We start from the raw sequence: 125,563 nt of genomic DNA on the forward strand, positions 1-125,563 counted from the left end.
ACCAAATCTCAAAGCTCAGTTTGCATAGCAGAGGAGCCTTCTCCTCAGCAACACTTAAGGACCATCTGATGCAATCCTCTCTCTGACCCTGATTAACAGAGACACAGCATGAGCTGGGAGTGTGAGACTGGAGAAAGGCTGGAGCTCTGCAAGGGGCTCTCCAGGATGATCTGTGTGAACTCCTAATTATGGTTTTGCAGTTAGCAGGGAGAGCTAATGACATTAGAACATAAACCCACACACGCTCATCTGGAGACAAGAGGTTCAACAAGATGAAGTGCAAGGTCTTGCACCGGGACCAGGTCAATCCCCACTATCAATACAGTCTGGAGGGATGAGATAGAGAGTGGTTCTGCAGACAAGGACTTGAGGGTACTGATGGATGAGAAGCTGAATATGAGCCAGCAATGGGCACCTGCAGGCCAGAAGGCAAACCATATCCTGGGCTGCATCAAAAGAAGAGTAGCCAGCAGGTCAAGAGAGGTGATTCTGCCACTCTGCTCTTCTCTGATGAGACCCCACCTGGAGTACTGTGTCCCTCTCTGGAGTCCTCAACACAGGAAGGACAGGGCTGTGCTGGAGTGGGTCCAGAGGAAGGCCACAAAGATGATCAGTGAGCTGGAGCACATCTCCTGTCAAGACCGACTGGGAGAGGTGTGGTTGTTCGTCCTGGAGAAGACTCCTAGGAGACCTTATCCTGGCCTAAATATTGTTCAGGCAACTGTTTCACCTCTCTGGTATCCTTTGAGAAGCCCTAGCATATTCAAAACATTTCCTTGGGTCTCGTGGTACCTACAGGAGCCTTGCATGTTTCTGAAATCATAGAATCATAAAATGCTTTGGATTGAAGTGACCTTTAAAGGTTATCTAGTTCAACCCCCTGCAGGGACATTGTCAACTAGATGAGGAGTTGCATTCAACATGACCTTGAATTTTTCCAGGAATGAGGTTTCTACTACCTCTCTGAACAACCTGGGCCAGTGTTTCACCACCCTCAGTGTAAAATATGTCTTTCTCAAATCTAAATGTCTCCTCTTTTAGTTTAAAACCATCACCCCTTGGCTTGTCACAACAGGCCCTGCTAAAACAATCGTCCTCAACTTTCTTACAAGCCCCTTTAAGTACTGGAAAGTCAAAATAAGGTCTCCCCAGAGCCTTCTCTTCTCCAGGCTCCCCCAAGTGTCTTAGCCTGTCCTCAAAGCAAAGATGTTTCCACCCTCTGATCATTTTTTACAGCCTCCTCAGGACCTGCTCCAACAGGTCCATGTCTTTCATATGCTGAGGACTCTGAAGCTGGACACAGAACTACAGGTGGTTTCTGACGTCAGCTGCAAGTTTAAATTAAAAAAAAAAAAAACAGTTTATGACATCTCAAAAGCACCAGTTGAAGGACAACTGTGTTTCATGTCAGTTTTTCTCTGTAGTCCAAGAGAGATGGGTATGGGACACATCTCCCCATGTCCCAAAGAAAATGTCTTAGGAAGAACAGAGCCCTGACAGTCCCTCTGCCAGCCTGCTGGCAAACCTGAGCCAGGCTGGGCACCTGGTACACCAGGACACAAGAAGATAAGACCAAAGGCAGAGGTTCCTCAGAAGGTGTTCTTTGGGAACATGAAGTGGTACCTTTGATCTGAGCAAGTATCTCCATGACAGGCACTTACTGAGATGTGATCCTGCTCCACATTGTAATCTACTCCAATGTTTCTTTTTGTGGTTTGGTTTCAATGTTTTTGTTTGTGGTTTGGTTTCTTTGGGGAGTAGGGGGTGGACTAACACTAACTTGGAGATTTATTTCTTTCTAGAGATCAGCTGTGTTACGTTTGGGAAAAGGATATGCCTTCACTCATCACTTCAGTCCCCAGAGCCTTTGGTATGAATACAAGTGTTACCCAAGGAACCCCCCCTCCAGAGTTTATCTTTCCGTGGGAATCCCTTCAGCTTGGGAAAGCCAGATGTTAGACGGGGATGCTTCATGAGAACCACCACGCGAGGGCAGCCTCTTCCACATTCCCACGCTGGTAACCTCCCCAACGCAGCGTCAAAGATTCCTTAGTTTGTTTGAAGTCCCTTGGTGATCATATTACTCTGGTGATACTGGCTGATTTTCCAAAGGAGATGTGAAAATATAACCCCATCATGGAAATGTCACTACAGGTCTTCCAAAAAGAATTCCTGGCGCTATAGGAATATTGCTTAAGGATTGAGCAGTTAGCAGCATTCCCACACCTCAAACTGTGAACGCTGGAAGTGTCTGGTTAATGCAAACATAATTAATGTGATGGCTGCTGAGTCTGTGTAATGCTGTGCTCCTCAGCAAGTCATTTCCAACAGGCACAAACCAGATTCCTCTGGCTCTTGCAACAAGAGCCACTACCTACAGTAGATAAATAATCACAGAATCATAGAATGGTTTCAGTTGGAAGGGAACTTTAAAGGTCATCTAGTCCACCCCCCTGCCATGGTCAGGACGTGTTCAATTAGATCAGGTTGCTCAAAGCCACAAACAGCCTGACCTAGACTGCTTCCAGTGATAGGGAATCTACCACCCCTCTGAGAAACCTGGGCCAGTGTTTCATCACTCTAATCATTTTTTTTTTCCTTAGATCTAGTTTAAATCTCCCTTCTTTTAGTTCAGAAGCAACCACCCCTTGTCCTATCACAAGAAACTATGCTAAAAAGATCATCCCTGTCTTTTTTATGGGCCCCTTTAAGTGAAAGCTCACAAGAAGGTCTCCCCAGAGACCTTCTCTTCTCCAGGCTGATCACCCCCACTCTCTCTACCTGTTCTCACAGCGGTTCTTCCAGCCCTCTGATCATTTTTGTGACATCCTCTTGATCCCCCACCAACAGGACCATGTCTCTCTTGTGCTGAGGATTCCAGAGCAGAACCCAGGACTGCAGGTGGGGTATCAGCAGAGAAAAATCCCCTCCCTCCACCTGCTGCCACGCTGCTTTGGATGCAGCTCAGGAGATGGTTTGGTCTGGGCTGTGAGCACATTTTGCCAGCTCATGTACAGCTTTTCATCCAGCAGTACCTCCAAGTCCTCCTCAGGGCTGGTCTCAATCCCTTCATCACTCAACCTGTAATGATATCAGGTACTGCCACAACCCAGGTGCAGGACCTTGCACTTGGCCTTCTTGAACCTCATGAGGTTTGCATGGGCCTACTTCTCAAGAGAGAACACCTCACTGAAGGGACTTAATTACACACATGAGCTAAATATTTGCCCTGCCTAATGTAATTCATTGCTGTTCCCTGGACCCTTGATTTGTGCACTCACAGCAGATTTGCCAACAAGACCAGACTCCAACCTATCATGGTCCTGGCTGTGCCATTTGACGGTGTCTAGGAGCTGAATTTGTGCAGAAAATCAACCTTGAGACTGCTTCCCTCAGATGCCTTAGATCTACAGACTGTCCCAGCAAGTAAATCAGGAAGATTATTAATGTACACCCACTTTGCTTGAGCAGGAACAATTGGCTGAGTGTCAGAGCAGGAGTGAATCTGGCACCAGCCTTAGCATGTTAAGCAAATTAATAGTTGGGATGAAAATCATTATATCTGACAGTGCATTTGTGGATCAGGAGATGGTGTGGGTTTAATTCATTGGCAAGAAGGAGGGGAAAAGAGGGTGCATCCAGTCACTGCAAATCCCAAGATAACTGCTGTGTGGTTTGTTGTGGTGGCATCCAAATAAGAAATAAATCTTCAGGCAACTGCCACAGATAGATAAACATTCAAAAGAAGAATTGGCTGTTTATTGCAGAGAGATTCGTCATCTCATCCTGGCAACACACTGAGGGAAAATGATGCCTGGGATGAAAGCAGATTAAAGTCAGGCCACCCCAGGAGTGGTTTGTACAGGCTGAAAGAATAGCTGTGAAACTCTTTCCTACCTGCCATCTTCAGGGCTCAAACAGATTAAAACCAGAGGCATCCACAGCAAGGAGAGAACTCCAGAGCGAAAAGGAAGGTTGAGTGATGGACAGTTGACTACTGGTATTTCCTTTGATCCAGTCTGCATCCTCAAAAAAGAGATGATGCCCTGGCTCTCACCTTGCATTTATCAGTCCAAGGTAAGTGTTGCACTTTTGCTTCAGCATTATGGAAGTGAATTTGTGGTCAGCAGGTAGAAGGAGAGGATTCTGCTGCTCTACTCCATTCTAGTGAGCTCCCATCTGCAGTACTGCATCCAGACCTGGAGTCCTCAGCACATGAAAGACACAGACCTTTTGGAGTGGGTCCACAGGAAGCCACAGAAATAATCAGAGAGATGGAGGACAGGCTGAGAAAGTTGTGGTTGTTCAGCCTGGGGAAGAGAAAGCTCTGGGCAGACCTTATTATCGTCCTCCAGTGCTCAAAGGGGCCTACAAGAAAGATGGGGACAGACTTTTTTTACAGTGCCTGTTGTGACAGGACAAAGGGTGGTGGTTTTAAACTAAAAGAGGTAGATTTAGACTAGGTAAAAGGAAGATTATTTTTTTTTTTTTATGCTGAGGGTGGTAAAACACCAGCCTAGTTTGCCCAGAGAGGTCCTAGATGCCCCATCCTTGGAAACATTGGTTGGATTAGGTTGGATGGGGGATGAACAACCTGATCTAGTTGAAAAGGTCCCTGCTCACTGCAGAGGGATTGGACTAGATGGCCTTTAACAGTTCTTTCCAACCCAAAACATTCTATGATTTGAAGAAATTTGTACCTAAGTGTACCTACTTTTGAGCTGGGAATTGGTCAGTCATATTACATGAGCTCTCCATCGAAAAAACAGGAGTGTGTCAGCTTCTGTGGAGAAACCCTGCTACTGACCCTTAGAAAGCCAGTCTGATAATTTATATGACCATAATTATTGTTCCTTGAATGTTTTCAGTGGTGGAGGGACACCAGAGGAAATACCTGTGCGGGTTCTGTACACAGCCAACATTTCAGAAGTCTTTGTTTCTCTTTCCTGAAGCTCGCTTGAGACATATCTGTGTTCCCAGATGTTATATCACATTGACTAGGTTATGCAGGTTGGGATAGATCTGCCCCTTCTGAGAGCAGGTAAAAAGACGAAAAAGAGCAGGGTCATGGGTTACTGTGTTGCCAGCATGAAAGACATAAAGGACAATTCATCAGCCTGCCCAGCACAGCAGCTTCCAGACATCTTTAGTTTTCTTCCCTTTTTCGACTCTGTCGCTTCAAATCCATGGTATCATGATGGGAAATTTCTTGCAGAGCTCCGACAGTCAGTGCAGAAATGTCCTCAGACAAAGAGGATGCAGGAGCCCTCCACAGCAGCTCTCCATGCTGCTCCTTTGATTTAGGAGGCAAAATAACCTGAAGCTTGCTCAGAGATTAATGTTCGTTATGGAAAGATGTCAAGCAGCACGAGGGCCTTGATGGAAGTTGCCTCAAAGTCTCTGCAGTATCAGGTGCTTTAAAGGAGCACAGCCAAGCTGAACAAGAGATCAGCAAGTTCAAACCAACCTGCCTTGTCGATTAGACTGTCCTCTCAACTCGTGGTGATCTGAAAGGTCTGGGCTGCTCCTGCTTCACCAGGGGGTTTCTTCTACATTACTGCTTGTAAGATGTATGTATGGGGAAGGCAGGGACAGCCAAGCATAGAGCAGCTGCTGAGGTGTGATGCCTTGAAAAACAGAGGTCATGACCAGAGAGGATTTGTAACCAGCTGTTTTCTTCTTCAGCTCTGAACTGTGATCTTAAACAAATTCAGTCCAACTTTTTCCAGCCATCTGCCTTCCTCCGTGCTTTGTGTGGCATGACTGCCCAGTTGAAAGCTTTGGGCTCATACTACATATACACAAACAGCATCTTGAAGGACCTCTCACAAGAGCATATATCCCCTGCACATTGACTGAAGCTGTTCAGAAGCTAGGTAAAAAGAGGGCTACCTCTCAGCAGCAAGCAGACCTCACCCCCTTGGACTGTCTTCTTATTCTGTGATGAAAGAGGCATCTAAGGTACATCCTACAGTTCCTGTTGGCCAGAGTGAGATGAATTCAGCCTCTTGTTCTTCTAGTTCCCAGCAGTGGGGATCAGCTCAGCTCACATTTCTGCCTAGCACAATTAATCATAGTGTCACACTCACCAGATCTCTTTTTTAAGCTCTTAGGCTTTCAGTCTTTTAGCATCCAAGAAAGGGAGCAAGAAGAAACCTGTAAAATTGCCATAGGGTTTTATTTACAGCCCATAAGTCAAAAGACAAGAGACAGAAGAAGAAGAGTCCATTGGTGTTCCTGACCATGGCAGGAGGGTTGAAACCAGATGATCTTCAAAGTCCCTTCCTACACAAACCATGCCTTGATTCTGTGATTTTGTAAAGTATCAGGATAGTGAAAGAATAGTAGTGAGGGCAGACAGGATTTTAGGTCGTGCTCCATTCCTCTGGTGTCTGGGAATTGCTGTCAGCAATGGGTTAACCCCTAGTCATACTCTACCATATCTGCACTATGGAAGTGGGGAGGCAGTTTCAGCAGGAAGCTACAGGTCACTGAGTGGCATGGGCATTCCTCAGCCACCTCCCACCACCTGATAAGGGATAGCTGGAGGATGCTGCTTATGTTGGCATGGTGAGGCAAAATCAGGAAGGGCTTGTTTCTGTTCTCTGGTGGACTGGAGCCATTCCCAGCTCTTTCTTCTCATGCCTGTGCATGCTGAAGAGTGGAGACTCAAACATTTCCATAGGTTTATTTCAAGCAAGTCAAGATTTCCGTTGTCCCTTGTATCCTGACTCTAAAGGAGACAAGTTGTTCATTTTTCTTCTTCTATAGCAAACATTCTTCTCCTCCCCATACGGACACCTTGGCCAAATGGAGGCAGGAAGAAGAAGGTCCCTGGAGCATCTAAAGCACCTATATATCATTTTGATAGCCCCAATGACACCTTGAAGCTGAAAAGACCTCCAAAGAGATACTCTTCTATTAGGAGAAGCTGGCTCACACTCAGTGCCAAAGGAGGTGGCAAATGAAGAAAGAAAAAAGCCGTAACTCTGAACTCGTAAATCACCAAAGCCCTGAAAGAAAAGGGAAAAAAAATAAGGCAAAAAACAACCCACAACCCAACATGGCCTTTTTGGTCTGGAGATAAGCACAAAGTTTGGCAGGAAAGAGATTAGGGCTTTTTCCAGTCCACCTCGTAGTTGATAATCCCCACAGCAACAGAGCTCTGGGTTACAAACAGGCACAGGCATTCCCCCTACAGAAATGGGAAGGACCAGTGGGGCAGGGGGCTAGGGCAGGGGATGGCTCCTGTTTAACTCTGGTTACCTGTTATTTCTTGAGACAAGGCTTTATTACTGCCAAGACGATCATGGTTATCCCTAAGGGAAAGCCCTGACTGATCCTTTCCATACATAGAACCATAGAATGGTGTGGGCTGGAATGGCCCTTCAAGATCATCCAGTTCTAACCCCATGCCATGGGCTGAGACACCTTCCACTAGATGAGGTTGCTCAAGGCAACGACCAGTCTGGGCTTGAACACTTCCAAGGAGGGGACATCCACGCTTTTCCTGGGGAACTTCTTCCATTGTCTCACCACCCTTACTGTAAAGAATTTCTTCCTAATATCCAGTCTAAATCTACCCTCCTCTACATCTTCTGCATCTTCTGTACTGTTTCATACATCATCTACCTCTTCTTCTGCAAGCAGGATTGTCTTCTAGAGAAGCATTTTGGCTGTCTCTGCTAATTCAAAGCTTTTGGGACCCCTGTGATGCTCCTTGGGAAACTCCAGTCTCACTCTATCAGCTCTTGCTAGCAGCCAGGATTTGTTACAATTAGTGACAGAAGAAAACTGCCAATTGTGGACAAAAAGAATTAAGCTGTCACTAATGTTTAGAAATCAGCATTAGATGATGGGAGGGGTGGGGGAGGAAGAAGATGGTTGCAAACTATCTGCATCTACAGCCTCTGGGGTGGCCTAAATCCATCCTGAAAATAAATGAAAAAGAATAATACAAAAAAATTAAATGCCAAAATAAATTTAGAAGTAAATAAAATCACTTTCATTAGTGAGAAGGACAGGCCTGGTATCACTGGAGATGTCCATCATCCTGTCCATCAACAGGCACCCAACTGTTACTCCAAAGGATGTAGATCTCCCATGGGTCTTGTGTCACATCTGCTTAATGTGTGTGGATGACACAGGCACCTGGGACATCTCCAGTGGCCTTGAACAGCTGTAGCTTGTTCAGGTTACTGCCACTCCTCCTGTGACACAGAAACAGGGGAACTAAATGAAGCAGAATATATTGGAAGGACATGGAACGACAGACAAACACAGAAATAAATTCAAGCTGAGGGAAGTGGTAGGAGATACAGAGCCAAGCGTCCTCCCACTCACTGCAGCACCTTCCCACTGGCCACCAGGGCTGAGCCTGGGGATGTGGGAGGCCAAGGGAGAGTCTTGGAAGTAGTGAGAAACCTCTAAAGTCAAGCTCAGAGTCGGTGGACTGCAAAGATTGAAAAGACCTCATGACTGTAGAGAATATCTCACAGAAAAAAAGTGTTAATAAAAGGTGAGAAGTGCCACTGTAACAGCAGCATCTTCTGGAGGACATGCTTTTCACACCTCTGCAACATTTTGTCCTTCCCAATCTCACCATGAACATGGGAGGATGGATCTTCCCAAAGCCCCTCCTATCCATCCCCACCATGGGCATTCTGAAATTCTCATGCCTACAGCCCAGTGGCCTGAGGAATCCAGACCTTCATCCCATCATCCCTCCCATCTCTGACTTGCCCAGGGGAAAGATGAAGCAGAGACAGGGAAGGAGACTGGGAACAGGACCTCCCCTTCCACAGTAGGGGGTTTTCTCCTATCTGAAGCTGATTAGATCTGTGCAGAGTGCTTCTCTCCAGAGCACTTCTTGCAGCCACGGTGGGGAGTGGGTTGCTGATGGCTGCAGTGATACCTGACGCAGCAAGAAGGAAGTGGTGGCCTCGGTGACAGCAACAGGCTGTGAGCTGTCGGGTCACACTCTGTCCCCAAGGCAATCCCAGCCCTCTACAGTGCACAGATGGCTCCCTTCCGTCATCTGACCTCATTGTTTAATCTGACCTGATCCGGTGCTGTAATCTAGCAGCCATTTTAATCATCACTATGAAGCTAAGATTGTTTCCCTGGGCTCCACCCCAAATTCCTTCCCCATGAGGGTACACACTCAAGCCTGGATACTGTCCATCCAAGGCGACATCCTCAGCTAACTCCTACTTGGAGCCCAACTCATGTTGAGAAGATGCTGCTGCTCACAGTCATCATCATTCTCTGCAATAAAAGCAAATTTCCATTTAACAAAATCAGAAGAAGCTTCTCCTATAATTGCTACAGGTGCTCCTAGAGACATAACAAATCACAACCACTTCTCCCAAGAGTTTCCAAGACCATTGGCAACTTCTCATCAATACTTCTGTAGCATTTGGGGGATCTCTTAAAAAGATCTGATGATTCAGGAAAATAGCCTTTCTCACAAGACACTTGGGTTCACATCCTGACCCTGTGAATGACCTTGGTCAAATTACAGTCTTAGTGGTAACATCTAAACTGTAAGAAGTTTTTTCCAATTTCTCATTCTACATTTTGTTCTGGTCCTGCTCTCGCTCTCTGTTCAGACAAAGGCAGCCACAAGTGGATCTCGCCCATCTTGGAACATGGCAGATAGCACAGCCCCAGGGAAGCTGAAATGATCATACAGAATCATAGAATGATAGGGGTTGGAAGGGACCTCTGGACATCATCTAAGCCCACCCTGCTGCTAAAGCAGGTTCACCTAGAGCAGGGTGCACAGAAATGAGTCCAGGTGGGTTTTGAAAATCTCTAGAGAAGAGGACTCCACAACCTCTCTGGGCAGCCTGGTCCAGTGCTCCATCACCCTCACAGTAAAGAATTTTTTCCTCACATTGAGGCTGAATTTCCTGTGTTCCAGTTTGTATCCATTGCTCCTTGTCCTATCACAGGACACCACTGAAAAGAGACTGGCCCCTTCTTCTTCACAACCACCCTTCAGTTATTTGTAGACATTAGTAAGATCCTCTCTCAGCCTTCTCTTCTCCAGGCTAGACAGCTCCAGATCTCTCAGCCTTTCCTCATAAGAGAGATGTTCCTGTCCCTTAATCATGATCTTGGACCCTCTCCAGTAGTTCCCTGTGTCTCCATAATTGGGAGCCCAGAACTGGACCCAGTACTCCACATGAGGTCTCACTAGGGCAGAGTAAAGGGAGAGGAGATCCTCCCTTGACCTGCTGGACTCACTCTCCATTTGCCTTTCTGCAGACCTCCTCTCCTCAATTCTCCCTCTGTGAAGGTCTCAGCCCAGCCTTTCCAGATCTAAATCCATGCTTAATGTTGCAAAGAGATGATCAAGCACAAAAAGCAGCTGGTCAGGGCGGCAGATCCTGATGAATCTCAAAGAACTGCACTCAAGTCAGGTCTTAGCCCACACTGTAGCATTCCTGATGGTGCTGCCTGTACCAAGCACACATGCATACACGTCCCTCCCTGTAGACAGAAAGGATTTATTCTACCCCCACCCTCTGCCTGCAGCCTCAGAGGGTGGGAAGGGACCTGAAAAGGTCATGTAGTCCATTACATCCCTGGAAGGCAGGATCAGCTCTCCTACTGCCCCACTGACAGATGTTTGTGTAACCTGCCCTTCAAGACCTCCTGTAAAGGAAGGTCCACATCCTCCCCCCCAGTTATCTACTTCTCGCCTCTCTGGGGTAACTCAGAGGATTTTCCCACGCTGTCCAAATTGCATTGCCTTACCCCAAGCTCCAGAGGACTGTTCAGCTGTCAAGGAGAGTAGTTGCTTCAGCTCTTTTCTCAGACTGAGCAAGTAGAAACAATTTGGTAATACCTTTACAGTGAGGAAAAATTCATATCTAGGTTGTCTTTGCCTTACAGGCCCTAATTCACAATGCTGTCAGCATCTACCTGGCAACAGGAGTGGTCCCAGCTCTTGCCCTGTTCATTGCAATCTGACAGTGATAAGTGAGAATAAAATGTTAGTTCTTTTCTCTGCCTATCCCAGGGATGTGGCAATCTGGGATGCCTCTTATTCAGTTGCCTTGTTCCACACACTTCATCCTACTCTGGCCTCCCCAGATCTTCTGTTTCAATAAACTTTGCCTCCATCCCTCTCTGCATACCTTGCTGAAAGGGTTCTAATAGCTCTGCTTTGTGCTTCTACAAGGAATATTCTTCAGGTGAAGCTGGACATTGCACAAAGAAGATTCAGATTTCCAAACACCTTGGAGTTTTTCATCCTCTCTCCCTCTACCATGGATAAATTACTTTAGTTTTCTTCTAAGATCGAAGCAGTTGTCAGCTGGCCACCAAATCAACTTGATTTTGTCTTTCTCTGTGTTGTTTGGAAAGAGACAAGACTTCTCTTTGGAAAGGCTTTGGAATTGGTTGCCCAGGGAGGTAGTGGAGTCACCATCCTTGGAGGTGTTAAAGAGGCATGTGGACATGGCACTTGGGGAAGTGTTTTGGTGGTCTTGGTTTGAGGGTGGGACTCGATGATCTTTGGGGTCCCTTCCAACTGAAGCAGTTCTGTGATTCTATGAAATGAGGATGATCAGAGGGCTGGAGCACTCTCCTATGAGGATAGGCTGAGAGAGTTGGGGTTCTTCAATTTGGAGAAGGCTCCGAGGAGACCTTACTGTCGCTTTCCAGTATCTGAAGGGGGACTACAAGAAAGTTGATGAGGGTCTTTTTAAGGTATCAGGTAGTAATAGGATTAGGGGGAAGGGAGCAAAAATTAGAAATGGGTAGATTCAGATTGGATCTTAGGAAGAAATTCTTCACCATGAGGGTGGTGAGACACTGGAACAGGTTGCCCAAGGAGGTGGTAGAAGCCCCATCCCTGGAGGTTTTTAAGGCCAGGCTGGATGGGGCTCTGAGCAACCTGATCTAGTGTGAGGTGTTCCTGCCCCTCTCCCTGTCCCTGAGGAGTTGGAACTAGGTGACCCTTGAGGTCCCTTCCAACCCTAACAATTCTATGATGCTATGATTCTATTTCTTAGTGCCCTGCTAATACATACAGCTCAGCTTCTCAAGCACAATGAAACAAGTACAAAATCAAGACCTACAGAAATCTTGGAAATAAGTAATTTTAGAAGTTTAGGGGAAAAAACATAAGCTTAGGAATGCTAATTTTGATGAACTTGTTGAAGCTTCATTTGTTTATAGACAAATGTGCTGTCACATCTGCCGTGTTTTTTTGAATGGTGATGCTTAAACTTACTCATTTCCCAGGGAAATCACATGCTAGACCTTCTGGTGAGCTAACTATTGTGTCAAGAAGGATAAAAGTTGGACCTGATGATCTTGGAGGTCTTTTCTATCTTCTATTATTCTACTGTTCTATGAAAAGTTGTCTCAGACTGATGGATGATGGAAAATTCCTTGACAAGAGTTTGAGGTGACACTTTGTTATTTTGATGTTGATCCCATGCAGTATTGCCCATGTCAGGAACAGCATCTCCTCTAGTTAAAGTTTTGCTACTGCCTATTTTAAGGAGACTACTGAGACCATGCCCAAGACATTTATTTGCCTTCTGATTGCAAAGCTGACATATTTTGCTTGTTTTTCTCTGTAATCGAATATGCTACAACTGTAAAGGAATGCTGGGAATCTCACAACACAGCATTATTGCAGCAGCTGGGGCTTCACCTCAAAGACAGATATTCATGATCAAATTGGAAGACTTACCAAGACCAACTGGAAAGCAACTCCATGGAAAAGGACCTTAGAGTCCTGGTGGACAATAAGTTATCCAGGAGAAAGTTCTTCACAGAGAGAGTGGTTGGCCATTGGAATGGGCTGCCCAGGGAGTCACCATCCCTGGAAGTGTTCAAGAGGGGATTGGACGTGGCACTTGGTGCCATGGTTTAGATAGTCACAAGGTTTAGGGGGACAGGTTGGACTCGATGATCTTTGAGGTCTCTTCCAACCTTCTTGATTCTTGATTCTTAATTCTTGATTCTTGATTCTTATCCATGGGATAGCAATGTGCCCTTGTGGCCAAGAAGGCCAATGGTATCCTGGGGTGCATTAAGAAGACTGTGGCCAGCAGGTCAAGGAAGTTTTTCTCCACTCTACTCTGCCGTGGTGAGACCACATCTGAAGTACTGGGTCTGGTTCTGGGCTCCCCAATCCAAGACAGGCAGGGAGCTACTGGAGAGAGTCTAACAGATGCTATAAGGATGATGAAGGGACCGGAGCATCTCTCTTATGAGGAAAGGCTGAGAGACCTGGAGCTGTTTAGCCTGGAGAAAAGAAGGCTGAGAGATGATCTTACTAATGTTTACAAATATCTGAAGGATGGTTGTCAAGAAGAAGGGGACAGTTTCTTTTCAGTGGTGCCCTGTAATAGGACAAGGGGCAGCAGGTACAAACTGGAAAACAGAAAGTTCCACCTGAACATGAGGATAAACTTCTTTCCTGTGAAGGTGCTGGAGGACTTGAACAGGCTGCCCAGAGAGGCTGTGGAAGCTTCATCTCTGGAGACTTTCAAAACCACTTGGTTGTGTTCCTGTGTGGCCTGCCCTTGGTGATCCTTCTTTGTCAGGGCTGTAGGACTCAATGATCTCCAGAGGTCCCTTCCAACCCCTATCTTTCTATAATCAAAGTATCACATTGACTTTCTAATCACATTGACTTTCTAACTGAAATAATTTCACTGCAACATTCTACCAGGGAAACTGCTCCTGGCTGCCAGAGCTTAGACTACAGAGTTGGCTGTGAAGGCAGGTTTCACAAATTTTCCCAGGTGATTTTCTTCAGAGCTTGGCAATTCTGATGTGTACTGGGCTTTTTTCTGTGTCAAGTTCACTTTATTTGATTTGGTAGGCTGAAAAGCAAGAAGTAGATCTCTCTGTGGTGCTATTTTCACCATGTTATTTAAATGTGCTGTCACATTAGCCTCAGTCCTGCTTGAGAAATATACATCTACCTGCTTGGAAAGATGTGGCTTCCAGGGACTGCAGACAGAAAGCTGATTTCTTGGTGCAATGCACCAAAGGATTTAAATGCAATGTGCTCTTTTAGTTCTGAGCAACCTCTTAATTAAGAACTGTTTAACACTTGGGAATTGTTTTGTAACATAATCACTGTTTTGCAGGGACTGGTGCTCTGCCAGGGCTGGCTGTATTGGTTACACCCTGGGCATTCAGAGACCTCAGGCATCTATCTGGAATCTTAGGCATGGTTCTGTCTGGGACCAGGTTCATTTAAATATAGATGTACTTCATTTGCAGGAGGGATTTTGAACCTCTTCTCGATCCCTCAGCCCTGTGGCACAGTTTGCATCTCAGGTGTGCTAGGCAAGCTGCAAGCTGTGATGCAGAAGTGTTAAATCACAGGATCACAGAATAATTTGTGTTGGAAAGGTCTTTTGAAGGTCATCTAGTCCAACCACTTTCAGCAGGTAGGGACATCTTCAACTAGATCAGGTTGCTCAGAGCCACATACAACCTGACCTGGAATGTTTTCAGCAATGGGGCATCTCACACCTCTCTGGGCACCCTGGGCCAGTGCTTTACCACCCTTTGTGTAAAAAAATTCCCTTGTATGTCTATTCTAAATCTCCCCTCTTTTAGTTTAAAACCATCATTCTGTGTCCTCTCACAAACAGACCCTGATAAAAAATCTGTTCCCACCATTCTTATAGATCCTTTTTAAGTAGTGAAAGGCCACAATGAGGTCCCTGCAGAGCCTTCTCCAGGCTAAGCAACCCCAACCCTCTCAGCCTGGCCTCACAGCAGAGAGATTCCATCCCTCTGCTCATTTTTGAGGCCTCCTCTGGATGTGCTCAAACAGGTCCATGTCTCTCCTGTGCTGAGGATTCTAGAGCTGGACCCTCCACCTGCTGTCCATGCTGCTTTTGGTGCAGCCCAGGGTATAGGGCAATGAGCAAATCAAACCCTGCTGTCAGAAACCACACATGAAACAGAGGAACAACTCCCTCCTTTCAACAGCTTCTCCCATCTGATTCCAGGTCAGCCTGCCACTGCCATGCCATCCAGCCATGTTCCCTATGTGTGGGCTTCTCCATGTTAAATAGGCAACAGCTACAGGGCTCCTGCTCTACCCTCTGAGTAATTCATAATCTCCACAGTGGTCTCAAATCATCTCCTAACCCACAGCAAATGTTTTTCCCTGCTCAGTCTCATCCATCTCACTGAACTGTATCTGCTCTCACATTGTAGTGTTTACATTCTTCAAAGAACTCGGAGTCGTTATCCTATCTTCCCCTTAGTCATAGTTTGGCCAGGACATATACATTTCTTTCTCCTTTTATTTTCTAATCTGCCCTCTTAAGTCTCTCCCTTCAGGAGACTGGTCTCACAGGCTGCTTGGGTTTCTCTGTTTATCTTGGACCAGGAACAACTTTTTGAAATCCTAATAACGTAGATTTTGCAAAGCTAGCTGTGAAGCAAGAGACTTTCACACTCAACAAGCTCTTGGGTGGCAAAGTGCCATGGAACAGCTGCTGAACTGAAAAGGATTAGCAGAGCTAAGTGAATGCCCTTGAGCTGTAAAAACCTAGTCCCTTGGGTATCTCTTCTCCAGAGGAGTCACTGATGTAGGCTAGGCTGTCCCATTCTGATCCAAATTAGCCAGCAGGATGATAGCACAGAACTTGGCAAGAAGCTCCTGTGAAAGCTGCTTGAAGAATCACAGAATCACAGAATGTTAGGAGCTGGAAGGGACCTTGAGAGATCCTGCCAGAGCAGGATCACCTATGCCAGGTCACACAGGAACTCATCCAGGTGGGTCTTGAATATCTCCCCCCCCATGGGCGACCTGTTCCAGTGTTCTGTCACCCTCACAGTGAAATAATTCTTCCTTCTGTTTCCATGGAACTTCCTATGCCTCCACTTCCACCCATTGCCCCTTGTCCTGTCGTTGAGCATCACCAAGAAGAGCCTGGCCTCATCCTCTTGGCACTCACCCTTTACATATTTATAAACATGAATGAGGTCACCCCTTAGTCTCCTCTTCTCCAAGCTGAAGAGCCCCAGCTCCCTCAGTCTGTCCTCATAAGGAAGATGTTCCCCAGAGCAAATCACAGGGCTGTGTAATAAAGAAGGGCAGTGCCTGGTCTCTAGATCCCAGGCTGAAGGACCAGCTCGGGTCTGAGAAATGAGTCTTCTCCTGCAACTGTGTGATACTGGATTTAGACAGATGGCATACCAGCTGATGATGTGCCATGGTCTCAACCCTTCTCAGTTGTCATCATCAAAATATGCTGGAAATCATGGCTCTTCTGGATCTGGCTGGTGGACTGGCAGAAGGAAGGGCACACAACAACAACAGGAGAGAAGGAGAGCTTCTGTAAACCCATCATTCCATGCATGAGAAATGCCAGGTTTGATCCATGACTGATGGGAATAATATGGGAAAAAGGCTCTTCTCAGTTTGGGATAAGGCTAGATCAGACCCCAGCGGAATTAATGAAATTAAAGTGTGCCAGAAAATACTGAACCACTACAGCCCTTGGGACTTGGATCACAGTTTTAGGCTGTCTGTGAGGTTATTGGTGCTTTCTGTCCATGCAAATTGAAACTTCTTTCTATTCACTGCAACCTGCATCAAGTCTGGAACAGATAAGAAGCTGAAATGTAAATTAATCATACTTGAAGGTCCCTTCTCTTACCCTGCAGAGCAATGCCTGTTGGTGGCATTAGCACTGGGAAAACGTTGTGCAGTGTTGATATGGTTATGCCATTCAGTCAGGCCACCAAGACCAAGTATATGCTTTGTATGAGGGCTTACTCTCACTGACAATATATTAAACTCAGCATTCTTGTAGACACTGTTTGTCTCCTAACCCTTGTAAAAATAAAGTTCAGTAGGAAGACACTGCAATTATGGAATCATAGAATTGTTTTGCTTGGAAAAGACCTTTGAGATCATCCAGTCCAACTGTTGACCTAACACCAGCATGGCCGTCAAACCATGTCTCAAAGTGCCATGTCTACAAGTTTTGTTAATACCTCCAGGGACAGTGACTCCACCACCTTTCCTGGACAACCTATTCCAATGCCTTACCACCCTTTCAGTAAATAAATTTTTCCTGATATCCAATCTAACCCTCCCCTGGTGAGATCTGAAGACATTTCCTCTTGCTCTGTCTTGATAGAAGGGGAAAGAGACTGAACTCCACCTCACTGGAATCTCCTTTTGGAGAGTTGTAGAGAGCAATGAGGTTCCTCTTCTAGTCTGCTGTTCTCCAGACTAAACAATCCCAGTTCCCTCAGATGCTCCCTCTAAGACTTGTTTTCCAGACCATTCACCACTTTTGTTGCCCTTCTCTGGATACTCTCCAGCACCAAAATGTCTTTCTTAGAATGAGGGGCCCAAAACTGAACCCAGTATTTGAGGTGCAGCCTCACCTGTGCCAAGTACAGGTGCACAATCACTTCCCTGCTCCTGCTGGCCACAGTGTTGCTGATACAGGCCAGGATGCTGCTGGCTTTCTTGGCCACTCGAGCATACTACTGGCTCATAGCCAGGAGAGGGCCATGGGATACCAAGAATCCTGCTCTTGGCTCATCACAGACCTGTGTCAAGATTTTGGCCAACTCCAGCATTCTTCTCCATTTTCCCCACTGCCTTTTGTGTCATTACACTGGAAGTTCACAGGAGGGTTTCTCTGTGGGTGTGCGTGGGCACCTGCATGTGTGTACCACATCCTGATATCTCTCAGTACAAGGGCAATAGAAATTACATTGTGTCAAATTCTTGGAGTGGTGGAATTGGAAGATGGGCCCTCCCTCAAAGACTTCGTAAAATAACTACCTGTGATATTAAATTAAACATTGCTTCTCTTGGGGTTTAAACAATTCACTCCCCCTAGCTTGGAATAAAGCTTTCTTCACACTATATTACTTTATAGATCAATACAGTGAAGAAAATTAATTACCTTTTTTTTTTTTTTTCCCAGTAAGGCTCTTTTCTTTTTTCTTGCAGATTTCAGGTTTTCAATTTACAAAGAAAAGTTAGAGGGGACTGCAGGAAATCCCATGTATGTGAGGAATGTAACCTTAAGATCTGGTTCCTGGTACCTGGTTTGCTCTGCTCCTGGGATCTGTTCTGCCTCCCCTAGCTGATAAGAGCTCTGCTGGCTCTGCCTGCCACGCTCATTCAATTACTCTTGACTGTCTTTTGTCTCTGGTGTGTCCCGGACAGGCACAAACCAAAGCTGTCACGTCCAGCAGAACTCTGGTTTGGCCTGGAGTGCAGAGATCTCTGAACTCTGAATAATTGCAAAGATTTTTTATGGGCAGGAAAGGTGTGGGGTAGAAACTCAGATGCCTCTTTTGCCTCATTTTCCAGCCTCAGGCACTAATCTTGAAGGATGAAGTTTTGCAGCACTGTGTTGATCAGAACTCTTCTGGTGGTCCAGGGAGCGCAGCTGGGAGGGGAAGAGTAAAGCACAATTAAGATCTTATCATAGCAGGGATTTGAAGGACAGAAAAACCTTCATGAATATCCCTTTTGTCTTCCAGATCATCAGATCTCAGGTAAAGAGCCCAAAGGAGTATGCACATCATGCACACACACAAATACACAAAATCAGTCCTCTCAAGGTAAAATACAAATACCTCTGTCTCACTCTCCCAGGAGCTTCTTTTGTCTCTTCCTCTTGCTGCTATTGACCAAGGCTCAAAATTCTTTGGGGGCATTTTTCTCAGTGAGCTCAGTGCTATCTCCACTGCTCCCCATGACACCTCTCTCCATGAACCCTGTGACTAGGGGAGACACAAGAGCTGGCAGAAGGCAGCCCAGCTGGAAAGCTGGCCAGAAATGGATTTGGCCAGGGAGGTACCACTACATCCCAAAGGTCACTAAACCATTGCCAGTGTCTTTTTGTACAGAGTTGGCTTGGGGAGGACCTTTCCGAAGTGCAGAGGGCAGCAGTTTTATTTGTTGCAGCTGGCTATCTTTAGACGATTTTAATAAATCAGTGGGATTAAAAACATTCCTTCCTCTGGCCTCCTTGGAGGTGTTTAACCCCAACAGGCTGTGTGATGAGGAGGAGAGCCCTTGAAAACCAATTGCATTAAAAAGGGAGATCTGGGGGAGTTTGCAGTCATCTCTTCTTGAGCAAGTCCTGTATTAAAGGGATGATCCCAGATTCCAAACCATCCTTTTTGTATCAGCCTTAAAGAAAATAAAGGGACCAGAAGCCATGCACAGAAGGAAACCAGGACACCTGTCCTATCCTAGCTCCACTGGATGTTATCCCCATTGCACAGTATCAGAGATCTTCTTGTCATTTATTAAGTGGTGTGAATCATCCCTATACTTCTCCCCTAGAAGACATGGCACAATGTCCTTAGTTTTGACAATTAGGGAAGTGTTGGTTGGGAATCTGGAGAGGAACAAATCCATGGACTGCTAGTGAGCAAGGAGACAACAGTCTTAGAGGTGGCCTTTGCTTATCCATCCATGAAGTCCTTGTTGAATGGCTATCCATCTCCTGTCCTGCACACCTGACATGTCCCATAGTGCCCTGCACAGCAGATCTGATTCCTGTAAAATGGACTGCAAGGAAAATTCTCCGTTAATTTTCCTTACAGGGAGAGGCTGCAAGCCTCTCACGTCCAAGCCTTTGCACTTAGACCATGACAGAAGTCCTGAGCTTGACATCCTACTTTGCTCCCCAGGGAACATTGTTGTCTGAGTGACTCCCTGCCATGACTCTCAGGGTATTTCCAGTCCTAACCCACCCCAAGGACCTCACAAGCCATGACCCTGAGCTTGCCCATCCGCCTGTAGGCAGTATCTAATCATCCTTTGAGATTGTTCCCTAAATAAATGTGTTTCCTTTCCCAGCCTTTTCCACTGACAGAGATGGAGCACTGGTGAACTGTGAGGTGCAGAGCTGGCTGCAAAGAGCTGTCACCATCCTGATGGAGTCTTTACAGAAAACAGCTGCTTGATGTGGCACTCTGCTTGCTTGTTTGGAAACCCAGACCTTCACGATCTGGTTTCAGCTTCAAAGCTTCACTCCCACTGACCACTTTTCAAAACTGGTCAAGTGCTTCTTCATGCAATGACAATAATGAGCTTCATGTTCCTACACTAACATGATTTTTTCACAACAGGAACAATTCTCAGAAGCACAGCCACCAAAAGCCCAGTGAAAATGTGCCAACAAAGGTCTTCTCAAAGGCCACAATAACTTGGGAAGCAGGAACATGAAATGGGGACATGGCTACATCTCATAAACGGAAATATACCTCCTGTTCTAGCTATTGCTGATGAGGACCATGACTCCAGGATAAATATGCACCTCAGCAACAAATGCCCTGAAGGGCAGTGAAGACTCTGATAAATAAGAGCATCACATATGCATGTCCAAAGGAAAGGTGAGATGTGATCCATTACAAAGAACCTAAGTAAAGAGAGAGGTTTTTTCCTTTTTTTCCCACATGTCCTGTATCTCTGCTTTCTAAACAGTTAGAAAACAGGGGAAAGTCCTGGGTGGCTCTGAAACCATTGAGTCTTGAGAATTCATCACTGTTTCCTGCTCAGAATAGTCAGCATTTCAAAAAAGTAAAACTTTGACTTCATTGGGGTTTAGAATCTAATGTCACAATACTTTCAATGCTTCTTTCCTAGAAATTCTCATTTCCTTATAAACAACCCTCAAGAACCTCATACAACATTCCCTGTGGCTGAAGACAAACAAGAAACACCAACAAACTGCATCAGAATTTGCTGGAAAAATCACTCATGGGATTGCAACCTTACACCAAAAAAATTTATTCCTTAGATCTAGTCTCACCTCTTTCAGTTTAAAGCCATCACCCCTTGTCCTGTCACAACAGGCCCTGCTAAAAAGTCTGTCTCCATCTTTGTTACAGGCCCCTTTTAAGTACTGAACGGCCTTTTAAGTTGTGGATGCTTCATCTCCAGAAGTGTTTTAAGACTAGGATGGATGAGGCTTTCAGCAACCTGGTCTAGTGGAAGGTGTCCCAGGCAGGAGGATTTGAACTAGATGATCTTGAAGTTTCCTTCCAACCCAAAACATTCTATGATTCTATGACTTGATCTCTAATTCAGATGGATCCTTAAAGTAGCTAGTCCAATGTGACTTCTGACATCTTTCATAGTGGAAGCTCACATCCTAATTAAGTGAAGGAATGAGAAAAAACAGCTGCCTTCCTGAAAAGAGACCCTCCTTACAAATCTCCTGTTAACAGGAGGAGCAGGAAGGGTCCAGCAGCTGCCTCAAATCACCATAATTAAAAAAAAAAAAAAAAAAAGACAGTGAAAACTTTCCAGTAAGCAGATAACTGCGGGTGTCCTGTAGCAGGGAAAGGTCAATTCCAACCTCATCTCCCAGCTGGCTGCACAAGGACAGAGGTTAAAGATGAAGCTGTAACATACACATGTCAACACAGCTCATATCTCTGCCTAATGGCCATCCTCCTGGAGTCTGCTCTCATTGAATCTCATCCCCTCCTCTTTGATAAAGAGAATTCACTTTTCAGGATACCTTTATGGAGCTTAAAAAATAAGAGTAATTAAATATGAATGCTTAAGAGGTTGTGTCTTCTCTTGAGACGTCTGGTCCCATACCTTGTAAGACAAGTATTGAAAAGAGAGATCCCTTGAGGGCTGCTAACTAGGTAAACCACTGAAAATAACTGGAAGTTGGAGAATATCTGGAGAGGAGCATTATATGTGCTTGCCCTGCTTGGATGTCTCCCTTGGGATCTGCTTGCAGACACTCTTCTGTTGGGTTTCCTCTTACAGGGTCAGGTTGCTCTACCAAAGCCAAACAGACTTCTCTAAGAAGGGGGAAAGCTAAAAGGAGGGTAAAATCCAAAGGGGAAAAAATACCAAACCCAAATCGACTCCCCCCCCCAAAAAAAAAAAAAAAACCCATGAAAAAAACCCCAAGATGTTTAAAGATCAGATGCTCATGAAGGTGTCCAAGGAGCTGGTGGGCTGCCAAGTAGCGCTCTGATTGTACATCTGGCAGGACAAAGGAACAGAAACTGTCCCTGCTTCTGCTGGGATCTCCCACACTTGTTTGCTCTTTTGCCAAGGCTGACACTGACAAGAGTATTGTGTTATATGCTGAGGCCTTGGAGAAGGAAGGTGTAAATAGAAGGTGAAGGAGAAGAGCATTCAGGATCTCAACAAGTTCTGAAGAATAGTTGCAACCTGGCTCATTTGATGCACTGCAGAAAGGACAAGGGTCAGAGGATGCTGCAAAATATTTTGTGCAGATGCCCATATGCCCAAAAGCTTTTTTCCCTATATAAACACAATCTAGGGTGCTTTCTGGTTGGCTGTGGGCTAACATGCTCAGGTGATTAAATGTAGCCACTTACACAACTAAATGGTAGCTCAAACACCCATGACTGTGAATTAGACAGAACACCTCTGAAGTGCTTCAGAAAGACCATAGAAAGAATCATAGAAACATAGCATCATTTTGGCTGGAAAAGATGTTCAAGATCATCCATAAACCCATCCATCCAACCCTAAACCCAGCCCTGCCAAGTCCATCACTAAACCATGTCCCTCACTACTGCATCTAGGTCTCTTTTCTATCCCTCCAGGGATCATGACAGGACCAGTGCCCTAGGCAGCCTGTTCCAGGGCTTGGCAACCCTTTAGAGGAAGATTTTTTTTGCTAATGTGCAACCTAAATCTCTCTAGTACAATCTGAGACCATTTCCTCTTGTCCTATTGCATGTTACTTTGGAGAACAACCCCCACCTTGCTACAGCATCCTTTCAGGTAGGTGTAAAGTGATAAGGTCTTCTCTCAACCTTCTTTTCTCCAGGCTAAATAACCCCTGTTCTCTCTGCCACTCCCCACAAGACTTGTGCTTTAGACTCTTGATTAGCTTTGTTGCCTTTCTCTGGACATGTTCCAGCACCTCAGAGGAGGCAGCACTCTTTCCCCTATTTTGGCAGTAACTCCTTCTCTCCTGAACTTGTCATTGGAACAAACTACCCAGGGAAGTGGTGGGGTGCCCATCCCTGGAGGTTTTCAAAAAACATGCAGACCTGTCACTTCAGAACATGGTTTAGTGGCCATGGTGGTGTTGGGTTGACAGTTGGACTTGATGATCCTAAAGGTCTTTTCCAACCTTAATGATTCTATGATTCTATGAACTTTACTTCTCCCAAACCTTTTTTGTCTTTAGGGCTTACTTTAGTCCATGTGACCCCTACTGAAATTGCCCTTCTACTGTGCTTCAAAGTGCCAGAAGGCCTCTGTGTTAAAACAGTGATATATCACAGCAGCATTGCTGAGTTTGAGATACTAGAAGGCCACTGCTGCTTTGTTGGATCAGAGAGCTGTCCTTGAAACGGCTGCAAGCAAAACAAAGAAACCAACCCATACACATGCATTCCCACAAGGTTAGCAGGTACAAGCTGGCTCTGATTGACATCTCCCACCATGTCCGTAAGCAGACCACAGAATTGTTTTGGTTGAAAAAGACCTCTAAGATCATAAAGTCCAACCATCAACCTAAGACCATTAAGCCGTGTCCCAAAGTGCCATGCCCACACATTTCTTGAGCATCTTCAGGGATGCTGATTTCACTACCTCACTGGTCCAATGCCTGACCACCAATTCAGTAATTATTTTTTTCCTAATATCCAACCTGAACCTCCCCTGGCACAATTTCAGGCCACTTTTTTTTCATTCTGCCTCCTGATACTAGGGAGAAGAGGCTAACCCTCACCTCACTGCAATGAGGTCTGCTCCCAGCCTCCTTCTCTCCAAACTAAGCAATCTTATTTCCCTCAGGCTGTCCTCATCCTCTGCAGAGGGTTTTTTTTAACAAAATTAAATGACTTCTTCAATACCAATCTCAACAAGTGCAATTTAAATTTAGAGTTTGATAGCAGTATGGGAATGCATGGTATAAAAACATGGATGGTCTGCAGAGACCACTGCAAGCCATAGAGCAGACTAAGAAAGACATTTACTAAACACTTGTGAGGCTGCTGAGCACCATAAATCTTATACCCACCTGAAATTTGATTCCCTTCATGGGGGGTCTGGGTGACCTTTATCTCTGAAAGTTTCCTGTGAGCTTTCAACCTCTTATATTTTCAGCTTTGGATGGCTTTAGTCAGGGAGTTGAATTTTTTTCTTCCTAAAATTTTGCCAAAAGTAAATCAGTGTATTACGTGGTATTTTCCTTGGAATACACAGGGATGGTATTTCAAGTGATTAAATTTTTGTTTGCTTGTTAGTTCAGGGTTTTTGTTGGAAAAACTATTTTGTAACAGTGATTTTTTTCTCTGTGTTTTCGTTTGTTTTACAAAAGCCCCAGGAGGAGAAAAAAAATAAAAATTAAAAAATAATAATTTGTTTTTCACCAAAAAGGCTGAATTATCTAACTGAAAGGTTTAAGGAAATAATATCTGGGGAAAGAAAAAAAAAATAAAACTAAAACTAAAACAAACCAACCAATCAATCAAAACAAAACAAACAACTAAAAAGTAAAAAGAAAATAAAAATGGAAAGCTATGGTTGTGCTGAAGCATTTGTATGCAAAGATGGGGGCAGACTATTTAGAAGGGTCTGCTGCAATAGGATATAGGGTGATGGTTTAAAACCAAAAGACCCAGGTCTCTCAAACTTTCCTTATCAGACAGATGTACCAGTCCCTTAATCATCCTTGTAGCCTCTGTTGGACTGTCTTGAACTGGGGAGTCCAGAACTGGACCCAGTACTCCAGATGCAGCCTCACTAGGGCAAAGTAGAAGGGGATCAGAACCTTCCTCAAGCTGCTGGCTATACTCTTCTTAATCTTAAAGGTCTTCTCTAATCAAACGATTCTACAATGAGTCAACCAGTTTGAACTGAAGGCTGAAATAATTTAAGGGAGTGTGGGGGGGTAACATTTCTGCAACCCCTCCTTGCAACATAACATAGGCATGAGTTGGGATACGCAGCTCCTTTACTCCAGGTAAACCCAACCCTGTTATGTCACAACCATCCTCAGTTTTCTCTTCAGTTCTGAGTCAGTGCCATTGCTTTTCTTCAAACTAACAAATACAAAGGGTGGGTTAGCTGCTTTTTTTTTCTTTCTTATCTTGTCTTTTTTTAATTAAGCATTCATTTGCAGCAAAGTGAGAAACCAGAACTTGCATCAGAGGAGCCCACTAATGCAGAACAATAGCAAAGATCAATAAACAGTTCGATCCTTTCTGAGAAAACAAGTCTGAGACAGCCTTTGGGAATCCAAAGAAGTGCACATACACACCAGCAACAACAACAGCAAAAGCCCCGAATGCTGCATATTAATTCAAGCCAACTGCTTTTCCAGAATAGAACTTGAAAAACATAAACAAGTTACTACAAAACCAGAGGAAATTGGCTGGCATTTCTAAGTCTTCCTTTCACAGCTTTTGAAGATGTTTGATAAGAGATCCTCTCAGCCTTTTGAAGTCAGGGGCAGTCCGTTTCCAATGCCAATTCAAAGGCAGAGTCAGCATTTTCAAATGAATTAATGGATTCCATCCCTGCTACATAACGACCAACCCCACCATACGGATTAGAGCTTCTCCTCCAGTGGGACAAAGCAGATCATAAGATTCCTGAGAGTTCCCAGGCATAGTGTTTCTGATCAAGGGGTCTGGTTAAAGAACAAATACCCAGAGGAAATGGAGTCTGACTCTGAGAAAGTGGCCTGTCCTGAAGACAGAGTTTTCATCATGAGCATGACATGTTCAATACTCAGAGCCTTTTCCAGCCTCAAGTCTCAGTGGCAAAAACCTATTTCAAGCAGAAGTCTGGCTCCACAATTTGTCTATTTCCATTGATTTTTCTTGGCAGCTGCATAGATATTCCAAGGACTGAGGCCACTGAAAGGGTTTACCTCAGCAGTTCCCAAGTTGTAGAAAACCTTAAGGTCATTCAGAGTGGTCTACATACACATGGAAGCCGAATCCATGCGTGCAAATGTACAAATATTTAAACTTGTCTTGGCACCTTGGGACACTTGAAAGTTCTTTACTGTGAGGGTGATGGAACACTGAAACTGGTTGCCCAGGGAGGTGGTGGAGACCTCATCCCTGGAAACATGCAAAGTTAGGTTTGATGGGGCTCTGGTGTTGAGGGATGTCCCTCCTTACTTCAAGGGGGGTTGGACTAAATCATCTTTTAAACATCCCGTTCAACCCAATGCATTCTGTGATTCTATTCTATGAGTCTCTCTTTTCCTGGGGCAAACAGGCAGCTGTCTGGGCAGCAAATACAGCCTGGATATCTCAGCTTCTTCTGCCCCTGCTCACAACTCATGCTGACCCAGCTGTCATTGCCAGGATGACACATTTTTCTGCTCCTGCAGGATGGTACCCCTGAAAACCAGTTTAGTTGGGAACAACACAGTTGATGGGTTGACCTGCTGGAAAGCAGCTCTGCAGAGAAGGACTTGAGAGTGCTTGTGGACAAGTCAGCCATGAACCAGCAGCATGCCCTTGTGGCCAAGAAAACCAAAGGTATCTTAAGGTGCATTAAGAAGAGTGTGTCCAGCCCTAATGAGTCCACATTTGGAGTACTGCTCCACAGTTCAAGAGAGACAAGGAACTGCTGCTGGAGAAAATCCAGTGGAGGTACAGAGATGCTGAGGGGATTAGAATATCTGTCTTATGAGGAAAAAGTGAGAGACCTGGGTCTGTTTAGCCTGGAGGAGAGCAGACTGATCAAGATCTGTAGGGCAGAGGGCAAGAGGATGGGGACAGACTCTTTTCAGTAGTGCCCAGTGACAGGACATGAGCAATGGGCATAACACAAAGTTCCTTCTCAACATTGAAATAAATACTTTCTTATGAGGGTGACAGCACTGGACCAAGCTGTTCAGAGATGTGAAGTCTCCTTCTCTGGAGATATTTAAAACTCACATTGACTCATCTGTGGGCAACCTGCCTTGGGTGAACCTGCTTCAGCGTGGGGGTTGGACTAGGTGATCTACAGAGTTCTCTTCCAACACTCATCATGCTGGGATTCTGTGATAAAATTACTCCTGTGTTGGACAGATACATTCCTAAATACATCTCTGTGTGCTCATAACAGTATGAAAGAGCTAAGCAGAGATGAAACTTCTTGCATTAATGAGCACATCATTCTGCAGGGTGTGCATACTCTTGCTAGGTCAGACATGGACTGAGTTGAGTTGCCTCCCCTCCTCCATTCTGTTCTAAGAGAATATTTGAATCTGAGCTTTCACCAGACCAACAATTTCTGTTGTGAATGGAAAGCAAAGAGACCAGGGAGGTTCCAATATTTAAACCTATTTCCATGGCTGAGTGAAGTCTGTTCTTGTAAGTGTAGGCAAAGTTGTCAGTACCTACTCTTGAGAAGCATCTGTGCTAGGCTAGCCAGTTTGTGGTTCCTGGGGAAATACAGAGAGAAAGTTGACAGAAATTTCCCAAAACTCTTCCCAAGAAATTCAGGATCTTATTTCCCATTTATTAGAGTAAGAATATGCCTCAGAAAGTGTTGAATGAGACATGTCAGTGGACCTCCACTTTGTATGCTTAGTGGGAGATGCGTTGTCATTTTTGGTAAAATCATTAGCTCCTGGTGGTGTGAACATTTCTCCTGCTGGTCACTAGTAAACATCAAGATGATCTTCAAAAAAAGTGGCAGATTTGAGTGCCAGTCTTTGCTGCCTTTGTTCTTAACACACTAATTCAAGTTGACCCTTTTTACTGTCCCAAAAGCTCTTTATAACCTAAAATGGGATTTTACCTGGTCAATAAGGCAATCATCTAGGCTCCTTGCATGAATGGGCAACTCTAGAATGCAATTCCTCTCATACTACAATAGATATTTAAACCTGTGTGGTGGAACCGCTCCCTAAAAGCTTCTGTTCCTCTCCTTTAACTATTAAGACTGCAGAGATGACCAGATGAGATGGAGGAGTCTGAAGTTAGAGGAAGCAAACCCCTTACCCTTGTTCTGCTAAGACTCCAATCTCATTTGCTTCTGAAGTATTTTCAGGATTTTGCAGCACAACCCTTGGACATCCCTGTCAGGGAAAATAAGTTAGAATATTTCTTCAGCTTTCAGTATTTTCCATTTCAATAAAAAGTTTATTCCAGTTAGTGTTACAAATGTGTGTGTTCAGCAGATTGGGTGAGGAGGTCAAGCCACAAGTCCGTTAATATGAACTTACTCTCATTTGATATCCAGAGATGGTTGAAAGCAAACTTAAGGCTCAGAAAGATCATTGAGGAGGACAAAGAGCCTTAACAAGGATGAATCATCATCTGCTTTAATAGGGCCACATCCTTCCCAGGACCACTGGGAGGACCTATGTTCAGGAATGCTTTTTTCTTGGAGGAAATCATTTCCCCCCCGCAAAAAAATAGTAGGAAGGGTGGGGTCACTGTTACCAGCTCTGATGTTATGAATGAGTAAAAGCTTTTTCACTAACCCATCATCTGATCTGAAGTAACTAACTTCATTTAATTGTGATCTTAACACATGGGCCTCTCACCACAAGAAAGACATTGAGGAGCTGGAGCAGATCCAGAGAAGGGCAACAAAGTTGATGAAAGATCTAGAGAACAAGTCTTATGAGCAGCTGAAGGAACAGGGGTTGTTTAGTCTGGAGAAAAGGAGACTGAAAAGAGGCCTTCTTGCTGTGTACAACCAGCTGAAAGGAGGTTGTAGCAAGGTGGGAGTTGATGTCTTCTCCCAAGTAACAAGTGATAGAACAGGAAGAAATGGTTCCAAGCAGTACCAGGGAAGTTTTAGGTTGGATATTAGAAAAAAATCTTCACCACAAGGTTATCAAGCATTGCAACATGCTGCCCAGGGAAGTAGTGGAGTCATTGTCCCTAGAGTTATTTGAAAGATGCACAGGTGTGGTGCTGAGGGTCATGGATTAGTGGTGATTTGGCAGTGTTTGCTTAACAGTTGGAATCAATGATCTTGAAGGTCTTTTCCAAGCTAAATGATTTGGTGGATTGGCAAGGTACATCAGTCTGTACTACATCTGTGACAGGTCTGGCTCAGAACACTCATATGAGCAATCACCAGGGGATCAGCTGAGGGGTTATAGATTTCTAGATCTTTAGACCCTCTTCTCCAGGCTGAACAACCCCAGCTCCCTTAGCCTGTCCCCAAAGCAGAGGTGCTCCAACCCCCTGATCATTTTCGTGGCCCTCCTCTGGACCTGCTCCATCAGATCCATGTCCTTCCTATATTGAGGGCTCCAGACTTGTACACAGTACTCCAGGTGAGGTCTCACCAGAGCAGAGTAGAGTGGCAGAATCACCTCTCTGGATCTGCTGGTCATACATCTTTTGATGCAACCCAAGATGTGGTTTGCCTTCTAGGCTGCAAGTGCACACTGCCTGCTCATGTTCAGCTTCTTGTCCATCAGCACCCCCAAGTACTTTTACACAGGGCTGATTTCTGACATCTCATCCCCTAGTCTGTGTTGTTAGTGAGGATTCTTCCAGCCCAGGTGCACACATCGTCACAACAGGCTGCTGAGAGCTTGGCTACTTGAGATACCACCAGTAGAAACAGAGCTGCACATGCAAAAGCATAACTGCTAATCCTGATCAATAACCATAGAATCATACAATGTTTGGGGTTGGATGTGACCTTTGAAGGTCATCTAGTTCAGCACCCCTGGCAATGAGCAGGGACATCTTCAGCTAGATCAAGTTGCTCAGAGCCTGTCTTTCTTCTTTATAGCTAATCTAAATCTCCCCACTTATAGTTTAAAACCATTCCCCCTTGTCCTGTTGCAACAGACCCTGCTTAGAAGATTGTCCACATCTTTCTTATAGATCCCCTTTAAGTACTGAAAGGCTTCAAAAAGGGCTCCCGGGAGCTTTTTCTCCTCCAAATTGAACAACCACAGTTCTCTAAGTTTTGCTTCATAGGAGAGGTGTTTCAACCCTTTGACCATTTTTGTGGCTCTCAGCAGGGTGATTATAGAATCATAAAATCATAGAACTGTAGAGGTTGGAAGTGACCTTCGAGATTATCACTCTTCTAGAGCTTGCAATCCCACAACTATGAAGGACTACTGTTAAACCACCACCACTAAAATGTGTCTCTAAGTACCACATCCATGTGTCTTTTAAATAGCTCCAGTAATGGTGACCCCAATACCTCCATGGGCAGCATGTTCCAATGCTTGATAGCCCTTTCTGTGAAGAAAATTCTCCTAATATCCAACCTGAACCTCCCAGAAGAAACTAAGACAGTATAAGGCTAGCATCCCTTCTATCACTGCTGCATTGATAAAGGACTGCTGATCTCTGACTTATAGAAACTAATGATCCTCTGCAGATCATGGGAGGTGAAAGACAGGCTCTGGAAAAAGAAGATTTAGGTTTCAGGTTGAGCAAGTCTGAGGCAGGAAGCTCTGGAAACACTTTAAACTGGGCTTTGCTGCTTTATTTTGCATTTCTTGCCTAAAAAATACTGTTTGTAAGGCTGGAGTGCAAAGCAGCCCAAGAGAGAATGTATTTTCACTGTATATGAAAGCATAATAAAAGGAAAGCTTGCTCCCAGGAAGTATTGGAGACTTAAAAATAATACTGTTTATATTTGAGAAGACAGAAGAAGGATTAAAAAAGAAAACTATGACACACCCATAGACAGTAGAACATTGGTAGATGTTGGAGAGGAATCCAGGTTTCTTGGCAGCCTCTTGCTTTGTTCTTTTGCTTAGTCAGGCTGACAGAATCAAAAGTTGGAGGAAGGGAAGGCCTTGCACATGACACAAACAGGGAAATGGGATTTTTAGGAAGAGCACCTGTTTGTACAAGTACCAGGCTTCTCTATCCTCCTTACCATGTTGGCATTTGGTGTGAGTACAGAGCGTGCAGTCCAGTGAGAAGAGCACTGGCTTGCAGTGATTTCCAGCGTTCCGTTCTGTTACAGGTATGTGTTTGCTCTGCCAGAGATACAGCCCTGAATTGGGCAAGGAGCAACACAGAGCCCATAAAGGAGATTATTTATCCTTCTCCCAGATGCATCCATGAAAGCAACTTATCTTCCCCTTCATCCACCCAGAGCCAGGATGTGGCTCTTATCTGCTTGTAAACCAGACAGAGTGGAGCATGTTGCCCTTTAAGGTCAACTTGCTGAAAAAAAAGGGGAAGCAGCAGGGGTTTTAGGCTTTATTTTTCTCCTAGCAGCTTGGGGGTGTTGGATATGCCTGTCATCATGGAAATCACTGGGGAATGGGACTTCTGCCTGCATTTTAGCCTTCTCTTGAAGTACCTATCCCAAGAGTTTAAGCTCTGTTTGCAGGCAAACCCACTCAGCTGCTGTGCCAGTATTTGCTGGAGTTCAAATTATTAAACATTCATGTCCTCAATGAGGCTACAACTAAACTAGCCATAGAAGGGTCCTTTTTTCTCCTAACCTGGGGATACTGACAGAAGAAAAACTGGGCAAGAGCCAGCAATGTGTGCTCACAGCCCAGAAGACAACTGTGTCCTAGGCTGCATCCAAAGCAGCGTGGGCAGCAGGTGAAGGGAGGGGATTCTGCCCCTCTGCTCCACTTTGCTGAGACCTCACCTGCAGTGCTGGGTCCAGCTCTGGAGTCCCCAGCACAGGAGAAATGTGGACCTGTTGAAGAAGGGCCAGAGAAGACCACAATACTGATGGTAGCACTGGAATCCCTCTGCTGTGAGGACAGGCTGGAAGAGATGGGGTTGTTCAGCCTGGAGAAGAGAAGGCTCTACGGAAACCTTATTGTGGTCTTTCAGTACTTAAAGGGGCCCATAAGAAAGATGGGGACAATCTTTTTAGCCTGTTGTGACAGGCCAGGGGGTCATGGTTTTAAACTAAAAAAGGGGAGGAGATTTTGAATAGCATAGCTCTAGGGAAGATTTTTTTTAGATTGAGGCTGGTACAGTTTGTGCAGAGACGTAGAAGATGCCCCATCCGAGGAAACACTCAAGGCCAGGTTGTTTGGGGCTCTGAGCAGCCTGATCTAGTTGAAGATGTCTCACCTGACTGACGGCATGAGGGCTGGACTAGATGGCCCTCAAAGGTCCTTTCCAACCCAAACCATTCTATGATTCCATGTTTCTATGGGCACACTATGGAGCTGGCCAGTACAGTCAGGAGACAATGAGGTATGATGCATCCTGTCGTGAGGAAGGAGACTCCCTTTTTGCAAAGAGTCACATGGTAAAGACAAGGAGTAATGAGTACAAGTTTCTAATGGGGAGATTCTAACTGGATGCCAGAAAAAAAAATCACCATTCAAACTATTAAACATCGGGATAAACTCCCAAGGGAGGTGGTGCATTCTCCTACATTAGGCAGTTTCAAGGCCCAGCTTGACAGGGTGCTGGGCCATCTCATTTAAACGATATACTTATCCTGAAAGGTTGGACTAAATGATCCTTGAGCTCCCTTCCAACCAGGTATTCTGTGAATCTATGAATCCTCTGCTAACACAAGTATTTGTAGTAAGAGAGGTGAATCACATGCCAGCCACTCCTGACTGTTTGCTGTAACTGGAACCTCAGTCCCCAGATGAGAAATGGCCTCCAGCACACAAGTTGCCCAGTTCAAGTGGGGTGAACCCACTCTTAAAGCTAGGTCGGATGAATCCCACCCTGGTGACTCAGAAAGAAAGAATTGCATTAATATGGGCATGTGTGATGAAGTATTTCCTTTCAGTCTGACTCCTAGTCATTTTTCTTGATGCTTCCCAATTCCTGTGTTATGAATAACAGCAACTATTTCCTACTCACCTTCTCTGTTCTTTGTCCACTGTTCATAGTTCTAAAATGTGAGTTTAGAAAAGAAACCAGGATGATGATATACAAAAGATGTGGGCACACTGCAGGTCTAAGCAGCTCATTTCTGGTGCTTTCTGTTTCACTCGTTATTCCCTTCCAGTAATTCCTAACATTCAGGTCCCCTGAGCTCTGATGCTCAGATATCTTTTCTGAGTGGAAATAGCTACTCCAGAGGCCATCCCTGTGCATAAATGTCTAGGGTTGCATTTCCCACTTGTACATTACTTTGCTTTTACCAACACTCAATTTCACCTGTCTCTATTGCTCAGTGTCTCAAGAGTTTGAGACGCTCCTACAACTCCTGATGGGAATATTAGTTTCAATTACCATGAATAATTCTGTGTCATCAGCAAATTTTATCACTCCCTTTCCAAATCATTTACAGGCATATTCAAGAACATAGCTCCCACTGGAAAACCCTGCAGGACTCTCCTGGCAATGCTTTCTGTTATCAAAATCAAGCAAGTTTTTTTTTTTTTTCTTACCTTTTAATCAATAAATAATCAAAAAAATAATCCATCCCGCAGCAAATTCATGTTTTAAATCCTCTATTGAAAGACCTAGCTGAGAACTCTTCCATTTCCACCACACCAGCTGGGTGATTCTACCACGTGTTCAAAAAGTCCTTCAAAACATTCTTAATTGTGGGGGATAATTTCTCTAAAAGCAGTGCTGCTTTTTCCTCAATATGCAGCATGTAGCCCTGAGATTATGGATTCTATTCCTCCTTGAATACTCTTCTCAAAAATTCCCAACTCAGTTGGCATTTTATATTCCCCCGAAGCTAAGTCAGACCAGCATCTCAAAGGAATGGATTGTGCTGATCTGCTCAGTTATGGTGAGATCTTATCTGCAGTGCTGGGTCCAGCTCTGGATTCCCCTAGGGAAGAATTCATCAAGCTTTTCTGCTATACATAGCAGTTGTGCCTTCCTGGCACATCTCTTTCACTCCAGTAAAAGCCCATAGAGTCCTTGGCAGGGTATTGCACCAATAACTTTGAGAAAGGTGTTATTACTAGTTCATTCCATTAGTAAAATGGTTTTCAAAACCTTTTGGCATGCTTTATTGATGTTTTATGTTAAACTTCCAGATATTAAGATCTTTTCTGTTTCTCATTTCCCATTGAAATGTTTCTAAGGATTGTCTTTTTGCTTCAGTCACTTTTAGTCTTTCACTAATTATTTGACTTATTTATCTAGGCCTAGTCTTTTTCAAAGTCTTCTTAATACAAGTTATGTGTTTATCTTCTGAGTCTCCAGTTTGTTGCCTTCAAAGTATTTGCCACATCCTTTATAGGCCTTTTGCAGCTTTTCCATTTTTATAGCTTTCTTTTTGAAAGCATCCTCTTTTTCATTAAGTTAAATCCCCTTTGAACATCAGGATTAATCAGTGGGCTCTTTTGTCTTTCCCTCTTTTGCAAATATTTGAGCTTATATACACTATATTCACCACCACAGTGCAATGTACATTGCCTTTGGAAGCTGCTGGAATTCATAGACTTCAGGAAATAAAACTCTGTGATTCCTCCTATATCATGTCATTCTTTGCATAGTTTTGGGTTGGGTTTTTCTAACCATTTTTATGCCTCTTACAAGGAGCAGAAAAAGCCCTGATAGTCATTGATAAGGGTATATTGAGTCATAGCTACAGACCATCACTCAATCATAGTCTGGAAAGAAGCTCTGAAGGTCTGTGATCCAACTTTCTGCTGAAAGCAGGATTAACTTCAAAGTCAGATTTGGTTGTGAAGGATATCATCCAGTCAAATGCTGAACATCTTTAAGACAGAGATTCTGCAGCTATCACAATAGTCAGCCATAGTAAAGACTTGCATCTTAAATCCAGCCAGAATTTAATTTTCTGCAACTTTTTACTTGTCTGTTACCATGTCACCTTTCACCTTTGGGGAGTGTCTTCTCTAAGTTTATGTCTTTCTTCTGCATAAGCCTCATAGGCCACATCTCTCCATCCAGGTCACATCTCTCAAATTTGTATGTAAAGACACTATGTGAGACTGTATAAAAAGTCTTAAATGGAGGTAGATGACATCAATTGCTCTTGACTGTCTGTAGAGACTGTCAGCTCTTCACAGAAGTCAAAGAAGTTGTCCAAGTACAGTCATTTTTCAGTAAATCGTGCTAAATGTTCACAATCATCTTCACATGCCTAGAAATGGCTTGCAGAAGGACTTGCTCCATTATTTTCCAAGGACTGTATACAAAGTTGACCAGATTTAAGTTCCTTAGGTCCTTTTACTTGCCCCTTTAAAGCTGGGTGTGATGTTTAGTTTTTTTCCATCAGGGAGGTCCTGGAGTTGTCTGTCATTCAAAAAACATCACAATGATCTTTACCAGAAACCTCATCCTCTTTGAATGTTTAACCTGCTGTGTCACAGACTTGTACCTGTCTATTTTACTGCCATAGTAATTTAATCCTAACTTAATCCTGTCTTAATCCTCCTCTGCTCTGGGTGGTATTTCTCTTCCCTTGCTACAAGGCAGGTAAATCTGGGAAGTCTGGGGCAAGAACCTGCCAGTACCCAGGCAAACAGAGCACTATGAGCCTCAGTTATTGCCATACAAATAGTCCCACACAGTTCTGTGGCCACAGAGAAAGCAGCTGTCTCTGTGACCTTTTCCTGGAGCAGTTTCAATCAGAGACAGTCACTTTTCAGGGTGACTTTTCCTTGCAATATCATCATCATTAGAACAGTTAAGGAATCTCTGATGACAATATCATCTGTTCTCTCAATGTGTTGTGCAAAGCCGCATGCTCCATAGATACAGATCTTTCCCACAGATGTGAGGGAGTCACCAGGGCTGGATTTATAGAGAGTCCCACCACCAAGCAAGCTAGCACTCATATTGCTGAGTGGGGGACAAGGGGAAGAGTAACCACTTCAGCACTGCTGCAGGTCAGAGTCCCATCCTTCAGTTACTGTTTATCCCATTCTTCAAGACTGAAACCAAATGTATAACCACCATAGAGTGTCTGGAAAGCTGAGCTGGAAGAGCAGAGGAAGGAGTGTTGCTGCAGCCCATCCTGTTTGTCCTTTACGTGGGATCAGATTCCTACTTTGGTGTAACTCAGCCTTTCCTCCTGACATATCTTTTACCCCAAAGCAGCATCTGGCTCTGTATTTTCACAGGGTTGAGTTGGGAGGAATGTTAGCAACTGGAGCCGTGTCTGGATCTCTTGGGCTCCACTATTAATATGGGACAATACTAACAACAGCATTAGTATATTTTTTGTCTGTTCTTCTTATCACAATGATGAGCTCCTTTTTTTAACCTCAGTCCCAGTGCTCCTGCTTTAATTTCATCCCTCTCCTGTTAGGGCTTGTCTGAATTCAAAGTGAAATCTGCCCTTCATTTCTCCTGCTCCTCATGTGCCAATTTCCCTACCCACATGCCGGTCTCCCTACCCTCTATTTCCCATCATTTACCTTCTCCTGTTTCATTGACAGATGGGATTTTACATTTAAACAATGTTCCACTGTGTACCAGTTCCCCCTGATAAGTAAACTCCATCCCAGAATGACTCAGCTCCCTGGCATGTAGGTAATTTCTCCAGCTCACTCCCATGGCATTCTTCTTCAGTGCCTGCATTTGTGAGATTCCCAATGTAACTGATCTATGTGTCTTAGATGTCTTAATCTTATGATGTTTATGCATGGCTTAGGTGGCTGGATAGACTATTTGCAGTGCACTTAACCCACAAAGATGTAATGGGCAGATTTTATAGACACCTTCATAGCATAGCTGTCATGAAAATGTCTTATTGCCTTCATTAAATCCAAGAGGCGTTCAGAAAAGTATTGCCTAACAGGGGTTGAACACCTGCCAGCAGGTCCATGTTTGTGCTGCTCTGAGTGTAAGATGTGTGACCCTTCTCCATAGAATCATAGAAATGTTGAGGTTAGAAGAGACCTTTGAGATCATCAAGACCAACGACCTGCCTAGATCTCACAATCTCACTGTTACTGCTAAGCTACTACCACTAAACCACATTCCTGAGCATCACATTCACATCTTTTAAATACTTCCAGGGGTGGTGACTCCACCACCTCCCCGGGCAGCCTGTTCCAATGCCTGACCACTCTTTCTGTGAAGAATGTTTTTCCTAATATCCAACCTGAACTTCCCCTGGCATAACTTCAAGCTGTTTCCTCTTGTCCTGTCACTAGTTGCACTGAGAAGAGCCCCCACCTAATGCCAGCCTCCTTTGAGGTACAAAGGGCCAAGGCTGGGCTGCATACTCAGCAAATATAGACCTATATGATGGCTTCTAACAGAGAGCTAGTTTCTGAGTATTCCTTCATCTCTGTCCCACAGATCTCTACATGTCCATTTATACTGACAAATCACATAATCACAAAGTGGATTAGGTGGGAAGGGACCTCAAAGGTCATCTACTCCAACCCCGCTGCCATGGGCAAGGATGCCTCTCACAAGCCCAGGTTGCTCAAGGCCTCATTCAACCTGGCCTTGAACACTTCCAGGGAGGTGGCATCCACAACTCCTTTGAGCAACCTGCTCCAGAGTCTCACCACACTTGTACTGAGGAATTTCTTCCTAAGGTCCAGACTAAACCTACTCTCCCTCAGTTTAAAACCATTCTGCCTTGTCCTATCACTAGAAAAGTCCTTGTGCAGCCTTCCTGTAGGTTCCCTTCAGGAACTGGAAAGCAGCTATCAGGGGCCTCAGAGTTTTTTCTTCTCCAGGCTGAACAACCCCAGCTTACTCAGCCTATCCTCAGAGCAGAACTGCTCCAGCCCTTGGATCACCTTTGTGGCCCTTTTCTGGACTCACTCCAACAGTTCCATGTCCTTTCTTTGATGGGGACGCCAGAACTGGATGCAGTATTCAAGGTGGCGTCTGTAGGTCTGTAGCAGGGGTCAGATGTGTTGGGGGAGGAGGTGTGGTGGGTTGGATTGGTGATCTTGTTGTAGGAACTTAGATGACCCTTTTCTTCTCCCTTTTCCCATTAAAATCCATTGCCCAGAACCTCTCTGTATCTTCATGGGATGGGGAGGGGGGAGCAAGAGATACTAGATAGTGGCACCAAGAAGATGCCAAAGCATTGCTGAGCCCCACACCAGATCCACCAAGTCCCAGGGCCACCAAGCCATGCCCAGCCCTCCCTCACCTCCAGCACTGCCTCACTTACGAAGGGTGAGTCCACTGGCCCTTGTCACAGGGCAAGCAGCTCCATAGTGACACAGCCAGGGCAGACAGCTCTAAGCAGGACTCACAGACAGAGCCCCGTGCAGAAAGCAGCACTGACTTCTGCAGCCCCGGCCTCCAGCCTCTCACCCTGTGGCTGCAGTAGAGTGTCCTGCCTGCCCCCAACACCCCACCATGGCCCCATGCTCCCCACTGCAGTCCCAGAGATAGCTTCTACAGCTCACAGGGGCTGCCTGCCCTAACAGGATCCTGAGAATGGGGTGGGGTACCAGGGACAAGGCCTCACAGATGTCATATGCCCTTACCCAATGCTCAGAGAATCATCCAATGTTTTAGGCTGCAACAAACCTTTCAAATCATGAAGTCCAACCCTTTACCCAGCACTGCCACCTCGCCTCCAAACCGTGTCACTCAACACCACATCTACATGGCTTATACATCCCTCCCTGGATGGGGACTCCAGCACTCCCTGGGCAGCCAGGTCCAGGCCCTGACAAACCTTTCAGGGAGGAAATTGTTCTTCATGCCCAAGATGTTCATGTCAACATGCCATGAACTTTGAAGGTTTCTCTGTGGTTGCTTCTGAGCTGTTGCAGCTCTCACATGAGTGGCTGAGATAAGCCACAGTAATGCCATGAAGAAAACTGCCAACACAGATAGGCATCACTACAGAGACAGCTGTAGCTTTTTTTCCCCCAAACATGTGTTCCTCCTGTTCCCATAACTGGAATCTGTTTGCGGAAGGAGAGCCAAGCAGAGTATCCCTTTAAAGCCATCATTCACTCCACAGACCTGACAGGTTTGCGTCAGGATTACGGAGGCAAATCCAAGACAGTTACAGATCTACAGAGTAACAGTGTGTTGATAAAAGGAAAGAGGGAGGAGGATCACATTCCTCACAGCTAGGTAAGCTGACAGTGCAGCAGAAATGAGTACACTGAGTGCTCTGTTCAGATGAGTGCACTGCGTCCTCTGCCCTGCAGAGTGTGCAAACCTTATCAGCTGAACAGGGGCTTTATACCTTCTTGAGAACTACGCTGAACCAGGTCACAATCCTAAAGTGTGATCCCCATCCCAGGTTTGGTTCTGCTTTGCAGAAGCATGATGCAGCCCCTGGCAAGCCATCTCTTCACCTCCTCTCACCCTCCTGGCCATAAGTAGTACTGGCCATAAAGGTCATCATTGCTCAGCTGGTCACTTCCCCCACAACCCCCATCAAAAAAAAAAAAAAAAAAAAGTAGCAATTATATGGGCTACATTAACCTATTTTGCTCCCAAATACAATAATTTGGGGTTCACCCACAAATGACAGAAGCTCTAACAATTAAAGCCTTGTCCATTTTTTGGTCTACTACCACAATGTCCAAATATGTGTCTTTTTTTCTTTCTTTTTTTTTTTTTAATTTGAAATGGCAGTGTCAGCTTATTGTTTGGATTCCTGGAATTTGGGCTTTGAACACTGGCAGACTCCTTTCACTATCTGCCTAAGTCACCCTGTATGTTTATCTGAAGATTGGAAGATCTAGGTGATCCAATCCAACCATGCGGAGACATCTTCCTTCAGACTGAGTTATGCGGACAAGGGTACTACTGTAGGGTGTTGCAGATTTCCTTGTGATCTGCTGAAAGTCTCTTCAAACAAAAATGTAAAGAAAAATAATCGAGGTGTTTAAAAAGTATCTTATTTTGATTAATTTCGAAATGAAATGTTTGAAGTGTCATGCTGCAAAAACTGGCCTTGATTTAAGTTGGCCTTTCCTAAGAGTTTGCAGGGCTAAACAAAAAAGCCACTCAATTTTGATATGCAGTGTTGAATTTTAAGACAAAACCTAAGTGCTGACTCAACTTGACTTCATTTTTGCTTGCTTGCCTATTTCTGTGAAAGAAAAAAGAAAACATTTCATTTTGGTTCAGCAAAATATGAGTGTGACTATATTTTATGAGGATATATTCAGAGTCAAAGAATCTTCTCAGATGAGGCTATAACATCTGTTTTGACACTATGATTTTCTACCATCCATTAGAGACTATCAGCTGATAACTACTTTTGTTGTTCTTATGGAGGTCATCTACAGCTGGGCAGGTTTTTTTGGGAAGTATCTATGAAAACTGAAGACCCTACATCAGAGGAAAAGTCAGAAATCCTTTTGAATTTCCTCAGATATACCCCTACTCTTTCTCTGCTGTGGATGACCCTTGATGGACACACCTGCATGTAGGGTACCTCCAAGGTTTTCCAGGGAAGGATCTTAGAAATGAAGATGAGCCTTTGATCCAACTACAGAGACTGACAGAACTCCCAAGCAGCAGATATCTTGCTTGCTTTGAAATGTATTTCCCATTTGACTCTACTTATTGATTATTTCTAGCCATCAGCTTCCACAGGATGACTCCCATCATGCACCTAAGATGCACCAAAAATTGTGTGCAAGATCTTAAGAGCTGTTGTCCATGTTTGCTCTATATTCCAAGAGGAACTTTAGACCAATTCCCACATCCCAGATCAGGATAAGTGATTTTCAGGTAATGCTTCGGGAAGAAAGCCAGGAACACCAAAAGGAGTTTGTGTTTGGAACTTTGAGAAGTTTGGGGACTGGAGCACCTCTCTTTTGAGCAAAGGCTGAAAGACATGGGGCTGTTTAGTCTGGAGAGGAGAAGACTGAGAGTGGATATTCCCAGTGCTTACAAATATCTAAAGGGTGTGAAGTCAAGAAGATGGAGCCCAGCCACAGGTGGTGCCCAGACAAAGGACAAGGGGCAATAGGCACAAACTGGGACACAGAAAGTTTCACTTAAACATAAGGAAAAGCCTCTTTCCTGTGGGAGTGACAGAGCAGTGGAACAGGCTGCCCAGGCAGGTCGTGGCATCTCTTGTTCCGGAGAGATTCCAAACCCACATGGATGTGATCCTGTGAAACCTTCTCTGGATGACTGCCTTAGCAGGATGGTTGGACTAGATGATCTCCAGAGGTCCCTTCCAACCCACAGTTCTGTGATTCTGTGTCTGGCATGGTTACCTCCATACACTTTTTAAAGCAACTACCCTTGAGATCTGGGATCAAACTGACAATCTGTGGTCAAATTTTACATCACAAGTCCATCCAGAGAGCAGGAATGTCACACTGGTGCTGCCAGTCCATGATCCCAACTCTTAAGTTGCCACAATAAATCACTGGCAGGTCTTTCTCAGCATCTTTTGAGAACAGAGGAGTCTGAACACATAGGCTTTGAGATGTTCTTAGGTAGTTAGCATCCCATTCCCCCCTGGAGAAATATGAATCCCTAGTGGAGCTAAAACCAAGTCTGCAGCACTACTGGAGAAGATAGAGCCAAGCACTCGGGAAAAGATGGTGTCTGCTGACACTTTCACTCCCTGCCTAGACTGATGCGGGGTTCTGAGGGAGATCCATGGAGGCAGTGTGCTATTTGCCTGGGAGAAGCATATCATCAGTGACTATTTGCTTTACCTTTGTGCAAACTAAGTTCAGGTTCTTGCCCTGAACCTGAATTCTGGTCACCTTCACCATTCATCTTGCATACAACATAGACCCACTTCCTGCCTCATGCATTAACAGAGAGATACTAAGGTGAGGAAATGCTGAGGACATCATGACTGGGCACAAAGAAATACCAGGGCCCTTGGGCTCAGCTTTCTCCATCTGGTGGCTCACAGCCCATTCCAGCAAACAAGCAGGTCGCCGCAGCGCTTGGTGACAATGCTTGGCAGAGGAACACAACGTTGGATCACACCCTCTTAGCTTCCTGCAGCCACTGGCACAAAGCTAACTCCCCTGTGCCAGGGCAGCCCAGCAGCTCCATTAGCCAGGCTTGAAACTTTGCCCTCAAATCCCCAGTTTCTCCTGTTCCTGGAACATGTGAAGCATTTTAGATGTGAAGCAGCAGAGGAGTTTCCCTACTGGCCAGTAAAGGGATATTGCTGCTCCATCTCCACGGGAAGAGGCAAAAGAGGAATCGTTCAGGTTGATGAGTTTGCTGCACAATGTCCACTCCCTTGCTCACTGCTTTGCTCTTCTGGTTACCCAGGCTTTAGTAGTTCTCCAGAAACCTCTCCATCCAAGAGGCCTAGCATATCCTATACCTTTTAAAAGGGCAGTTTGAGAAACACTGACCTCTCCCACTTCCCAAGCTACTTTTCAGTCATTTGATGAATGAGCACAGGTAACAACCATGCATGGCAGGTCTGCTGTGCTTCTCCAGCTCCAGCTCAGCAAACTGGGTAGTGTTCTGGTCATCTTAAGACTGAACATCACTTTTCCAAATTTACAGACAAGGCAAGGCCAGGGTGGACATGGTCCTCCATGACATCCCACAACAGGAGAGCCCAATTTGTCTTCTTGGCTCCATGTCAAAGCACAGCTATCCCTTGCAAGACCCTTACCATGAGATGTTTTAAATGCACAACTATGTCTGGAGCACATCTTGATAGTAGTATTTTTAATTCTCATGCCATTTATATGATGCTTACCCAGAATTTTACATGTATCTTCCCACAGAGGCATGGTGGCCTACCTCCATCCATCACCTTTTAATGATCTTCCTTGGCTGTGTGGCCAACATGAAAAAATGGGAACCCATGCAGAAAGTCCTCTGCTCTCTGGCAGCATGAGTTGCTCTTTGTGGTTGCTCTTGGATGTTTTCTTCCATTTATGAATAGTGTTGAACCATTCTACACACTTTAGGGGTAGAAAATGTTATGTTTTGATATGGTGCTTACTCAAAAACTCCTCTCCTTAGCCTACCTTTCAGCCAAATTGACTATATTAAGTTCATTCTTGTTTTGTTTTTTCTCAAAAACACCCCCTTGCAAAGAGGGGGTGCAGAATGATAGAATCATTTTAGTTGGAAAAAAACCTCTAATGTCACCAAGGTCAGCTATTAACCCAACACTGCTAGGTCACTACTAACCCATAGCCTTCATTAGAAGTCACACCTACATGGCTTTTAACACCTCCACCACTTCCCTGGGCAGTGTGTTCCAGGCCCTGACAGCCCTTTTTGGGAATAAATTTTTCCTAGTGTCCAACATGAACCTACTCTGTTACAACTTGAGGTTGTTTCCTCACTTGTTACTGGGGAGAAGAGACCAGACCCCCACCTGGCTCCAACCTCCTTCCAGGTAGTAGTAGACAGTGAGAAGGTCTCCCTTCAGCCTCCTTTTCTCCATATTAAACAACCCCAGTTCCCTCAGGCACTGCTCAGAAGACTTGGTCTCTAAACCCTTCACTAGCTTCCTTGCTCCTCTTTGGACATGCTCCAGCACCTCAATGTCCTTCTTGGAGTGAAGAGCCCAAAACTAAATGTGATATTTGAGGTGTGACCTCACCAGTGCCAAACACAGGGGGACAATTGTTTCCCTAGTCCTGCTGACCACAGTAACTCTGATACAACCCAGGATGCTGTTAACCTTCTTGGCCACATGGGAGTGGATATAAATTATTTCTTCCTCATGAACTAAGTTTTTATTAATTTCATAAATAACAACCTGTGGAATCATAGACCCAACCTCAGTGGCCAACATGTTCTTTTTATTTTCACATACTCTTAGACTAGGAAGAACATCTTTTAAGTTTATCCAGGAAGAAAACTCTGCTGAATGCCTCAGTTTCAAACTTCTTTCAAGTCACTTGTACCCACTATTTTCCACTAAAACAAAGATTTCATGTAACAATGCATTTCATTATGTTCTTCAGCTTTCAAGAGGATGTGAGTGCATAATGAAAACCCTGACTAAACAAAAGTTTATTTTTAATGGAAATATCTATAGAAATCATCAAGAAGGATGTTCCTTCAAACATCACTGCTTTGCCAAAAATACATCTCAAGTGGTATTGTGTGATGGTCTCAAGCCCACAGAAAGCTCTGCCTTTGAGGACAAACAATGCACTTCACTGACATTCCAGGCTGCAGGACAGATGTTGACACAGGAGCCAGTAGGTGTGGTTGAAGAGAAAAATCAAAGGTTCTGAGAACTCGTGACCATTCACACATGTTGGAACTCAGAATCACAGAATCACGGAGTCACAGAGTGGTTTGGAAGGGACCTTAGAGATCACCTAGTTCCAAAGTCCCCACCACAGGGAGGGACACCTTCCACCAGGCTGGATTGCTCAGGGCCTCATCCAGCCTGGCCTTGAACATCTCTAGGGAGGGGGCGTCCACAACCTTCCTGGACAAATTATTCCAGTGTCTCACCACCCTCACTGTAAAGAATTTCTTCCTAATACCCAGATTATCTAAATCTGCCTTCCTCAAGCTTCAAGCCATTGCCCCTCATCCTGTCACTACAAGCCCCTGTAAGAAGTCCCTCCCTGGCTTTCTTGTAGGTCCCTTTCAGGGACCGAAAGGCCACTATAAGGTCTCCCCAGAGCCTTCTCTTCTCCAGGCTGAACAGCCCCAACTCTTGCTGCCTGTCCCCACAGTGGAGGTGCTCCAGCCCTCTGGTCATCTTCATGGCCCTCCTCTGGACCAGCTTCAACAGTCTGATGTCCTACTTGTGTTGGAGAAACTAGAACTGGACAGAGTACCCCAGGTGGCATCTCATGAGAGCAGAGCAGAGGGAGAGAATCACCTCCCTCGCCCTGCTGGTCACACTTCTTTTGATGCAGCCCAGGATGCAGTTGCCTTCTGGGCTGCAAGAACACATACTTATAAGATAGGGTATTTCACTTCCTATGCTCTACCAGAATTATGCATGAACATGCCCACTACTTCAGGTTCATCAGGCTGACTGCTACAGCGTTTTGTTAGTGGACTACTGTATGCACAGCAGGAAGAACCCTCCATAAGGTTTCTCCAGTGAGCCTGGTGTTTTCAGCAGGCCCATGGTGCAATTTCAGTCTAAACTGGGCAGTTCCTCCTGGGCAGGGCTAGGGGATTTACCACACAAACTCTCCCCTTTGTAGTTCCCTAGTTCTCTTGAATGAGCTTTGTTGGCTTTGAAAATTTAAGGGTAGCACTTTTCCTTGCAAACAGCTCAGTATTCAAAATTTGATACCATAGGTGTTTTGTTTGGCTATGAAAGCTCAGATGGAGGATCATGACCTTTAAAATAAGTGTCCAGTGTAAGAGTATGGGTGCCTAGACACAAGTGGCAATACAGAGTATCTTGGCCCACGTGGATGGAATTTTCTTTCTGCAGACAGTGACACACAGGCATCACACCAGAACTCATCAAACCTGTGCTGAACGAGCTTTAAAGTCCTGGCCTAACCAGTAGTACCAGAATTCCTGAGCCAAAAGACTTTTGTTTTAGGATCCACTGTGACAGAAGGCACTGTAACTGTGAAGCATTAGCTTACCTCCTGTGGAAGGATCTGAAAAATAACCTTAATTTCCTTTGCTAGAGATGACTTTCAGTGCCACAAATATTCTGAGAATATCAAGAGCTCCGTGCCTGATGCCCATTAATTTCAATGATGTTTCTAATTTAAGCTTAGTCCTAAATGACAGTGTGTTACTCAACCACAAGCAGATGATTTAAGAGCAGATGCAAGGATCTAGCTCTCTGAGGTTTCCTCTCACCAGCCTGGCTGGTGAGCTCAAGATATCCTACAGGATGCTGGTATATCAAGTGCTTCCTGTGTGGCTGGAATCAAAACAGTTTTTGAGGGACCATTCAGTCTAGTTACCTAAATCTTGGCAAAACTGTAGAGGAGTTAATTGTTTTTCACAAGTGATGGAGATTCAGCTGCTCGAACTCCACCACAGAGCAGCAAGGGTTGAGTGTTTGTGCGATGTGACAGACTTCAAACATTGCTCAGTGCAGGCTCATGTTGCCTAGTGATGCAGGGGGAATACTTTTTCCTATGTATTCTCCCCCAGATTCTGTGGTTTTCAACCCTGTTGACCTCCCCAGAAAAAGCCTCATCAAAACTTTTCAAAAAGGACAAAAGGTTTTTTCAGCAGTTTGATCAGAACAGAAGAGTTTCTGCAGTATCATGTAGATGTGGTGCTCAGTGATGTGGTTTAGTGGTGGACTTTGCAGTTGGACTCAATGACCTTGAAAGTCTTTTCCAACCAGAATGGTTCTGTGATTCTATATACTTCCATAACTGGTTCAGGACAAAGACCCAAGAACTGACTTTTGCCCACCTTCCCTTCCCTCCTTGTCCCAGTTCTAGTCCAGCCACAACAACAGAATGATGTTGCAGCAAGGGCTGAGGGGACAGTGAGTGGCAAGTAGCTCTTCAGAAATCATGAGAGAATCTTGATTGCTGGACGCCTCCAATTACAGGCACACTGGAACTCTGCACTGGCTTGTAGCTGAGAGTTTCCAGGATCATAGACAAAGTCAGATGCATGATGTGGGTGAGTTGAAGTGGACAAGGGAACAGAACAATCTGCAGGAAGAGGCAGGGCACAGCCACAGAGCAGTGTAGATATGGAATAAGCCAAAGAAGTAATAAACATTCAGGAACAGGAGGTGTCAGAACCTCACTCTGGAGATGTTCAAGATCCTTCTGGACCATCCATGACTGTCTCCTGGAATCAGAGTCCTTCCAGTGTGACATACTTTATCCAATGCTCATTTTCAGTGTGAAAATCATCTCACTCTGTTCCATTACCTGCTTGACACCTCCAGAAAGTCCATATAATTAATTTCTTTTTTTTTCTGGAAGCATTCAAGGCCAGATTGGATGCACCTTTGAGCAACCTGGTCTACTGGAAGGTGTCTTTGGCACATGTAGACAGCCTACAAATGGATTAGATACCTTATAGAGACAACTCAGATGACCCAATAAATCTGTGCCCACCTACTGGGGCAATGGTTTTAAACTAGAGCAGGGTAAATTTAGGCTGGACATTAGGAGGACGTTCTTCCCACTTGTGATATACTGGAACAGGTTGTCCAGAGATGTAGTGGAGGCCCCATCCCTGGAGACACACAAGGTCAAACTTGATGGGGCCCTGAACAAGCTGATCAAGTTGGAAATGTCCCTGCTCACTGCAAGGGAGTTGGACAAGATGACCTTCAAGGGTCCCTTCCAGCCCAATGCATTCTATGATTCTATAATTCTTCTGTAGGTGGCATGGACAGCAGTCTAAAGCAAAGATCATCTTGAGGAACAAGTAGCATGGAAGATGGAGGATTACCTTCATTGACTGAGAGATTCTTCACAAAGGGAGCAGAGACAGGTCAGGAATACCAGACATTATATGGGATTAGTTTTCATAACCAGAGACAGTTCCCAAAACAAAACTGATCTGCATCTCATAGCTTTGTGGAGGGCTAGTCCAAAGCAGTGGTTAACAGTGTGATGAGTTGTACGCTGAACCCCATCCTGCCACTGTCCCCATCCCTCATACTCCACCTCCTCCCACCACATGGTTAGTTTTAAATCTTCAGGTCTGGGCACCCAACAGTGATATTTTGATGCTGGTTGTTAGGCACCAGCAGATCCCTTCCAGCAATGATGGAAACTAAATATAAACTGGCTTAGGTCCATGGATTTCATTATCGAGCTCAGAAGGAGGAAACACCTGGAGTGAGGGGAGGAGGGGCTGAGCACAGGCAGCTCTGGTGCTTGCAGGGAATACCCATCCCCAGTGTGTTCCCATCACAGCCTCACAACAAATAACAAATGGACAGTTTTCCATTCCAGTAGCACGTCCCTTTGGAGTCACTGTCCAACCTCCAGCTGTAATTACTGCAGTAAGATCATCTGCCAGCACCAAGCTGCCTGCAGAATAAGGATTCTGTTCCTCACAGAAGGCTCTGCAGATGCTTGTCTTTCACCAAAGGACTTGGGTGAACACAAAAGATGCCATCTACCTGCCAGCCTTTCATCTTCCACAGGGCAAGGTTTCTCTTGCAAGGGACAGTGATGGCTTGCAAATGACAGTCTCCCACCATAGGCACCACTACCCAACACATGGCATTTGCCTTTTTTCCCCTCCCAGCCTCTATCTGAAGCCACCTCCTCCATCTCCAGCCTCATCAAAGGGCTCTGTGTTGTGCCTCCAGCTCCTATTGAGGTCGGCACTACAAATTATCCTTTCATTCCTGCTGTCATCCCCTCAGCACAGTGCAGAAGTCCCTGTCCCCCGCTATGCTTTCCAAGTTCAACACCAAAAAAAGAATTATATTATTTTGCTGTTTTTTTTTTTTAACCCAGGAAAACAAATCCACCTGCTCCAACTTTCCTCCCCATCCTATTTTCTGACTTTCTTTGGTGTGTTGCCTGTTCTTACAGGGAAACATTCACCATGAAAGGGATCAGTGGTGGTGGGGAGGATAACACAGGAGCCAGCATCCATCCAGACAGCTGCTCCTGCTCCACAAATGCCCAATAAAGATTTTGTTTTTCCCCAGCTCCCTTCACATGCTAATCACCCAGCAGCAGATTAGAGCTGCAGCCTGACTCCAAGGGAAAGAAACACAAGCAAGGGGCCAGGAGGATTTTTTTCGGTAGCAAGGGGAGGAGGGGGTAGGAATTGGAGAAAACAAAACAAAGCAGCAAACCTAAGAATTGTGAGGACTGGAAGAAGCCTCATTTCTTATGGTTGGTCACGTCCATCCCTTTCAACATTCAAAGTAATTGGGCAAGGGACCTATTAAAATCCCTATTTTCTTATTAGTATTTCTTCTTTCCAGCCCGAGGATGTGGTGAAGGGGGGAAAGTGAGATGGGAAAGGGTTTGGGGAGGGCACTGGGAAATTCCTGGCATTTTTCTGCCTTTGTGTCTGGGGGCTGAACTGAAAGGGAGGGATGCAGAGCTACATTAAGCCTCCTGCCCCCTCCAGCAGAGAAGGGATTGTGCTGGCAGAACTGAGAGTCTTTTTATCCCCTTCCCTAGCCTGCTTCCAAGAAAAAAAAAAAAAAGAAAAAAACACCAAACTTAAAGTTTGGTGGGTTTTTGTTTGCTTGTGGTTTTTTTTTTTTTTTTTGAAGGAAACACAACTCTCAAGGGAACTCTGAGATCTCCTGCCATCTCCCTTGATAACACTGACTCCTTTTGATCCCCCCTGGAAATTCCTCTCTTTTTTTGTCTGATTTCACTTTACATTTACCCTTGGATGGGGCTCCTCTGGCTCCTCTTTTGACATGATGCTAGACTGCTTCCTTTCACTGTCAGATTACAGCTAGTCACATTCCTCAAGGCATAATGGTGCGTCAGAGCAGAGACTGGTCTGAACCACCACCATGTCCCCAAAATATGTAAAGGTGGATAAAGAGGCATGGAGGAATATTCCTTGTAAGGAGTATGAGAATTTCAGCAATAGGTGTCCTTCTCAGGAGCTGCAGCATGAGGAAGTAGTCCAGAGAAGCTATGGATGTGCCCCTTTCTGGAAATGTTCAAGGCCAGGTTGGGTGGAGTTTTGAGCAACTCAAAAAGTGAAAAGTGTCTCTACCCATGGCAGGGAGGTTGGAAATAGATGATCTTCAACATCCCCTCCATCCCAAACTGTCCCATGGTTCTGTGATGTCTATCCAGAGCATCATGTTTATCAACCACTGGTAGACCTGTCCTCCACAATTTTTTCTAACCCCTTTTCAGCCTTTTTCATGCTTCTGATCTCCAGAGCATCCTGAGGCAGTAGAAGCCACACCTGAGCTCTGCTGGGCTTTAGTTTGGCTGAGGGATGTTGCTCAACTGCCAGAGTTACAGGAAGAAGCAAATGGTTCTGCCTCCTTCCACTCACCACTGTATCACTCTAGATGTTGTGACCCAGGAGTTATTCTCCTGCTCCAGGTTTCTCTTCTGCAGACAATGGAGTCCCAGTCCACTCCCTGGGTAGCGCTTACACAGAAGTCATTCAGGGTCCATAATTGTTCCTGGTGCTTTTACCTTTTCCAGTCCCATTGTGTCCTGTTGAGGTGAGGGGATCAGCATTGTGTGCACCATGCAAAAGGTCAATGCCCCAGAGCTTTACGCAATGCCATTGGAAGGTTTTTTTGAAACATTCTCCTTTTCTTAAAAACTCTAACCTTCTATTTGATCTTTTTGACTCTGGCTGGGAGCAGTGATGACCCTTCACTCATTTTTATCCAGAGACACAAAGGTGTCACCCTGGGAATGGTTAATTTGGGGCCCATGTATGGTTAGGTTGCTTTTTCCCGCGTGCAACCTTTTCAGCTTTATAACGTCAAACGTGGACTGTCCCTTTTCCTGCTCACTTCCTGCAGGCTAGAAACTCCTTCTGCAGGGTTTTGCAATGAGCTGTCTGTTGCAAAAAAACTCTACTGGTTTAATTCCTCCCCTTCCCCCCACCCTTTGTCAGATCACCCCTTCAAAGTCTGAGCAGAACAAGACCAGGAGAAACTGGGCCTACCAGCATCATGTCTCCACTGGGAAAATCAGCCATGCGTTCCTGCTCTTTGTTCCCCAGCTTTGAACATTTAATTAATCCACTGCAGCTTGTGAATAATGACCATGGGATAGTTTTCCCAGGAACTGCATCAGTCCAATCAGATTGGATCTGACTCATATACCATCTCATCAATTTGTGACACAGTCCAGCAAAAGAGGTCAGAAAGCCCACAGTGGTAGGACGGCCTCACTCTTGATATTCAGCCTACATCTTTCTGGTGCCCATGAAAGAGTATTCCCACAAGAGGCCTTCCTATATTCCACATTAATGCACTTAGCAGTGTAAGGCACAAGCATCAAGATAGTCCCTTGAGCTCTGCCCAGACTGACTCTCTCTGGTGGAGAAATCTCACCTTACCCCACTCGGTCTATCTGAAGACACGACTCCCTGTCACAGAATCACAGGATCACAGAATGATAAGAGTTGAAAGAGACCTCTGAAGAACATCTAGCCCATCCCCACTGCTAGAGAAGGATCACCTAGAGTAAATAGCAGAGGAACATGTCCAGGTGAGTTTGAATGCTTCCATAGATGAAGACTCCACAACCTCTCTGGACAGCATGTTGCAGTGCTCTGCCACCCTCAAAGTGATGATTTTTTTCCTTATGTTTATTTGGAACATCCTGGCCCTCTCCCCTCCTCCATCTACCTGGCACCAGTCAGGAAAAATATGTGGGATTTTGCATCACGGAGAGCTATAAACCATGTCCAGATCTGTCGCATGGAAAGAATTATGATGAGCCAATGCATCCACATGCCATCTGATAGCTAAAAATAGGGTGCATCCATCTGAAATCACTGAGCCCCACCTCAGCACACCCATGGAGAGCCCAGCAGGACATGTATTTGCAGCAACACAATGGAAAATAGTGAATGCTAAATATAGGGAGAGCCGCTCTTAAGCATGGGTAGGTGAGGTGGAATATGTGGTGTGCCAGGAGCTCTGCTGTTGGCTAGTAAATAAGAGATGATAGCAGCCAAAGAACTGAGGCAGGAAGAGCTTCATTTGTCCCTGAATGCATGCTGGCTTGTGCTTCTGTCTCCTGCCAAGAGTGACCTCAAGGAAACAGAGCTCCTCACCACCTCCTACACCTCTCCTTCCCTACTCATAGAATCATAGAATCATTAAGGCTTGAAAAGACCCTAAAGATCACCAAATACAACTGTAAATCTAAAACCTGTGTGCCCACTAAACCATGTCCCAAAGCACCATGTCTACACGTTTTTTGAACACCTCTAGGGATGGTGACTCCACCACTTCCCTAGGCAGCCTGCTCCAAGGCCTGACCACTCTTTCAGTAAAGAATTTTTTTCCTAATATCCAACCTAAACCTCCCATGATGAAACCTGAGGCCATTTCCTCTTGTCCTAATTTTTATTAAAAAAAAAAAATATATATATTTTATTTTTCAGTGAAAGCTCCTCTTTCTGCTTTTGACTGGTTTGCAAGGGACAGCTGCCCCCACTTTTCACCATGCTAGGAAGATGCACAAGCACTTCATAGTGAGATCCACAGAGAATCTTTCTCATTCATGGACAAATGAATGTCTAATATCAAACCCAGAGCTCACTGGATAGGAAAATCTCTCTGTGACTAACACACCATGGTCATGGCAATGCTTGAGTCCATGGTTCAAGGACTTAGAAATACAGAAACAGAGCAGACTTCCATTGTCTTTGTTGACTTATGATCCCAAATATCTCCAAATACCAAGAAAGTTAGCGTGTCATTACCTTCTGGGGCATGAGAGGGTATCTGCCTCATCTAATACTATCCCCAGAATAAAATAATATCCATGTTGATCTCCCTGGGTTCATCCCACCCAGGGCAATGTAGACTTCTAAGATTGGTGATGTGAATCGTAGACATGGGAATCTTTCCATCGCCACTGACTGAAGAGACTCACTCAAAGCTGACCAGCTGCTCTTGAACTAGGACCTATAAGAACTTTGCAACGGGACACACAACACTTTCTAGTTGGGTGTTGACCAAGACTATGCTTTCCCTTTGAGCAAGAATAAGAAACTGCAGTATAGATCCCAGCTTCACCAAGTCTGGGACGTAGTTCAAAATATGGAGGAGGGCTATCAGCCAAACCATAAAAAGCCTCTACTCTTTCTGCCCTGCTGCCTAATTTGCCAAACTCATAAACTCAATCATCAGAGCCATGTCTTTCCCACATGGCCACTGTTGGTGGTGGGTTTAGCTCTGGCTGTTTGTAAGCACATTGAGAAGGAACTGCAGGTGTTCTTTGAGTGGCTTTGTCATTTGTTAGCAGGAGAATCAATCATGCTCAGCCAGCAAAAGAGAGGTCAGACTCTTGTGTGTCCCTTTGCATCTTTTGCAGATGTTCTCCTAAGTGGCCCGTAGCACATACAGGATACAGTGACATAATGACAACTTCCTTTGGTCCCAGAAACTTCAGCAAAGCTCTCCTCGCAATGAGGGCATTCCCACCGTGTTCATTACAGAGCTAGTACTGAGCAGACTGGAGCAGGTCCAGCCCAGCCTCCTGTTCTTCCTGGAATTTCCTTTTATTGTTAACCTCAGCAGTGTGAAATATAGATCTCAGATGGAATGTTCTTCTGAACACTCAACTTTCTAAACTGCAACTCTTTTTCATGATGTGTGTCCCTTTCTCTGGAGAGATCCAAGCTGCCTCCTTGGTTGGCTCTTATTTAACTGACTTGTGAAGAATAGCTCTGCTTTGCTGTGCCCTAACTTGCACTTGGCACAGAGCTGAATGCTACAAACCCCTCTGTGTGTCTCTGCAGTGTCTTCAGATCTTCTGCCCTTCTGTGTGTATGCACCATTCCACTGATTGCTTTGCATAAATATCCCTCTCAAATGCAGAAACACCAACAAAGCAGCCACATCTTTCACCTCCAGGAGCACAGAATATCCCTTTGTGATGCCCAAGATTATCCCCTGTGGTTGCTGCTCAAAAGGCCATGTGCCTCCTCAGCTTACTAACAGGCATCTGTAGGGGAACACCCAAAAAATGGTAACTTGAATCACACTTCACCCTTCATTTGTATCCCAGAAGTGGTGAGATTCCAACAAAAGGCAAATGGGGGTTCCTGGATGTGATGTGCACCCTTCCAGGTTGCTAGATCCATGCTGCAATCCTCATGGACTCTGCTGCAAGGACTTCCAGAAAGAGAAGACTAGCTGCACAGAGTCATAGAATCGTGGAACTGTTTTGGTTGAAAAAGACCTTAAAGATCAGTCCAACCATTATCCAACTCTACCAAGTCCGGTGATAAAGCATGTCCCTCTGCACCACATCTCAGTGTCTTTTAAACACCTCCAGGGATGGGGATTCAACCACCTTCCTGAGGAACCTGTTCCACTGTTTGAGAACCCTTTCAGAGAAAATGTTTCTTCTAATGTCCAACCTAAACCTCCCCAGATGCAACCTGAGTCTGTTTCCTCTCACCCTATCACTTGTTAGTAGGAAGAAGAAACCAACTCCCATCTCACTACAACACCCTTTCAGGTAGTTGTAGAGAACAACAAGGTCTCCCCTTGGCCTCCCTTTCTCCAGGATGAACAACCCCAGTTTCCTCAGCTGCTCCTCACAACACTGGCCACTTATTGCCTTATTTGTTATTTTTCTTCTTTTTCTCTCTACCCTGGCTTTTTGGTCTCCTCCCTTAGGACATCTGCATAACGTCACCCTGCAGAGTAGTGGGTTAGTCGGTGTGTGCATAGTGCAACATAGGGGTGCACTGGTAGAGTTCCCTCCTTCAGGCTCCACTCAGAGGCAAAACTGACATTTTTAGGACAAAACGACTCCCCCAGCACCATAACCAGCATCTGTGAGCTGAATCCCTCCTCTTGCAGGTCACAGAGAGCTGAGGTACCTGCTGCAGAAAGCAGGGCTGTGTCTGGCATAAAATACCAAGGCAAAGAGCTCTGAGTGTTGCTAATTCTCCTTTGAGGTGCCTGGGAACAATCACAAAATGTCAGCTCCCCAGGTATCTAATTAGCATCCTTAACCCAGCCAAGAGGATGTGGCTTTATCTTGTGCTGGGGCACAGATGCTCTCCCAGGCTTGTTTGCACAGCATCTAGGAAAAGACAGCTTTGAATCCATTTGAGCTTTCTTAGACCAAACCAAAACACAAGAATGGATATTCCTTAGCTCTGGTAAGTCCCATTTCGTTGCCAGTACCCCAGCCTAAAACAGAATATTTTTGTACTGGTATGAAGCTGTAGGCAAACTCCCTCCAGGCTGGCTTGATCTCAAGTGGTTGAAGTGTTTGCACAAGGTTTCCTGGCAACAATTTCCCAGTGTCTGGGCAGTAGATTTGGAAATGGTTTAAGCTAAGTCAACAGTGGCTCCACATTTGGAGTGACCTGGGTTAGTAACTCCTGCCTAACCAGTCCTTCAGTGAAGCTAGTGAGGGGTCTGGAGAACATGACTTATGAGGAGTGGCTGAAGAAGCTGGGATTGCTTAGTCTGAAGAAGAGGAAGCTGAGGAGAGACCTTATTGCTCCCTACAACTACCTGAAAGGAGGTTGTAGTGAGGTGGGTGTACATCTCTTCTATCAAGTAACTTGTGATAGGACAAGAGGAAATGGCCTCGAGTTGCTCCAGGGGAGGTTTAGGTTGGATATTAGGAAAAATTCCTTTCCTGCAGGAGTGGTCAGGCGTTGGAACAGGCTGCCCAGGGAGGTCGTGCAGTCATCATCCTTGGAAGTGTGCAAAAATTGTGTAGATGTGGCACTTCAGGACATGGTTTAGTGGTCATGCTAGTGTTGGGTTGACAGTTGGACCTAATGATCTTAAAGGTCTTTTCCAACTGAAATGATTCTGATTCTAGACCTAAACACCAGAGAAAAAATAGACCCAGCGCAGATCACTTGTACCCTCCTGCAGCATGGGAGGATACCATAGACCTTCTCTGAGTTGTACTCATGTCATCTCTTTGCTGAGTGTTCTGACATCATGCACAGAAGAGACAAAGACAAAGTCTCCCATCCTCAAGGTCTTTTCTCTCCCAGCTGCTTGAAATGCTCTGAGATGTCTTTTGTTTTGCCAAATGTGACATGAAATTGTCATGCTGGAGGTATTGCTGATGTAGGCATCTGCAGAAATGGTGAGGGCTGAGATTTCCCCTGTTATTCTCACCTCATTTCACTCTTCCCCACCACACACTTGCCTGGACTTATAATCATAGAATGTTTGGATGGGAAGGGACCTTTAAAGGTAATCTAGTTGAATGCCCCTGTAGTGAGCAGGGACATCTTCAACTAGACCATAGAATCATAGTCATAAAGGCTGGAAAACATTTAAGTCATTAGGTTGCTCAGAACAACCTGACCCTGAATATTTTCAGGGACAGGGCCTCTCTGGGTGATGGTATCTATGGTGTCTTGGTGCAAGTAGTCTTTTAAGGACTTTACATGTCACACAGGGTGTGGTTTCAGCAGCAGACCTCCTGACTACACCAACAGCAAGGTACAGTCAGTCCCTATTTTCTCTGTTGTCATAAGCAAAATAAATTCAGTAAACTTCTGGTTATATGTTGTGGTGGATTCTTCTGCAGCACAACAGCTTCAGCTCTCTTCTGATATAGAGTTAAGTATTTTGTCCATATGTTGTGATGCCAGCAGCAATTTCCCTGTCTCCTCTGCCCTTCTCCAGCTGGGAAATATGGGACTTATATCTCCATTCTTATCAATCTTTTGGTGATGATCTAAGACTGACTTAATTTCTTCTCCTGCCTGAGGAAGGCATTGCCCCAGCCATGAGTCCACCAGCTACTGTCAAGATCTATGCTAAGAAATGAGCCAGTATGTCTGACTGATGCAGTTTAGCTGTTGTCCATCAACAAAACTGAAACATGCTGTGATTTGTACCCCATCATTCTTAGGCTGCAGGGGTTTAAGGGAGTTCTTTGTGCAACCAAGGTCCTTCTGCAATTCCCATTACTGCTGATGAGGGTGACGCATTTCCACTAACTGGATGAATGTCCCTTAAATTAATCTTCACTAAAACATGGGAGTAGGAAAATAAAAGGGAGCCAGTGCTTCAAATTAGCTTCCAGTTTGTTGCTAAATAGAGGAGAGCTCCATAAAAAATATTTTGCTAAACTTCACCATTAAACAAAAAGAGGAGCAAATGAGTTTATCTGTTAAAAGCTTTGGTTCCATGAAATAATAACATTTATTTTATCTGACATTTATGTTATCCACTGCATGCACACTCTGTAGACCTCAAAAACCTTTCACAAACCCAGTCCACTACTCACTTGTTATTCTTGTTGAGAAGCAGGGTGCAATTTACAGCTTTCATTGGGGAAACTGAGGCACTGGAATGGAAAAACAGATGTTGAAAATTAAACCACAGTCAGTATTAGAACTGAGACTTAGGGCTGGGGTTCACCTCATCTGGCCACAGTAACTCACCTGGCCCAGCTTGGATTCCCACTGACGAAGTGAATTTCCCTCAATGAAACATTTTTCTCCCTTTAGTCTACTCCAAATAGATGCCAATGTAAGGATTGGAGGTGCTGGAATGACACAGGATTTACACCAGATCTGCCATGGTATTATCCCAGAGAGGAATTTTGCAGGAGGAAGGAAGCCACATGTGGTGATTCCTATCTCATCAACCCACAGTTTTCACCAAATATTAGTGGAACAGCTCACAAGACAAGCTGGGCCCACCAGGCCCATAGCTGACATTGAAGCAGAGGAGAGAGGATGAGTTTTTTGATGGTACAGAAACTTTTGACCCCCTCTTCACTCTATATTTTTCCACCACGTCTAAATAAGCACAAGAGAAAACAAGAGGACACAAATAGAATTACTTGCAATCTAAGACAGGACTAGGGAGAGGAACAAACAGGACTTGCCCAGGGCTACCTGATTCAATCCAACCATTAACCCTGTCATCCCAGCTCCCAGCTCACTGCAGTGTTCAGTAACCCTCATTGTCCCCTATGCAACACTACAAAGCCCTAATCATGGCCTAAACCCACTGTGCTACCAGAGGATGCTTCATGGAGGGAGACAACAAAGCAAAATCACATACAACAAGCTCTCCCCCATCCCCAGCCCCAGCTTTGAATGATTCTCCTCATTTCTAATAATTCAATGAGCTTTGTTATGACAGGGCAATGCAGTTAATGGAGAGTGAAATGGAAGAAGAATGTGTGGAAGTTGCAGCTTTTATTTCTAAAACAAATAGTGAATTCCTCTGGGTGACTGCAGCCCCAAACAATGATACAGGCTGATGGACCTTTGAAGGTTGCCCTGGTAACTCTCAGACTGTTTCAGGGCAAATCCTTTTCCAAGAAGGAAGGGAAGATGGCAAAGTCTATGGAAAGAGAAGCTGAGGTGGTATTTAGAGGAGAGTGTGCAGCCAGGTGGGAAGTATGGAAGATATTTATGTTGGAGGGACAAACACAGTGCACCCAACACCTAGACACAAAGGATCATGTTGTGAAATTCCCACAGAATTCAGGAGATCAGACCCCAAGGAGTTGCCCTGCTCTGTCCAGAAGGAAATAACACAGGTCCATTGTCAAGCAAAAGGAAGTAATCTACTCCAGATCTATTTTAGAAGTCTCCTACTGCTCCTTTACAGCCCACAGACCTTGCAGGAGTTTGTGGGGAGGATGAACAGAAAAGACTTTGAGGCAGAAGTGATAAAATTCTCCACTCACTCTAGGCTTGAAGAAAGAGGTGCCTGTATCTCCACAAGGAGGGGAAGTAGAGAGGGAGGTGCTGAGGTCTTCTTCCTCGGATCCAGTGACTGAACACATGGGAATAGTTCAAAGCTGCACCAGAAGAGATTTAGACTGGACGTTACGTGGTCAGTGCAGGAACAGTCGTCCTAGGGAGGTGGTTGATGCCACAAGCTTGTCACTGTTTAAGAGGCATTTGGATAATGCCCTTAATCAACAGGCTTTAATTTTTCGTCAGCCCTGAAGTGGTCAGGTAGTTGGAGTAGATGATTTTTGTAGACCACTTCCAAGTGGAAGAATTTACTCTGTTCTGTTTAGCTGGAGACATGCAGAGCAACAGGTTTCCACCAGTGCTTATTTCCAGCAGTGGAAAATGTGTCTAACTGCTTGTCTGTCCCTCCTAAAGGGCTGTTTTGTTGTGGGTTTGGATGTTTTTTTTTTCCCCCTGCATCACTCCCTCTTCCCTCTCAATACAAACCACTGAGCTCTGTATGAAGGTCAATGATATCTTTGATATCAACATGTGATATCAAAGTTCCAGAGGTATCTATGAGAGTCCTTTAGCCCCAGTGGGGAGATTCTCCTCTCCCTTGCCCTTTCTAAGGTTCCTGTCATATAACAACTATTAATATTCAGTATTCCAGCTTCCCATCTTCTCTCTGGAAACAAGCTTCTTACCATGAAGACATCTCCACTTGTCAGGAAGACATCTCAACATCCATGATGACATCTGCAGTACCTCAGATGGCTCCAGGAACCTATGTTTAACAACTGCACAGTGTCCTCCTTCTCCAGTTATGATAACAGCAGCTTCAACACCACCTCGAATGGAGATGTCTACAACTACCCTGGAGACAAGAATACAGAAATGTAAGTGTGTTGTCCAGAGTCAAATCCACCTACAGACAGATATGTGTGTATGCATCTGTGTGTGAGATGGTGATTGACCTCCTGGAGCATGTGCTTTGCAGGAGGGTTAACAACTTGCTAAAAATAAAGTTCCTCACTTCTTCTCAAAAAAATTAAACCCAAAAGAATCAGAAATTATACCCAAGTGGACAAGTCCAAAGCAAAGTGGAGGAACAGAAGTCCTCCAAAATAGGGTCATAGTTGCGATCAGGAGCTTGTATCAGAGCTGAGGGCCAAAACCAGATTATTTTTGTCTAATATGTCAACTCCAAAGGAATTTTTGCCCCTTTACTCACAGGAGTTTGGGAAACTGCAGCTGGCACTGTGAGTGGTATCTCAGGTGTTCCTCAGCTTTCTCGAGACAATTCCTGCTCCCAAGGCAAGCTGCATTTTGGTTCTTCTTGCTAAGTCAGGACCAAGCTAAGGTATAAATGCTAAAGGACACTCCTGACTCCCTATCTCCTGAAATATGCAGGAATAGCCTCAGTTGCCTATTCTGTGCACACCACAACTTTTCCCCTGGTTTTTTGTGGGATCTTTTTTTTTTTTTTTCGTAGAATCATAGAATTGTTTTGGTTAGAAAAGATGTCTAAGATCATTGAGTCCAACCATCAACCTAACACCACCATGGCCACTAAAACATGTCCCAAAGTGGCATGTCCACACTTTTCTTGAACACCTTCAGGAATGGTGACTCCACCACCTTCCTAGGAAACCTGTTTGAATAGCTGACCAATCTTTCAATAATGAATTTTTTCCTACTAGCCAATCATCCAATCTAAACCTCCCCTGGCACAATGTCAGGTCATTTCTTCTCATCCTATCATCTGATGCTAAGAAGAAGAGACTGAACCCCACCTCACTGCTATTCTTCTCATGAACAGCCTCTTTTCTTCACTTCAGATCTAGTTTCAAGCTTCATTCTGACAATGGTCCCATTTCTTTGAAGCTATCTGCCAGGCAGACATCAGATCATGGGGATTTTTTTCTCTTGATGACGGGAGGGTAGTTTGGGTGGTTTGGTTTTTTTCACTTTCCTTCCTGAAACAGCCACTGGTGATCTTCACCCCAGGAGCCCACGTGGCGTTGTTCACACTGTTATTCAACACCAGAGGCACCAGCCCTGCGCACTGCCCTTCGTCTTCCCCTCTTAACCCCAAATTTGAATTCCAAACATTATTACTTTGTGTCCTGTCGCATAAGGAAGATAGTGATGACATTCAATAAAATCAGATTACTGCCAAGTTAAATGATCCTAAGCTGGACTTCAGCCAGAGGATTTTCATGCTGTAGAGGTTTTCCTTGGTCATTCTCTGTGAAAATAGGTAAATATTGCAAGGATGCCTGGAGATGTCAGTCAAATGTTACTATGAGTCTGCACACAGTTGAGAAGGAATTACATGGTACAGAGAAGAAAAAGCTTTCTTTGGGAGTTTATCCCAGTGCTGTGAGGTACAAGAGCATTTCCTCTGTTGTATTTTCTTCTTCTCTGTCCAGCGTACTTGTAACTGCAGAAGAAATGGGTTTTTCATACCCTCCAGGGAATCGTGAAAGCCCCTTATGGTTTGCCCAACAAAGAAATCTTGTGTCATATAAAATACTGGAACAGGTTGCTCAGACACATGGTCAAGGCCTCATCCCTGGAGACATTCAGGGTCAAACTTGATAGGGCTGTGCAACCTGATCTAGTTGAGAGATGTCCCTGCTTAATGCAGGGGATTGTGCAAGCTGACCTTTGAGGGTCCCTTCCAGCTCAAACCATTCTATGATTCTATATGAAGTCTTCCTCCTTCTAAGACTCATCCCATCTGAGTTACATACCTTAAAACCAACATTTCTCTTTGTTTTGCTTTTTCACAATCTTAGACAAATATTTAGCTTGGACGCCAGACACGAGGAACCAGGTATACTTGAATCTGGTTTCCTTTTAAACCATGACAATATAATTAAAAAAGGCATCTAGCTGAGTAAGCCCATGAGATTTTAAATAATCACAATAACGTTAATAATAAATTTTACAGTTAATTTTTATCTCTTTTTTCCTCAGGCAGATATACAGACCATTCTCCTTTCTTTGCACCTTTAAGCCATGCCTTTTCATGTTCAGAGTTGACAGCAAAAGCCTTTACAGAATTTCCTGAGTCTGTGATGCTGGTATTTAGGAAAACCTCCAAAACTGAGATGTTTGTCATGAAACTCCCAGCCAGCAATCATAGAATCAGAGAACTGCTGAGGCTGAAAGAGACCTTTGAGATCATCAAGTCCAACTGCTGCATTAAAGCACACAATCCTAGCACTACTAAGGTCCTACCATTAAACCACATCCCCCAGCACCACATCCACATGCCTTTTAAATATCTCCAGGGATGGTGACTCCACCACCTTCCTGAGCAGTCTGTTTCAATGCCTGATAACTTTTCTGTGAATAAGTTTTTCTAATATCCAAACTGAACCTCCCTTGGCACAATTTGTCCTGTCACTTGTTGTTTGAGAAGAGACAGATGTCCACCTCGCTCCAACCACATTTGAGGTAGTTGGAGAAGGCAATGAGGCCCACCTCCTTTTCTTCAGGTTAAACAGCCCTAGTTTCCTCAGCTGTTCCTCATAAGACTTGTGTTCAAGGCCCTTCACCCGCTTAGCTGCCCTCCTTTGGACATGCTCCAGCATCACAATATCCTTCTTGGAGCGAGGGTTCTAAAACTGAACACAGTATTCAAAGTGTGGCCTCACCAGCGCTGAGTACAGGGCAATAATCACATCCCTAAACCTGATGGTCCCACTATTCCTGATGTAACCCAGGATGCTGCATATCTTTGAGTGTAGACAACTTTAACTTTTTGTGAAACACCAATGCCTTTTTGACACCCCTAGAAGCATCCACTTTCCCAAGTTAGGCCTTTTTCTGACCTTTTCCCCAAGCTGATGGTTAGGCATTGGAATGGGATATGCTTTGACATCCAGCTTCTGAAGCAGTCATGCTAAATATCTCTTCTTTTTTTCCTTCAGCTGCTCATGATTTTTAGCCTTGATCTGACACAGTCTTAGTAATTATCCCCTTTGAGGCAGAGACGATAGGCAGATTCAGGGTCACTGCAAGCAGGCAAGGCAGAGCAACAGAAGTGATGTAAGTCCTTGCTTCTTGCAGCCCCTTGAAAATGCAAGGTTAGCTTAGTAGATGAATCGGATTTCCCAAGAAGGAGAGACTATGCTGTTATTTTAGCCACCAAGGCAACTGCCAGCAGCCAAGACTTGCAGCAAGGGAGGACAGCATGATCATGCAGTTAGAAGCAGTCAGAGAGGAGGTTAGAAATGCTCTGGAGATAGCCCTGTGGACTGAGAAGAAATATCCAGCACAGATGGCAGAGATGAGTATCCAATGAATGCCACAAAACTCCCAAAGGAGGTTTTCTGCAGAATATCCACTCACCCACTGCAGTGGCTCTGCTCTGATCCCTGTCTCTTGAGATAAAAGAAGGTCCAACAAGTACGTTGAGAGCAGACTCCTGCTGAGGACTGACAAAACTCCCTGTGTGGAATGGTGTCTGTTCTGATAATATAAAAGAAATATACAGCTAGATCAGCAATTTAAAAAGATTTAGGCATCAAATGATTAGAGGGTGAGGTCTCCTTTACTCACAAAGCCAAAGGACCAGCACAGCACAGATCTGCTGATGGGGCCAGTCAGGTGACTTTCCTTTCCTCTTAATTCTCAAAATGATTATTGCAGAGTAAAGCCAAAGGCTGTTGAAGCCAGCCTGATTTTAAAGTGAATTTCAGGACACTTTGTTTTCATAGAACCATAGAATGGATTGGGTTGGGAATGTCATCTAGTCCAACCCTCTGCAGGGAGCAAAGGCATCTTCACCTAGATCAGGTTGATTAGAGCCCTGCCCACTCTCATCTGGAATGTTTGCAGGGCTGAGGTTTTTACTACCAGTCTAAGCAACCTGGTTTTGCTGGGTCAGAATCCCAGGCCAGCCACGGGCTGCAGGCTACTGGTAGTTCTGAGTCAGCCAGGACACAGTACTGGAGTTGGCTCACAGATGTATCCCAGACCACGTGCTCATCACACTCAGTATAAAGGAAAAAATCTGCTCAGAAGAAGGGAGCATTCTGCTAGAGCCTCCTGCTTGGACTTGTCCTCAGGCTTCTGCTCCTCACCCCTTTCCTGCTCTTGAGGGCTGCCTTCCTGGACATTGTGACTGCTGCACCAATGCCAATAAAAAGTATAACTTTCTATACTTTTTATTGGCATTGGTACCAACTTGGCTATTTCATTAAATTCATTTTCACTTCGTGCTCTGGGTCTCCTTTTCCTGATTCCCTTTCTCTGGTGGAGAGGGGTTGTCAGATGATAGAGCAAATGCAAATTCTATGGCCCCAAATATGAGCTAAATGTAGACACAGGGTAACCTGTGTCCATGTCTTACCACTACCACAGTAAAGAGTTTCTTCCTAATCATTAGTCAAAATCCCCCCTCTTTTAGTTTAAAAGCATCACCCCTTGGTCTGTCACAGCAGATCTGCCAAAAATATTATCCCCTGCTTTCTTATAGGCTCCTTTAAGCACTGAAAGTTCACAAGAAGGTCTTCTTTCTCCAGGCTGAACCACCCCAAATCTCTCAGCCTGTCCTCACAGCAGAGGGGTTCCATCCTTCTCATAATTTCTGTGGACTCCTCTGGCCCTCTTCCAAGAGGTCTGTGTCTGTCCATGAGATATTTTGCAGTGTATTACAATGCTGTTGTGTCAAATGGAGTTTTTGAGGAGCTCGGCACCACTTTCCCAGTATAAGAGGGGCACTGTCACACTGGTGCATCTCAGGTTTTTCCCTGGGCTGTCTTGACTTGACAATTAACACAGAAATGTACTGATTGGGAGTTGGGGAAGAGGGGTGGAATGTGCTCTGTTATTAAAATTATTCTGCAAGGAGAGAAGGAATAGCCTCTCTGATACTGGTGAGGTTAATAATGTTCATCAACTCATCCATTCGTTTATTGCAACTCCAGTTTCCTGGCTCTTAGGTGCTGTGTAATGCACAGTGGTAGCAAGAGGAGATGAGGCTGGCCAAGGGATTTGGGTCATCTCACTGCACTGACCCTGAAGCTAAAATCAGGACAAGGAGCCTTTGCTGGGGACAACTTACAAAACAGGTAGGGAAGGCTGAGAGAACTAACCCAAGCTTCTCCTCAAGTCTTCTCAAGGTGACCTTGCAACAAGAACGTCCATCTTGAACTGAAGGTATCAAGAGAACCAACTTTGAGTAGTTTTTTGAGTGGAGTTTTTTTTACTACCTCTGGATCCAGGCTGGGAAGGTTCTTGGTTAACTGGATCTGCCAGTGCAAGGGGGAGGATTTGGTGCAAAGCTCTGAGCTTATTTTTAGTCTCCTTGTAGCTGCAGTGAATGTTCCTTCCCCGAGCACTAGATAAAAACTTTCAGCACCCTTCCCTCTTGACACAAAAAATGCAAAGATCTGATAATAATTTGGTCCTTAGTATTTTGGGCATATTGCTTCCTTTGAGGCAATCTCTAACCTTTCTTGGAAAACATCTTCTGCAAAGGTACACTAACTTATTTGAGTAATGTTTGAAAGAACATGCAGGAGCAACACCTGGGTGTGAGCATCGTGCCCAGTTCCTGGTACTAAAAGTGAACACAGGTGCCACAGTGCCACCAAGGTAGTGTTCACACCCCAGCAGACCTGCCACTATGCATCTTCCCTGGTCTGCATCATCTTCTGCTCCCAGGGCTTCACACATCACTAAAGGGGAAGAGGAGGGATTTGGGGAATTTTGTACCATCACAGCATGCATTGCAGAGAGCTATCCCAAATTAGCCTCCCTTCTAGATATGAGCCCCAAATCAACTCCCAGTCATGGTTAGAATCTCAGATTAAACCCTGCCTAGGTTAAAATCTCCAAATAACTCTCATCTAGATGGGAATCCAAAGTCAAACCCCAAACTTTCATCTGCACAAAAATCCCAAATCTATCCCCAAATGCCCATCCTGATAAAAATCTCAAATTTCTTCCATGTGGATGGGTATCCCAAATTGATTTCCAAGTCCCTATATAGATGAAAATCCCAAATCATTGCTCATATGGTTGGGAATATGAAATTAATCTCTGAGTCTCCATCCAGAGAAAATACGAGATTTCTCCCTAAGGCCCCATGATGACCAAAAAAACCCCAACAATCTACCCCAAGGTGCCATCTTGATAAACACCCCTCATCCCTCCACATGCAGGTGGGAATCCCATCCCACCCAACTCCCAAGCACCTACTCAGATTAAAAAATAAAATCTACCCCCAAACCAAATGAAACCCCCAAATCCTCCCCAAGTCCCTAACTGCAACAAAACACCCAAAGCTCCCTATGCAGAGAGGAATCCCAAATCATCCTCATATTCCAGTTTTCACCCCAAATATCCCCATGCACGTAAGAGCTGAAGATCCTCACCCTCAAACCCTCACCCCAGCTAAACCTCCAAATCTTCTCAAGCCCCCATGCCAGCAAAACTCCTATATCCCCCCACTCAGTTGAGAACTCCAAACCCCCAAATCCCTGCAAACCCTAATTCCAGTGAAATCTCCATGTCCCCAAAAGCCTCCATTTCAACAAATACCCATCCCAAACCCCCACCCCAATGAAACCACCAAATCCTCCGTAATCTTTCAATTCCAACTAAACCCCCCAGACCCTTCCATGCAGAGGGGAACCTCACATCCCCACCATGCACTTGAGAACCCCAAATCCCCTCCAACCCCCCGTTCCAACAAAACTCTCAAATCCTCCCTAATCTCCCCATTCCAATGGAAACCTCCAACCCCACCCCCCCACACCATGCAGATAGGAGCCCCAAATCCCCCACCATGCACTTGAGAGCCCCAAATTCCTCCCAACCCACCACTCCACTGAAAGCACAAAATCCTCCCTAATAATCCTATTCCAACAAACTCCCCCAATCCCCTCATGCAATTGAGAACCCCAGAACCCTTATCCCAGCCATTCCCAACCCTCTCTCCCATATTCCAACCCCCCGCCTTCCTTCTCTCCTCCTTTCCGCCCCCCCCCCCACCTCCTTCCTTCTCCCCCCGCCCCTCTCCCCGGCCCCTCTCTTCATCCTCCGAGCCGGGGGCGGAGGCGAGGGCGGGCTAGGGCCACCGTGTACCTCCCCCGGTTGTAGGGGGGGGAACACGGGGCCGGGACGGCAGCGGGGCCGGGAGTGGGCAGCGGCCGCACCTCCCGCGCCAGCGGGGAGAGCGCCGGGAGCCGCGGCGGACACGGCCGCGCAGAGCACCATGCGGGCACCGCTGCTGCTGCCGCTGCTGCTGCTTGGTAAGTGCCACCTCCCTGGCTGCTCGAATTCTATCCTTCATCAGCTTTTTGCCCCACTTTTTACACTCTCCTTTCTTTTCCCCGCCTTCTCCTCTCCTTTTCGCCTCCCTTCCCATTTTTCCCGTTTTTAACTCCTTTCCTGAAAAGCGGGAAAATCAATGGGGAGGGGGAAGGAGGGGGATGCTGAGTGCCCCTCCGCTTCCCGCAGCTTGCTGATTCTAGGCTGATCAACCCTCTTATTCAGAAGCTGAGCACACCCAGCCCTTCGCGGCAGCTCGACTTGGGTCGCAGGAGCCGCAGTGCTTGGTTCTGTCTGCGACGGTAGGAGCTGCTTCAGCTGCTTCAGGACTTTGGGGTCTTGGGAGAGCGATATGCAAAGCATTGAGCCTCACAAACGTCTTTCGGCTCCCATCTGAGCCTCGCGCCGCTTTTGGATTCCATCTGAACCTCTCACCCCTCTCTTAAGTCTCATCTGAAACTCAAAACCCTCTTTTGGGGACCTGAATGGACATTACATCACTCCTTTGGGGTTCAATCTCAATCTCTCCTTTGGGGTCCCAACTGGGGCTCATATTCCTCTTTTGGGGTTCCATCTGAGCCTCACGACCCTTTTATGGGGTCCTGTTTGATCATCACAACACTCTTTTGGGGTCCCATCTGAGCCTCTCACCCCTCTTTTAGGTCCTATCTGAGTCCCAGAACTTTTAGGGTCCTACCAAGCAAGGGGAGACCTTTGGTTTGGTTTGGTGTGCCTGCTCTTGCAATGGTCCAGTGCGTCAGGTGCTGCATGTATTGGTTGTGAGCCCTCCCCCTTGGTTTCTGGAATTTGTGTGGGAAAAGAGGGGGACAAAAACTGGTGGGAGACAGTAATTCCCTGGTGCAAGTCGATGGTGATGTTGGAACAAGGATAAACTGGAGATGCTTCCCTGTAGGGCAGCTGTGGAGTTGTGCAGGGTGCATCATGCTGGGAGGTTTGGGAGTGGGAATGGTGTCTCAGGTCCTGCCATAGTATTGGGGTTAATGGTGGTGTGGAAACGGTGCAGTAGGAGGTCTGGTTCTTCGCAGGGGGAGGGGGTGAGGGTTGCCATAAACTGTACCAAAATGGAGTGGGCAAAGGAAATGCACTGATTAGTTTAAAAGTGAATAAAAGCAGGCAGGAGTGAGGTATTTTCTTCCTTGTATTCAGCAAAGGTGAGGGAAGGAGGAAGTAAAATAAAATAAAATAATAAATGAAAACGAAAATCAAATAGGAGAAGGTGAAATCTCGCTGTGGGTTGTGGCTCCCAGCAGAGCCTCTGCTGAGCTGAATGTGCTTTTATTTGAGGTAACAAAAGCTGGGGGATGCTCCAGAGCTAAAAGCCCAAGTGGAGGCAGGGACCTGAAACTTTAACTATGGGGTGAAATCACAGAGATCTGGTTGAATTCTCCACCTGCATGGGATTTTCCTGCTCCTCTCTTGGGACTCGATGTCAAAGCTCAGTGGACAAGCAGGTGTTGAAGCCTCATCACTCCCTGATGCCAACATGGGCTTTAAAAGATATTTCTCTCCCCATTAAAATTAAAGAAGCCTCAGCCTCATTAATACTGGTATAAAGTAGGAGCTGTTAATGCAATTTTTCTTATGCTGGCCATAATTTAGCTGAGTTGAGCTGACTTTGCCCACTCGGAAGGTTTTGTTCTGGTTTTGTGTGCTGGGATCAGTACAAAACAGGCTTTCAGCAGGAGGATGGTGGGGGGACCTGTTTCTGTAGCCCTCAAAAGTGAGCCTATTGCATTTTTCTCAGAAATAATTTGATTAAATCCTTCAAAACAGTGTTTTCTGCCACTCATTTGCTGCTTCTGAGTTTTGAAATAAGCTCCTGAAAGGTGCTTTTATGTTGCTCCCTTGGTATTGGCACCAGGATTTTCTTCCTTAGGGGGCGAAATAGGCATCTCTCCTTGATGGGTGTTTGGACTTGGAGTCCCAGCAGTGCTTAACTCTAAGGCTGATTATCTGCTGTGATCATCTGTGTTACTCACAACCTAAAATTCCCCCTTTTCTCCACCCCCAAAATAGGAAGAAATAGGATATGTAAGTGAAACTGTGGGATTTTTGGTATCTTCAAAAACTATGATTGGGATGGAGCCCTCATGGTTTGCTCTGTTTAAATTGGATGAAAATGGGTGGGTGAATATGGTGCTGGGATTTCAAAGTTTAGTTTTGGGTGTCATAAGGAAGAAGGTGAGAGCATTGTCTGTGGGGCTGAGCAGAATCAAGCCCAAGTTTGCTGAAGTTCTTAAAAGCAGCTATTTTGAATATGGTTATTTTGCTAAAAGTATTGGATGCCAGGTTTGTACCATCTCAACCCCTGATTTTGCAGAGATTATTTCTTAAATTAGAATAAAATCAGTTTTAAATAAAATCAGTTTCAGACAATGCATAGTACAGGAGACATCAGCCAAATAACATTTTGAAATTCAAGCAGCCTGTGAAGGGTTCAGATTGACCCATTACAGCATGCTTGCAGGACATTTTATTTTATTTATTCTTCCCCCGTATTAGATCTTCTATCCCACAGGGGGAATGATAACAAAATTGCATCAGGAAGAGAAAATGATACTTTTTATCCTTGGATTATTTAAAAGACCCACTGCTCAAACCTGGCCTGAGGGGGAAAAAAAAAAAGGGGGGGGGGGGGGGGGCTTACTGGAGATCAGCCCTTTACCCAGCTCAAAGCAAACCACAGATTGATGGGTTTTAAACCCTTGTTGCCAAAACACTCCTTTTCATTTCCAGAACTGTGCTGGCTCTTTGATTCAGGAAGTTAGTGTTTGTCCAGAACAGGCTGTCAGAGATGTGCATTTTTAAAAGTCCATTTTGTCCATTGAATGCTAATCCTGAATCAGGCAGGAGCAATCAGCTGGGGCTATGTCTACAGGAGGAGAAAAGCAAATGTTATACAGAGAGTTTTAACATCACCATTGAAGTAGAGAGTGTCTTCTTGAACACCTGCTGTTGGAGGAACTTCGATGCAACCTTTTGCAATGCCTTTAAATTCCCAGCAGCAAAGCAGTAACAATACCCTGTGGGTCTGTTTATGAGGCTTAATTAAGGAATTGTTTATAAAGCATTTGAAGACCCTTGGATGAAAGGAGAGGAACCATGCAGTACACTGATTTAATTCCAGAGAGCAACTTTGATGGCTCATGAGGAGGAGGTTGGTGATCGTTCATGTTGGTGGCAATGGGAGACCGTCTGGAAAGAGCTGTGCTCAGCATTTGCAGGGTGGCTGGGATTGCACTTTGGTTATTATTTGCTCTATAAATCATGGATTTTTCTCTTCCCGTGTGCACCTTCCAAAAGATCTAAGCCTGTCGATGTGAGCTCTGGGGTGTTTTGGGGCTCAGATCATGGGTACTGATGGAAGTTCATTAAAAACATCAGGCTCTTCAATAGCTACTGTGATATTCTGGGTGTTATACCTCCATATGTAAGGAGGGAGGAGCTGTTGCTGTTTAGGTGCAGAACCACATCCATCCCAGCTGCTGGCACCTGCCTTGAATTTTGCCTCCTTGTCCATGATGTAGAACTCCTTGGCTCCTTTACTTTGTCCCCAAGGACTCACCGCAACACCCAGAGCCCCTTTAAGCTCTGCAGCACCAAGAAGGATGCCGTAAGTGGACCTTTATCCTTACAAGGTGATGCTCTGAGGAGGTGAGATCCCACCATACCACACAGTTGAGATGCTCTGTGTACTGGGGGCTCAAGCCTGAAGCCCAAATGCCTTCAATAGCTACATCTCATAGAACTGTAGAATCATAGAATTGTTTGGCTTGAAAGGGACCATGGATCCCACCATGGGCTGGGACACCTTCCAGTAGACCAAGCTGCTCAATGCCCTGAACACCTGCAGGGAGGAGGCATCTACAACCTTCCTTATCAACCTGTTCCAGTGTCTCATCACTCTTGCTGTAAAGAATTGCTTCCTAATCTTTGGACTAAATCTCCCCTCTTTCACCTTAAATCCATTCCCCTTCATCCTATCACTACAAGCCCTTATAGAAAGTCCCTCCCCAGCTTTCTTTTAGGCACCCCTCAGGTACTGGAAGGCTGCTTAAGGTATCCCCAGAGCCTTCTCTTCTGCAGGTGGTCCAAGCAGTAGCAGGACCGAGCACAGAGCAAACAACCCAGAAAATTCCTCTCTCCCCACTGCAGAGCTGGTGGGGAGCAACACATAGGCAGAAACTTGCAGTCTTGGTCCCAGCCCAAGAGCACACTTGTGTGACATCTGGCCACCCTCAGCTCTGCCAAGAGCTGAGCATCACAGAAGGGTTTGAACTTTGGAGGAATCCGGGTGGCCCGGTTTGGTCCATTCCCCCTGTGCAGGCATGTGAAATCTCACAAACCCTCCGAAGCGTTTTCAGGTGCTTCTGCCAACTTCCTCATCCAAAGCCTGTTTACGTGCACAGCTTCTTCCATAACTGGCCAATCTCCACCTAAGGATGTTGTTTCTGAATTCTTGCAATGCCTGCCCTTTCCTTTGCAGAGAGCTCCTGACCAAGCCTTGCTTTTTTTTTTCTTTTCCCCTTTTAATCTGAACGATGCACACAGTCATCTGGCATTTGTTGTTTTCCAGTTACCTGCTCTCAGTTCACCACAGCCCCCAGGGCTTCACTGAAACTCTATGTTGTGCCTTTGGGTTTGAGATTGCCAGGCAAATCCACTGAGTCTTTGTCTTGCAGTTTGTGAGACAACCAGGATTGAGCCTGATTCTACACAGAGGCCTTGCAAGTTCTACTGCGTGGTGGGGCTGCACCCTTTCCACATGCCACTGTGGCTTAGCCAAAAAAATTCCCTCTCTTTTTTCCCCAAACTGCCTGCTGTGATGGTGTCTCACATCTTAGGGTGAAGTGTTTTCTCCTGTTCTTATTTGGGAGAGATGGGGATGGTCCATGTGAGCTTTTTTAAGTTTTAATGGCTCTGATTGCATATTTGTTGTAGCTAAAGACCTGTGGTGGTTTGCTCTGGAGGTCCTCAAGGAATATGTAGATCCACTCAAAATTGGGTGAAGGCAGAAGGGATGCACTTTGCCCTTATTACAGCTCCAGTTTTGAGGTGCCCAAGCAAGTTATTTTGGGGCTAAACAGCCCAGTCTGAGAAGGTAGACACAGCTAGGGAGGAAAAGATGAGTTTCTTTGTGACAGTACAATAATCCTGTATGATCTGCTATGGTCTGAAGAGCCGAGATGCTGTGTAAAGAACTGTCTGTGCCACCACAGTTTCACACTCTGTTTTGCATGTGTCTGCTTAGACTATGTGCTGTTTGGTGGAGAGACTATGCAATTAATGTTCAGGGATGGGGATATGTCCTCACTTCGGTTATCTGGGGCTGCTGCAGTACAAAGAGCATTAATAAAGGCCTGCTGAACAGGGGGCTGCAATGCAACAACAGCTTTCCATGACCAAAATCAACCTTCAAGGGGAGAAGTCACACTTAGAGGGCTTTTATCATGACACCTAGTAAATTTGGAGCTCAACCATGTGCTGTCATTCAGGAGGAACTGCTGACTTTGCGCTGCTCCTTTCTACCCCTTTACAATGTGACCACCTAGGGCCCTGCTGACACAGAGGTATTTTTCTTCTAGCTGAACTTCCAGGTGGTAGGTATCAGTGTCCTCAGCTCCTTCCACAGCCAAGAGAGAGGGACAGGTTCCTTCCAGGATGACTTAGCCTGCTCCAAGTCAGCTGCTGGCTCTGAATTGCTAATAGTGCTAGGAATAGTGAGTGCCTGGGGGAGTCTTAGAAAATGCCAGCAGTGACTACTGCCTTCTGGGAGTGCAAAGCTCTCTGGTGGGTTATTGGGGCTGACGTTCTTGGGGGTTGTATAGAATCATAGAATGCTGTGGATTGGAAGGGCCCTTTAAAGGCCATCTAGTTCAACTGTCCTACAGTCAGCATGGCTTGTTGAGGAAAGCAAGCTCCTCTCCACATTGCCCACATCTTGCTAACAGTGGAGGGCAGGACACAGCCTAGAAGCCACTCATTTCAGAGAATCAGAGAATGATAGAATTATGGAATGGTTTGGGTTGGAAGGGATCTAAGGGATCTTTAAAGGTCCAACCCCTTGCAGTAAGCAAGGATATCTTTAACTAGATCAGAACCTGACCTGAAATATTTCCAAGGATGGGACATCTACCACCTCTCTGGGTAACCTGGGATACTGTCTCTCCAACATCAGGGTAAACAGTTTCTTCCTTAGGTTTAGTCTAAACCTCTCCTCTTTAAGTTTAAAACCATCACCCCTTGTTGTATCACAACAGGTCCTGCTAAAACGCCTGTCCCCATCTTTCTTATTGACCTTTTTAAGTACTGAAAGGCCACAAGAAGAACTCCCTGGGAGCCTTCTCTTCAGGCTGAGTAATACTAACTCGCTCAGCCTGTCCTTACAGCAGAGAGGTTCCAACCCTCTCACCATTATTATGGCCTTCTCTGCCCCCCCCCCTCCAACAGGCCCATATCTCTCCTGTGCTAAGGACTCCAGAGCTGAACTGGAGGGGCACTCCAGGTGGGGTCTCACCAGAGTGCAGTAGAGGGGGAGAGTATGTATGCATGCAGATATTTGCTTGACTTGAGCCCTAATGTGTCTCAGAGTTGACCTTTGGAACCAAATATTGCTGAAAGCCATTAGGAAGCAGCAAATAAATGCCAGGGACCTGCACTTTGGTAGACCAAATGCCAGGTCCTGCACTTTGGTTACAACAACCCCAAGCAACAATACAGGCTTGGGGAAGAGAGGCTGGAAAGCAGCCTGGTGGAAAAATGATCTGGGGATGCTGGTGGACAGCTGGCTGAACATGAGCCAGCAGTGTGCCCAAGCAGGTGGCCAAGAAGGCCAATGGCATCCTGGCATGTATCAGGAACGTGTCCAGCAGGAGTAGAGAAGTGATTGTGCCCCTGGGCTTGCCCCTGGTGAGGCCACAGCTTGAGTACTGTGTTCAGCTCTGGGCTCCACAATATAGGAGAGATACTGAGGTCCTAGAGTGTGTCCGGAGAAGACCTCTGGTGAGGGAGTTTGGGGGCATGTCATACAAGAAGCGTAGCAATAGAAGGAGAGGGAACGGGCTTGAAATTGCACCAGGGGAGATTTAGGTTGGATATTATGAAAAATATATTTACTATATTAGAGGTCAGGCTGCCCAGGGTGGCATTGCCATCAGGTGTTCAAGAAGTGTGTAGATGTGGTGCTACAGGATATAGTTTAGTGGTCATGGTAACTGGGTTCCAGTTGGGCCCAATGATCTTAAAGGTCTTTTCCCACCTTAATGATTCTGAGATTTTATGATTCTATGTCCCATCAACCCTAACATGACAAAACCCCTCTATCCTTCAAGAGACAGAGTGAAGTTGCTCCAAACCCCAAAGGCACCAAATTCCTCCAATGATCATTTGCTTATTGGGCCCCAGGTAGTCTTGCTTAAGTTTTTCTCATCAATAAACGTGTCTGTTTTGCAAACCTTTGTGTCTTTGCAGCCGTTGTTGCTCTGCATGTTGCAGGCCCCTTTTCTATCCTGTAAATAATGTTCGTCTCACGGCTTGCTTGGCCCAAGTCCAGGAGCACTCTGCAGACACCAGTGACAGTTTGGTGACAAAGTAGTGGAAGGAGACAGGGAGAATGCAAACAACTTATTAAAATCATCTCAGTGGTAACATCTTGACATCCAGCATAGAGCAGAAGAGCCTTTATTTTGGGCTATTTTTTTGTGTAACAGGAGTTCAGTGCTGCAGAAGCATCTGCTTTTAGATGTGGATCCATAATAAGAAGCAACATGCCAGGTTCAGATTTGGCTTTCAGCATGGATCAACTTGAGCATAATGTCCAAGCTCTCACATCTCAATGTAGTTCTTTGGATGGCAGCAAAAAGGGAATCGGCCCCAGTCTGGGCAATCTGGGATGGGGAAGGGAAAACTGGAAGTGCTGATGTTGCCAGCTCTTCTGCAGTTGTGAGAAAGTTGCTTTTTCTTCCCACTGAAGGATCCAAGGTAATGTTGTGTAGGTTCAGATGCTTAACCAAGCTGTTTAAGGTGAGAGCTGAGTTGTCCCTCTAATCCAGCTGCTGTTAATGCAGAGAAAGAGGGGCAATGTCAAGTTGCACAAGTCATGCCAGGGAAGGTTTAAGTTGAATACTAGTAAAAATTCCTTCCCAAAAAGGGTTGTCAAGCACTGGAACAAGCTGACCCTGGAGGTATTTAAAGTCTGTGTAGATGTGGTGCTGAGAGACATGGTTTATTGCTGACCTAGCAGTGTTGGGTTAATGGATGAGCTTGATGGTCCTGAAGGTCTCTTCCAGACAAAATTATTCTATGATTCTATGATCTTCTGAAAGCAATTCAAATGTGACTTGGGATAATTTAGCCCCTAGAGATGCTTGTCTCCACACATGCTCCCCCAAAGGGTCTAATGTTACACTAAAAATACCCAGGAAACCCTTATGTTGCATAACAGCATCTGTATGTGTCAAAAATGTGAATTTCAGGCTTTGGAAGTTGGTGGTGGTGGGTCAGGAGTAGATTCTAAAGGCTGCAAAGCAGAAAGACAGGTAAGGAGTACTTTGGGTTTAGAAACCTGTTTGAAATGAGGTGCAGGACAGATGCCTTAAAAATAGGCACCTGGGATCTGCGTTAAAATATCCTCCAAAATGGAAAAGGTATTTTTTTATTGCTGAATTAATCTTATTTTAGATGTTGCACTGAGGTCTTGCTCATGTTTTTAGCATCTTTAATAAAATTTGGATTAATGCAGCAGTTTTTTATCTCTTACAAGCTCTGTGTGCAGGGGGCTTTAGTCTTATGCCACATGGTTTATGAAAGTGCTGAAAGGGAGGAGGAAGGTCATTTTGTAGTGGAAGAATAAGGCTTTAGTTATTAATGGCAAAGGCTGAAATTTTCTGTCTCAGCCTTAATTGGTTTTAACTGGGAGAAAGGGTAGAAATTGGCTTAGAGTTATTAAGTTGTATTACTTAAAGATATATTAAATCTGTTGTAGTGAAATGAGGAGACAAGCTTATCAGACATTTATTCTAAGTGGCTTCTGCTAGACACAGGCAAAGAGAAACCACCAGATTTCTAACTTTGACAAAGACAACTTGAAAGATTCTGCAGCAGGCTTTGGAGAAGCTGTGTTTGAAAAAGTCTTCTTTGAAACCTAATAGCAAAGCTCTTTAATTTTTTTCCTTTTTTTTTTTTTTCCTCTTCTCTCCTCCCCCAAGTTTAAAGACAGAAGGATGAGATAAAACATTCCACCATGTACACAAATGGGGGGGGCAGGGATGGAAAAGTTTAAATGATCTTGCTGCAATCTGTGGAAAAAGGACAGCTCTCAGGGTGACTGTTATTGAGATACTGTGTGCCTTGAGTATGAGGAAAGGCAGAATAAAATGGCAGGGATTCCAGCACAGATCCAGTAAGCATCAAGTAATGAAGCTCAAATAGATAGGTAGGTAGGTAGGTAGGTAGATAGATAGATAGATAGATAGATAGATAGATAGATAGGTAGGTAGATAGATAGATAGATAGATAGATAGATAGACAGACAGACAGATAGAGAGATACTAAATGAGCAATTAAAGTTGTTCCTGTTGGACATTTCTATTTGTTTGGTTGGTTGCTTGGTTGTTTCATATTAACAGAAGAAATGTTTAAAGCACAGGTAAAGGAAGCAAGTTTTTAACCAGGTACTGGGCCATCCAGGAAGGAGCACACCCAAAGCAGGTTGAACTGCACAGCTTCAAAACCAACACTCTCATTCATGCATGTTTTAAAGCCATTTTCCCACTCTCTAGCTGCTGGTGACCTGATTTGGTTTCAGAGTCTAAACAACTGAAAATAACAAACAAATAAAAATGTATTCCCATGGGTTTCTCTTGGCAGATTGGATAAAGTAGCAACACATAGTAGATACATGAAATGACCCCTTCTTGGTTTGTTTTCCTTTTAATTTTTTTTTTTTCAGAGAATCACAGAATGGTTTGGGTTGGAAAGGATCTTTAAAGCCCCTGCAGTGAGCATGGCCATCTTCAATCAGATCAGGTTGCTCTGTGTCCCATCCAACCTGACCTGCAGTGTTTCCATGGATGAGGCATCTACCACCTCTCTGGGCAACCTGGCCAGAGTTTCACCACCCTCACTTTAAAAACTTTCTTCCTTAGATCTAGTCTAAGTCTGTTCTCTTTTAGTTTTAAACCATCACCCCTTGTCCTATCATTACACTCTCTGATAAATGGTCCCTCCCCATCTTTCCTGTAGGTCTCCTTTCACTACCGGAAGACCAAAATAAGGTGTCCCCAATGCCCTCTCTTCTCCAGGCTGAACAACCCCAACTCTCCCAGCATGTTCTCACAGCAGAGGATTTCCAGCAATGGGTCCATTATTGTGGCCTCCTCTGGCCCTGCTCCAACAGGTCCATGCTCTTGTTGTGCTGAGGGCTTCAGAGCTGGACCCAGCACTGCAGATGGGGTCTCACTAGGGTGGAGAAGAGGGATGGAATCCCCTCCCTCCACCTGCTGCCCACAATTTCTTCTAATACTGATTTAATTTTCAGATTGGTCAGTCCTCATCTGGTTTACTACAATGTTAGGAAATGTTTGTTCTCTCCACTGCCTCTTTCAAAGGGCACATGAATTTTTACCAAATCAAAGCAATGCCATAAGCACACCAAAATCACATGTGGCAGTGAAAAGCTGCCATGCTTGTCCTGCAAAAGGGGTGAGCCAGCAGTGGCTCCCAGACAAGCCTGATCCAGCCAAGAGATAACTAGGGCAAAACATAAGGAAAATGGGACATGGCATCACATTTGGTGTGAAGCCAGCAAGGAAAAATCACAACTTTGACCCCGTTTTTATAGAATTGTAGAATTGTTTCAGGTGGAAAAGACCTCTAAGATCATCATGTCCCACCATTAACCTAACCCCACCATGGCCATTAAACTATGTACTGAAGTGCCATGTCCACACATTTCTTGAGCACCTGCAGGGACAGTGACTTCAGCACCTCCCTGGGCAGCCTGTTCCAGTGCCTAACCACTCTTTCAGTAAAGTAATTTTCCTAATATCCAACTTAAACCTCCCCTGTCACATTTTCAGGCCATTTCCTCTCAATCACCTGATGCTAGGGAGGAGAGACCAATCCCCACCTCACTACATCCTCCCTTCAGGGAGAGGAGCAATGAGGTCCGCCCTCAGTCTCCTTTTCTCCAGACAAAACAACCCCAGTTCCTTCAACTGTTCCTCATACAATCTGTTGTCTAGACCCTTCACCAGCTTTGTTGTCCTTTTTCAAGCATGCAGGAGTTAATCTCAGCCCAGCACCACCACCACACTTGCCTGAGCCACAGAGTAATCCCCATACCAAAAAAGCAATTAGAGATTGCTGAACTTTTTGTCACAAGTGACAAATTTCTCTGTCCTTGATAGTCTTGTGGAATATTGTGGAAAAGTAAATTTTGAGCTTATTAAACCATCTCAGTATTGAAAATTATTGTTCCCTTCAAATTTTCCAAGATAGCTAAAAAAAAAGCCCTCAATACTTTCGGTTCTTGTAGTCTTGTAGGCTTCTAAGATAGTTCCTACCCCTGAGTGGTACCAATAAATGCATTCAACAGGAGAATGCCCCTTTTTTTTCTCATTAAAACCTCACAAAGGGTTCAAAACCTCATTTTATGCCAGGGTGCTTTGATTTAAATGGATGTGCTTTAAATTATGAATTTTAACTACAATTACAAAAGAAGAAAGTCTTAATTTGAATGATTTGATTTTTATTATCTTTTTCATTTACCATTTATAGCTACAGCCTTTAAGCCAGGATGATTCTCCTCAGTTGCTCATTGTAGAACTTGGAGATTTACAGCCTGCCCTTGCCTTTCAGATGGGTTTCCTAACCAGGTGGATACCCTATGATCACCTTGGGTTTAGCAGTCAGCTAACCTGCCACCACTCTATTTTGCATCTTTTAGTTTCACACTATCACCCTTTCTTTTATCATGACAGACCCTTCAAAAACAATTGTCCCCATCTTCCTCGTGGGTCCTTTAAGCACTGAAAGGTCACAGTAAGGTCTTCCTGGATCCTTCTCTTCTCCAGACTCAGCAACCCCAATTCTCCCAGCCTTTCTTCATAGCAGAGGTGCTCCATCACTCTGATGGGGATGGGACATTACCTAGGTGATGATGAGTAACACTGGTTTTGGGCTCATGGTAGCAATCGCTCTTTACCTGTAGAGGAAATGTCTGTTAAGCTGACAGATGCAGAACGGCCTTTAAAATTCCTCTAATATACATCAAATCACCAAGGGCCTGGATACCTGGTGCATAAACTTTTCAAGATACTCTTGAGTTTAGTGCTAAGCAATTCATTGAGCAAATCTCCAGCATCAGTCTTTGATGGAATTAGTGACTAAAGTGAATCGTTTCATGTCCCTTGAGGGTTTTGAAAAAACAGGAGTCATTCTCTTAAAACTCACTTTCACTGTTTAAACCAGGTGAGGAAGCAATTTTATTTTTCAGTTTCCAGTTGTTTTCACTTACCTTAGAACTAACTACTGATGGAGCATCTGAATCAAAGAATCATAGAATGGTAGGGATTGGAAGGGACCTCTGGAGATCATCCAGTCCAACACTCCCTGTTAAAGCAGGGTCACTCAGAGCAGGCTGCAGAGGATCTCCTCCCTGAGAAGGAGACTCCACAGCCTCTTTGGGCAGCCTGTTCCAGTGTTCCATCACCCTCAAAGTAAAGAATTTTCTCCTTAAGTTCAAGTGAAACTTCCTGTATTCTAGTTTTCACCTATTGCCCCTTGTCATTTCACTGGTCACCACTGAGCAGAGCCCAGCCCCATTCTTGTGACCTTCATGATTTAAATATTTTAAGCATTGGAAAAATTCCCTCTGTTTTCTCTGGGCTAAACAGCCCCAGGTCTCTCAGCCTTTTCTTGTAAGAGAAATGCTCCAGTTCCCCAATCATCCTTGTGGCCCTCTGTTGGACTCTCTCCAGTAGTTCCTTGTCTTCCTTGAACTGGACCCAGTACTCCAGATGCAGCCTCACCAGGGCAGAGTAGAGGGGAAGGAGAACCTTCTTCAGCCTACACCTCAGGAGACCAGCGGCCTTCTTGACCATTAGGACACATTGCTGGCTCATGATGAACTTCTTGTCCACCAACACTCCCGGCTCCTTCTCCACAGTCTCTTCTTGATCTGTAGAGGGAATATCAATGACCAGCCAAGGTTTGGTGTAATGGTTTTAAGAGGGAGATTTAGACAAGACACAAGGAAGAATATTTTTACAATGAGGGTGGTGAAACACAGGCACAGATTACTCTGAGACATGGCAGAAGCCCCATCCCTGGAAACATTCAAGGTCAGGGTGGATGGAGCTCTGAGCAACCTGATCAGTTAAAGATGTCACTGCTCACTATGAGGTAGGGGTGAACTAGATGACATTTAGAAGTCTCTATTCCAATCTAAACCATTCCATGATTCTGTAAAGTTTATACTTGTAAATTTTGACTGTCTAATTGAAGGGAGAACCTCACAGTGTCTGGGTAACTTGGATATCTCCTCACAGTGTGGGCAGAGAGTAGTTAAAGAATAGAGAAGCAAGAATTAATGAGATTGCCTTTAATTGGCTGCCCAGTTTTTGTCTCGCATCCAAATCCAGTCCCACTTAGTGCTGGAAAATCCAAGTTCCTAAAGTGCTGTGCTTGAGTTTTGTCCTGCTGCAGTATCTTTGATGCTAGATGGTAAAATTTGGTCTTTCACAAATTGTATCAGCAGTAGTGTGGCTAGCAGGGCTAGGACAGTGATAGTCCCCCTGTACTCAGCACTGGTGATGCCACACCTTGAGTACTGGGTTCAGTTTTGGGCCCCTCGCTCCACAAAGGACATTGAGGTAATGAAGTGTGTCCAGAGTAGGACCTAGAAGAGTCTAGAACACAAGTCCTTTGAGGAGCAGAATGGGGGCTGTTTAGCCAGGAGAAAAGGAAGCTCAGAGACCTTCTCATTCTCTACAGAGAAGCTGTAGAGCTTTTGGCAAGAGTAGCACAGCAAGAAGAAGGGAAAATTGGTGAGAAGGATGTGGTAAAAAGTGGGGACATAAAGTTGAGTTGGCAGCAAGAGTGGTAGGGGACTTCATGGTCAGTGTGTACTTTTTACAGTCCTTTATGAATGCCCTTTCCAAAGGGTTAGAGAGGGAAATGCTGAAGTCCAGACTGATGAGTTTTTGATAAAGAAAGTAGATGGTTTTCTGCTTTAAAATAATTCATGTTTTTTGTGCTCCTATTATGAAGTCTGGCTATGGGTAGCTGACAGCTGCATAGGGTAAAATTTTAAGGAGCTTACTGGGTTTTGGTGGTGCAGCCAGACCCTGAGGGAGCAGAGCTTTCCTTCCCATGATCACATTAGAAACAGAGACCGTGGTGTTTTATTAGCATCTCGGATGGACGCAAAGTGACTTGGCCCCACCAGCATCTCCTCCTCCTGCATGACCTTCTGCACAGTGCAGAAGCTGGACATGACATGAACAACTGGAGAGGCATCAGGATGGGTACAGAGTCCCAGCGTGATGCTTACTGATGAGAAATCAGAAGAGGGAACCATGGAGAGCTGGTGTATTTTGGACAAGACCAAGAGCCAGGCTCTGGAGTGGTTGTTGCTGATATCCTGGTCCATATTTCATCCATGCTCCCACACAGAAAAATCTTACTAACAATCCTGATAAAAACCTGTAAAACTCCCCTGGGGAGAAAAACAAAACAAAACAAAACAAAATCAGGAAGCCATCCAAAGAACAAGCTGTGTGTGTGTTGAGGATTTGCTGAGAAATGTCTGGGGGACAGCCATGCCAAAGGAATGCTGGCAATTTTGGGACCGTATTTGTGTTTTGAGCTGGTGGATGAGGGCTACAGTTCAATGCTTTGTGTTCCATGAGAGTGTTTTACGGTGTCTGGCAGGAGCCCTCCAATCTGATTAGGAAAGGGGCTGGTTTGGGTGGGGGTCAGCAGCAGGGACCGAGGGATGTAAGCTGCTTTCCCTGGGAGCAGGAACCAGGAGATGCCCCAGGGCAGTGAGCACAGCCTAAGATGTGGGAGGGTTTCCTTATAATCCAGCTCAGAAGTAGTTTGGGGGTTGGGGTATATCTCTGTCTTGACTGGCAAATCAGTGCCTGAGGTGGTGGAAGAAGGAGGCTGATAAGGAGGCTGAGTTGCTGGAGCATGTCCAGAGAAGGGCAACAAAGCTGGCGAAGGGTCTGGAGAACAGGTCTTATAAGGAGCAGCTGAGGGAACTGGGATTATTGAGTCTGGAGGAAAGGACACTGAGGGGAGACCTCATTGCTCTCTACAACTCCCTGAAAGGAGGTTGTAGTGAAGTGGGTGTCAGTTTCTTCTCCCAGATAACAAGTGATAGATAAGAGGAAACGGCCTCAAGTTGTGCCAGGGGAAGTTTAGGTTGGATATTAGGAAACATTTCTTCCCCAAAATTGTTGTCAAGCCCTGGAACAGACTGTCCAGAGAAGTGATGGAGTCACCATCCCTGGAGGTATTTATAAGATGTGTGGTGCTTAGGGACATGGCTTAGTGGTGGACTTGGCAGTGTTGTGTTAACAGTAGGACTTAATAATCTAAAAGTCTTTGTCGACCTGAACAAAACTGAAATTTGTTTGGTAGTAATAAATATAAGTTTGGGATCTGGCTGCATCAAAATTTGAGACAGCTTCCCGGGGTGATCTGTGATGCAAGGGGAGAGAGTCTGTGTGTGTGAAGCAGCACAGTGCTGAGTGTCCTGCTGCTGTAACTCATCTCCATCTACAGTGCATTCAGTTCTCCATGCATCTGGGCTGGATGCAAGATGGAGATTTGCTCCATTTCTTGCCTTTCTCCAACTCTCTTTTGCTCCCATATGGGAGAGCTGGTTCAAATCTTGCAGCAGCAAAGGCCTTAGCCATCTGCTATGTCTGAGGTCTCAAAATGCAATGCCTGGCTTCCAGCATACATGTCCTGTTTATTTGGCCACTGTGGCATGCAGAAGCTTGTTGGGCAAAGAATATGGCTCTGTTGGTTTGCATCATTTGAACATTTCAGTTTCTCCTTTGTGACACTGTGGCCCACACAGTGATCTGGGTACTGGAGAGAACTGTTGATCGTAGAATGTTAGAATGGTTAGTGTTGGAGGAACCTCTGGAGAGGTCCAACCTCCCTGACAAAGCAGAATTGCCTACAAGAAGCCAGACAGGACATGTGCAGGTGAATTTTGGAAGTTTCTGGGGAAAGAGACTCTACAACCTCTCTGGACAGCCTGTTCCAGTGCTCCATCACCCTCACAGAATAGAAGTTTTCCCTCATGTTGAGTTGAAACTTGCTGTATTTCAGTCTGTGCCTGTTGCACCACTGAAAAGAGCCTGGCCCCTTCTTCTTGAAACCCACCCTTCAGATATTTGTAAACATTAATAAGATCCCCTCTCAGTTTTCTCCAGACTTGATGGACAAGCAGTGATGCTCATGTACTAAGTGATTCCAGCTAACAGGGGCCAGGAGCAGCAGAGGTCAGAGTCTGGAGTAGATACACTTGCTAGTTATTGATTATTTAGAGCAATAATACAACAGCCTGTTAGGGAGCATTATCAATAAGCATTGCTAAATGTCAGTGTTTGCTTCTGATGCCTCAGCAATTTCTTCCTGCTTCCATGGTCAGCAGGCTCAGGGCTTGGTTTCTGAGAGCTGCCCTGAGCAGAGTGAAGGAGCATGTTGCCCAAAGAATTATTTCTGAGATACATGGATGAACTGGGTCTGAAGGTAACAGGAGGGTCTTTTTGCACATCAGATGGTGCTTTGCTGGATGTGGATGTGAAGTCTATGTGGAGATTTTCCAGCTTCCTGTTCTGCCTTGCTGTCATCAGGGATCTGGTTTTCTTGTATCTTGTAAGACAGGGTAGCTTTTGTAGCAAAGCCAGGCTTTGATCACTTGCATACATGACAGGCCTGAGAGGTCAGGCATTGGAAACGGGTTGCCTAGGGAGGTGGGGGAGTCATCATCCCTGGAGGTGTTAAAGAAATGTGTGAACATGGCACTTTGGGACATGATTTAATGGTCGTGGTGGTCTTAGGTTGAGAGTTGGACTTGATGATCTTAGAGGTCTTTTCCAACTGAAACAATTTTGTGATTCTGTGTAGCTGCAGCCTTCACCAGTAGAGTGCATTTCCATTGTGGAGCTGTATTTGCTCTCCCTTGCGCTCTCCATAGCTACCCCCCAGGTCCATGATTACAACTAGCAAAACTGAATCTCTGTTCAGTACCTTCTCCCTCACTCTTCTCTGCTGATGGCTTTCTGCAGGTCCCATTATGGACCTAACCTGCATCCCTGCCCTCTCCTCCCACCTCCAACCCCATGAATCCAGCTCAGTTTTCCAAAGGAAATGCCCAAGATGATGTGTCAGAGTTTTCCTGCTGAACCAAAAGCAGGATCCAATCTCCACCATCATGGGAGCAGAGTAATTTGGTTATTTTCATGAAGCCCAGCTCCAAGTACCCCTTCTGTACTCAGAGCTGCTGGTCACCTTCTTGCATCCTCTCCAAGGTGGGAGCCCAGTGTGGGGTTTGCAGACCTGCTGGCCTGTCTTAGAAGAAAGAGGAGGATGATTAACAGCAGGGTGGGGATGCAGCTCCTTCTTCCTTCCTGCTTCCTCCGCTCCCTTCCCTTGCCCTGCCATGGCCTGCCTGCAGCCCAACCACCAGGCACTATCCTGGAGAGAAGGGTTTGGGTGGCAGTGAAGCCCTGAGGTCCAAAGGTAGCATGAACAGGTGTCTTTTCCATCCAGACTACCTCAGGTGTAAGTTCTGTGAGCTTTGCTTTCCACTAGATATCACTTAGGATTTTCCTCCCTAACCAGTGAGTCTCTTCATGATCAAACTTTCTACCTGGACCTACTTGTCCAAGAAGTTTCTGAGGAGATGAATATCACCACACTTGCATAGTATATGTGCATTTTAGATCATATTTGTTGCTGGAATTTCTCAGCACTCAACCCTGCCATTAAAACCTACCACAGCCTGCATCCCCGACCCGGTGACATCCCACAACTTCCCATGCTCTTCTGCTCAGCTGTAACCACGCAGGAATCTCACTCCTTGCTGGGCTGCTGGGTGGACAACATTATTCCCCTATTGAGTCATAACAATGAGGTCACTGGGCTGGAAAGACAATGTCATTCAGCAGCCAAGAACCCAGCTGGCTGATCCCGGGTTGTGTCTCATCTCCTATGACAAAACCACAGTTAATTGAGTAATTAAAGCAGTTGCAGGCTCCATCTTGGAAGGGGTGTCCAATGTCTGCATTGTTCTTCATCAGCATTAAGTTGGCCGACTAATAGGCGAGACCCTTCTTCGTTCTCCAGCTTTCTTCTTGCTGTGTAGCCCTGAATTCCTGGTTTTGTCAATGGGAAAGCCTCCTCAGAGATGTACCACCATGGGATTCAGCTCAGAGCTGTTTGAATGAGGAACCGAGGACCTCAGGAGAAACCATCCAAAGCTCACCCTGGTCTAACATGATTCAGCCCAAACCAGTCTGGGATGCAATTGCCACCTTTTGTTGGACATTCAATATTTTGGGTTCCCAGCTCCCATAGGAGTTTGATATTGCACCTAAACCTACAGCACTGAGGTGCTTCTGTACCACATATACCCTACAAGGACATGCCCAGTAGATGAGACAACCTCAGCCTGGGACTGTCTGAGGACCAGGAACACTTTTCTTTCATTTTTCCCCTTGTATACCTTTTGGGTAATGCAGGCAATGCGGCTGCAGGTAGGTAAGGGCAACAAAGCTGAAGAACGTTCTACTGAACAGGTCTTATGAAGAGCAGCTGAGGGAACCGAGATTATTTAGTCTGCAGAAGAGGAGGCTGAGGGGAGACCTCATTGCTCTCTACAACTCCCTGAAAGGAGGCTGGAGGCAGGTCTCTTTTCCCTAGTATCAGGTGACAGAACGAGAGGAAATGGCCTCAAGTTGTGCCAGGGGAGGTCTAGGTTGGCTATCAGGAAAAATTTCTTTCTGAGAGAGTGGTCAGGCATTGGAACAGGCTGCCCCGGGAGGTGGTGGAGTCACTGTGCTTGGAGGTGTTCAAGAAATATGTGGATATGGAGCTCTGGGACATGTTTTATTGGCTGTGGTGGTCTTAGGTTGATGGTTGGACTCGATGTTCTTAGAGGTCTTTTCCAAATGAAACAATTCTATGATTCCATGACAATGTCGGAAATGACGAACTGTGTGTCCAGAGTAAATCTCTGCTTCCCTCAGCTGAGTGCTCCTGCAGTGTCAGGACTTTCACCACTCTCTGAATGACGATGTTTTGAGCTCTGAGTCCAGTGGGCACTTCTGCTCTCAACATTTCTTGCTCTGATTTCCACTCTAAATAAGATCATCCTGTGGATAAGTGTTCCTTGAGGGACTTCTCAGGCTAAATGCTGGTTAGTGCTTCCTAGGTTGCCATTTCCATCAAACCCATGATTTTTTATTTTCTTTTTCCTGCCCACAATGTGATTGTCTTAAATCAGATTTATCTTCTTTTTGCTGCCCAGGCCCAGCTGAGCAGGAACGCTGGGTGTATGTTTACTGCGGCTGGTGTCCCAGCCCTAAAGCACAGCAGCCGCTTCTTTTGAAGAACATACAAAGCAAGGAAAAGGAGCAATTGTTTGGGAGGAAGTTGAACCATAATGTAATAGACTCCCATGGGGATTACTATTAGTAATTATTTGTATTGCTTTGGCACCTCACCAAAGTTGGGGCCCTGGTTAGAAAGGTGCTGGACCAGCCCGTAAAGGAAGACAGCTCCTCCAGCTGAAGTCTTACCAACTCCTGCATGTAGAGGTGGGGGAAACTGAGGCAGGGAGAGATTAAGAAACGTAACCAGCGTTGTTTCAGAGCAAGGAGGTGAGCCAGTGCACAGTGCTTACAAGAGCATCCTTCTTCTCTGCAGGGAAATGGTTAAGGTTCCTCCTCTCTCCTACTAAGTTAGACCTTATTGTGGCCTTCCAGTACTTAAAGAGAGATCTGTTTATCAGGACAAGGGGTGATAATCTGAAATTAAAAGAGGGGAGATTCAGATTAGATATAAAGAAGAATTTTTTTTTTCACCTAGGGTGGTGAAGCGCTAGCATAGATTGGCCAGAAAGGCGATTAGATGTTCCATCCCTGGAAGCGTTCAAGGAGAGGATGGACAGGGCTCTGAGCAACCTGCTGCAGTTGAAGGTGTCCCTGCTTCCTGCAAGGAGCTGGACTAAGTGACCTTTAGAGGTCCATTCCAACCCAAAGTGTCCTATGATTCTGTGATTCTATGGTACCTGTGCTGTTCACAGCAATGTATAAGAGGCCACAGGGTAATGAGTACTCGGTGCTAGAGAGTCCTGCACTTTCAAGTGACAGCACTTGAAAGGGTCATCTCTCATTGTCTGCACATTTCATCAGTGATTCCTGTGATCATGTGTGTTATATTAAGGAGAAAAAGAGCAGGAGCTGTTGAAGAGAGCTGAGGGGTGGGTGCCAAAAGGCCAACAGCATCCTGGCCTATTTCAGGAATAATGTGGACAGCAGGAGTAGAGCAGGGATTGTTCCCCTGTATTCAGCACTGGTGAGGCTGCACCTCAAATAATGGATTCTGGTTTGGGCCTCCCACTGCCAGGAGGACATTGAGGTGCTGGAACGTGTCTAGAGAAGGGCAGCGAAGCTGGTGAAGGGTCTAGAGAACAAGTCTTATGAGGAGCAGCTGGAAGAACCAGGACAGTTTAGTCTGGAGGAGACTGAGAGGAGACCTTTCTTTCTACAACTCCCTGAAAGGAGGTTGTACTGAAGTGGGGCTACTGAAGTTGCGGCAGGGGAGCTTTAGATTCACCATTAGGAAAAATTTCTTCACTGAAAGAGTGGTTCAGCATTGAAATGAGTTGCTTAGGATGGGGTGGAATCACCATCCCTAGAGGTTTTCAAGGCTTGTGTAGACATGGCACTTTGGGCCATGGTTTAATGTCCTTTTTGGTGTTACATTGATGGTTGAACTCGATGATCTTAGAGGTCTTTTCCAACCAAAACAATTCTAGGATTCTGATTCTGTGATTCTAAGAACCAAAGTTCTTCAAAAGGAAACTGAGTCTCAGTGCTCTTGAAAAAACAAAACAGCAACAAAGAGAGCTCAAATGGACGTTCTTTTTCTGCAAAACTGACTGTTTCAGGAGAGTTAAATAATGAGGCAATTATGAATTTGCCAACAATAGAAGTTGATCAGATTACACAGCCTGTAAAGCCAGATCGTCACTGGAGCCATTTGGTGGGAAAGAAACTCTGTGCCAGACGGTCTTTAAATAGTTCTGAATAGGAGGGAGGGTTAGCTGTGTCCTTCCCTTCCTAGGCTCTCCCCACCTAAAGAATAGCACCGAACCTCCTGCCAAGTCCAGTGAGTCCAGTCAGTGCCCAAAGGCTCAACTCGCCTGCAGAGCCATATGCTGTGTAGGTGCGTACGTATATGTGTGTGTACAGAGAGCTCCAACTTATCCAGGAAGACCCCACCCTGAGGGAGGGCTGGGTGGGCAGCTGAAAATAAAAAAAAAGGTGGGACCTGAAATAGCACAGACACACAAAGGATCCCAAGGAAATGTGGAGCCCTCCTCACAGCTTCAACAGGAAATCTCTGGGCTGCTGGCTCGGTAACCCCGGCTAGTCAAGGTCAAGGGGGACCTATCGTGGTGGAGGGATGGATCCTGCCATCCAGCTTGATTCTTCTGCAAAATCGTGGAGTGACGAGCATGTGATGATAGCTTTTATGTCACTGAAGGTTTGCAAGTGTCCCAGATGTGCCTGCTGAGGAACCTGGCCCCAGCACAGCCTGAAAGAGCAGTGAAGCAGATGGCATTGGGGAGTGAATATTTAACTAGTGAGTGAATATATAACATCCAAGATGTTATATAGAGAGGTTGGGATGCTTGAGAAAGTGCTTGGAGGTGGTGGAGGACGCTGTCCCTGGAGGCCTGATGGGGCTCTGAGCAACTTGATCTAGTTGGGGATGTCCCTATTTACTGCAGGGACATTGGACCAGATGACCTTTAAAGGTCCTTTCCAACCCAATTGCATTCTATGATTCTATAAAGGTCACCAGTGACTTTTGGAGGTGACTCCTACATCACTCATCATCACTTTGTATCTTTAGTCAGTTACCATCACAGCACCTTTGAGCCTTGATCATAAAGTCACAGAATATCTCAAGTTGGAAGGGACCCGTATCAATTAGCAGGTCCAAGACACATTCAGCTTGCTGTCTTTGGGCCCATCATGTCACGGTGGTGGACAACGCATAGATGGGTTGGGGGAGGCAACGTGACTTACAACCTTGAAAAGGTTAAAAATGAAGTCACTGGCTGGAGGGGTGTAAATTTGGGCTGAGTGGTGACTCACCAAGGGTGCAGGGTGCACAAAGGAGGGTGAGGCTCCAGGGCTTATCGCCTCCTCTCCATTGCTTTTCCGCTGGCCCTTTCTGCCCTCAGGGTGAGCAAGCATCCTCCAAGTCCTGCCCTGAGCACAGCCCCATGGGGGGCTGGCAGCCTCCACACCAAAATGCGGTTGCAGGAGGGCGATTCCTGCTGTAAATCTTCAGGGGAGGTGGGGAGGAAAGGGAGGTGCAAGAAGCAGAGGACAACGCTTTGCAACGCGACGGTGGTGATGTGTGCCAGCACAAACTGACCTTCCAGTCACCCATCTCCATCTTTGTTTTCCTCTTGTACCAGAATTGCATATGACCAGGCTAAGGTCTCCTTGTTCCTCTAGGTTTGGAGCATCTTCTCTTGTTTTCTGCCCCCTAGGGCTACCACTTGGACTTCCTCCACGCTGGGCCTCCAGCAAGTGTCAGCCTCCAGGTGACATTGGCATCCTTGATGGCACAAGTTTGGGCATTCCATCTGCTAATGCCAGATTTAATGCCCCTCTGTGGTTTGGCTTTGCTGGGCTGTGAGGTGCCAGAGAAGACAATAGTCCCTTCTGGGGTTTGAAGCTGGCTCTTTCCCTTTAGGTAAAGCCCTCACCACAAGAAGGATCATATTTCTCTCAAGTAGCAATTGATAGAACAAGAGGAACCACCCTCAAATTGCACCAGGGATGATTTTGGTTGGACATTAGAAAAAATTTCTGAACAGAAAGGGTTGTCAAGCCCTGGAACAGGCTGCCCAGGGAAGCAGTGGAGCACCATTCCTGAAGGGATTTGAAAAACATGTAGATGTGTCACTGAGGGACATGGTTAAGTGGTGGACCTGGTAGTGTTGGGCTCTCAAAGATCTCTTCCAATCAAAATGATTCAATGACTGTATGATTTCCACTGCTTCCCATCCTCATTGCAGGAATCAGTGTGAATCTCAGGGAAAAATGGAGATTTTTTTGGCTGCAAAACCTACCCACAGGAGATCTGCATATGTGTCCCTTTGTGAGACCCTTGCGGCACTCATCTCTCATAGTCTAGACACACTGCACTTAACTTGACTGACATTGAATGTGACAACTCTTTCCCAGTGCTGGCAGGATGAGTACCTCAGGGCTTTCTCCAAATGTGAGCCCGGCCCGCTGCAGAGTAGGGTAAGGAGATGAATTCAGTCTCCTCTTGCCACCCATAGCATTACAGAATCACAATATGTTTTGGGTTGGAAAGGACCCTTCAGGGTCATCTAGCCCAACCATACTGCAGTAAGCAGGGACTTCTTTAACAAGATTGGTATGCTCAGGGAAAGTGAGGCTGCTTCTTCTTGTGGATAGGCAAGCTCACCTTGCCCCTCTGTCCACTTGACTATACTGTCCTGTAGTCATAGAATGGTTTCAGTTGGAAAGGACCTTGATGGTCATCTCATTCCAACCCCCCTGCCATGGGCAGGAACACCTCATACTAGACCAGGTCGCTCAAAGCCTCATTCAGCCTGGCCTTAAACACTTCCAGAGATGAGGCACATTTTTTTTTTTTTTTTTTTTTAGGTTAAATCAAATTAAAGTCTCCTCAGCTCTGAAAGCCAGCAAGGGGGTGCTCAGGCAGTTTCATAAAGTTAATTCAGGAGAAATCTGGTGATGGGCCCAACATAAGTAATCCCCTAAATATCACACTGGGCACTGTAAGGGTCTCACAAAGGGACAAATATGCAGATCTCCTGTGGGTAGGTTTTGCAGCCAAAAAAAAAGATGATTCCACAACTTCTGAGGGCAGCACATTTCAGTGCCTCACCACCCTCACAGTAGAGAACTTCTTCCTAATGTCTAATCTAAATCTTCCCTGATTTAGCTTAAAACCATTGCTCCTTGTCCTATTGCTGCAGGCTCTTATAAATTGTCCCACTCCAACTTTCCTGTAGGCCCCCTTCAGGTACTAAAACGCTGTGATAAGGTCTCCCCAGAGCCTTCTCTTCTCCAGCCTGAACAGCCACAAATTCCCCAGCCTCATAGGATAAGTTCTCCAGCCCTCTGATCATCTTTTTAGGAAGAGCTGTTGATGTGACACCATATCTGGCATCAGCCAGAGCCTTCCACATCCAGGATTCAGGAAACATCAGCCTCAGCTGGGAAGGCAGATGTGCCCCATCCCTGGTGTTTGCTCAGTGTCAGTGCCCAGTGTGATATTTAGGGGATTACTTATGTTGGGCCCATCACCAGATTTCTCCTGAATTAACTTTCTGAAACTGCCTGAGCACCCCCTTGCTGGCTTTCAGAGCTGAGGAGACTTTAATTTGATTTAACCTACTTCATTTTGGCTGAATTAAATGAGTGATGATTTAAAGCAGAAAAAGAGTGGCCACCTGGTGGGTTGTGTACACTTTGACTAATCCACTCTGAAATCATACCTTCTTTTAATTTTAGATCAATTTTCATGAGTCTCTCTGTACAGGCAAGCCATCAGGGTGAATAAATATCATTCCTGCCTCAGGGCTTCATCTTCTCACTCCTTCTCAAGTTGTCTGGAGTAGTCCTCCAGGAAAAGCCAGCAATGGATGATTCATCTTTCTGGGGTGAAAAGCATGAGGAGAAACTTCTGCTCTGTCTTGGTGAAAAAAATTGTCCCCTCTGACCACCTCCATGCACAAAGTGGCAGCTGTGGGCAGGAGAAAGGTCAGGTGTCCAGGAGGGCCTGCTGCTGTGATGTTCATCCCTCTAGAGCAAACTGGTGGTCTTGGCCAAGCAACTCTTAGTGTTGGCTTTTCTGAAGGTGTCCTTGCCACCACCTCGCCACTGGATTCATAGTTCCTTAGTGCTGAAACCAATTAATGGTCCAGTGTTCAACCCTCACTGGACAGAGATGGTGAAGTTCAGTTCTGGAGCCCCTATTACAAGAGGGATATGGACATGCTGGAACGTGTCCAGAGAAGGGCCACCAGGATGATCAGAGGGCTGGAGCACCTCTCCTATGAGGACAGACTGAAAGAGTTGGGGCTGTTGAGTCTGGAGAAGAGAAGGCTCCGAGGTGACCTTCTTGTGGCTTTCTAGTATCTGAAGGGGGCTACAAGAAAGCTGGGGAGGGACTTTTTAGGATATCAGGTAGTGACAGGACTAGGGGGAATGGAATAAAGCTGGAAGTGGGGAGATTCAGGCTGGAAGTGAGGAAGAAGTTCTTCACCATGACAGTGGTGAGAGCCTGGAATGGGTTGCCCAGGGAGGTGGTTGAGGCCCCATCCCTGGAGGCGTTTAAGGCCAGGCTGGATGAGGCTCTGGCCAGCCTGATGTAGTGTGAGGTGTCCCTGCCCATGGCAGGGGGGTTGGAACTAGATGATCCTTGTGGTCCCTTCCAACCCTGACTGATTCTGTGATTCTATGATTCTAAGTTGGGTGGTCTCCTCATGGAGTCAAGGTGGTAGTCTTAGTCTCTTGGTCCTTCCTGTGGGTGTGAGATTTCTCTCCAAGTTCAGGCAAATCAAAGCTTCGCATCTATTTATGTTTGGGGGTTTGTTTGTTTATTTGTTTTAGTAGGGGGTTTTAGCACTCATGTTGGCAGACAAAAGTCTGAGAGAGCATCTAAAGGAACGTAGAAGTCATACAAGAAAACCCCAGGTGTTTGGTGTTTCTCATCTTTTTGAGTCACTGTTTAGGGCCAGAGGTAGCTGGGCTTTACCTTGCTGCACAGTGACTTTTCTGGCCCATTACTCAGTATAAACCTTGAGTTCCTTCCAACATCCCTGGGTGACTTTTGCCAAAATAGAAAGAGGGGTCTCAGTGCTAAGTGTATCAGCCATGGTTTCCTTCAGCAATGGGAGATTGATGCTCACTAGATATGGGAGTAAGCTGTACTGCCACAAATCGTGCTTTGAAGCGGCAAGGTCATCATGGGATAATTCCATACACAAGGCATGAAGGAGGAAGGAGAAGAGCAGGAGGGTGGCTACACTCTGTGCTTTGAAGGGTCTGGTTGTGCTGGGATGTGTGGCTTTTTTGGCTCATGTTGCCTGCATTTCCCCTCCAGCAGCTCTATGACTGTTTCCTGCACGATGGGGCTGCAAAGAGTCCCCAGTTCATTTCACAGCCTAGGAAAGGTGCAAGTTGGAGCCAGGTTCCTCACAAAACCCATCAATCCCTGATGGAAAAAGGATATTTCCAGGCTCTGTGATGAAAAATGCCTGGGGGTGATGTGGATAGAGGTGTGCACATGAGTCTGTGTTTGTTTGCCTCCTGAACAACCTCATGTGAAGGATTCTGGAGCCTTTATTTTCCTCACTGGTCTTCCTGTCTCCTTCTGGGTTCTTTTTTTTTTTTGCCTTTTCTCCTTCACTTCTTAGATAGCTACAGACTTTCCATGGGAAACCACATGGAGAGGCAATCCTGAATAGGATATCCTAAGTTTAGCTGCAAGAGAGATTGGACACCAGTCTTGTGAGGAGCAGCTGAGGGAACTGTGGGTGTTTAGCCTGGAAAGAAAAGGAGGCTCAGAGGAGACCTCACTCTCTACAGCTACTTGAAAGGGGGTTGTAATGAGGTGAGTGTGGGTTCTTCTCCCAAGTAACAAGCAATAGAACAAGAGGAAATGACCTCAAGTTGTACCAGGGGAATTTTAGATTGGATGTTAGGAAAACTTTCTTCCCCAAAAGGGTTGTCAAGCCCTGGAACAGGCTGCCCAGGGAAGTGTTGGAGCCATCCTTGAAGGGCTTTAAAAGATGCCTAGATGGGGTGCTGAGTGACATGGTTTAGTGGGGGACTTGACAGTGACAGGGTTAATAACTGGACTTGATGATCCTAAGGATCTTTTCCAGCCAAAATAATTATATGATTCCTACCACCACTGGCATCCCTCACCTCTGGCTGGAGCTGGCAGTGTAATGCAGCACTAGCTATGGATGGACCAGTTGGTTCTCTTTGGGTGAAGGATGCTTCTGATCACAGTTTTCTGGCAAAAAAACCACCAAAACAGTCTTCAAGGAGAAATTCATAAGAGGTTGAGATGTGGCATGAAAGACAATTCAATAGCAGTGGTTTTGAAAAGATGGGTGTGAGGAGGGCTGAGCTACTTCTGCTCTCCTCAAATCCATTGTTTGGTCACTAATTAATACAGTAAATTAAGCCATTTCTGCTGCCCCAAATGTAACATTCAGAGGGACCAAGGGAGTGAGAAGGAGACGAGTCAGAGCTACAGGAGAAGAGGAGAGTGTCCAAATGGAGATACATGCCTCAGGATGATTATTTTTAATATTTGTCATACTTCCAAATGCAACAGCAGACAAGCTGAGCTGGCTCAAACACTGCAGAAAGAGCTGATGTGGAATTTGTTAATGAAGCAGGTTTCTCCTCAGAAAATGCCAGTTCATCAGAACCTGGATTTTGGGAATGTGCATTACAGTACTGGCAGAAAAGGCATCTCAGGTTGTGGATGGGTTTCTTGGTGGAAATCAAGGAGGTTTAAAGGCTGTTGTGTGAGTAAAGTAAAATAAGGCAGATCTGACAGGAGGGATGGAGCAGCTGAAGCTCACATGAAGTTTGGGTCAAGTCCTGCTCCCTGAGCTTCAGAGGTGCTTCTATTGGGTAAACCAGGGACACCTTAAAATTTTCCCAAGTCTGAATTAAAGTAGAGAGGCTTTTGGCTACTGTAGGGGTGTGACTGTCTGCAAAAACTGCAGACTGATAAGTGTCCTCAAGACGATGATAAGGTGCTGTGGGGACATGTCCCAAATCTCAATCTGACAGGTAGAATCATAAAGCCATTAAGGCTCAAAAAGACCTCTAAGGTCATCAAATCCAACTGCCTACCCACCACCACCACACCCACTAACCCATGTCCCCAGCTGCCATGTCTGCACATATTCTGAACACTTGCAGGGATGGTGATTCCACCACCTCCCTGGGCAGCCTGTTCCAATGCCTGACCAGTCTTTCAGCAAACAAATTTTTCCTCATATCCAACCTAAACCTCCTCTGGCACAACTTGAGGCCATTCCCTCTTGTCCTATCTCTAGCTGGGAGAAGAGACCAACACCTACCTCTAGTATCTCCAGGCTGACATTGCAGCCATGCAGGAGGAAGCTCTGCATGCTTCTTTCCATATGGAAATGGAGCAAAACACTTCAGGTATTGAACACATCCTTTTTCCCCCTGCCATGTCTACCCAGTAAGGGCTTATTGGTTAGCACCTTCAGGGTAGAGGCTGTGGCTGTGGGTTCATTTCATTTGACAGCAGAGAAGAGGACACGTCAGCATTTTTGCTTTGATTTCACTGTCACTTGCTTGCAAGATCTAAAAAGCACTGACCTGAAGGGTCTCTTCAATAGAGCTTTTGCACAGCAGGGTGAGAGAGGTTCCCTGCTGAAAACAAGACCAGTGGCTTTAAATCAGAGTCCAGGTAGTCTCATTTCCTTGCCCAGTAATGGTATGGCACTGATCAGAGCCACCCATCAGGTCTCATCTTTACTATTTTGCAGTGCAATTCTGTCTAGACTGTTCTGCAGCAGTTTTTCTTCTGTAAGGGTGTTGGAGAGGATAGACATCCCTGCACTGGATAATTGGACTGATGGATTCAAGTCTGAAAATGCTCTGGCAGTGGCTGCTGGATCTTTCCCCATTTTCTCGCCCTGGAAGCCAAGCTGGTCTTTGGCCTGGATGAAAGCATTTCATAATGATGATGACTGGCAGCAAAGAGGGTGGCTGATGCCAGTTTGGAAGTGCTTCTCAGAACCAAAGAGTCATAGAATGTTTTGGGTTGGAAGGGACCTTTAAATGTCATCTAGTCCAACTCCCCTGCAGTCAGTAGGGACATCTGTAACTACATCAGGTTGCTCAGAGCCTCACCAAACTTGACCCCAAATATTTTCAGTGATGGAACATCTACCACCTCTTTGGACAACTTGGAGCTGTAGTTTGCCACCCTCATGATAAAAAAAATATTCCTAATAACTAGTCTAAATCAACTAGTCTAAATCTTTAGTTTAGTTGAAAACCATCCCCCCATTGTCCTGTCATAACAGACACTCTAAAAAGATTGTCCCCATCTTTCTTATAGGCCCCTTGAAGTGACGAAAGGTTGCAAGAAGTTCTCCCTGGAGCCTTCTTGAGGCTGAGCATCCCCAACTCTCAGTATTTCCTCACAACAGAGGGGTTCCATCCCTCTGATCACTTTTGTGGCCTCCTCTGGACCTGCTCCAACAGGTCCATGTCTGACATGGAAAGTGCCTCTTTGCAAGGGGGAAGGGATGAAGTGCACATTAACAATGTCATTATACCACATCCCTCATTGAAATCCCAGGAGGCAGAGAGAGAGGATGGTTCTGTTCAGAGCCCACCTTTCCCTTAGCAGATGGAAGGGAGAGAGCCTCTACACAGGCAAAATTTAAAAGCCCTTGAGGTAACCATTTGCTCTGGTAGCCCAGCTTAATTCCAGGATAAATAACGGCGTTCTGTGATATTCTGCCAATCTGATCGCTCTCACAGTTTTCAAAGGAGGTGACAGATTTCCTGTCCTCTGCAGCAACTGGTCTCTGCTCCAGCTCAGACACAGCTGCATTGCAGGCAATGGATAAAACACTCCTTTTGCTCAGGAACCTCTTGTGATGCAAAGAAAAGTCCAGGAGCCTTGTCACTTGCTTTGGCATACTCTGTCCCCCAGCAGATGGCCACCCCTGGAGCTTCAGTCCCCACTTTCTCTGTAATAAAACCAACCCGTTGTCCTTATTGAATCAGGAAAGGCTGCAAAAAAAGGGGGAGGAAAATAGGAACTTCCTCAGGCCTGGCTCACATCCCTTCCCCTTCCCTGGGTTGCTTGAGCTCCCTAGCTTTCTCATCCTGCCTTGGGAGGAGCAGGAGCTGGTTGGTGTAAGGCTCCAAGCTGGGCTCAGCCCGCCAGCGGTGGGGTGTGTCAGTCACCACTTCCTAAGTTATTCTTCTGGGTTTCCTTTTCTCACTATTAATAGATTTTCAGCCAATCTGAGCTGTTTCAACAAGGTGGACGTGGGGGGAGGAGGCGTTACTGAAATAGGAAGCGGGAAGCTGTTGGGCAGGGAATTAATCAGAGGAGCTCCATGGAGAGGTGGTGGCCTGGGGACAGGACATGTCCTTTCGCTTTGCATTTTGCACCACTTTGCTTCTTTTTTTGTGCTCCAAGCCATGACCTTTCCAAACAAGATACTCCCTCTGAGTATCTTCCTCAGCATGCAAAACACCACACATCTACTTGCAACAAGGTTACAACCAGAGCATCACTTCATGGCGTGGCTAGTGGTGGTGCACAATGGCTGAGTTATGGTCCTTAACTCAGAATTGTGGCCCTTGACTGATGTTGCAAGAAGCTACATTGACACAAACTAGCACGTCTTCTCCTACACATTTTGGGTGGCTTTTTACATCCCAGTAGCTCCTGACCACAGCACTCCCACACCAGCCCCATCCAGAAGTGTCCACAGCAGTGAGGGCTGACAGTGACACTTCCAGCCTCACAAATGTTGCTCACTGGGGGCTGAACAAGCCCATTTGGACCACAGAATCATGGAATCAGAGAATCATAGAGTGGTTTAGGTTGAAAGGGACCTTTCCAATTCACCTGCTCCAACTCCCTTGCATTTAGCAGGGACATCTTCAACTAGATCAGGTTGCTCAGAGCCCCAGACAACCTGATCTTGAATTTTACAAAGATGGGACATCCTTCACCTTTCTGGGCAACCTTGATACCCAGCAATAAGGAAAGTTCTCTCCCCTCCAGGGCTGTCCTCATCGTACCGATGCCGTATCACAGGCACGGCCATGGGAAATGAAATCATGCTTTTGCAGTGGACTCATTTCCTCCAGGCTGTTTGGCCACTGCACTCAGATGCCTGGGTGGAGGGCTTGCACTCTCCTCCTGTGGGCCTGCTCCACTCCAACACAAATGGGTAAGGGTTTGGGGGTTTCTGAGTGATATGTGTGGGAGGAAAGGTGCAGACCAAAGCATTAAACTCACTGCAACCAGTGCTGTCAGAATACACCAGTGGATGCTAGATGATCTTATTTGCCTTAAAATTGGAAATTGGTGACAGTCCAAAAAGTGAAATCAAGTAAGTGGCCTTGCCCTGCCAAAATGCAGCCAGGAAGGTCAGGAGCAGGTAGGTTTTTTTCTGCCTTCTGGAAAACAGGGTGGAAAACTCTGGCTGAAATTCAAATGAATTTTTTGGGTAGTTTTGGAAAGGATCTTCTCTTGCTGAGGGAAGAGATGGCTTAGAGGACCACTCCTCCATCCTTCTTCACTCTCATAGCATGCATTAAATCCTTTTATCTCTGGAACTCACAGCATGAAAGGGTCATTTGTTTCCTGCAGAAGGATGGATAGTATCTTTTGTGAGGAATTTTCATGCTAAGGGGGCATTGAACATAATCCTGTCTGGCTGATATTGCCACCAGTCTGTGGTTGCAAGGATTTTCTCCTCCTTGGACCAGATCCTTTCAATTTCTTCTATTGAGGACAGTCATCAGGCAATACTGGCTACCAGCCCAGGCAAACAGGGGCTCATTACCAGTTATTACCCCTGGGTCTGCTGCTGAGATTTGGCACGGGTAGCCAGTTAAGGAGGAAGAGATAAAAGACCAGTTCTCTGGGATTTGAAAGAGTTACAGCGTGTGTGGAAGGAAAACAGTGACTCCTGGGCTGGTCATGCTCTGGGCTCCTGGTGCAATGAGGCTGCACCTCGAATACTAGGTTAAGTTTTGGGTCCCTCACTGCAAGAAGGACATTGAGGTGCTAATTAACAGGCACTGTAAGAGAAAATGCTTTCCCAGTAAGCCAGCACAGAGGAATGAAGCAGGTCTCTGGAGAGCAGCATTAGGATGTAGCTAAAAATCAAACCTTGGAAGTGTGACTCCTGTTTTGGAGGGCTGGAGATAATGTTACAAGTGTTCCATGGGGCAAAAAACCATAGCCCTCTTCTGCACAGTTATCAAACAGAAGAACCTCTCCTGCTTCAAAATCAGGCTGTTGTCTTGACTCCAGGCAGATCTACAGATCAAGTGGCTCAGCGCAGCCTCCAGGTCCTGAAAGGTGAAAAATTGGCCAAACCTTTCCTGGGGTGAATCTGGGGAAGAGCCCAGAGCTGGTGGGTACCATGAGCAATATGGAGGGAATTATCTCTGTGGCAGTTGATGGAGGTCATGCAGTGATTACAAACAGGAAAAGGGGCCCAAGGTTTTATACCAGTCGATGTTTTAGCATTGCAGGATGTTGCAGGATGTATCTTTTGTCAGGCAAAGTGTTCCTCAGCTGCACCTCTCACTACTTCCTAATTTGAAACCAGCTTCATAATTTAGAAATTGAAAATATTCTTCAGAAACCAGCTGCAGATCTCCTTATGTATGATAATTTGACCAGGTTGCTCAGAGCCTCATCTAACCTGACCTTGGACACTGCCAAAGAGGGGACATCCACACCCTGTCTGGGCAACTTGTTCCAGTGTCTCACCACCCTCACAGTGAAAAATATCTTCTTAATATCTAATCTAAATCTACTCTTTTTTTGTTTAAAATCTTTAACCCTTATCCTATCACTACACTTCCTGATACAGAGTTCCTCCCCATCTTTCATATGGATCTCCTTTAAGTACTGAAAGGCTGCAAGGAACCTTGCCCAGGCTGAACAACCCCAACACTCTCAGCTTGTTCTCATAGGGGCTGGACCCCTTCATTTTCCTGGTTTGCTTCTCTTTTTTCTTCTTTTTTTTTTTTTTTGCTTAACTGCACCCTTTGATTTATTTTTGTTTAAGGTTTTCATTTGAAAGTAAACACATCACATTTTAATGTGACTCCCTCAGGCTTTTCAGAATAGTAAAATAATTATCTGAACAAGTATGTGATCATAGTTTGGTGACAATACTTGCAATGGGCTGCTAAACTGCACATCCTTAAAATTAAAATGATGGAGCTCAACATAATTTGTTTTTTTGTATTTGCTTGTAAACTGTCTAGTGCTGGCCCATTTCTTTTGGAGCAAGTAGAATAAATATTCTTTCCACAGTTCATCCAAACGGGAATTCCAATATCTACAATTTTTCATAGAATCAGAGGAAAGTTTGGGTTGAAAGGGACCACTGAAGATCATCTAGTCTGACCCCCACTGCCATGGGCAAGGACTTCTTCCACTAGAGCAGGTTTCTCAGAGCCTCTTCTAACCAGACCTTGGACATTTCCAAGGATGAGGCATTCACAAATTCACCTTAGCTCAGAGTTTATCTTGTTGTTTTTACTTCCCTAGGTGTCAGCTCTCAGGATGCTCCAACTTCTACAGTCCTAGGAGAAAATGGGAAGATCATCACAACTACTACAGTCACCCCTACAAGCAAACCAGGAAACCCATCATCAACCTCGACCATGTCAACTGCCGGAGTTCAAGGGACCACCCTTACAGAAAATCCATTGCCCACCTCTGTGGTATCACCCACCACTGGTGAAGTGCCCACCACTACAAGGAGGCCACCACCTGCCTCTGTGACATCCTCTGTCACAACTGAAGGGCCCACCTCCAGAAACAACCCAGGAAACCCACCACCCATCCCCACGATGTCACCCCACCCATCTCAGCAGGACAGCTCCTCAGTCAGCTCTGGGGGTTCACCAGCCGTCCCTGCTGTAACCTCCAGTGCTGCCCAGCAGCAGACTAGTCCTTCAGGCAATCTGGGAGGCTTGGCAGCCACCACTGCTGCAAGTCTTGTCCTCACTCATGTGAGCAGCACTTCAGCCACCACAGGAGGTTTAGGGCCTGGTGTTGCATCCTCTCCCAGTGTGGAAGCTCAGGGAAGCCAGCCTGTGGACCAGTTGACCAGCACCGCTGCAAGCACTGGAGTGCCAATGGGCAACCTTCCTCCTGGGCACAAGGACTACAGTGTCTCTTCTCCTACACCTATCTCAAAACAGCCTCACTCTTCTTCCAGTTCTCCAGTCCCAGGACTGGCCTCTTCCACCACGCCTGGAAGCACTGGCATTTCTGTTACTGCTCTTGATGGACCTGTGTCCCACACCACTAGGAAACCCTCTCTGTCTTTACCACCTGAAAGCACTGACAAGTTGTCAGAGGCAACCACCACACCAACTTCAGGAGGAGGTACTAGAAGTACTTTTTTGGGAGACACTTCTGTGGGCTTTTCCCTTGGCTACTCTAAATACTTCCTGTCAAGATGGGGTGTCATCTCCTTGTCTCATTTTTAGATTTTCCAGCTTAGTTGTCTCCCTGACAACTGGTTGTTTAGGTCCCTGTTGTCATCACTGGAGATGGAGTCAATGCAGTTAGTGAAATTCAAGGCTATGAGTCAGCTGGCAAAACATTGACATTGGCTTTTGGATGGCCCAACTGTGCCCATAGCACCACTGACTGCACTTACTTGATTTTCAGTGACTGCTGAAGGGAGCCAGCAGTGATGAGTTGAGAGCTGGAGACTGACATTGTAGAGCTGGTGAAACAGATTGACAGGACCCCGAATGCTGGCTGTGGAAGATCTCTACTGTGGCTGACAGCTTAGTGAAGGCTGTTTGAGCATGAACAGAAAATAAGCTTTAGATGACTGAGGAGATTTTGTGGCAAAACTGAGCCTACAACCTCTAAAGAGTCTAAGCAGTAGGGCAGGATGTTCACCACTACTGGGGGGGAGGGTTAGCTGCTAACCCATGTCTAAGCAGCATTAGGATCCTCCGTGTGGTGTTTAGGATCTTGCTGAACACTATTAATGTTTTCTCTAGGCTTCTGGATCTTTATAGAGTCACTTTAGTTCATAAGCATCCTGGTGAGGCATAGTTCAGGGTTCCCATTGGTATTCCCTCATAATGTTTATGGGGAAGTACACTAATGGATGTCCCTCACTGTGGGACCTCCATGGAACCTTTCAGAACTGTGTGGGATTGTGGATTCAGCACATGTCTGGCTCTGTAAGTTATGATGACCCTTCATTATCTTCCTCTGGAGAATACTGTTCTTGACCCAGTTACCTGCAATACAGAACCGACTCCCAAAACCATCCCTACCCTTCCAGCTGTCAGCGTCACTGAATGGGCCAAGGTCTTAGTGCAAGACCACCTGCACTGGCTTCACTCAAGTCGTATTTTGAGCACATTTGAAGGCATGAGGAGGTGAAATGAGCATCTTCATAAAAGATGTTTCATTCTCCTTCTGCTCCACAGGATTGTTCTCCATTAAAGGATGATTTATGGAATTATGTTAATTCAAATTTGAGGATTTGAGCATTGAGCAGGAAGAGGTCTAAAATCCCTTTACATTTAATAAATAGGTGAGAGAATGCAAAAGAAACAGATGGCTTTGAAATTACTTCTCTGCTGGAGCCTTCAGAATGTGTCTGAGAGAGAAATACTCCTCGTCTTTTCTGTGGAAGAGGCAGGAGGCCCAAAAGCAAACAGGCTGTGAACAGGATGTGACATCTGAATTCCCTTTGTCACCATTTATGGATCAATTAGGAACCCAGGGATGGAAATCCAGTTCTTCAAAAGGGCTTGGTAAGGCAGGAGGCTGCTGTGCTCCTTGCACTGCTTCCATTGCACTGTAAAATGCCTCAGACCTCAACAAAGGCATCTGAGATGATCACAGATATCTGAGACACCTGTGTGGGGGTAGTAGATGTGGGCATGTGCCCCTTTGGGAGAAGCAGGCAGGCAGGATACCCCAGGCTGTCCCCAAAGTACTAGGCACTACTTCTAAGGATGTCCCTCTGGACTTTGTCCATAGCTGATAGAGATGCAGTCAGCAGAAGTTAGGCTGTTTCATCCCCTCCTAGCAGAGGTGAGAGCAGTTGTCAGTCAAATTGCACAATGAAACACATTCTCCCAGAGATCCTGGGTAGTCAGTTTAGATAGAACACAAAATCATGGAATGCTCTGGGTTGGAAGGCACCTTTAAAGGTCATCTGGTTCAATCCCCCTGAGGTCAGCAGGAACATCTATTAGATCAGGTTGCTCAGAGCCACATCCAGTCTCACTTGGAATGTTTCCAGGAATGGGACATCTACCACCTCTCTGGGCAACCTGGACCAGTGCTTCACCACCCTCAGCATAAAAAATTTCTTCCTATGAAGTAGTCTGAAGCACACCTCTGTTAGTTTAAAACCATCACTCCTTGTCCAGTCACAACAGGCTCTGATAAAAAGTTTGCCCCTTTCTTTCAAATAGGCTCCTTTACTGAAAGGCCACAGTGAAGTCTTCCAATAGGTAATCTACCTCTGTTGTGGAAACCTCCATGGAAGACACCTCAGATAAAGTGAAATGAGGGCCATTCCACTTAATCAGCTCATGAAGCTACCAACACTCAGCCATCACAGCCTTTGGGTTCATCTCTGCAGAACAGTCTGATGGGTTCCAGCAGCAGAAAGTTAAACCAGCACAAAGAAAACATAAGAAAAGCAACCAACGCCTCTCCAAGCTTTTACACAGTGAACTTGAAGGCAGGGCTAGAGCTGATGACTTACTTTCAGCTGCTTGTGACCAGAACTGTCAGCTGTATCCTCTACACTTTCTCGTTGGTTTATTTTTTTGTGTCTCTGTGTGTGTGTGTGTGTTGGGGACCCAGACCAGAGAAGTCCAGAAGCTGGATCTGTGCCAACTTCAAGTGCTGACCAGAGCCCTGCCAGTGAACATCCAGTGACCCCAGCCCAGGGGGGCCAGCCAGAGTGCAGCAGATGTGGCCACCATCACCCTAACACTTCTTTGCAAAATGAGGTAATGACACCTACAGGGAGATGGGCACTTTGTAGTGGTGCCTCTTCATATTCGGCTCTCATTCCTTGTGCACATAAAACCTGCAGCCCTTCTTGCTGTGCCTGTGTTGGAGAGATCTGCCTTAGATGGCAGTAAGATAATTCTAAATCATAGAATATTTTGGGTTAGAAGGGTCCTTCAGAGGTCATCTAGTCCAACCTCTTTCTCCTGTAGCTTTCCAGTGAATACACACGGTGGATGGAGGTGAAGGAGATTATGAACAGGGAAAAAATGAAATTTGGGAAGCATTATGCACAGCAGCAGATGTCTTGGTGTGGACTTGGACTTGATGGGAAGGCAAATACCACAATTCAGTGTGAACCTCACATGGATGATATTATGAGAAAAAGGTTTGGGAAGGGTGGCAGTGGCACGTCTCAAAAGGCAAGGCAGGATAACTGAAGATCCCAGTGTAAGAAGGAGGGAAAGGGATTCTGCTTCTGGCTGCTCATCTCCTCTAGTGTGGGACCCCACCATGGCCTGCTGGCACAGAACCTCCTGCTGCCCAAGCCAATTCCTGCTTTACCCTGTTCTGCAAATCTTAAGCCTTTTTTGGAAAGTGAATTAACAACCAGATCAGTTACCTGTGGAAACATTTTCCAGACATAAAGGTTTGAATGAAGGGCTTACAGACCTGTCTCCCTTTCATAAAATGGACCAGAGCTTTGGCTGGGACATTTCTGGATTGGGGCAATCAGTCACCAACCACCCTTCCAAACTATGCCAACCTTTTGAGAGTTGCTTTTCTTCTGTCTTTTCAGGTCATCTGTAAAGACCAGGTGCAAAACAATTTGCCCAACATATATCTGAAAGAACCCAGAACCTGTGTAAGTACCACCCTTTGGGACTTCTGTGTAGGATCAGCAGCCATGTTGCTGTTGGAGATCAGTTAACAAACCCTCTTGAGACACATGCTGAGATGATGCACAATCATTCCTGCTCATCACAGCAGCTCTTGAAATTCCCTGTGGCTTGGTGATGGGCCTGCCTGGCAGCCCTGGAGAAGGCTTAGGCTTTCCCATAGTACTCCCTGTGCTCCTGGAGGAGGGGAAGAACTTGTCTGTTGCCATCTCATCATCATCACCTTCCTACTTTGGCTGCTGCTGGGTGTAAATTCTTCTTGCCTGCACGGCCATAGAAACGATGACGTTCTTAGCTGAGGATGACTTCAAGAAGGAATATTATTACCATGAGGGCCATAACTCAGACACCACAGCAGGACGACCTCTCCAGAGAGCATCCCCTGCCCTGCCTTGTGCAGTGCCTGAGACACTGAATCATAGAGTTATGAAATCATGGAATTGTTTAGCTTGGAAAAGATCATTCAAATCATCAAGTCAAACCATTAACCCAGCACTGCCAGGTCACCACTAAACCATGTCCCTCAGCATCACATTTACACATCTTTTAAATCCCTCCCAGGAATGGTGACTCCACCACTTCCCTGGGCAGCTTGCTCCAGGCCTTGACAGCGCTTTCAAAGAAGAAATTTTTCTTAATATCCAGCATAAACTTCCCCTGGCACAACTTACCTTCTCCTCCTTCTGGGCACAGTCATGCTCTGCATGGATCCATTGTCCTCCTCATACTTTCGCTGGAGCTGTGCCAGAAGGCTTTTGGGAAGGGGGGCTGGGAAGGCTGGGAAGTGCAATGTGCAGTGATCATAGAATTGCCTAGATTGGAAAAGAGATGTAAGATTATCAAGTCCAATCATTAGCCTAAGATGACAAGTCCTTGACTATACCATATCTCCAAGCACTACATCTACACAATTCTTAAATACCTCCAGGGACGGGGACTCCACCACTTCCCTGGGCAGCCTGTTCTAATCACTGTTCCAATTCAGTAAAGAAGTTCTTCCTAATATCTAACCTAAACTTCCCCTGGTGCAACTTGAGGCTGTTTCCTCTTGTCCTATGGCTTGTTACTTGTTGAATGGACCAACCGCCACCTCTACAACCTCCTTGCAGGTAGTTGCAGAGAGGAGAAGGTCTCTCCTGAGTGTCCTTTTCCCCAGGATAAACAATCCCAGTTCCCTCAGCAGCTCCTTGTAGGACTTGTTCTCAGACCCTTCACCAGCTTCACTGACCTTCTTTGGACACTCTGGAGTACCTCAGTGTCCTTTTGTAGTGAGGGGCCCAAAACTGAAGAGAGTTCATGCATCAGTGAACTAGGGGTTGGGTGGATATCACAGCTTGGCATCCTCCATCACTCACACTGTGGACCCCACTCTGCCAGCTCCCGGGGGCTGCACTCCTGTCCTCCCACCCCGCTGGGCAATGACCAGCTGGAGCTGGCAAGCCAGTGAGTCTGCTGCCCTGTTTCCCTTAGATTCCTCTGGGCATCGTAAGGAGCTGAAGCCTTGTTAGTACAAACCACCAGTAGCTGCAGAAAGCCTGCAAGGGTGCATCCTCCCCGAGCATCGCTGCCCTCAGCTGCCCAAACACCTCCCACCCCCTTGCTGCTAACTTTCCACTCAGCCTGTTCCTGAAAAATGGCAATGAATTTAATGCCTCCCAAGCCGAGCAGATAACAGAGAAAATGGCACTATCTGGTTTCCCTGCTTTGTAGGCCTGGTAAACAAGTCTCTAGCCAAATCTTGACAGCAAAGTGAAAAAATCCTTTGCATTTCACAACCCGTGGGAAAACAGGAAAGTGTGCGCTATAAGGAGGAGTGTTCCCGAAATGGCTTCAATCCTGCTCTGCAAGAACGAGCCAGTCAGGGCAGCTTCATGCTAAAACCTCAGCTCCAGAGAGAAGCCGAGGTTCACTGAGGTCAACATGAGGGTCTAGTTGTGGGGCTGTGTCCAGATCACACAGAGCAAAGGAGAAGGCCAGGATCAGCCCGTCCCAAGCATGGCTGGGCTCATGGGGCAGCACTGGAGACGCAGGAAACCCAGGAATTTGAACCTAGGAACTGTAGGCATGTTCCACCCCCCCACTGCACCTCAGTTTCTCCAGCTTCAGTAAATTTAACTTAAAAACCCCACAAACACCTAAAGCTGTAAATCCTAGGGGAAAAAAAAAAAAAAAAAAACAACATTCCAAGTACAGTCAGTACCACTTTATGGACCAAAGGTACTCTATGGATTAGTTTATTCCCAGCATTTTTCTTCTTCAGGTGATGCTTTTAACAAGTGCTGAACAGTTTGGTCTATGTTTCCTCACCTTCTCTTTTCCCTCTACTCCTTCCTTTGGTTGCAGCAGGATCTTAATGAGTTTCTTAATAAGGCTTATTAGCTTGATGCCTTGCATTCCATAGGATGACTTTCCCAGGGTCCAGCTCACAAGTGTATCTTCAGCTGAGGTTTTTATTGGACAGATGGATGGTCAGTCGATCCTCATCCCAACCCCAAAATGCATTAGGTGATGTGACAGGTGACAATGTGTGTGTCCAGTTCTGGAGCCCCTATTACAAGAGGGATATGGACATGCTGGAACGTGTCCAGAGAAGGGCCACCAGGATGAGCAGAGGGCTGGAGCACCTCTCCTATGAGGACAGACTGAAAGAGTTGGGGCTGTTCAGTCTGGAGAAGAGAAGGCTCCGAGGTGACCTTATTGTGGCCTTCCAGTATCTGAAGGGGGCTACAAGAAAGCTGGGGAGGGACTTTTTAGGATGTTGGGTAGTAATAGGACTAGGGGGAATGGAATAAAGCTGGAAGTGGGGAGATTCAGGCTGGGAGTGTGGAAGAAGTTCTTCACCATGACAGTGGTGAGAGCCTGGAATGGGCTGCCCAGGGAGGTGGTTGAGGCCCCATCCCTGGAGGCGTTTAAGGCCAGGCTGGATGAGGCTCTGGCCAGCCTGATGTAGTGTGAGGTGTCCCTGCCCATGGCAGGGGGGTTGGAACTAGATGATCCTTGTGGTCCCTTCCAACCCTGACTGATTCTATGATTCTTATGTGAAAGGCTGCTTGGTGTGACCACTTCTCAGGGGCCCAGCATTCCTCCTCCGCTGTGTTCCTAGCTGAGACATAGATGTACCCAGAAAGCCAAGTCAGAGGATACTGGGGAGGATCAGAGCCTGCTCCAGCCAGGGAATGCAAAAGCACCAGTGGGACCATCTGGACCCACACCCAGGTGATTGAGGGAATTTGCTGTATGAGACCCACCAGTCTGGGGACAGCAGAATGGTCCCTGATGCAAGAAGAGGGACACCCTCAATGAGCAGGGTCGTGGTCCCCCTCACTCTGTCTAGCTGACGGGGGTGGTTTGTTGACTCAAGTGATGTTACCTCATTCAGGGATGTTAGTTTTAGGTCCCCACCAGTGTGGGAACCGGATTCGAGCTGCTCGGCAGCGCCTGTCAACTGTGGCCAAGGAATGTGAGCAGCTCTGACGGCGGGAGGGGAGAGCAGCCAGGGCCATGGCATTGCTGCCGGGGCTCCCCTGATAACTCCAACAGCTTTTCCATGCCCTTCTTCCAACCCTGGAAAGGGTAAATCCCTCCAGCTCCTTCACAAAAGGGGGTTTAGGTGCTGTTCATCATCCAGTAGCAAAGCAGCTCGGTGCTCAGCTGGGTTTCAGCCCTGCATCTGATTTTCTTTCCCATCTGAAAAAAAAAAAAATATTTCAAAGGTCTTTCTTTTCTCCCCATGGGATCAGGAGGAGAATTGGGTTATTAAGGGCTGAGGGAAGACAGAGCTGTGGGAAAGGCTGGAGAAAGAGGGTGCAGGGATGCAGCAAAAAGGGTTATCATGCCTCTGCCAAGCAGAAAATGCTGCGCAGGCAGAGACTGATAAGCTGCAGGACATTTAAAGCGTAGGAGCACAACCCAGCGTCCAAAGATGATAAAAACACCATCCTGACCAAGCTGTAACCATTCTTTTCCCTGACCTGCTGGGGATGAGCTTTCTGGGGGACACTGCCTTGCCAAGGTCTTGTCTTGCTGCCAGTGGGCAGAAGGTTGGGGGCAGGTTTTCCATCCAACTCCTTTCCTAGGGTTGCACCTGGGATGGCTTGGGGAATCCGCCTGGCAGAAAAGGGCCTCAGGGTGTTGGTTAACAGTCAGCTGAACATGAGCCAGCAGTGTGCCCAGGTGGCCAAGAAGGCCAACAGCATCCTGGCTTGGATCAGCAATAGTGGGGCCAGAAGAAGTAGGGAAGTGATTATCCCCCAGTTCTTGGCACTGGTACAACCACACCTTGAATACTGGTTTCAGTTTTGGGCCCCTTACTACAAGGAAGACATTGAGGTGCTGAAGACTCTTAAGGAAGAGCAACAAATACACTGAGCAAGTCTTGTGAGGAGCAGCTGGGGTTGTTTAGGCTGGAGAAAAGGAGGCTAAGGGGAGACAATCTTGATCTCTACAGCTAACTGAAAAGCAGCTAGAGTGAGGTGGGGGTCAGTCTCTTCTCCCAAGTAACAAGTGAAAGGACAAGAGGAAACAGCCTCAAGTTGCACCAGGGAAGGTTTAGGTTGGACATTAGGAAAAATTTCTTTCCCAGCCAGGTTGTCAAGGTCTGGAACAGGCTGCCCAGGGAAGCGGTGGAGTCACCATCCTTGGAAGTATTCAAAGCTGTGCAGATGTGGTGCTGAGGGACCATGGTTTAGTGGCAGCCTTGGCAGTGCCAGGTTAACACTCGGACTTGATGATCTTAAAGGTCCTTTCTAACTTAAGTAATTCTATGATTCCATGGGGAGGACTCAGAAGAGGGCCTGGGGAATGTTTCTCCTCACATGAAGCAAAAGGACAGCCGAGGGCCAGCGGAGGTTCCCAGGGGCAGCCAGGGCCTCACGCTGCTGAGCTCACCCTCGCACTGTGCCCGGGAAGGATCAGTCTTCCGCCTCGGCAAGTGCATCCTGTCTCCACTGCTGCTTCCCAAATATTTAGATAAGATGGGGTGAGATTATATGCCTTCCTCCGCCAGGCAGCTCCCGCCCTCACCATGCAGCAGGCAGGGGGGTGCTGGCCATCGGTGCGAGCGGGACCTGGCGTGGATAGTGCTCCGGAGGGAGAGGAAGGTTCAGGGTGTTGGAGCAGAACCCAGCCAGGACAGGGGGCACCTCATTTTGGTGTGCATGGAGAACTTTGGTATGCAGGACCTGTGCAGGCAGGACCTTGTGCACCTAGCATGTGTGTCCGTAGCAGGGCCATCATCTCTGCCTTGGTGAGCTCCCAGCTGCTGTGAAGTGCTATAAAAAGCCTTAGAAATATCTCAGTGGAGACATGGGCTCCATCCAACCCTTTCCACCACCAGTCCAGACTAACCCCTCCAGAGATGCTCCAGTTTATCCGAAAGGAAAACACATTCTCTTGTCTCTGAAGAGCCACAGAACTGTTGTCCTAGGGACGACAGGGACCTAGGCTGGTGGGGACAGAGGGTAGAAGCATGAGTGATGGGAGGGCTGCAGATGCCCAGGGGGGCTGCAGAGCCCTGTCCTGCTCCCGCTGTGGCCTTTCAGCCTCCTCTGCATGCACTGCCCTCTCCCTGCTCCCCCCTCCCGCCTTCCCTTGGGGACCTGCTATTCCTGTAACACCAAAAGCTGCAGCTCTCAGATAAGGCCAGCATAGGGCCCTGGTGAGGAACAGCAGCCAAGAGCTCAGCTTCTCAGAAAGAAACCACTTATAAACCTTTCCTGTTCCCTGGGAAGGCTACAGCAGCTGGGCAGGGCAAAGGGACAGGGAAGGATGGGGATGGCCACAGCATCCCTGGTGATGGGGTGGGATACTCCTCAGCAATGTGGGCAGCAGGTGGAGGGAGGGGATTCTACCCTCTGCTCTGATGAGAACCCACCTGCAATGTTTGGTGCAGCTCTGGAGTCCTCAACACAGGACAGACATGGACCTGTTGGAGCAGGGCTAGAGGACATCACAGAGATAATCTGAGGGCTGGAACCACTCTGCTATGAGAACAGGCTGAGAGAGTTGGGGTTGTTCAGTCTGGAGAAGAGAAGGCTCTGGGGAGACCTTATTTTGGCCTTTCAGTACTTGAAGAGGCTGATAAGAAAGCTGGGGACAGACTTTTTATCAGGGACTGTTGTGACAGGACAAGGGGTGATGGTTTTAAACTAAGCAAGGAGAGATTTAGACTAGAGAGAAGGAAGGAAGGAATTTTTTATACAGGATGGTGAAACACTTGCCTGGGAATGCCCAGATTGGTGGTAGATGCCCCATCCCTGGAAGCGTTCAAGGTCAAGTTGGATGAGGCTCTGAGCAACCTGATCTAGTTGCAGCTGTCCCTGCTCAGTACAGGTCGTCTGCAACCCAAAACACTCTATGATTCTATGATCAGTCTCTGGCTGGGGGGACAGTGCTGAGCTCTTGCTGTCACTACAGGCTGAGTGGAGGACTGCCAGCACCAACAACTCCTTCTTTGAGAGCTTCTGCTCAACAGGCCAGCACACTTTCAATGCCAGCAGGGAAGCATGCACGGTGATACTGACCTCCCACGAGCACCACTCCCAGCACTGGGCCGTGCAGACAGTCTTGCACAGTGAGTATGACCCCACCAGCTTGCCTGAGGAGGGACAAGATGACTATGTGAAGTGAGGTCCTGGCACACAGATGCCACCTGAGGCTCAGCAGAACCTTCAGGTCTGCTAGAGCTTGGCCGAGTGTTTGCTTTCCTTGGGCTGCCCCATCTCAATAGCCTGAGAAAGGCACAATGACTCCAGAAACTAACTTTGCTCCCCAATGAATGCACAAGGCCCTGCCCTATCTGTGACAAGACAAGGCAGGGGCCACGCTCAAGGAGAAAAAAATCCCTCCAAACTTGTTAAAATCCAGTTCCCAGTTCAAATCCTTTCCCAGGGGAGCAGAGTGAGCTGAGTGGAGTTTCCTGCCCACATGAGAGCTCAGCTTGGAGGTGTTCAAATGCTACTTCAGTACCAGGGTGCTGGGAGGATGGAGACATCACACTGTCCTAGTGCAAAGCGTAGGAAGGACTGAGCTCCATCCTCCTTATGATCATCAGGGCAGAGGCTGGGTGGTGGGTCCAGCCTCCAGCACCCAACCACAGGCAGGGCAATTTTGCCCTGGGAACTAATCCTGCACCTCTCTGGCATGGCCTGGAGTAGCTGGTTATAGCCTCTTGATGGTCAGAGAAGTAGAGACCTCAAAGGCGGTGTGGTCTCTGGCACTGTACCCTTTCCAGGAGAAGGGGTCCCAGCCCCCTGTCTGGCCAGGGAGGTACCTGCATCATGCCCTCACATTTCTACCCACCATGTCCACAAAGGGGGCTTCCCCACTTATGGGGAGGTGGTGGGACAATGTGCCCCCATTTTGTGCTCAATGCAGCCTCTTTCTCCCCTCCCCCCCCAGTTCATTTGGACCCTGAAAAAGTCCTTGAGGATTTGAAGGAGAAGGAGAAGTTAGAGGAGGTAAGTGGTTCCCCAGTCACAGTGCAGCTCCTCCATGGCTGTCTCCCAAGGTGGGTGGGTGGCACAGGAAGCCATCCTCGGGGCCTGACCCATCCCTTCTGCGGCAGCTTGGCATCGCCAACGTCACCTATGACAAGAGGGAGCAGGAGATGATCATCAATGATGAGTTCAGCACTCCCCTGATCATCACCATCGTCACCCTGGCCGGCTCCCTGCTGCTGATTGCTGCCATCTACGGCTGCTGCCATCAGCGCTTCTCCCAAAAGAAGGACCAGGTAAGGTGGCAGAGCGCTGGGACAGTTAGCCCAAGACCTTTTTTTTGTCCCAGAAGCATCTTCAACAGATGAAGATCATCAGTGTTTCCATCCTGGCTTGCCCAGCAGGCATCACTCTTGTGTGTTGCTCAAAGGGTGCCCACGTGCTGTGGAAGGACAGGAGCTGCTCTTTGGGTTTGTCAGGGAAGGAAGCAGCCAGGATGAAAATCAGAGCAATGAGGTTCTGGTGGTACTGGAGTAGGACAACAAGCAGCACCTATCCTTAGTGCCACCCAGGAGAGCTTGGGTCATAATTTTGACAACAAACTCTTTCTCAACTTAAAATCTGTCTCCAAACCCATCTATACCCCCATCCCTCAAAACAAAACCAACTTTCAAAATACTTCCATGAGTACAGGAGCAGAATTGGGTGCCCATCATCACCTTGATGTCTTCAAGGGGTGCCAGAAGTTGCAGGAAGCCCACAGCTGGTTGCAGGGTGGCAGGACAGCAGGAGGATAACTGCAGCAGGGCATCAATGCTGCATGGCTGAGCCTTCAGGAGGGCTGGGCTGGGGCCAAACATCAGAGCAGCAGGTTTTAAGGAAGGACAGACGTGGAAAAAAATATCTTAATATCATTTTGATCTCAGGAAGCAATTCTGGGTGATTTTAGGGTAGCATTCACCTGCAAGGACTTGCTGTTTCCAGGCCCTGTGGTAGGGACAATTCTGCTATGTACTCAAAGTCTGCATCAGCCCCTGGTCCTCTTGCCAAGAGTTTAGCTCTGGAGGAGACACAGCAACAGAAAGGAGACAATAAGAAAGAAAAGGAAAACAAACAAACGAATGAACAACAACAAAAAAAGCAGGCCAAGTGATGCAATTAGGTTGAACAAATCTCCTGGTGTAGAAGCAAGTCCCTGCATCCTACTTGAAAAGTTTTGTCCTTTCCAGGTGTCCCAACCTCTGCTCCACATGCCTGGAGCTATGTGAAAGTGAAGGATAAAGCAGCCTTTGCTTTAAGTGGCTACAGTCTAACAGAGATGAGCACAAAAGGCAGGGAAGAGCAAACCAGTGCTGGTGACAGACTTGTCTTTACAAGGCCTGATTCTTCAGGAGGGAGTGGAGGGGGATGTAAGACCCTGACAGCTATTTAACCTCTGCTGGGGCAATTGTATTGTTCAGAAAACAGGTAGAAGAAATAAGATAGATTTAGTGAAGGGAACGTGTGTCTCTCAAGTAACACAGAACAGAAGCACAGGGCAGCTTAGTTTGGAAGGGACCTTAAAGAGGATCTCGTTCCACTCCCCTTGCCATGGGGAGGGACATCTTCCACTAGACCGGCTTGCTCAAAGCCCCATCCAGCCTGGCCTGGAACAATTCCAGGGAGGGGAGATGGTACAGAGGAACAGGTACCAGCCCTGGCTGGGTGCTCTGGAGGTCAATACCCACCAGCCACAGGGTGAGGTACCAAAACCAAAGCAAGGGATGCCAGTTCCTCGGTATGGCTTTTGCTCAGAGCATGGGGAAAGGTCTTTTATCAAGCAGTTGCAGCAAGGAGTTAGAAAATCAAACACATTCCTCCTTTCTGGATTTGGGTTTGGGTGGTTTCTTTGGTTTTCCTTCTGCTTCTTTTCCGAAAATGACTTGAAAGTTTTTTTTTTGTTATTTTTTATTTTTCTCCTACCCTCCCTCCCCACTCCCCCTTAAACCCTGCTGTTGTTTTACCTTGGAAATAACCAGCACATCCACCCTGATCTCCCCGGGTTTGATGATGGACATGTGGCCCTGATCTTTAATGTGAGTTCCAACACAGGGATCGGAGGGGCGGGCGCCGCATCCGTAACCCCTGCAGATCTCACCTCCGGCGCTTTCTAGGGTTCAGGAGCTTTTAACAGGACTAAAGCCCAGCTTTAAAGACCCCTTCCCCTTGCACGCCGTGGGGGTGCCTTGCCGTGGTGGGAGAAAGCATAGCCCAAGCTTCCAGCCATCTGGGGGTTGCAGCAGCAACCCTATGGGGTGAAACAGCCCCTGTGAGAGCCCAAGTGCCTCCTTTCTCTTTGAGCATCCCACCATCCCTGCCCACATCCTCCTCACCATGTATAACCCAGGGGACCCCCCAGCAGCACCTTTGCACCCTCCTGCTAGCACCAAGTCCTGCAGTTTTGCTTCTCCATCCCTTTCCTTCTCCATGGATTCCTTCCCTTGCCTGTCTCCTGACATTTATTAGAAGCACTGCATAGAGCAAGCTGTAAACCAGGCAGAGAGGTGCCCACAGAGAGCCCTGTGCTCCCAAAAGAGGGACTGACCAAGGACTGTAGATCCCTGGTGAATGCCTCCAGAGCAGGGCAGGGATGAAGGAACTAATATGGTGAAAGCAAAATTAGGATGGGCTGAGGGTCTGCCAAGGGATGAAGGGCTGAGTCAGAGCCTGGAGCATGACATACCAAAAGACCAGGGTGATACAGTGCTTGATTCATCTTTCCCTGCCTGATTTTCACTGAGAGCTCCCGGAGGAGGAGGGATTATGCTTAGGGAGGGGTAAATGGGCTGGCAGCATCTGCAAGGTGGGAACAGCTCACCGGTCAAGGGGGAGAAAAATAATAAAGCAGCTAAAAAAGGCTACAGGAGCAAAAAGGAGAGGGGAAGAATGAAGGTGGGTTAGTATGGCAGGAGCTGGGATACAGTTTCAGGACCAGGCAGCGATGCTCAGCTTCTTCCCAGGGTCCCAGGGGGATCAAGGAATGGACAGGCTGAAGCTGGCAGCTGCTCCTGGAGGTTTTCCACATGACTCTGTCTGCCCTTTCCTTCCTCCTACCATTAGCAGTCTTTCTCTTGCCAGCTCCATGCCATCCCCTCGCTGTCCCAGAGCTGACTGCAGCCCTCAGCCTCAACCTCATCATCAAAATCTCTCTCTGTAGTTGTATTCATCTATGCGGGGCAGTGGCCCTGGCTGGCTGGGAGGTGACACGCCACCATGTGGTGGCACACACAGCACAGCCAAGCTGTTTTTCATGGGGGTTCTCTTTCCTCGCAGCAGCGCCTGACCGAGGAGCTGCAGACAATGGAGAATGGTTACCATGATAACCCCACGCTGGAGGTGATGGAGACCTCCTCTGAAATGCAGGAGAAGAAGGTGAACCTCAATGGCGAGCTGGGGGACAGTTGGATCGTTCCTCTTGACACCCTCATGAAGGAGGACCTGGAGGAAGAGGAAGACACGCATTTATAGGATGCAGAACTTGATCAAGCAAACAATGATCACCACTCCCCCACCAAAAAGAACCCATAATCCTTACACACACAGAGCTCCAAAACAACATTCCCAAAAAACCCCAGAGAGTATTTTAATAAACTAATCATGCCTCCCCCCCCACCCCATGCCAGTATGTCGGGTGCAGGCTTGAAGAGGAAGGGACATGAGAGGGCACCTCCAGGGTGTATTGTCAACACAAGCCACCACAGTGGCCTCATTCAAACATCCTCCACCACCCGTGGGTACTCATCGGGACCTACCTACTGACCAGCTGTGGGCAAAGGCAGTGGCCTTGCTCCTGAAGAGCTACTGATGTCTCCTCTGAGCGTGTCCCCTCCCATCCTGCAGGATGGAACCACACCAACCTCATCCTACTACGCAATTTAAAAATTGGAACAACTAAATGTAACTAGGATGGGTGAGGGAGCAGCTCCTGACAGCAAACCAGCACCTGGCAATTAGAGCTCGAAAAATCCTCTGGCCCACGCAGTTTAGTCATCACTCTGCCCTCCCTGACACCCAGGCATGGAGCAGAGAAAGCTGGCACAGCCTGTTCCTTTCCAATCCAGTTCCCATCCTCTCCCCGCAAACCGCCAGCTAAAGCGCACAAGAGAGCCCTGTGGTGTGCCACAGGCAAAGGAACGCATCCAGACCCAGCCAACGGGAGGGATGTGGCAGTGCCATGCGATGCTCAGTCCTGTGCCACCACCAGCTGTGCCACAAAGGGCTGCAGGAGGCATCCTGCACCCCGTTGGAGACCAGGAGAAGCTCAGCAGCTTGCTGTATAGGTGCAAAGGGCAGGAAAAGGAGTGATGCCCTCAGTTCATTCCTCCTGGAGGTGTGTAATGACACCAAGAGCAATACCTGGTCACCAGCCCGGCCAGGGGGTGTTGTGGTGCAGGAGCCCAGCTCCAGCACAGACCAGCTCTGCTGCTGCATTTCCCAAGAGAAGTGTTGGTTGTCTTCCAGGAATATGCAACAGCATCTCACGGCCCACTCACCTCCTCCCCTGAGACCATGGGTTATGTGCACCAGGAGGGTTTGTGATTTTTGTGGTCATCTTGTTCTGCATAAGCAGCAGAAGAGATAAAAGAGCAAGAGAAGCAGGACCCAGGTAGCTTGGTGGTATTCAGGGTTTTCCATCGGTACAGCCCTTGGTGGTTCCTCCCCACAGGGTTCACAAGCTCAGTCCACACTCTCAAGCTCTTTTTTCAAAAGCAAATAACATGAGACCTGCAATGAAACTTCCAGCTCAGCAGTGGAGCTGGGACTGAGCTTTGTCCTGCAGCCCTTGATCTCTTGTCCAGGTCTCCCTTTGTCGTAAGTCTTTAGACGACGAAAGAAAAATATGCAGGAGTAGAAAGAGGCTGGACTGAGGCCATTTCTGGTTTTCTACTCCCCACCACAGCTCCTAAATGGCTCTAAAAGGATGGGGAGTTTCATACCTTTGCTCTGGCTTTAGGAAAGCAGGGATCAGAGCAGTGCTCCATCCTGCAGCGCATAAGAAAGAAAGAAGACCAGAACGTCACTTGGGTGAGTGCATCACAACACATGAGGATGGTGGTGGTCCCAAGCCCTCTGTAAGGAGAGGAGCTGCAGATGAAGAGCAATGGCCGAGCACAGCCCTTCCTCTCCCCAGCCTGCCATCCATCATTGCATGATGGGGTGAGTTCCTTCAGGCTCAAACCACCAAGTCAACAAGATGGAGATCTGCTTCCCATGGTTGCCGTAAACAAGGGGAAAAGCAGAGCTGAGCAATGGAAAACTTGGAGAAAATAACACTCCAAAATGGAGTGCATTTTCAAGTCAAGTCAGTCCTCAGGAGTGCTGACACAGGAGAGGGTCAGGGCGGTTTGCTCAGCCCCAGGATGAAAGCTGGCAGAAGATAGCTCTTCTCAAAGGGACTGACTCTTCTCCCATGACTCCTGCCCCGAAGGGCAGAGTTTGAAGTGTTCAAACCTATATATTTTTGTATGTAAATATTCCTGCTATTCATTAGCAATGTATTCAGCACACTTCACTTACCTGTGCACTGCACTGTGGGGAAGCAATTTTCGGAGGGGGAGGGAATTAAAAAAGGAAAAAAAAAACAACAACAAACTAAAAAGGAAGAAAAATGCTAAAGGTCATTCTGGTAGGGGATCAACACTGGACAGGAAGCAGGAAAACACCTCCCACCCAGATAACCCCATGCCATGGCTTTGTCCTCGCTCCAGCAACATCAAGTTCAGCTCTTTCACATTGCAGCGAGACTCAAAGAACAGGTCTTGTTGTGTGCAGTCACTTTTGTGAGTGCATTTGCTTCCCAGTTGCCCCAAGGAGATGAGCAGCAGGTTGGTGCCCTCATGGTTCTGCCCCTTACAGAACCTAAATGCAACAAAAACAGAGGGCAGCAATGAGGCTTTGGCCGTGGACGCTGAAGATGCTGTAAGGACACCCCTGGCAGAGCATCTCCAAGAAGCTGGGTTTGGGCACGTGCCTAACGATCCCCCTTCCCAGCAAAGAGATGCCAAAGTGCTTTAATGAATCAGGTCCAAAGACTTTCCAGGAGAACCCTACACAGGTTTGAAATGAAGCAACCTTAAATCTTTCCCGAGCAGAGACCCATGAAAATAATAACTGCTCAGCAAGTGCTTAGAGTGATCTATATTTGAATAGGAATTGTACATTTATTTATTTTTCCAGACACCGTATTTTTAAACCACTAATATTTTATAGTAGACTTTTCCTTCCCCTATTTAAAGAACTATTTCCATGGGACACAAAAAAAATAAAAAAATAAAAAAAAAAACGGAAAAGAAGAAAGAAAAAAATGGGAAAAAAATGGGGGTTTTATGTTGAAAACATTCTTTTTGGAAACAAAAAAACAAATAATTAAAAATCAGGTAGGATATGAAGCAATGAGCATCTTTGGCCTTAATCTTTCCCTTTGTAGACTTGTAGCCATAATTGTTAGACCAAAAATAATAAACCACCCAGACACTTCCTTCTTCCCTGCCCTTCCTCCCTTCCCCACACTCCTCTTCTCTCCCCCAGACCAGCTTTAATACCTGACACATCCTACGACGAGATCATTGCTCTTCCCTTCTGGTGAGAGCTTTACAAGCAACTCAGATGTCCTTGCAAGAGACTTTTCTATTTTCAGATTCACAAGGAACCTGTAAATATTTTAGGGCCATTTATCTTCCCTTCTCACAGTGCCATGACCTGACTAATGAGGTTGACTGTGACTGTTGCCTACAGAAGACATAACCCTTAAGGGACTGCAGAAAGAAAACCTATTTCCCAAGGTTTGGAACAGGTTGTCCAGAGAGGTGGTAGAAGCCCCATCCCTGGAAAAATTCCAGGTCATGTTTTCTGGGGCTCTGAGCAACCTGATTTAATTGAAGATGTCCTGGCTGACTGCAGAGGGGTTTGGAATAGATGACCTTCAAAGGTCCAACCCAACCCATTCTATGATTCTAAGGTGGCTACCTGTTGAATCTTGCACATATCCTAGAGCTCTTATGTACTGTATAGCAGCATCTCTCACGGGGACAGGAGTCTGATTTACACTGGAATTTACTGAGGAACTGGATTGTAGAGATTCTTCTTGCATTTTCCTACAAGTATATTTTGAAAGCATCATGTATTTCTGTCAATAAACATTCTTATGTAAAAGACTCATTTCCTGGCTGAGTGAGAAGGGGTGGGGGGTGCAGAGCTTGGGCCCAAGAGACACAAATGCCCATTAGGTAGATGTTCTAACTGGTCATAAATGGTTGTGAGGTTGTTTGCAAACCCAGCACAGGCTCTGCATGATCCTGTTAGCAAGAGCATGTGAAATGAACGGAAAAGGAGGAGTAAAACCAACCCAGACTTTGAGAGGCAGCCAGCCACGAAGGACCTGTTATTTTTCCAGTATCCGAAGGGGGCCTACAAGAACACTGGGGAGGGACTTTTACAAGGGCTTGTGATAGGATGAAAGGCAATGGTTTTAACCTGGAAGAGGGTAAATTTAGACTGGAGATTAGGAAGAAATTCTTTACAGTGAAGATGGTGAGCTCAGGGAGGCTGTGGATGCCCCCTCCCTGCAGGTGTTCAAGACCAGGTTGGACAAGGGCCTGAGAAACCTGGTCTAGAGGAAGGTGCCTCTGCCCATGGCAGGGGGGTTGGAACTAAATGATCTTATGGTCCCTTCCAGTGCAGGCCATTCTATGAATCTATGATTTGCATGCAGAACAAAGCAGGACAGTGGTGCAAAAACTTCCCTTAACTCAAAACCCAGAAAACTCAGAGGAGTGGGATGCTCACTTGATGTGGGTGAGGGCAGCCCCACCATGGCCAGGGCACTTGTTTGAACCAACTGTGCCTTCAGGCTCATGGAGGCAAGAGAGCATGCCCTTATTTCTGCACTTCATCCGTAGTCAGTCTTCACCTTCCACCTCTCAGGCTGTGGAGGGTATCAAACCCTGTGCTTCTCAGCCAAAACAGCCTAACAACCTGAAAGAAGGTTGTAGTGAGGTCAGGCTCAGTCTCTTCTCCCTAGCATCAGGTGATAGGATGCAGGGTAATGCACTGAAATTGTGCCAGGGAAGGTTTAGGTTGGATATGAGAAAAAAAATTCTTTACTGAAAGAATGGTCAGATGTTGCAACAGGCTGCCCAGGAAAATGGTGGAGGCACCATCTCTAGAGGTATTCAAGAACAGTGTGGACATGGCAGTTTGGCACATGGTTTAATGGCTGTGGTGTTCTTAGTTTGATAGTTGGACTTAATGAACTTAGGAGGTCTTTTCCAACCAAAACAATTCTATGACTCTATGAAGGAGAGCCATCACACAAGGGCAACAGCAGTGTGAGCAGTTCAGCATCTCCATTTGCCTTCAGGTGCCCAAAACAACAAACACAATTTGTTCCAGGTTAAATGTCTATTTATGCAAAGAAAAGAAAAAAAATTAAAAAGTAATTTAAATTGATTCAAACATCAGTGTTTTGCATCAGTCCTATGTTCCAACTCAGTGTTACCCCCGCCATAAAAGTTCTTGCAACTGCTAAGCACATGCTGGATTGACGGGATCCTGAGCCAGCCCATCACTGGTTGCAGGGAACAGGGTATTTTCTCAGCTGTGCTGCAGGGCAGAGGGCAGCTCCTCCAGCAGGAACAGTGCCTGCTGCCCAGACACGACACACCACCAGTTTCACAGCTGCTGCACCACAAGCCCTTCAGGGATGCTTTTCCATTCTCATAAGCAAGCATTGTTAGAAGAAGCAGACTTGAAAGAAACACCCTTGCTAGCATGTACATTTTTATTAAGAAAAAAAATGAACAAAATACATTCTCTCCTTATGTACATTACATACAACATAACTACATTTGTAGATATTCCTTGTCTCACTCATTCAGTTATGTACAGCATGGGGCTTACACATAAGATGATTTATGCCAAGGAAGAAAAATAACACTCCAGGCTGAACAAAGACCATCCATTTCTCTTCAAGGAAAAGAGCAGGATGGGGAACCACCACAGTCCAGGAATGCTGCCTGTGACCACCATGGGCTCAACACAGGACTAGTCAATATCTGACTTGCTTATTAACCCATGTGTACAGTTCACAGTGCTCATCACCCCATGGATGCTCCTTTCCAGTCCAAGGCTGTCTGCACCTCCCAGTTCAGCTCTCCTGTGGTCAGGCATCCCACATAGCTGCAGGACAGACACCAAAGGGATTTCAGACAGACACCAGAGTCTTCAGGATTGCTGTAAAGATGTGTCAAGTCAGAAGTCAATACAGAAAAAAGAACAGGGCCAAATTTTGGACACAGGGTAGACAACTCCAAAGCACTACATAAGGAAAATCATCTCTCTCTTAGGGTCCACAAGAGGGTATAGAGGACAAGATAATGAACACTGAAGGTCCCATACAAGCCAACACTCGTATAGTGCTGTGGCAAGAGCAGAGGCAGCAGCTTGAAGACACAGCTTGAAAATGCACCCCTAACCAGGTGATGGTGTCCAGCCAGCCAGTTTACTGGTGTTCAAACCCAAGCTACCCAGATCCTGTCTACACTCATAGCTCACCTAAAGGAGAGGCTATTTCAGCAGTTCCAAAGTACCATGCTCAAAGAGGGAGGGTTACTGAGCCTCGACACTTCTAGCACGAGGCACACTGCAGCTCAGCATCTACGTGCACAAGATGCCCATCACCACCAGCCCAGGAGGATGGGAGCATCATCTCCTGTAACTGAGAACGAGCCAAAAGGCTTCCATTCCCTGTCACCACACAAAGTGGTCTGCAAGGTTGGGGCCTCAAAGACTCACACTCCCATAAACAGAATTGTTTGTCTAATTAAGCTCTTTTCTCTGGCTTACAGTCTCCCCAGCATCCTTTCATTTCCTGCTGTGGAGGAGGGCATGCTGGAAGACGTATCAGAAAATACAGCTTTGGTAAACAGTAACAGCTACTAATAATCAGGGGTTTGTTTTCTTTTCCACTACCCAGCAGCTTCTGAAGTGAAAAGTATTTTGCACATCAAAACATTACAGGAGGGGAAAAGGTGAGGAAGAGTAGGTATGATGAAGGAGAGTTGAAGGAAATACTCAGCCTCCACTGCTAGTTTGCCTTCCCAATTACCACAGCAGACGAGAGGAGAAAACAAGTCAGGAATAGAACAGTTATCTCCTCCATGGTTAGATAAAAGCCTTCTCCAGCACTGGAGGTCTCCACAGTGCTGGGGGAAGGAAATCACGCTTTTGAACATCAGGCATTACCACAGGTTATGCAGAGGTGGAAACATGTGCCACTGCTCAGGCTGGAATATTTGCAATGTAGTCACCACCTGCAACTAAGAAAGCACAGGTTGATGAGAGCCATTTTATCCTTTAAGAGCTAAGGGATTTTTTTTGTCAAAACCTTAAAAAAACAAAACAAAACATAACAACACCCCCCCACACTTCAGCTTCAAAGTGGTTTCTTCAAGACCCTGTTCCCATGCTGCAGCACTTCATTTTAGTGAAACACCAAGTGATTGATTGAATCCCTTGGGCAGCTGGTTACAAAGTCAGGATATTTAAAAGTCTTATTTTCTCATTGTTGGGAGAAAAGCCTGTCCAGTGCCATTTGGGATGTGGAGAAGACTGCAACCACTGGAGTTACTGCTGTGGTCCAGCCTACCCACCATCACAAAGTAGCTAATCTCCCTTAATCTCACTGGCAGCTTTCACCAGACAGCTCAGAGCTTTTTCAGGTTTTAACAGCCTCTTCAGACTGTCAGACCGGGTCTGAGAGCGGACTGGTGCTGCACAACCTCCAGTAAGTCTGAGCAGTGTTAAGCCCAGCTGCCTTCCTTCAGCTGCTGCAGAGGGACCACAGAGAGAGAGAGAAAAAAAAAATGGGTTAGTCTCTCTGGCATTTTTGAGGTGGAGAGGGACAAAGTTGAACTGAAGCTCCAGGACTAGAAGATCCTGGTACTGCAACACCTCCACTTGAAAAAGAGTCAAAGAATCCAGCTCACATGAAAAAATAAGCTCTAAACAGCAGACCTACTTGTTCAGAGAGTCTTCAAAATCCTTCCACAAAAGACAGACCACATCTTAAACATACAAGAGTTACCATTACTTTATCCTCTCTTCTCATTTCCTCTGCATCCTGCTACACTGAGGACATCAACCAAACACCCCAACTACCAGCTGGTGAAAGATCTGGGATGATGAAAGCAAGTAGCAGAAACCTAAGGCAGCTTGTGGGTTGGCATCATCACCTTTTTCTTCTGTCAAACAGCTATCAGACTCTTGGGGCCATGCAAGATGAATCTTACTGAGACAAGAGGGATGGTTCATCACAGTGCTGAGGGGCACAGGTATGGAGGTATATGCTGTAGTGTCACAGATGGGCAGTCAGCCTCCCCATCCTCAGCCTTTGGAGAGAACGTAAATCACAAGGATCTTCCCTGACATTTTTACAAGGACAGGTAGTGACAAGGGGTGATGGATTTAAACTGAAGGAGCATAGATTTAGATTAGATGGAAGAAAGAAATTCCTCACTGAGGGTGGTCAGGCACTGGAACTTTGAGCAACCTGGTCTAGAGAAAGGTGTCCCTGCCTATGGCAGGAAGGTTGGAACTAGATTATCTTTAAGGTCCCTTCCAACCCAAACCATTCTATGATTCTGTGACTGTTTCAAAGGCAGCAGTAAGGAGTTTTGCAAAGGAAGCAAGGTGGTTATGATGCTTGACATGGAGAAAGTGATGCCTCAACCACCATACAGCTCTAACGTTTAACTCTTCAGTAGGTGCTGCATTAATCTTTGGGAAATCTGAAGGCACAGCACTTTAATAGTGGTGAACAGTCACACAGGGAATGAAAAAGTCAGAATACATGGGGGAATACTCAAGAGACCATGCTTTGACCATCACACTGGATGGACAGCATATAAACTAGTGACAGATTTTTCCTTTCAAACTAGTAGTAAAACTAAAAAAATCTAACCTGGTAGAGACAGTTTTTAGATATTCCCTCACACCACTTTTCCCCAGGAATGAACAGTGATGCCACACTTGAGCTGGACAGAGTCAGCTGATTTCTGAAAGCTCTCAAATACTGAAGAGTCTCCAGGTCTTCAGTAAAAGCTGTGCTGAGTTATAGCAAACAGCTGGAAGCCAAGACAAGACATACCTCTGTCTGCAAAAAGTGTAAATTAAGATTTCAGGATTCTGAAGGGATACAGTGCCAGTAGCTTAAGCAAGTCTGTAGCTGTAGCTATTTGAAAGCAGAGCACTGAATCTGGGTCACAAGAAGTATTCTGGAGTTCAAGTATGTGATAGTGAAGGAGACAGCAGCAATATGTTACCTTTAGGATGTGTGCTTGGGGAAGGTTCTGGGGATGGTGCAAACCTCTACACCTAAGCCATACAGCTAGTGTTATGCACAACCCATGCGATCCTCTGCAGAGGCTTACACATAATCAAAGCCTGTGTGGTTAATCCAAAACTCCATCCACTTCTTTCACCTCTGCCAGAAGACCAAAGGATACCTGCTGGCATCAACTCTGCTGTGTTCTTGTGGGACTCTCAGAGAGCAATAAGCAGGTCATTAACTGGCTTCCACTCTAAAACTGCTTTTGGATGCATTGTCTACAGATTAAAGCATCTGGAGTCAATTTATCCAAGTGCTGAGCCATGTGCTATTATAATGGTTCCAGTACAGTAAACCTCCCTTTTCTCCTCTCCAAATTTTCATTAAAATAGAGCTTTCAGTAAAACAGGGATTTTGCCTATAAGTCATTACCACTACTTGAATAACTTCCAGCACAACCTTTTCCAAGGCAGGATATGATCAGCTCTACCATACCCAGAGGCATTCAGATACACTAACAAGCTTCTGACAGCAGGTTTGTATCTCAGCAATATTTACAGTTTATATACTATTGATCTAGATCAGGAACAAGTCATGTAGCTGTTCTTAAACTCTCCTTTCATAAAATAAGCCCCTTCTCCAATTTCTCGTGTGTACTCATTAAAACTGGCAAAGCTCAAGAGTTTCTATAACCTTCCTCCTAATCACAACAGCAATAGTTTTCTTCTTTTTTTTTCTTTTTTTTTTTTTTTTTAACTGGGTACACCTCTGTGTCTGTAATAACTACATCTATAAAACATCACAAGCACTTCCAGAGACATACATCAACTTCTTTTACTGTCAGGAGTTTACTTGACAATAGCCAAGCATTCCTTAACTCTGAGCCAGCCACAGTTAAGCAACTAAACCTCACAGCATACACCCAGACTCCAGGTTTCACAAGACATTTTTTCCACTTCTAAAAAGGTACCGAATGGAAATGAATCTGACTTTTGCCACTGTCCCCAGAAGCAGCACAGCATTACAGAATCACAGAATACCTTTGATTGGAAGAGACCTTCAAGATCCTCTAGTCCAACCTTCAACCCAGCAGTGCAAGGTCACCACTAAAACACGTCCATTACATCAACAGAACCTACAGAGGTGCAGAAGCATTCAAATTGAAGGCTGCACAGAGCTAATCCAGACTAAAGTTTTGCTCAACAAGCTCTACAAAAGTATCTCCTCAATTCTGAGGGGAAGCAGCAGGAGAATTAACAGTATTAGTGTTTGAGGTACCTGCCACCGTCCTGTGTTTGAAACAAGCAGCATTAACACTCATCTTTGTTACAGCAAGAGCAGCAAATGAGTTTCAAGTGCTTCTCAGAACCCTGCTCTGAATTTATCACTCATTGTCTGCAGCACTCACAAGTGCAGGTTGGCACAGCATGGAA

General features: G+C 46.1%; 1 protein-coding gene across 1 annotated transcript; it reads left to right on the forward strand.

Moving 5' to 3' along the window:
* The first annotated feature begins 58,776 nt into the window (after positions 1 to 58,776).
* Positions 58,777 to 115,366, forward strand: PODXL (podocalyxin like). Its single transcript, XM_054399769.1, has 10 exons — positions 58,777 to 58,886; positions 66,112 to 66,263; positions 99,970 to 100,815; positions 103,282 to 103,430; positions 104,231 to 104,296; positions 110,745 to 110,901; positions 111,729 to 111,787; positions 111,895 to 112,062; positions 113,785 to 113,841; positions 115,079 to 115,366. Exons 1-10 carry the CDS (start codon positions 58,777 to 58,779, stop codon positions 115,271 to 115,273), a joined length of 1,959 nt encoding a protein of 652 aa, XP_054255744.1. The 3' UTR covers positions 115,274 to 115,366.
* The last annotated feature ends 10,197 nt before the right edge of the window (positions 115,367 to 125,563 follow it).

Source organism: Indicator indicator, chromosome 3 (genome assembly GCF_027791375.1).
Source record: "Indicator indicator isolate 239-I01 chromosome 3, UM_Iind_1.1, whole genome shotgun sequence".
NCBI classification, from domain to species: domain Eukaryota; kingdom Metazoa; phylum Chordata; class Aves; order Piciformes; family Indicatoridae; genus Indicator; species Indicator indicator.

Bases quoted from the DNA above. Each gene is read 5' to 3' on its own strand.
- PODXL (XM_054399769.1), top strand. From the start codon at position 58,777: ATGTTTAACAACTGCACAGTGTCCTCCTTCTCCAGTTATGATAACAGC. The intron at 103,431-104,230 runs GTAATGACACCT...CTGTCTTTTCAG, and splicing joins ACACTTCTTTGCAAAATGAG to GTCATCTGTAAAGACCAGGT. The intron at 110,902-111,728 runs GTGAGTATGACC...CTCCCCCCCCAG, and splicing joins CGTGCAGACAGTCTTGCACA to TTCATTTGGACCCTGAAAAA.